Here is a 144,179-nt window from a genome sequence, read left to right on the forward strand (position 1 = left end):
ACCGACGGTGTAGCGTCCCATCCAGCAGGTATAGCGAGGCCCAAGATAGAAGGTTTTTGTAGGGAGGAGGTGAAATATGAACAGTATTACGAAAGTAAAGGAAAGGTATTGTCCTGGCAAGGTCACCTTCCCTTGTGCGGGGAAGGGCAGGAGGCATTAGCAGGTGCATAAAGTCATCTTGCTTTGGTGAGGGAATGTAGACCATCTCCAGGACAGATACCCGTATTGCTGTGTATCACAAAATTCATACCTGACTGACCAGTTAAGATTTAATTTATCTCTTTTCCTTCCTTCCTTCCTTTTTTTTTAAGGCTTTTTATTTATTTGAGAAAGAACACAAGTGGAGGAGAAGCAGAAGGAGAAGGAGAAGCAAACTCCTCACTGAGCAGGGAGCCCATTGTGAGGCACGATCCCACCACTGTGGGATCAGGACCTGAGCCAAAGGCACAATCGCTGACTGAGCCACCACGGCGTCCCCCACCCTGAATCTCTGGGACAAGTTGAAACTGCATTTGACTTAGGTATTAAGCTCCATTTGCTTTGGTGACTTGACCTAAGCATCGCCATTTGGAGCCTGTGGTTTTCTTTGCATGACCCCAATATCCACTACCCCTTTCCCCCACTTGGGAGACACATGCAGGAGACATAAGCCCACCTAGAAACTTAGAACCCCACCACCTGTAACCCAGCAAACATCAGAGCGGTATTTCCAGACACTTGGTTTCCAGTGTTCGTGTCTCCAGAGGAACCCGGGGCCATATTGTGCCCAGGGACAGCGGCCAGTTCTGGAGATACTTGGGTGGTCAGAGTTATGGGGGAGGAAGTGTTTCTGGAACCCAGGCGGTGGAGACCCGAGATGCTTCTCAGCTCTGTACCGTACACAGGATGCTGCATAGCACAGTTCTAGCTTCCGCTGTTCCTAGAGCTGAGGCTAGCAGTCATTTTACATGCAGTAAAATTGGCGTCATTTCTGGGGAAATGAGCCATCTGCAATTTACTTGAGCTCACTTCTGGCTAAGTGCTGTGCCTTAGACCTTCTCATCCAGAGATAAAACGTTCGTGCAATTTTCTCTACCCCTTCCCGGAGAACAAAAGACCACACGGCACTCATAAGATGCCTTCCAAACGGAGCGTACAAAAACACTTAAAACGCTTAATGCTTAAGCATGCACGATTTAGACTTTTTTTCTTCCCCGTCACTTGATTTGTTGGAAACATTTGATTCCACTCAAACATCCAAACTGTATTTTAGGAAATGCATTTGGGTTTGCAAATATGTTTCTGTAATACGGGGTAAGTGCGTCTGGGCAGATCTCATAAATGCATTTCTCGGTGTAAAAATAGATAGTCATGCCGCTTGGCGAAATCACAGAATTTTTCCCTAAATAGTCTTCCGCCTATTAAATAATTTAAATGCGTTTTGAAAATTCCCAGAAATAAAATATTAGTTCCAGACAGTAGAGCAAATACACTTTCAAGAAAAAAAGATATCGTTTCAATATGTGGAGAATATTTTCATCAAAGTCAAAATTACTTTATGGATATCATTCTTAGCAAGCTCAGAATGGGAAGGGCACTCTTGGTCTGGTGATCCAGTTTTTTTAAATTATTTTTGTGGCTGGTAATCTAGTGTTTAAAGATGCAATCATTTTCCTTGATGGGAGAGTCATTAATGCTGATTCTGTTTAATGATACTGAACCGGAGGGCTGGGCTGAGACCCCATCTCTGTGTCACCTGCACACATTACCTAGAACACAGTCTCCTTGGGGCTACCAACGTTTCTTCAAGTTAACCAAAAAATAAATAAATAAACAAAAAGAGAGAGAGATAGAGAGACAATGTCTTAAGAATATTGAAGAAATGATAGAATGAATACCAAAGTTCCAATAATTTCATTAAAATGGAGAGGATAAAGCCTCCACTTGGGGTTAAAATCACAGCATGTCTCCATTTAATCTTGAATCAAGGAAGGAGTGTTAATTATTTAGAGGCCAATACCACAATGACCACACCATGCACCTCACTTACCCACATCTTAATAAAAGTCCACTTAAATAGCACCGACTTCAGGCACACACTGTTCCACAATCGAAAAGTGCTTTATTACAAGGGTCAACATAATAACCACTATTCAGTGCTGAACTTGGAAGCTTTGGACTTCTTCCTTTTAAAAAAATATGTCTAAGCAAAATATTAAATCAATGTAGGCAGCAATGTCGCTTTGGTCAGAGCATTTGGGGCTGCTTTTTCAATCTGTTTCATGTCCATGTGTTGGAAGGACCTCCACGGTCAATAAAAGGCAGACCAATGAGAATGAGTAAATATTTCCACCTGTGTCATGTTGAGATAAGTAATCCTGTGAGTAGTGGTCAAGGCTGCAGACACAAACTATATGAACACCCAGGACATGGGCCCTGTATGTATGATCCAATTGGAGTCTGTGTCTACAGACAAGCCCAGAATTCCCTGGGATAAATTTGACTTTCTCTCTCAGTGAAGTCCCTCCACTCGTACCCATTCAGCCATCCATCCATCTATCCATCATATCTATCTCCTATCCATCCATCCATCCATCCATCCATCCATCCATCCATCATGTCCATCTATTCATCCATCATATCTATTATCTACCCACCTATCTATTGATCCATCCCTCCACAAACCTATCTATCCACTAACCCATCCATCCACTAAATTATCCATCCATCCATCCATCCATCCATCCATCCACTAACCTATCTATCCACTAACCCATCCATTCACTAAACTATCCATCCATCCATCCATCCATCCATCCATCCATCCATCCATCCACTAACCTATCTATCCACTAACCCATCCATTCACTAAACTATCCATCCATCCATCCATCCACTAACCTATCTATCCACTAACCCATCCATTCACTAAACTATCCATCCATCCATCCATCCATCCATCCATCCATCCATCCATCCATCCACTAACCTATCTATCCACTAACCCATCCATTCACTAAACTATCCATCCATCCATCCATCCATCCATCCATCCATCCATCCACTAACCTATCTATCCACTAACCCATCCATTCACTAAACTATCCATCCATCCATCCATCCATCCAACCATCCATCCATCCATCCATCCATCCATCCATCCATCCATCCACTAACCTATCTATCCACTAACCCATCCATTCACTAAACTATCCATCCATCCATCCATCCAGTAGCCTCTCCATCCATCCATCCATCCATCCATCCATCATGGCTATCTGTCCATCATATCTACCTATCATCTACATACCTATCTATTGATCCATCATCCATCCACCCCTACATCTATTTATCTACCTATCATCTATGCAAACATATATACACATACCCACACATGTAAATTGTACCTATGATGCGTTGAATATAAATAATACATTGTGCTAAGACAGTGGTCCTCAGTTTATAAACACACACACACACACACACACACACACACACACTGAAGAACATGGATGTGTCCATGGGTGCAACAGGTCACATGTTTCTAAATGCTAAGCACACAATCTCAGCCTCAACATCGAAACGGTCTAAAGCCTATTATTATCTTGCTTCCACTTAATGTTAAGGTGTTCATTTACACAAACTAGTTTCACCATGGAGGCAACATATATTTGCAGCAAATGCTTAGGTTGGAAAGAGGACGTTTGAGGTTTTCTACCTGCTTTTCCTGGAGAAAAGCCACATTTGGGGATTCCTTTTAAAGATGTGTTTTTAGTTTCTGCATGATTCTAGGGACATTTTAAGGACTTATTGATATGAGCTTGAGATCATAGAGGAATAGATCATACACAGATTATAGAAGAATCAGCCCCCAAAGTTTCTCCAACTTCTCTAAAAACATCACACAAATGCAAGAAATTCCCATAGATGCAATGTTGTAATCATGCTATGTGCATGGATAGGTAAACAAAAATACCTGAAAATTTCAAAAAAGAGCTCCTTATGTTTAAGAGCATGTCACAAATGTGACATGATTTTTTTTTTCTTCTCATCACTGTGATGTCTGCGTTGGACTTCTCGCTATCCTATTTTCTATGCAAATGTAATCTCACCTTCCCAGAATGGGGTTTTCTTCATGGAGCTGGTCTGAGTTACCAACTACACACTTGAACTGTAAATTGCTTGATTGGGAATTCTGCCATAGGACGGATAACTGGCTACTTGCTAACGTCCTAAGATTATTATTTCTTTTAAGATTAAATGGAGGGCAATCAACCCGAGGGGTGTTTTCTTTCAATGGAAATGGTGGCCAAATTAAAATAATAATAATAATAATAATAATAATAATAATAATAATAATAAATTTGAGACTATCTATGAGGGTATGCCTACTATGTAATTAGATCAGAATTTTTCATCGACCCATTATCTGTCTTATCTATTTATCTGTCTGTCATCTACCTATCAATTATGTATCATCTATCCATCCATTCATCCATCCATCCCTCCCTCCATACATTTATCTGTATCTCCCTGTCTAGGTATCTATTTCTATCATATCTGTCTACTATCTCTCTCTCTCTCTCTCTCTCATCTACCTATCATCTATCTATATCTATCTATCTATCACCTATCTATCTATCCAAACACATATATACTCACCCACCCATATAAATTACGAGTATGATCTGTGTTGAATTTACAAATGGTGCTAAGATGGGTCCTCAACCAGAAATAATATCCTTTCCATCCAGAGCCCATTGGGTAAGGTGGAGACATTTTTTGGTTGTTACAATGGGCTGGGTAGGGAGATGGTATTGGCATCTGCTGAGCGGACATGGAAGATGGTGCTCAAACCCTACAATGTGAAGGTCAGCCCCTACAGCAAATGTCACTAGTGTCAAGGATGAGGGACCCTGGGGCAAAGATTAGGGAGGAACTATTCAGCAAGATGCAGTAAACATGCATTGATCATAAGCTAATCTACTACCGACCCAACGTGAGAAACAACATGGGAAGTCCCTAGACAACTTTTAGTGACATTTTCAATAAGCAAATGCGTTTTCTTTAAAACTGTGTTTGTAAAGCTTACACACAATGAAGCCCCTCCCCAACCCCGAAATCTCAAACCACGCCTTGTTTACACATCAAGGTCGGGCCGAACATGCATCTGGCTTTGTCTGCAGTCCTAAGCAGGAAGTGTTAGGGGTGGGGTTGGCTACTGGTTGGCAGAAGTCCGGGCGTCGGTGGCTTTCAGAAGTCTGGGAGGTGACGTTCGGGAAAGTGGGTGAAGCGAAAGTTCTTCTTGCTTCCCTTGTGCAAACTTTACATGGATTCACTGACTGAACCCAGTTTGGGGCAGAGTCAGAGTACTGCAAAGGAACCCAGACCCGTCTCTCCACTGTCCCCTGGAAAAGGAAATGTGAAAGACAGAACAGCTGGCCCTATTTCTTAGAGAGGACCTGTCATGTCCCAGGACACACACTTATCCTGCTGCTCCTCATTAAGAAGGGGTCTACATGCCTTCCCCTGGAAGTTCAGATGGACGTACCCTGACCCCATGTCTTTGTTTGCTAGGGCTGCTGAAACAGAGCACCACGAGCCAGGGGCTTAAACTTAAACTCCTAGTTCTGGAGACCAGAAGTCCAAAGTCAAGGTGTGGACAGGTTCCTTCTGTCTTCTCCTCCGCAGTCTCTTCCTCTGTGTGCATCTCCCATTTTTTTCCCCTATAAGGACATGCATCACTGCCTTTAGGCCCCACCTGGTTAATCCACCATGATCTCATTCCAACATCTACAAAGACTCTCTTTTCCAAGTAAGGTCCTATGACCACTTCCCAGGTGGGCATATCTTTTGGGGCACTGGGAGTAGGCTAGGGGTGTGTCACCCTTCAACCAAGTACACGGTCCATGAGACACAAGACCCAGACCTTACTTATGTCCAATGGCCTTGCAGCAAAATATAGCGAAATCTCAACACTTTGGCCAAGGATTGGTGAATCCCTGTCCCGGGAATTCAGATTTGTCCAGATACCTTCAGATTCCCTCATGGTGACATCTTTGGAACTGTAGACCTTCCAGATGCATTTTCCAATCCTGCTTCTTAGAGCTACTCCTGCCCTGTTGAGATGGCTGCGTGCTCTGCATGAAAAAGGTCTCCTGACCCGCCATGGAAGGATGGATCCATTGACAGGTGAGTTTCCCCTAAACTCTGCAGCTCACTGCACCAAATATTCTTGTCCATCTTTGGGAAATCTGAGTGTCTTTTCACTTTTTCTGGACCAATCCACAGAGACCCGCGCTTTTAACAGCTAAAGCCCTACCACATGGTGTATACTGGATTTTGGTTCCACATATCTCTGCACAGCCCCCTAAATTCATTCCTAAAAGTGTTTTGAGGTCTGTATTCTTCAGGGATTTCACACCACAGCATGTCCCTAACCCATGAAGGTCTTTTATCTTTGTATTTACCCAAGCTTATCTGCAACGCTTACATCATCTTTCTTCCAACACACTCAGCAGAATGCCAAACAAATGATACCCGACACTCATCTTTTACCAAGAGCTGCTGTTTATTCTGTTCATGCAGCATCTTGTTGGGAGTGCTGGTGGCCCCGAGTAAACCCAGCCAACGGGTGCATGAAGCACCCTTTGGGTTACATATCTGAGTCTGATTCCAGGTTTGAGCTACAGATGGTCTTTTTCCTCAAGCTGTGTGGGCTCTCTCTGTTCTTTAGTCGTGTCTGCCTCTACCCAGGACTATGACCATATCACCTAAAGCTGTTCTGAACTGGACTTCTTGGGTGTCATACTGCTGGCCTCACTATGGGGCACAACTACACCTCAACAGAAAACAAAGCAAACCACTTCTGTATCTTCTTCCCAAGGACCTTCTCTCTGTAGCCTTCAGAGTAGAACAATATTTCAGACACAGGGGCATCTTCCAAGATGTGCTCAGGGTCTCAGCCTCCCATGGAGAGCTTAGTCTGGACCCTTGTAGGAATGGTGACATACACAAGTTACCTCATGCAACCACGTGCATGCTGTTGGAAGGGTGTCCTTGCTGGGCATGGAGATTGCCCTACTTTGGGGGTCATTGGGCTATTGGACCACCTCCTTCATCTGGGACAACTGATGGCTCTCAAAAAAAAAAAAAACATGCATGTTCCATTCTCTCTTCCCAGACCAATGTCTTGGGGGAATTCGGCCCCCAATGGGCATCTCAGGAGTTACATTTCTGCAGTCCTGAAGAAGCTCTGACTGGCCCGCTTCAACCGAGTCATCGCAACTCCAGCATAAAGCAACAAATGTCCACACATCAGAGGATGCCAGGAGACCTCTGTGTCCCTAGATCACTCAGCCCCAGATCCCATTTAGCAGAAACCCAGTGTTTCCTCCTTTGCACTCTTGCCCAAGAGCAAAGCTGGGTACGAACTCTCAAACCAGCCAAGAACGTTCTTTAGGCATACATCACTGGCACGGCTTCTTTTTGCTCTCCTTTACGTATCTCAAGGCATCGGACGGTGAGAACTGTTCTTACAAATTCAAAAATAAATAAACAGTAATTAGTGGCATGAGAGATTCATAGCCCATCATTTTTAGCCCCACGTGGGTTGCTCTAATTATACCCATGAAGCCACAATAAATTGGAGTGGGGAGATCTTTCCCTCCATCCAACGTAGGGATACACAGTTTTCTCAGAGACTTTGTTTCTGGATTTCGTTTTCCCTTCATGTTTGGCCTCCATCAACTCTGTAAATATGGACTGAACTGTAGGAGAAATTCATGCCGGGATGTGCTGTTGGCTCTGTTGGGCACCATGACCCAGAGACCATCTCTCTGGGGAAACAGGTTGTTTCAGGATTTGTGTCCCCCGAGCGCCCGGGTTCTTGCTCACGACACTTTGAAGTGGGAAGAGGTAGACCAAACGGAGAGTGGTGGGCCACCAAGCAACGTTTATTGAGCAAAGGTACAAAGCTCCCAAAGATGAAGGTGGACGCTGGTCGGTTGACCTTGAAGTTTCCAAGTTTAGGGGGTTTTTATGAGCTCTTGTGCAGAACTTTCTTAAACAATCATGGTGTGCTGAGTCATGCCAATCAGGGCTTGCATTATGAATCTGTCTACCTGTGAGGTTCATGTCCCCATGCTGATGGTCTTTTTTTTTTTTTTTTTTTGGCTCATATCTGGGGGCTTAGGTCTTAACTGCCCCATGCCCATGATACTGACCCATGCTCTTATGGTTCATTGTCTTATTTTAGGACACTTTGCAGAAGTCACTTCTGCAGAGGTTGCCAAGCAGAAGGTCAGCACTGTTTGACCTCAACTGTCCTGACTCCATATTTCCTTGTTGGGGACCCTGGTCCCATCTCTCTAACTGCCCAGCTCACAGCTAACCAGGTGTCTGTCCCAGTTACCAGGGTGGGAGGCCCTCTGAGCTGCTTTTCCACCGAAGATTCTGTGTTCCTACATCACCTGCCTGAGTCCCCATCGACCATATGACCTTTAGCATGTCTTGGTGATGGCCACAGAGGGGCCAACACATGACCTTCATAGTCCTGGCAGCCAACACAATTAACATATTCTACTTTATTTTATTTTATTCTGTTTTGTTTTGTTTTATTTTATTTTACTGATGTATTTTGTTTTCTTTTGTTTCCTTTCCTTGTTTTATTTTATTTTACTTTATTTTTTTTGTTTTTATTTTATTGTTTTCTTTTCTTTTGCTTTATTTTCTTCACTTTATCTTACTTTTTGCTTTTTTTTTGTTTTTATTTTATTTTGTTTTCTTTGCTTTATTTTACTTTTTTCTAAATTTTGTTTTGTTTTGCTCTATTTTGTTTTATTTCATTTCATTTAGCTTTATTTTGTCTTGTTTTACTTACCTTTGGTTTGTTTTATTTAGTTCTGTTTTAGTTTAGTTTTATTTTATTATATCCTATTGTATTTTTTCTATTAACATAATTTAACCCCTGATATCAAGGAACATCTCCTGTCCAGAAAGTCAAACTGAACACAAGCCACGTAATGTCATCCTTCCCATCACCGTGAATCGATTCATCCTCCTCGTCGCAAAGCTCTGTGTCTCTGGGCTCCCTTCCGGATGGTCTGCGGAGAGGGCTCCCAAGCCCCCAGAACGGCATCTGGTTTCCCGTCACATGACTACATCCTACAAAGTAAGGTGCTCCTTATCCACATTACTCTGAGATCTTTCCCACAAATACACGTGCACAGATCCCCTTCCTTTATCATTCTTTTAGGGCGATGACATAGTCTCTTGGAAGAGCATGCCCCAGTTTACTGTTTATTTTGTCGACTTAATGGACGCCATTGCCTGGAGCCATTTCGGGTTCACAGAAGCACACGACACCACCTGCCGACGCGTCCCACGTCCGCCTGGCCCTACACCCCGTTTCCCCTCCTACAAACACCTGTCACTCCTGGGTACATGCCTTCCCGGTACTGGACCAGGATCAGCACATCCACACCCCGAGCCCACAGCGTCCAGCACGGTCCAGTCTGCAGCTTCACAGCCTCTGGGTTTGCCACAACTCATGGACCCAGCAAGAGGACATCGTGCAGAGTCGTCCCATTGCCCGACCCCTCGTTCATTTCTGGTGCCACCACTATTTGCCTCTGCAGAACCCCAGAAGCCTCCCCGTGGGGCTCTCGGGCCTCCGTAGAATCCCTCGAGGAAATAGGAAACGTGTTTGCGTCTGGGGGTCTGATCCCCTGCCCAGCCCAAGACAGGCATCAGGGGTTCTCTGCTGGAGCCCATGCCCTGTGGGGTTTTCCAACATTTCATATACACTTTATACTAATATGTATATATTAAATATATACACATATCCAGTCTAGGCATATTTATATATTATATATACATTATCCGAAATTCAAATTTATCTTGGTGTTTAGCCTCAGTATGTTCCAAATATTACATGGGGACATATTTTATACTAATATATACACACTTACATATTCTGTACAAATATATATATATAAATAAGTTAGTATAAATATGTATATATGTGTGTATATTTGTATGAAAATTTGTATAGATTTGTATAAATTTGTATAAATTTTTATACAAATATACACACATTATATATACCATATACAAATATACAGATAACAAAATTACTATAAATATGTATATATGTGTGCATATTTGTATAAAAATTATAAGTTTATAAATTTATATTATAAATAAAAATTTATAAATTTTATACAAATATGCACACATATATACATATTTATATGTATATAAATATAAATAAAATGATAAAATAATAAATAATAAAATAAAAATAAAAATAAATAAATAAATGAAAATTTATGGTTTTTATACAAATATGCACACATATATACATATTTATACTATTTCATACTAATTTATACTAATATATACACATATATTTTACTAATATATACACATATACATATTTTATACTACTATGCATATGTTAAATTATTCATATTAATATATTATGTTTTATATATTATATTACAGTATATATTAAAATATACTATATGTGTACTCTATGTATATTATACATATTTATATATACATTGTTTATCTGAAATTCCAATTCACCTTGGCGTTTGCCTAAGTGTGTCCCAAACACTATATGGGGACATATTTTATAGTGATATATTATATCAATTTCTATATATATACTATTCTTATAGTATATATATTTGTATATATAAATGCACACAGACATTGTTTATCTGAAATTCAAATTTCACTGGGCATCCTGCGTTTTTTTTTTTTTTTTTGGTAAAGATTTTATTTTTAAGTACTCGTATCTCCACAGCCAGGGTGGAGTTGGGCCTCAACCCCGAGATGGAGTCTCACGGTCCACCGACAGAGCCCGCCGGGCGCCCCTCATCCTGCATGTTTATTTGCTCAACCTGGGGACCTGCCTGGAGGAAGAGGCAAAGTCATCCTAAGGGCGGCTAGGGCCACACCCCGGGCAGCTGGGCTTGCTCGGCTCAGGACACGCTGTCCCGTTCCCTCCCTTGACACGGGCTCACCGGCTTCGACCCTCATTCGGGTTCAAATCTCACCCCCTCCCCCCGACCTATTAGATATGCCCAGACATGGCCATTTGCATAGGCCAATCATGTACATCTCTGCACGCACACGTATATGGTATGCACAACGGGTTAATGTATACTTATACCCATGTAATTACATGCATTGCATGAAAACAGATACTTACAGCGATCCCAACGCGTCCCTCCCGCCGTCCCTCCCGCTTGGCTATTTCTCTCTCTCCAGCCAGCAGGTCACATCCTCTGCCGACTGCCAGGGCTCATCGTCCTTTGCCCCCCAGTGGGATCTGAGCCCCAGGAGATGGGGATCTCGGTCTGCTCACCCCGGTTTCATCCAAATGCTCACATCCTGAGTGCCTGGCACTTGGTAGGGTCTCCACCACACCCCAGCTTCAGGGCTGTGCAGTGCTGGCAGTCTTTGCTGTTTCAAGCTTGGGTGCAAAGAGCCGTCTTCCCCAAATGCCTTCACAGGTCGGGGCCCAGTTCCCCAAACCCAGCCACATTAAGCAGGTGCATGTGACCATGGGGACGGTCCCTTCCTGATAATTCTCTACAGCATCTGCATGCACTCAGACTCTCCTTTTCAGGGTGCTGCGGTGTATGTTGCCTGAAAAGCCAGCCTACGTGGGGTAATGTGTAGGGCTCCCATCACGTGGGGGGACCGGACACCCAGCTTTGAGCGAAGCTGCCTGACTCCAGTGGGAGACAGTGAATGACTTTTCTCAGGGGTTGGCACACCCGACAGCCCCATTGCCCTACCCTGAGGACCGGCTTGGGTGCACAGACTCAAGCCCTGACGACAGCCCTCCCACGGAGCATAATAGGAACACCAGCCCCAACACGACAGCCGACAGCCAACACCCAGGGCACAAAGCCTACATAGATACTTTGCTCGCTAACATTTGCCTTTAAAATTAGCTTCTGGGGGCACCTGGGTGGCTCAGTCAGCAAAGCATCTGCCTTTGGCTTAGGTCATGATCCCAGGTCCTGGGATCGAGTCCCGAGTCAGACTCCCTGCTCAGAGGAAAGTCTGCTTCTCCCTCTCCCTCTGCCTGCTGCTCCCCTGCTTGTTCTCTCTGTCAAATAAATAAATATATGAAATCTTAAAAAAAAAATTAAAATTACCTTATGTACTTATAAATTATGCGTGCTTTAAATGATCATAAATGCACAGGTAAGTCTATATATACAGGCAAGCTTGTGTACAGGTGGCTTAATACATATTAGGTTTGCATATTTATATATATGTTTATATACATTTCTATACAATGTATACATATATGTTACATTGTAACATATATATTTGTATATAGACACACATATGTCTATATAAAAACATATATATTTTTTTCCTTTATGGTTTCTTAGAAAACTTTCCCTCTCCCCAAATGGTGTATATATTTTTTTATAAATTATGTAGAGTATACATTAATATATTTTATTGTCTAATTTTTATTTTTTAAAAGATTTTATTTCTTTCAGAGGGAGAGAGAGCCCGTGCACAAGCAGGAGGAGCCGCAGAGGGAGAGGGGAAAGCGGTCTTTTCTGCCGCAATAAACAAACCATTTCTGAAATCTGGGCCCTATCGCGGGAAACCCGAGTTCCCGTGTTGTGACAAGTCCCCTTTCTCAGAATTTTGGAATCTGGGCTGTGATGCTGGTTCTTTTACATCAACTGTTCACCCCCTGGGGTCAGGCTGGGATCTGACCTTTGGTGGGCTGGTGCTGACCCATTCCTGAGGAATCCCACCAGCCAAGTTCTTTCTTCCAAGGTCAGGGCATGAGTCTGGCTTTGCTCACACCTCCATTGTGTCCTTCTATGATGCATCAAGTTTCCTCCTTACGAATCTCGCCCTGATAAGTCTGGTATTTAGTCTGGTATGACTAAATAAATCTGGTTTGCAGATAAGACCCCGTAGATGTTCTCTGTTCCTCTGCCCTGGAAATGAGGATGAAACACACTACTGTGGCTTCCTAGCAAGACCTGACATCACTCTCAGTCCAATCTGCCACGTCCCAGAAACCAGTTTCCAGACCTCTCCATCTGGATCTCCTACGATATCATTTCTTGTGTTCTGAAGTCGGCTTCCTCACTATAGGAAAATGCGGAAACCCTGAAAAAAAAAAACGTGGGAAAGATTCTCAAAATCCACGTACAACCTTTTTGACACGTTCCCGGCTTGAGAGGGTCACCATAATAGTGCTCAGTTGACACGCATTCACTCTCTCACTGTCCTGAAGGCTAGAAGTCTGAGGTCCAGGTGGAACTGATGCTCTTTCCTTCTGAGGCCTCGTCCACATGTGGTCGTCCCTCTGGGAGTGTCTGTGTCCTCGTCCCTTCTTCTTCTAAGGATCCCAGTTCCATGGGTTCAGGGCCCATCCTGCTGCCCTCGTCTTACCTTAATCCCTTTAAAGAGCCCATCTCTGAATACAGTCCCATTCCAAGGTCCTGGGGAGGCCTCAACCTGCAAATTTTGGGGGACGCTATTCAGCCCCTAACCAGGGCTAACCTTGATCACAAAGCCATTGCTATTCTCCAAAATTTAATCTTGAAAAACAAATTCTCAGACATAAAAGGAAGAGAGCGAAATGCGTGATGGCTTCTAAGACGGTAATACTTCCCCGAACGGACATAACCACCAAAAGCGTGTAAGAATTCTCTCTTCCCTGCACACTAGCTCATCTTTCTAAAGTTAGCTGGATTTAAAACAAACAGCCACCACTTTTGTTCTTCGATACATTTTGATTGTTACTTATTAGCAACATTTTTCTTTCTCCCTACGTCAATGACCCTCAGTATGACTTTTCTGGGAAGGGCATTAATGCCCTTTGGCCAGATATCCATTTGGTTTTATATACCATGAATGCTTCCCATCAATGTATTTTAACTTTGCTTATATTTCCGTAACTTTCTCACATTTTTGAGTTTTGGTTCTATTCATCTATTTACCCCTGTGGTTCTATTTCTGACGAGTTTTGAATGTCCTTCCACAACCACGCAGGGATTTGAAAGCTGACCCCGAGATTTTCTTCTGGTTTCGTTGTTTGGATTTTACCTCCTCTCGACACCTAATATTCCTGGAATTTTAGTTTTCTCTTCTCCTGATGCCCTCCAGGTATTTTTAGAGACCAAACAAGGAGAGCATCTAAGTAGCATTTAATCCCAAACAAGGTAACAATTTGAAACTAATGTATCCTTTATAAAGGCTGGAGAAACACACAGCTTGGTTGGAGATGATTTTTCTCTTGTTACTTTGTCAGACTCTTGATTCCTTGGAAGTCAGGGCTCCATGCATGAAAAAGCCCATCCTTCGGCCTTCGGGATGTGTCCTGATTTTCAAACTTTAATCTGGAGAGACGGAGCGCCTCAGGGTTCTGCTTGATTTTATCGATTCATGACTCACTAATGTTGCTGAAATCTGCAATTATTTGAGGACTCATGTTTCCACCCTGCAATGACTTAATTGCTCGGAGCCCATCTGGAATTCATGACCTGGCCACCCAGGGAACCCTGTGTGGTGTTTTCATGGTGAAGACGGCCTTTGCCTCCCTGGACAGGGCATTTTGAGGTCAGCTTCACCTGGTTTGAACACATGGGTTGGAGTCTTTATTGGGATCTTTTTTGGGAGGGGGTGGATGAGGGCATCTGTAAGATAAATGCGGTTGAAGCAGTTTGGAAAATGAGTTCCATTTGCATGAAAATAGGGCACCTGGGTGCCCACATAGGCCGATCCGCACTGGGGTGGCTCGGCAGGGCTCACACTGGAGCGAGGCTTGGATTCCTGTGGCTACGCATATAATTATAAAAGAAGTTTCATCACCTCTGATGACTCACGATGGGCCTGGCTGCCTCTGCGGAGGCCCAAGGGCCCAGCATTGTCACAGAACGTAACCCACAAAGTAGGTTACTGTGAGTTCCCAACACATTCAACCCACGCAGACCCCCCGCAGGGCTGACCTGCAGGACGGAATGAGAACCAAAAGCCTGCACAGCTAGAACAGTGAGTGCTGCCCCAACTTGGGATCCCTTCTTGCTGAGAAAACATTCATCGGCGATCGACCAGAACATCCAAGCCCCATTAACTGCCCTTGCAACAGCAGGTCTGAGAAACGGGAGCAGATATACCAACCACGGAAAGCCACTCTGTTCTATACCTACGGCACAGGGGGCACCTGGTGGAGGCCCTTGTCTGCCTTAGGGGCAGAGCTAAGGAGCGGAGTCTAAAACCCTAATCCTGTCGAAATTTTCTGCCTGCCTCCAAAGACCAAATCCTAAGCAGACAGGTCTCTTGGCATCCATGATAAAAAAAAGCAAACAAACAAAAAACAACAACAAAAAACAACAACTCCCATCCGTGGCTGAGTCCAGATTCAATGCACGGCTGTACTGTTTTGTAGGATCGCTTTCCAGAAGCCCTGGGAAGGCCTCTCTTAATAAATACTGAAACCATCACGTATGTGTCCAAAGTATGGGTTTATCTGACTGAGTGGCAATACACAGATATACCGAACTCGAAATACACAGGGACGCGTGGGTCGGTTAAGCAATCTGCCTTCGGCTCAGGTCATGATCCCAAGGTCTTGGGATGGAGTCCCGCGTCTGCCTCCCTGCTCAGCGGGGAAACTGCTTCCCTGTTCCTCCTCTCCTCCCCATGCTTGTACTGTCTCTCATAAATAAATAAAATCTTAAAAATATATATATGTGTATACTTTTTCATAATATAAGTTTATAATATATTTATAATTATAATCATACGCTCTATAGAATATTAATATAATATATATAATAAGCACATAATATAAGTTTATAAATATAAACTTAAAAATTGTAACGTCTGTAAACACAGCTGAATATGTTTTTTAGGATACATGCTTTACAATTTATAATGAAATGTATTGGAATATGCATTATAGAATGTGAGAATATACTCTATCATATACGTCTAATATATGCATACGTTGTAAAGTCTGAAGGCAGCTGAACATGTCTTTTAGGATATGCAAGTTAGAATTTATTTATTTACTTATTAAAAGATTTTATTTACTTATTTGACAGAGATCACAAGTAGGCTGAGAGGCAGGCAGAGAGAGAGGAGGAAGCAGCCTCCCCGGTGAGCAGAAAACCCAATGCAGGCTCGATCCCAGGACCCTGGGATCATGATCTGAGCCGAAGGCAGAGGCGTTAACCCACTGGGCCACCCAGGTGCCCCTGCAAGTTAGAATTTATAATAAAACAAAATAAAATATACAATAGAATACATTAGAGTATATTATAGAATGCCACAATATATATAATATGTAGCATTTTATGTATCTCTATGTTGCAACGTCTGTGAAGGCAGGTGCACATGTCTTTTAGAATATAGAGAATAAAATATATTAGAGTAGATATTCTAGGATACAGTAGAACATAATGTCTATGATATATAATGTAATTTGTATACATAGTAAAGCCTGAGAAGGGAACAGTATACTCTTTGCCCAATATATATGTAGCTATATATAATATATACTTCTATATATGTATCTATATACATGTATCTACATATAATCTATATTTTTATATATGCATGTGTTTGTATTTACGTATGTATGTATTTACATGTTGTATGTACATATGGATTTGTGCATACAACACACACACACATGCATAGATACAAACACATAAACATTTGTCCCAAATGAGGAATACATGCATAGTCCAGCTTCCTTAACCGACCACAGCTTTCTTTCTCTCGAACTCATGGACACCTGCACAGGTGAGGGGGCTGACCTTCCGGTCCCCTCCGGGTGGACGCAGGAACTCTTCTTTCCGCATGCCCGAGCTCAGCACATCCTGCGTGCACCCCGAGGGAAGGCGGCTGCCTAAATGCAGTGATGACCCCACAGCACCTAACCTACCGGGTTTGCTCTGTGTCCTCTCCCGAGTCCTGGGCTGTGGTTTCTGAAGAATTTTTATGATCCCTCCACATGAAAGCCGCTTTGTACAGCAACATGTTGCAAAACCTGCCCAGGATATTTATAGGAAGATGTGGGTCTTTGGCCAGCTTCACGGGCAGGAGAGGAAGGAGTCACACCAACTCTGCAACCCAGAGTTCAATTCCAAAACTTGGTCTGGAATCCTTTTCTGCCCGGGTGCAGCTGGAAGGGAAAAGCATGTCCCTAACTGACCTAGCCTTGACCACCAACCCTAGTCACCCAGGAGCATCAATCACAGTAGCCAGGGACATGGGGACCTGCCCCGGAGGCCCGTCCTGGGTTCCCTGAATCGCTCAGCAGGGCCTGGTGGCCAGAGGGCCTCCTGGTTCCAACCCGGTGCGCGGGGCCTGCTCAGGGCATGCATTTTTTGAATTCCAGCTCAAGATTTGGCAACAAGCAAAGACAGCAGGCGTCATGCCCGGGGAAAATGCCACCCACAATGTGCAGATGAGGGTTGGGCCCAAGCTGACAGCCAGGGGCCGGCAAGGCACACCCAGAGACCGCATCTGATTTCCTGTGGCCCCCTCCCAGTTGGCCGAGCCTGGCAGACAGGGCCTGGTGTCCCTAAGAACGCCCCGTCCCCGACCCCAGGACAACCCCCTCCAAGGGCAGAATGATTGAGATGCCTCCAAACCAGGTGGGGGGCGGTATGGTCTCCTTCGGGGCAGCTCAAAGTGCGCGTCCTGGGGGGGGGGGGGCGCATCTGGGGACTGCCCTTTCTGGGCCGCGTTTGAACCGGATGCCCCGGGAAAGAGTGGCCCGATGAAGGACAGGACGACCAGTTCCAGTTTCAGAGACGCACGCGTCGTTTACTGCGCTCAGTACATCCAAATGAGGCCCGGGACCTACTTACACTGCGGGGCTGTGTTGGGGGGGCGGGGGACTCTGTGTCCATCTCAAATACAAACGGATTCGGGGCGCCCTGCGTTTTTTTTCCATAGTGGTGCCACGTGTGTTTCAAACATCGACCCACCAAGCTGCGTGCGCTGCGCGGTTTTTTGGGGGGCGGGTACGAGGGGGACAAAGCGGTAGGGCTCGTCCTAGCTCTGAAACCTGGGTCTCCTTGTTTTTGTTTTAAAAGAAAGGTACTTTGGAAATAATCATGGATTCTTAGGAATGTGCCCAGAAACGAGTGGGGACAGTGGGGAGCCCGGCGCCCTTACGCGCCGGCCCCCGCCCGCCAGCTCGCATTTTGCATCACCATGGTCCCCCCGAGAAACCGCGAAGCTGACACGGGCCGGGTTTTTATTCGCTAGACCCGGCAGCCGCCCTCTGGGACGCGCGGGCACCGAGCGGCCGCCCGCCCGAGCGCCCCAAGCGCCTTTCGCTCCGGTTCAGTTTGATTTTTTAACTTTACTTTTGTTGGAGCCACGCCCTCGCGGTCCCCCCAGCGCGGCCCGCCTCCCACCCTTCCGGGCTGGGGCGCGGCGAGCGCGGCGGCCCGTCCGCGCTTCCCCCGGGGGAGCTCGGCTGGGGATCTCAGCCCCCGGGGACGCCTCCCGCGGCGCAGCGGGCGCGGCCACCTCTCGGATCCCGGACTGGGGCGCGGCGGGGGCGGAGCGCAGGGACCTGAACGGCCCTCCCGTGGGCGGGCCGAGCCCGGGCGGGCTCCGGGGCGGGTTGGAGAGCGCGCGGCCCCGCCCAGGCCGCTTCCGCCCGGCCCCCGACCAGCGCGCACGCAGCGCCCGCGAGGGTGGCGGCCGGCGCGGGCCCCCAGGAATGAACAGGGAGTCGGGCGCCCGCGGCCGGGACCCCGCCTCGCCCCAGCCAGCCCGGGCCGCCGCGCCCCCAGCCTCGGCCGCGCCGCCGCCCCCGCCCCCGCCGCCGCCGCCCGGGCCCCCGGGCCCGCCCCCCGAGGCCGCGGGCTACTCCCACCAGCTGCTGCTGCTGCTGCTGCAGTGAGCGCCGCCCCGCGCCCCGCCATTGTCCCCGCCGCTCCGCCTGTCGCGCCGGGCCGCGGACCGGGAGGCGGGGGACGCGCATGGGTGGGCGCCGCTGATGCCGCCGCCGCCGCGCCGCCCTCCGAGGCTGCGTCCCGGGAAGCCCGGACCTCCGCGCTCCCCGGCCCGGCCCCGCGCCGCGGACTGGAGCGCGCCCCCATGGAGGCGCCCGGGCTGGCCAAGGCGGCCAAGGGGGCCGCGACGGACTCCGAGCCTCAGGAGCGCCGCGGGGAGACCCCCGACGGGGCGCCCGCGCTCTGCCCCAGCCCCGAGGCGCCCTCGCCCGAGCCGCCAGCCTACCGACTGCAGGACTTCGACACGCTGGCCACCGTGGGTGAGTAGCGCGCGCGGGGACCCAGCCCGCAGGGTCGCTCGGCGCCTCCCGGGACGCTGGCGTCAGACAAAGGGCCGGTGTGCCGTCGCCCGGCCGCCTCCCTCAGCCGGCCCTGCCCGGTCCCGTCCGCGCGGGGTCTCCGCGAGGGCTGGCGGGGCGCCCTTGGACCCTCGGGCGCTCCCAGAGTTGGAGGGTGGCCCCCCACGAGCTCCCGCGGGCCTCCCCGAGTGTCCGTGCCCTGCCCCGCGCGCCAGGAGTGTCCGGACTTACAAGTCCTTTCCTCCTTCCCCAACCCCCCCTGGTATCTGTGCCACCAACGTTACAAAACTTGCCAGGGGTCATCTCCTATGGGGGACCTCGCCCGCCCTCCCAGCCAGGGGCCCCTAGGGACACAGGGGGCGGCCAGAGGCAGCTGTGGAACTCCGGCCAGCCTCCCTGTGCCCAGCGGCGGGATGGATGCTCCGACGCAGACTTGGGACCTTACCCGGGACTTGGCGGACGGAGGACAGGTGTCCTGGGGCGGAACGGGGGCGGGCGTGGGGTGGGCGTTTAGGACGGATTACCCGTGCCCCCCTCCCCGCGCCTGCTTTTTATCTTGTTGATCCCAAAGTTGGCATTGCGGGGCAGACGCTGATTTCCTTTTGTCCTGTGCGGGGAAAGGCGCTGGTAGATCCTGAGGCCGCCCTGACTGGGCTAGAAGATCCCCCCTCCGGGCTGGGGCAGGGTGCGAAGGGTGCGCACAGGCCGCTGTGGCTTCTTAGCCACGCTTTTGTTGCTCCCGGGGCTTGGGAGATGGGTTTCTTGTAGGAGACCTGCATGGGGAAGACGGCAAGCCACAGGTCACCAAGGGGCTGGGGGTGTTCAGGGGCTTTTCCGGGGTCCCCTGCCCGTCTTGTGAAAAGGAGGAAGCTGGCCAGGGCGTCAGGAAGCCAGGGCTCAAGGTCACGGCCTCAGAGTTTAATTAGAGACGGACAGGCACGGCCACACTGGGGGACGGGTCTCCAAGGGAAGCTGATTCGGGCAGGAGGGGTTGGCGGGCACCTTCTCTGCCGTGTGCCTCTCCCCGTCTCTCGCTGTTTACCTCCTTCCGTCTGTCCGTCCCTCCCTCCCTGTGCCCGCCCCAGGGGGAAGCTGGCACTGATGGGAAAGCGGGCTGTGTTTTGCAGGGCTGCAGGGTAGGACAGAAACCCAGCCCGGGCGGTCACACCGGCCGTCGCTGGACATAGAGACAACAATGGAAAGTTGGTGGAGCACGGACTCTCCGGGCCCCGGCACCCAGCGCCAACAATCGCATTTCGTCTGGGCACATGCGCGGGGCTTGTCAGTGATGCCAGGGCTGGAGGACAGGGTAGCCCGCAGCATGTGGGCAGGCTCGTGGGCTGTTGCCGCGACCTGTTCTGGTGCCGGCGGTCCCGTGGGGCCCTGGGAGCCCTACCTAGTGGGCACAGGGCAGCCAGCCAGTCTTCTTGTCCTTAAAAATAGAACGTGGCCGCCTCTGGGGACTGAGAGGGGCGTGCACGAGAGGGTGATTTCTTCCACGGGCCCTTGCCTCTTCGTGAAGAGGGCGCTTCTTCTCTGAAGATGACTTCTGTGGTTCCCCCCGGGTGTGATGGACACAGGATAGGGGACGGCTCGAGGCAGCTGGGGATTCCTTCAGGTTTGGACTCTGTGTCTCACATACAGACCCACCAGCTGGAGGTCCCGTCCTGACGCGCGGGGGGTCCCACAGAGGGGCCAGGCTGAGCTCTGCCCGAGCCGCTACAACCTCGCCTCCTCGCTGTCCCCCTGTACCCATCAGGCACCCGCGGGTCCTGCGTGGTCCTGGGCCATTTGTATGCACTTTTCCAGTTGAGGAACGCGCCCCTCCGGGATGGGAACCCAGCCCCCATGCACAGCAAACCCACAACACAGCGACGCCCCAGACCTCTCTTTGCTTTCCTTCAGCGGCATCTTGGAACCTTCTATTCGCAAGGAGTCAGGAGGCTGCCGAGCTCTGTCCTCGCCGCACACATTTCGTCCGTGTGTTTTGCTCTTTTTCTGACCCACGTGTGGGTCCTGTGATTTCCATGCCTCACGCCTGCCTGCGAGGTGGGCCCGGACAGGCGGCTCCCCGTGGGGCAGAAATGCTGAGTCACACTCGCAGACACACGGTGTGTGGGTCTGTGGGTCTGTCCGTGTGGGTAGGACGCCCTGGGTTCTGTCCGAGTTCGTTGGGCACGCCCGCTGTGGCTCTTAGACAGTCCCCGTGTCCTCAGCTCTGGACCCAAAAGGATGGATGTCCCCTGCAGGTAGGTGGAGAGCAGGGCGCTGGGACTATGGGCATTTCAGACCAGCTGATTGCCCAGAAATCTGGAGAGCCTGGAAGAAATCTCAGCTCGTGCTGCTGCGACATCTGGTGAGCAGGGAGGCAACCCTGGGGCGTGTCTGGGCCCCACCGTGATTTCCAAGCTTGAGAAACCGGGGTGGGAGCAGCCAGGCGGCCGGACGGGACGTGCGTGGCGTGCAAGCCCGGGTCTCCGCACTTCAGGTCCCCACGAGGACGCTTGCTTGATTCCCGTGGTGACAGACAACGTGCTATGAAAACAGAATCACAGGTTTGGAAATAATTATAGACTCCCGGGGCTTTCCGGAGTCCGAGCCCGGCGTCCGTCTCGTGCAGGCTTCCTGAAGCTTCCCTCCGCGGGGACGTCGTTGGGGACCCGGCGTGAGGAGGAGGAGGTCGGCGTTGGTACCGTCGTGCTCAGAGGGCACAGATGGTGCGCCGTGCTCCTCGTTGTGCAGGCTCTGCTGCCGTTTTCACAAGTTTTATCTCGTACCTTTATTTGTCAGCTGACACCCCCCCACATCGAGGACAGAACGGATGCGCTCGGCACAGCGTGGTGCGTCCTCCTCCCCTGTTACCTCCCCGTTGTTACCGCCCTGGGCGGGTTGTTGTCGGTCTGCTTCCAAGACGTTCTTGTCCCCAGACGAGACCCCCGTCCCCGTGAGCTGTCCCTCCTCAGCCCCCTTCCCCCGGCCCCCCGGTGACCGGGAGTCTGTGCTCTGTCTCCATAGACTTTCTGGTTCTCCGTGCTTGATTCTGTTACCTCTTTTTTTCCCCCTTGTCTTCTCCAAGGCGGTGAGGGTCCAGTGGGAGGAGAACATGGCGAGATGCAGAGCCCAAATTTCCCCGCTCAAGTGGGAGAGAAAAATGCACCCACAAGACCAGATGAGGACAAACTGGGAATAAGAAATTGGGCAGCGGGAGTGAGCCCATGATGAGCAAACACAGGCACACAACCTCCGCTGTCCTGGGGTGAATCGAGTCCCACCCCCATCCCAAATCCATGTCCTCCCCTCAGAACTGCAAGGGGACCCTTATTTAGAAGTAGGCTCTTTGCAGGTACAGTTAGTTAAGGACCGTGATGAAGTCCGTTGTACTAGGGTGGTCTTAAATGCAATGACTGGGGTCCTTATAAGAAACATAGGAGGAGACACAGACGCAGAGGAGAAGCCATGTGAGGAGGGAGGAAGGGATGGAAGGGACGCGACCACTAGTCCAGGGACGCCTGGAGCTCCAGAACCTGGAAGAATGAGGAAGGACCCTCTCCTGGAGCCTCAGAAAGGAGCATGACCCTGTCCCACCTGTCAGTAGCCACGCCCACCTGGATCTCAGTGGTCCTGCCCCACCTGGATCTCAGTGGTCCTGTCCCTGCCTGGATCTCACACATCTGGTCTCCAGAACTAGGAGGGCATGAATTCTCATTGTTTTAAGCCACCACGTGGTGGCAGCCCCAAGACAATTAAAAAATGAGTACCCCTGCCAGAGAGGATCGCAGAGCTGACTTCTAGGCTGCTTTAGACCATGGTGCCTTAGGTCCGTGCACTGGTTTCCCTAGATCCTTGGAGGGGCACACCATCTAGCTCCAAGCTGGACGATGGCTTACATGGGCGACCTAATCCAAGCGATGGTGTTCAGAGAGCCACGTGTCCATCTCAGAAGACGGGGCATCCGTAACCCGCTGCTTGAGGAAGGTCATCCCCAAAACTAGATGCAACAGAACCAGGGACTTGCTCACCGTCTGCCTCTGCTGCTCCCTTGCAGCCATCCTCTCCCTCCCCAGAGAGCAGTCAGGTGACTCCCACATGTACTGTCTACTTCATCTTTTTTTTTTTTTTTTTAAGATTTTATTTATTTACTTGAGAGAGAGCATGAATGAGGAGAAGGTCAGAGAGAGAAGCAGACTCCCCATGGAGCTGGGAGTCCGATGCAGGACTCGATCCCGGGACTCCAGGATCATGACCTGAGCTGAAGGCAGTCGTCCAACCAACTGAGCCACCCAGGCGTCCCCTGTCTACTTCATCTTGTCACTCGTTTTAAGATCCGCGGCTTTCCCACATGGCCAGACACCAAGGGGCGCCATCTTGAATCACGTCTGACCTTGGGCTGCTGTGACAAAGTACTGTCCACCAGGTGGCTTATAACGACCCAACTTTAGTTTTCACAGCTCTGGAGGCCAGAAACTGAGGTCAGGATGCCAGAGTGTGGATGGTTTCTGGTGAGGGCTCCCCCTGGCTTGTAGATGGCCACCACCTTGCTGTGTGGAAGGGAGGCAGGGGATGCAAGCTTCCTGGCGTCTGCTATAAGGGAAATAAGGTCATCATAAGGGACCCCATTCTCATCTGATCTTAATTACGCCCCGGAACCCGCTTGCAGATATAAATAGTGTTATATTGGGAGCTAGTGATTCATCATGGGAAACTGGGGGTTGGAGTTGGTGCACAAACATTCGGTCCATAATACTCTCTTTTACTCCTCGTTATGTGTTGTCCTGACTTCCTTCTCCTGAACTTCTACCTTTGGGGTACAGGTGGCTGCCCCAGCACCATGCTTCCTTCATCTCATCCTGGAATTCCCAGGGGGAGGACACCCCACTGTCCATGTCTGTCTAGGACAACCCTCCTTGTCCCTGCTTGCATTACCCACATGGGTGGGGACATGGCTGATGGTCTCAGATCCCTTTCCTGGGTGTGTTCCTCTTCAGCTGGGGAGACCCTGAGAGGGTGTCTTTGTCACTGGGAGAAATGGGCAGAGGCAGCACATGCTGCCTGGGTTCAGCAGTGAGGACACTTCTGACCACAGTGTTCTTTTCTGAGAGATTAACGTGTTACGATTTCTCTGAAAACCACTTTCAGTCTCTGGGAAGGACATTGTGGGGCTCTCTCTGTATTTCCCCCAAGGTTTTTTCAAGACCACAGTGTCACGACCTTCACCACCCTTTGGAGACTCATCTTTTCCTTTTTTTTTTTTTCTTGGGGACTCTGTATGTGCTGTTTCTTGCAGGGACGGGGAGGAAAGTACTGGGTAACCCAGGCTGATGATGTCGTGATGATAGACGGGGCCAGTCATCTCCCATGATCTCACAAGGATGTCCATGAGGGGAGCTGGCCGCTGCCTCAGGGGGTTTCTGCCACCCTTCTCTGTTTGCACCATCTGGTAACTGTTGGTGGCCCAGCAGTCCCCTGCCCTGTGTCCTCCTCCTCTCCCATGGCACCCATGTCTCTTGCCCTGCTTCAGTGAGGCAGCCGAGTGGGGACAGAGACTCTCTGGGGCTGTTTGCTGGCTCCATGTCTAGGGCAGGGGTTGTCCCTTCTCCCGGGAGCATGTGGCTCATGGTGACATCATAACACCCTGCTGCAGAGCTGTTGGGTTGTATTGGGTGTTCAGCATGGCCTGTGTGCTGAGGGCAATGGCCCAGCAGCTGTTTGTTTATTCCCTCTTACATAGGCCATTTGGCATGTCCGTATTGGGCAGGGACCTTCTTGGAAAGCCTGAAAGTCCCCCATGTTGGGAAGTCCCTGGGTCCAGGCTCCTCAGGGATGGTAGTTATCCCTGCTCACACTGGACCCTGGATGGTGCAGGTCATAGGGAGCTCAACACAGGGGGCCCTGCTTGTTGAGTTTATGTTATCCTAAGAGCGGTGGGCAGTGACACTTGCATTTGGTGGTTTATTGGAAGTCCCTGTCTGAAGTGTGGGGGAGAACAGAGCAGTGGCACCAGGATTGGAGAAGCAGTGTGCAGAGGAGGGGCAGGGGCACGCTGCCCTGCGTGGGAGGTCCTGCAGTCTGCCTTTTACAGCATGAGAGGTTTGCTCAAATCCTGGAAGGTGAGGAGGCTTAGCCGTGGGGACACCCTGGGAAGACCATGGGCACAGAGGCTGGTTCTCCACCTTGAGCGGCAGCAGAATCCCCTGGAGCAGGTGGCCGGCCCCACACAACAGATTTTCTGATACCCCAAGATGGAGGGCGCCTGAAACTCAGCATTTCTAACAAGTTTCAGTGGTGCTGCTGCTGCTGTTCTCTGCAGTGTGCTTTGGAGCTACAGGGCAACCTCAGAGCCCACCGGGCATGTTCTTGAAGCTCTCAGAGGGTTACTGTGGCCCATGTGGGACGGGACAAGCAGAGACGTAAAGGTGCAGAGCTTCTGTGTGGGACCTGTAGTGTGTGTCCTCACGTGGGTTTTCCTGGCTGCGTGTGCGAGGAGAAGGGTGTGGGTGGTGTATCTTATAAGGACACTTACACATGGTCTGTAGGATGAAGGTCCCACCCTGATGACCTTGTTTCTCCTTTGTTACTTCTTGGAGGTTCATCTCTAAATACGTTGCGATTTAGGCCTTCAAGGCATGAATTTTTGTTGGGGTTGGGGGTGGTTGGACACCAGCATTCAGTCTGTAATAGTGACTTAGAGAAGAATCATGGGTAACTCCATGGTTTTTGGGTGAAATATATTTTGGGGGTGAAATAATTAGAAAACTGGCACTGCCATTGGGCCCCATTGGGGGAGGGTTCTGGATGGAGCGTGTTGGGGAGAGAAGATCTCTGTATCATCACCATCACCTTTATCAGTGCCTCCCCCTTCCACCTGCTGATGTTCTACCTTCTCCACCATATTGATCATCTCAGCCATCATCACCATCATCATGACCACTGTCCCCATCACCATCAAACTCCTCATCATCACCACCTTCATTCATCACACCTTCCAGTCAGCACCTACCCACATCCTACCACTTTCGACCATCTTTCTCACCAGGACCATCATCATCATCATGGCCGTCATGACCACCATCACCATCGTCACCAGCCTCATCATCGTCATCATTATCACCACGATCACCATCTTCCCTTCAACTCCTGTCCACATCCTACCACTTTTCTCCTATCTTCAGTATTATGTCTGCCATCATTGCCACTTCTGACACTCGTGAAACTTTTCTTTGAAATCCACAGAACACCAGATTGTTTTACAGTGAACATCTCAGGTGCATTTACCACATCTACAGTGTGGGTCATCCCTTCCATCTACTTCGTAAACACGTCCATCAGCCCCAAAAGAACACCCTCTACCCACTACTAAGCAGTCACTCCCTATTCCCCTTGCCCGTGGCTCCCACCAGTCTACTTTCTGTCTCTGTGGATTTGCCCATTCTGGACATTTCATAAGCATGGAATCATACAGTGTGGAGCCTTTTTTAACTGGTTTCTTTCATTTCCAGTGGTATTTTTGAGTTTAGTCCGTACAGTTAGTATGGGTCAGTATAGTTCATTCTTTCTCGTGACTAATATTTCATGGAATGGATAAGAGTACATTTTGTTTCTCTTTTTGTGAGTTTGCTTAGAGAAACAAAGTACCAGAGATGGGACAGCTTCTACAATAGACATTTATTCTCTCTCTCCCAGTCCTGGAGGCTGGAAGTCAAGATCCAGGCGCGGCCAGGGCTGGTTCCTCCTGACGCCTCTCTACCTTGTGTGTAGACTCCGTCTTCTCCCTGTGTCCTTGCGTAGTCTTCCCTCTGTGCATGTCTATGTCTTTTTTTTTTTTTTTTTTAATTTATTTGACAGAGAGAGATCACAAGTAGGCAGAGAGGCAGGCAGGGAGAGAGGAGGAAGCAAGCTCCCTGCTGAGCAGAGAGCCCAATGCGGGACTCGATCCCAGGACCCTGAGATCATGACCTGAGCCGAAGGCAGTGACTTAACCCACTGAGCCACCCAGGAGCTCTATGTCTTAATCTTCTCTTCTTATGAGGCACACCTGCGGGATCCGGCCACACACCTCAATGACCTCCTTTTACCTTAATCACTTTTAAAGGCCCTGTCTCCAAAGATAGACGCATTCTGAGGCCATGGAGATTGGGACATAAATAAAAATTTTCTGTGTGGGAGGGACAAAGTTCAGCCCATTCCACCTGTGAAACTTTGCATCAGAGATACTGTGTCCTCTTGGGGGTCCCATAATGGAATAGGGTAGTGTCACCCCAGGTGGATTTGGCTCATCAGCTTACAGGGCCAAAAGCAGGATCCATTCATGAGAGAAGGCTAGAAGACTCTGGTAGTAGAGTGAAGACCCTCTCTCTGCCCTTCTCGGCAGCACACATCGTGGCGTGCATCAACACCCACCCATCATCACTCGTTCTTTCTCTCCGGTCACTTATAACCGTCCCAGAAAGGTGTTGGGTCTTCCATTTAAGCGATGCCCCCCAGAACCCATCAACTCAAAAGGTTCTTTGTTCATTCAAGTAGCACCTTTCCCAGACCACTGCATGGCCGGTGGGCATTCTTTCTTCCTTGAAAAGGGAGAGCCCCTTCAGATGAGAGGTGTTGCTCATTCCCAAGGTTGGTGTGTGTAGGTCCTGCTGCCTGAATGCCCCATGTTCCGGTGGCTTTCCTGGGGCGCTGTGTGGATCTCCTTCATGCTCCATTGAGAATGGCGACCCTCCAGCCCATCTGCTGTGATGTCTGTGTGACTGGGTGTATGCAACCGGGTCCCTCTGTGTGTTGGGAAGTCACCTTGGGTGACCACTCTGGATGGTCAGGTGGCCTCACCAACTTTCTAATTCTTTCTTTTTTTTTTTTTTATATACGAATTTTTTAATGGTAATGATACCATGTGGAATTCACCATTCTAACCAATTTTGAGTGTACACCTCAGTGGCATTAAACAAGTCACACTTTTGTGTGACCATCACACATGGAATGGATAAGACTACATTGTGTTTATCTTCTTATGAGTTTGCTTAGAGAAACAAAGTACCAGAGATGGGACGGCTTCCACAATAGACATTTATTCTCTCTCTCCCAGTCCTGGAGGCTGGAAGTCCTAGATTTGCCGGCCTCCAACACTTCTCCATCCGCCCAAACTGAAACCCCGCACCCATGTAGAAGTTACTTATGGAGAGACTGGTGCCCTTGAAGCTTTTTTTTCTGGGTCTGTAGCTCATCCCTGTTTCATGACCTGCCTTTTTTATTCTTTTGCTCCTGGGGGCTGCTCCCCCCATTCTTGCTGAGGAGGAGGGGTCTGGGCAGTCGAGAACCAACCCAGTGCATGGGGTTGGTGCTCAGCTTCTTGGATTGGGTGATTGGGACAGAAACCCTGCCTCGTGGCCTCTTTGGCTCTGATCTCGGTGTTCCCTAAATGGAGCATGGTTTCATGATGCCTGCAGACCTGGCTCTCCATTCCACCATGTGCCCCACACAGTCCTTGAGGTGGCGTCCATGAAGGGCTCAGACCCTCTGTGGTGGAGGTGGTCCTTGTCCACGTACCTGGTCAGGTTTGTGTTGTGTTTTATTCCATCGTTTGATGAGGAGTGTGGACCTTCAGCCTGGAGCACCTGTGTCTCCTGTCCTCTGTGCATTAACCAGGAAGTAAGCACGGCTCACCAAAGCAGGCATCACGATTGCGGTCATCATCATCATCATCATCGTGATGACCATCCATTCCCAAGCATAGTGGAGGTTCATCATTTCAGGCATGGGTGCTGGTGACATTTGCCTGGATTTGGAGCTTCTTCCGTTCAGTGCACCTGCAGTCTCTGGCCAGGCTTGTCCTGAGGCTGCTGAGAGCCATCACCCTCTACCCACCCCTGCACAGGACACCGCTGTGTGATAGCTCTGGGGTTAGGGAATTGGGGCACAGGGCAGGGTCCCAGAGGCAGCCCCACTGCAAGGTCCTCTTCCCTTGTTCTCCTTCTGTAATCTCGCTCATGGACCTTCTCCCCGTATTGCTCTTCTGCAGCTGCTCCCAACAAATGACCCCATGCCTAGTGGCTTGAAACACCACATATTTTTTCAGTCTCACAGCTCTGCAGGTTAGGGTGGTGGGTGTTAGTGGGTTCATATCAAGGGACAGCGGGGCTGTGTTCCCTTCCAGAAACTCTGGGGGAGAGTCCGTTTTCCTGCTTCTTATAGCTTCTAGATGCTGTAGTCCTTCTTTGGCTTATGATGCCTTCATCCATCTGCTCAGACCAGCTGAGTTGGGTCAGATCTTCTCACGATGCTGTGTCTCTGTCTCTGGTCTTTCTCCCCTTCCTCTCTCATAACACTTGGAAGGACTCACCCGCATCACTGAGGATGTCTCCCTATTTTAGGTCAACTAGTTAGCATCTGTAAGGAACACCTGGAAACTCAGTTCTCCCTTAAACTCTCGTAGGCACAGGATCTGTGGATTAGGATGTTGATGCCTTTTTCAGGGGAGGGGGTGTTATTCTGTTTACCTCCTGTCATGTGCTCGCCTTAGAAATGGCTTCTAAGAGTGGGCTTCAGAGAGTGGGGTTGGGTGGAGTGGGTTGGGTGGAGGCCACTGTGCCCTGTCCATCTGCGCTGACTTCCGCCAACGGACAAACCACATTAACAGTAAAAAGCTTCCATTAGGAGGAGAGATGCTGGCTCTGATTAGCTATGCGTGTGGCTCTAAGTTGTGTGTGTGTATGTGTGTGTGAGAGAGAGAGACAGAGACAAAGACAGAGACAGAGAGAGGTGGGAAGACAATGGATTCATTGGGTTAACCCACCAGTTTACACCTGTCCCCTCCTGTACCTGACTGGACCCTGACAAGGACTCATTGCGCCCCTCCCCTGGGACTCGTCCCCTTCGCTGGGCACGCACAACCCGTTCTCACGTGACAAGGAGCCCCGGCGATGGGATGGCCCAAAGCTGGGATGAGACCGCCTTACCTTCCACAAGCTTGTGCCCGGCCCCAGATGCACGGTCAGACGGGGGGCTCTGAACCAGGCACCGAGTTTGGTCAACTTGGCCAGTTCTTTGTTCTGAGTGAGCTCATGCGAGGATAATAAAACCAACACAATGAGAGCTTCTAGGCAGCTAATTCCAGGAGCGTTCCCCTTGCTTCTTGGGGTAGAGGTCTCCAGTTGTACGCTGGGCGGGGTGGACCGGGATGGTATGTTAGTGGTCTTTGGACGACATCTGAATGACACACAACGTGATAGTACATTGATACCAGTGCACTTGAAGTTGTCCAGTGATCTGTCCATGGATGGATCCTGAGTGTCCAAGGCTCGCCCCAGCAGAGCGTCCTGTGTCAAGGATGGAAGTGGGTGTGTGTTCCATGGCTCGCGCTTGCTCCCTGTGCTCCCCAAGGAGGCCAAGTGGAGATATTTCAGGGTGGGAGCCTGCTACAGCCCTCAGCATCCCAGGTCCACATGTAGGAGTTTTCTATAGGATGCATCGGGGTAGTCCTTCCAGTCCCTTAGCTCAGCTCAGGGGTCCACTGGACCCCGTCAACATCTGTTTGCACCTTCCCAACCTGCTCGGTGCAGACAGCCTGTCCAGGCTATGTCCTGGGCGCCTCGGGACTCTGCGTAAGTGGACAGTTCCATGTTTGAGGGATTCATGTACCTTGGGCGTGGTGTGTTTCGTGTTGACCTTCGTTCATCCCTTTCCCCACTTGGAAATCCCTACTGGTTTCTCCAGGAGGTCACCGAAGAAGACTACTGTCCCACAGACTCCCTGCGGAAATGCACGCGGTCCCACCAGGCAGGCACACCCAGCGTCACGAGAGCCCGTGTCCTGGGCAGGCACAAGAGACCCTGTGTTGAGGTGGTTGGTTTGCAGATCGCTCCGATGAAGCAGCTCGTGGAGGAGGTTCCCCGGGCAGCCTCCAGGGAGTTCTTCTGAAGTGGTTGACAATTAATTTGGTGGATGATTTCATCCCGCTGGATCATTATCCTGGGAGCCACTCCACAGAACAAAGGGCCAGGGCAGATGTGGGGCTGGGTGTGTCTGGGTAACAGCCGGGGCTCCGGAGAAAGAAGGTCTTTGTCATGCCCTGGGGCCCCCCGGGGATCTGAGCTGGGAGGGCAGCCAGAAGCGGGCCGGCTGTGCGGGGATGGGGTGGGGGAGTGCTCACGTTGGAGGCGTGTCCCTGGGCGGTCCCCGTTGACCCTTTGGAGCCAGCCAGACGTTTGGGGACAACTCCTGAGGAGGAAATCGTTCTGCAGAGATGGCATAATCCAGGAAGGGCATGGAGCAGCCAGTCTGCCCAGATTGTCCTCTTGTCCGGGGCTGGATCCCACGGTCTTTCCACCTTCAGAAAAAAGCAACGCATGTAGGAAAATGAAATCAGGAATGACTCCTTATGCCCTGGACGCTCGGGCGTCGTTCTTGTTGGGAGATTGGACTTAGGAAGAATTTTCTTTGCTCCGTTTTTGCACAATTCCGTATTTTATTTTGGTGACAGATACGGGAGGGTCCATTGTGTGGATCTTTTCCAAGAACCAGAGTTTCCTCTCTTTGATTTTTTTTTTTTTTCCTTCTTCTGTTGGTTTCCTGTTCTTCATTGCACGGATTTCTTCTTTGGTGTTTGGTCTTTCTTCTGCTTCCGGATGTGCTCGCCCTTTCCTTGACTTTTCTTTCTACGGTGTCGGAAAAACACAGGTTGGCAGCCAAGGGATACAGAAGCCTGTCCCCGGAACGCGCCGCATTTCAGGACAGCTGCTCTGAGATCCGGGGGCTTGTGTTTCTTGGAAAAGAAAATCTGGGGGCGCCTCGGGGGGCTCCGTCGGCGAAGCGACGGCCTTCGGCTCAGGTCGTGATCCCAGGGTCATGGGATCATGTTCTGCTTCAGGCTTCCATTGTTCCTCTGGAATGTTCCAGAAACAATGCCACACACCGCAGTTGGTGTCCCAGGCTCCTTAATTTATTTTTTCTGCCATTGATCTTCAAGTCCCAAAGGGGTGGTGTGTACTTGTTCGAAACGGGTCTGACTTTCACTGCCCTGCCATGATGGGGCTCGCATGGGAATGTGCCTTAGATCAAAATCGTGGTCTGTGGCTCCTGCCCCTGCCGGACGAGAGTCAGGCCTGGGATGTAGCAGACGGACCCTTCCCTTGGTTTCTTGGTTCACGATGGGATCCCAACATGCTTGCTGTCTACCTGGCTCACCTGCCTCTTCAGAAGGTGAAGAAGGATTGATTGTGACCCTAATGTAGGGACTCGGCTGGGGAATAGTTTCCGGTGTCTGTCTTGGACCCTCAGGCCCCTTCCCTCCTGAAGCCTCCTGGGGGATGATGTGGGAGCCCCGTAGTCATTGGGGAAGCAGGATTGAGCTCTGGGAACTGGATATCCCTGGAGATGGGGAAGGAAGGTTGGAGGGAGATGGTTGGGGGGCAAGCAGAGTCTCATCATGTTGTCCAGGAGCGCCTTTCATCCTAGAGGCTGTGGCTTGAAGTGGGAACCCTTAGCAGCAGTGAATGGAAGACTTTCTACATCTGGCTGTGATTTCTCCAAGAACATGTTCTTTGGTCAAGACTTTCAGGATGCCCGGATTTCGTATACGGCATGTCTTCCCTGCATTTGCAGTTCATTGAACACCTCTTGAGTGAACTCGTTGGTTGCATGATGGCTCGCTACTATGAGCTCATCACCAAGACCAAAGTGGTTCTCCAGGTGGGGTGTGGAGAGCCTTCTGGTGACTCCATGAGTCAAGGGTCCTTTCATGGTACCATGAAGATATTTTTCATCCTTTTCTCTCTTTCTCTTTCTCTTGCCTGGGCATGTGGCTGTTTCCGGAGGCTCCCCGACCTTGGGACGGTATCACCTGTGACCATCAGAAGACTATCATCCTTGCTGCTCTTGTGTTTTAGACATTTCTGCTTTGCTTGCTGATATGGTTACTATCTCCAGAGAGCGACGCCCACAAGCAAGCAGACATGGGTTACGGTCCCGGATCTGTTTCTGAAGGTCTTTGCCAAAGAATCTTGAGATCGGGGAGCTTGAAAACTCTTGTTTTAAACCAGTGCCCCAGTCTAAGGGGTTCTTGACGGACCACCAACAGGGACTGACTGATGGGGAATCTTATGTCCAGAGAGCCTTCAGGGAATGAAACGCCTCACTATGCCCCAATTATGTGGCTTGAATTCTCGTTTTTCATCTTGCGCCACCGAAGGGAACGGGTCGCTTGGTTCAAAATCGAATGATACCAATTGCATCGCTTCTTAGGAACTCTGGGTGTCCCCATCGTGATGTAGGTTTGGGTTATCTTTGCAAAGGCATCATTTAGGCTGTTCTGAAAGTGATAATTAGCGTGTCCTCTGGGCAAGGAACTGCAGAGTTTATTTGGGGGACATTAAAAGATAGGGTGTAGTTTACATTTCCCAGAAGCTTACTAATACAGATAACTGAGAAAAGGTCATTGTGTTCAGGGTTGTAATCAAGGTGCCAAGAAGGAACTGGGATCTGATAGCAGATGTTCAGGGCTGAGTAGGGTTTCGGGTAAACACAAGTGGCGAGGAAGCACACAGCTTCTGAGGCGCTCCAGGACCAAGTTCTCCTAATGCTTTTGCTCTCCGCACCTCCAGCCTCCCTCACACATGGAAACTTTCTGAGTCACTCTTCCTGGTGTCCGTCTTCTTCTTCAGTGGGAAGAGACCGCAAACCCGGTGTTTATCAGGAGGTTACCCTGTGTGAGGCATCGAGATAAGTAAAGACATGTGATCCGAGGAAAGGCAGATAATTCAGGGCACCTAAGAGAAGACTGATGAAAACAAAAAGAGGAACACAGGAGACCTTTTTAGAGTCCTGTTTTCAGGGAAGTTGGAGAAGATACTGTTCCCATCAGCGAAAATAGGATGTAACAGCGAAAGAGAAACCATTGTGAATGGGATTGCGGAAAGTTTAAATAATTAAAACAGTAAATTCCCCCAGATCAAAGGGTGTCTTGGTCCTGATTGCTTCATGTCCACTCACCATGGAGGTGTTGGCTGCCAGAGGCACAGCTCTGATCTACACCTTTCTCTTGAGTGAGCATGGGGGGCATGTCTCTGAAGCAGTGTCTGTTGGGAGTCCACGTCTCCCCAAAACCAGGAAGCCCATTGTTGTACATTCCTGGGGCTGTTCTGACAAATCCCTGCAAACCTGGTGGCTTACAAGAACAGAAATTTATGCACCCCCAGCTCTGGAGACCAGAGTCTGAGATCCAGGTGGGGAGGGCCATGTTCCTCCTCAGGTCTGCAGGGAGGGTCCTTCCTGCCTCTTCCAGCTTCTGGGGCTCCAGGCACTCCTGGGCTGGTGGCCACGTCTTTCCATCTCTGCCTCCATCTTCATGTGGCTTCTTCTCTGTATCTGTGTCCCTTCTCTTCTGTGTCTTACCCTTATCATTGGATTTAGGGCCATCCTAAAGCAGAATGACCTCTTCTTGAAATCTTCAACTTCATTCCATCTGCAAAGACCCTGTTTCCAAATAACACCACATTCGCATGTACTAGGGGTCAGGACATGGACCTGCCTCTCTGGGTGGACACAATTCAGCCCATGACACCCTTCATTCTTGACATGTCCACAGGATGGTGCCATGTGGAATTGTGGACCTTCTTCCCCCAAACCAAACCACTCAGCAGATCCCTGAACACCTGCCAAGGCTTCTGGTAGATGACCGCAGCTTCTCATGCTGACACCATCCCCTGGAGTCTTGTCCACCCTCCCTCTGCTGCCCACCACCCCCCTCCATTGCCGCCATCTTGGCTCTGCATCTCCCTGTCACCCCTGCTCTTCACCCTTGGCTCTAGCCTCTGTCCTGATTGGTATCACAGCCCCCACACTGCCCTGGCTCTTCCTCTCAGTGGCTTCTATCATGACAAGGACATCTTTAAAACAAAACAAAAGCACACAGAACCCAAAGCCACCCCCACAGGCACTTCCTGTCATTGGGTGATTTCCTGCTGCCCTTGGCATGAAGAGCTCACTCAAGGGGTTTCACAGTCCCTCCCTTCTCTTGCTGTGCTCTCTAGTGCTCCTCCGAAATTCCAGTGCTCTGTGTGGCTCCCGCCTCATTCCCTTTACTTCTTTCCAGTGACCCTCCAACGTAGTCTTCAGTCTGCTCCACTCTCCAGTTTCCATCCAAAACTTCCTCAAAAGGAAACGTCTTGGGTGCCCGGGGGGCTCAGTTGGATAACCCTCTGCCTTCAGCTCACAGCGTGATCCCAGGTTCCTGGGATCGAGCCCAGCATCGGGCTCTCTGCTCAGTGGGGAGTTTGCTCTCCCTCTACCCTTCCTTGAGCTTATGGTCTCTCTCAGACACATTCTGTCTCAAATAAATAAAATCCTTAAAAAAAAAAAGTCTTTTCTGACCCTTACATTAATATAAGGTCCATTTGTTTCTTCTTCTACACACCTGTCTTATGGAGTCATCAAACCTGAGCAAGCTCATTAAACCCAAATGAGCTCATCAGTGTTGTCACAGCTATTAAAATTGATGGTTACTGTCCATCTTTCTGGCCTGATTGTAACTAACCCCAGTGAACGTGGAAACCAGACTTAAGTTGCTCCTTGCTGCTTTGCAGTCGTGTAGAACACCTGGCACACAGTCAGACCAATGGTGGGGGAAAATGCCGGACCTCATTGTGTTGACTGGATCTTTGTTCAGAAAGTGAGGTTATACCCTTGGGATGAATATTTTCACCCCAGGGACTGCCTAACTCATTTGTGGTCAACGGTGGAGTTTTCTAAGTATTTCTAACCTGGTAGTTAACCCTTGGTAACAGGAACTGAGCGTGAGCCCAATGGTAGAACTTAAAGCTGTCCAATATGGCAGCCATTAGCACCATGGAACACGGTAAGAGTAGTGTCTCATTAGCCAGTCAGTATTTCAGATCCTCAGCAGCCCCCTGTCAGTGCGTGCCTACTGGCAGCAGACAGCAGGATGGAGAAGCTTCCTATCCCATGGCAAGTTCTACTGGGCAGTGGGTCTTGATGGGGGACAATTCTGCCCCTACTGGACACTTTGCCGTGTCTCAGCTGCAGTTTGGGAGGCTGAGATGTGGGCATCAAATGGAGGAAGCTGCCTTAGTGAGAGAGATTCTGTGTGATTTGTCTGTCTGTCCATCCATCCCCTCCTCCATTAGTCTGTCGGTCTGTCCATCCATTCATCCATCCATCCGTATATCTGTCCATCCATCCATCCATCCATCCAATTATCCATTATTGATCCAGTTATCCATCCGACCATCATCCGTCCATCCATTCATCCTTCTGTCTGTCCATCCATCCGTCCTTCCACCATTGATTCATTTATCCATCTGTCCGTCCACCCGTCTGTCCATCCGTCCATCCGTCCATCTGTCTGTCTATCCATCCATCCATCCATCCATCCATTTATCCATCATTGATCCTTTTATCCATCCGTCCATCATCCATCCGCCCATCTGTCCACCCATCTGTCCGTCCATTATCTGTCTATCGTCTATCATCTATCAGTCCTCTATCTGGCTGTGTAATTATCCTCTAGCAGTCACTTGGCAGTGGTTTTCAACGAGTGGTGTTTCTGCTCCTCCGTGGACACCTGACAAGGTCAGGGGACAATTTTGTTTGATGCAGCTGGGTGTAGGGTTGCTCCAGGCATATGGTGGGTGGAGACCAGAGACGCTGACGCCCCGCCCGGGAGAGTCATGCAGTCCCAAATGTCCACAGTGCTGAGGTTGAGAAACCCTGATCTAAAGGGCTGTAGTACATTTTGGAGCATTTCAGGGGTGACTGTGACATTCCATCCCATCCTGGAACCAGCGTTGGGCTGCATCTAGGGCTGCCTAGCTTTTAAATTGGGAATGTGTGAAGACCCACCTTTGTTCTTCTTGGGGAAGATTCACCCAAGTGACATTCAGAGCTCAAAGCTGCAGATACCGTGCTTATAGGAACACCACAGCCGAGCCAGGAATTCCAGGCATTTCCCTTGTGGGACATTTGCTCCTTTTGGGGGCGGGTGGAAACTTCCTGTGTGTGTGTGTATGTGTGTGTGTGTTTCCTTCCTGATTATCCGTTCTGTATCTCTGATAGGGGAGAGGATAATTTAGTAAATAACTTGTAGAATTGTGCTTTCAAAATGGCTGTTCTATTTTTATCTTTTGAAATAGGGAAATCGAATGTCAGTTGACTCAGCAAAATTCTGAGGGAGTTACTCGTTTAAAAAAAACAAAACAAAACAAAACAAAACACAAAGCCGTCTAAATTCACACAACCCACCTCCCACCCAGAGTTGAGATGAATTAGTCCAGTCTTTTCACCTGATCTTTGAAATAAATATTCTAAGTTTAAAAAAAAAAAAAAAGAATCTTCATGAGATTATCCAAAACCTCTTTTCTGTAAATTTTGCTTATTGAGGTACAATTCACAGGCCATATGTTTCACCCTTTCAAAGTGTCCAGTTCTGTGTTTTAAATTCAGTCACAGAATTAGCACACATTTTTTTCAAGGGCCTTGTCCCCCAAAAACAGAAGTCTGATTATAGTTGTGTACAGCAAGAATTTTATTTTTATTTATTTTTAAAGATTTTATTTATTTACTTGACAGAGTGAGCGAGTGAGAGAGAGAGAGCACAAGCAGGCAGAGCAGCAGAGGGAGAGGGAGAAGCAGACTCCCTACTAATCAGGGAGCCCAATGTGGGGCTTGATCCCAAGACCCTGGGATCATGATCAGAGCCGAAGGCAGATTCTTCTTTTTTTTTTTTTTAAGATTTTTTAAAAAGATTTATTTATTTATTTGACAGAGATCACAAGTAGGCAGAGAGGCAGGCAGAGAGAGATGGGGAGGTAGGCTGAGCAGAGAGCTCGATGTGGGGCTCGATCCCAAGACTCTGAGAGCATGACCTGAGGTGAAGGCAGTTGCTTAACCCACTGAGCCACCCTGGTGCCCCCAACAAGAATTTTAAAAAGTGGGTTTTTGAAGGAGGATTGCATGTGTTAGATGCTATTTCATGTATTATAGCTTATAACCTTTTCTGAGATTACCAGGAGGGGGAAATGCCCCCCTCTAAAAAAAGTCAAAAACAAAACAGGAGAGTTTTACAGTGATAAATTCATGCATTGTGTTATAGTAGTGAACTCTTAACACCGTGGGTTTGAACTGGGAGGGGTCACTTATATATGATTTTTATTTTATTCTAATTTTTTTAACAATAAATGCAGTACAGTACTGTAAATGTATTTCCCGTAGCATTTTATTAATCACATTTTCTTTTCTGTAGTTCACTGTATTGTAAAAGTACAGTAAATAATGCATAGAACATGCACGTTGTGTGGGAGTCAGCTGTCCTGAGGTAGGCTTCTGGTCAACCATGGGCTATCAGTAGTTGCGTTTTGCGGCAGTCAGAAGTCGCATGCATTGTTTGGCTGCATAGGGGTCGGCACAGCTAATCCTCGCGTTCCTGAAGGGTCAGCTGTCTGGGTCACTCATGGAGTCCGAGGGCCTTCCTGCTGGGTACCAGTCTTGCTGAATTCCTTCAGACCACATCAAGCACCTGCTCAATGAATGTGTCATTTTCCCACCAAGTCATGTACTGTTAGTGCATCTTGGGCCACGGCAGGGGAGGAGGACAGGGGTGTACCATCCTCAGACAGTCTTTGGATCTGAAGCGTGGTCCAGACCCTTCAGTAGCTTCTTGGGGGGTGCCACCCGGGAAGGGTCGTGGTCAGTACTGCTTGCTGTAGACTCCCTCTGTCACCCTCTGTACCTTAATGTACCACACCAAGTTGAAGGAGAAGGAAGGAACGTGTTCCCTGGAAATGCAGGGCAGGGCACAGTGGCTGGCCAAGCAATGGGCAGGGAGGTGAGGGGTGCTCTATTCACTCCTGGAGACACTGCCTTTGAAGCGTGCTTCTCTGCAGTATGCGTAGGGAAAGCATGCACCCCAACATTTCCTTCCCATGTCTCTGCAGCCCTGCTGCGAAGCTGTCCTGTAGATTTCCCATCCACCGTTGGCCTGTTGACCACCCCCCCCCATTTCAGCGGCGCAGGGTCTCCTGCACCCTCCTATCCTCCCCTGGAAGGTGCCTGCCCTGTTTCATTAGCATCTGGGATGCCCGTTGGATAGTGCACGGAGCGTCCTGATTGAGGGGACACTGCATATTAGGTAACTATGCAGGATGCGGGTGATGGTGAGCTGCATGGGTCTTTAACTCAGACATGGCTGTGCCGTCCCTCCCGCGTGTCAGGAGCGACTCTCACTTCCCTTCCTAGCAGTCGCAGCTGGTGTGTTTAAGTGCCGTCGTCCGTGTGTTACTGTTCTACTCACGCATGGCGTGCTGGGTGTAGGCTCTTCCAGGATGGGGGGCGGACACGGGCTCGGTCTTGTGCTGGTTTCTTGTTTTTTTCTCTCTGTGCTTGAAGCTCTTGAGTAGTTTTGAGCGTCCCAACCTTGTGTGGCCTATTATTATGTGAAGCAGGAAGTTAAGTGTTAATGCCAAGTGGGTTTTGGTGAAGTTTTCTTTTCTGTTTGGGGAATATGCTTAAAAAGGGAATTAGTATCTGTCTGTCTGTTTATAAGCTGGTGTCATTCTGTCCATCTGTCCGTTCACCCATCTCTTACCTATCTCATTGTTGTTCTACCTCATCTATCAATGTATGTATCAACCACCTGTTCATTTGTCTATATCTCTCTTTATCTACTAGCTGTCTAATCTTTTTGTCTCTGCGTCCGTCCACCCCATCCATCCATTATTGATCTCCTCTCTCTTACTTATATCAACTGTCTGTCAATAATCTGCCTGTGATCTGTGTCTGTCTGTGCTGATCTAGGAGCTTCTATTATCTTCTCCTCCATGCTTCTGTCCATCCATTATCTGTCTCATATATCTCTTCAATCACTCAATGTCTCTGTCCATCCATCCACCCACCCACCCATGTATTCGTCTGTCTGTCCATCCATCCATCTGTCCATCCATCCATCCACCACCATCCATCCATCCATCTAACTATCCATCATACATCCATCATCCATCCATCCATCCATCCATCCATCCATTCATCCATCCATCCATCCATCCATCCATGAGTCCATCCATCCATCCAACCATCCATCCATCCATCCATCCAACCATTCATCCATCCATCCATCCATCCATCCAACCATCCATCCATCCATCCATCCAACCATTCATCCATCCATCCATCCATGTGTCCATCCATCCATCCAACCATCCATCCATCCATCCATCCAACCATTCATCCATCCATCCATCCATCCATCCAACCATCCATCCATCCATCCATCCAACCATTCATCCATCCATCCATCCATGTGTCCATCCATCCATCCATCCATCCACCCATTATCTGTCACATGACTGTGCATCTCTCCATCTTTAACGCCTTCTGTGACTCTTCTTACCCTGGGATCAGGGAACACAGTTTCTCTGTAACCCAGTCAGAGTCCATTCCATGGCACAGAATAAAGCCCTATTGTCATAGCCAGATTAAATAAATAAATGAAGTGGCATTTAATTTTGGCTATGCCTTTGCGGAGGAGGAAGGAGTCCTGAATACAGACACATTCAAATCAAACCTAGTATCCATGTCTGTCTTTGTGTTTACTTTTTCTTTTTCTTCTTTCTTTTTTCTTTTTTCTTTTCTTTTTTTTTTTTTTTTTAAGCAGGCACCACACCCAGCATGGAGCCCAGTGTAGGGCTTGAACTCATGACCCTGAGATCACGACCTGAGCTGAAATCAGGAGTCAGACGCTTAACCGACTCAACCACCCAGGCACCTCTTTGTCTTTGTTTAAATAGAAATGCCTTTGTAATTATTTGTGTACATGTGAATACTTTTATGTGATTGCAGCTGGTGGTGGTTCACTCTGACCTGTCCGGGCTGGCTGCCAGGGGCTCTTTAGTTGGGATCAATTGCTACCTTTTCCTTATTCTTCTCTTGTTCTTTTCCACAGCGTGTAAACAGCGAGGTCGTGGGTTAGGTATTTAAACTCCTGTGCTCAGTTTGAATGCTCTTTTGGACCTGTGCTGTGTTGTGGTTCTTGTGTGTCTGTTTGATTATGAGCTCCTTGGGAACTGAGAGCATGTCCCGCTTGTAGTTAGTTTTATGTTTATAGTGGAAGAACTCATGGGGCGCCCATCTGTGGGGGAACTCTGCTTGAAGGGAGGCCAGCGAGAGGCATGTTTCTGTCTCTGGGAGTGTCAGGGGGAACAGAATTTCATTTCATTCTCATTTCTTCATTTCTGCAGTTACCAGCAGTCAGGCTCAGGGCCACGGGCTAGGATGGACTCATCAATTAGTGGCACTTGCTTAAAAACTTACAGGGACAGCAGGAAGAACATCACGAAGAGTCTTTTATAGGAAACTACAGGAAATGCCTCTTTTCACGGCTGTCGAAAAACAGTGAAATCATTGAACTAAATTTAGCAGTAGACTAAATGTGTGGTGGAAAAAAAAAAAAAAAAAAAAAAGTAACCTAAAAGGAACTATCCAGGAGGGAAAGATTCTTAGCAGCTGGCTCGGGATGTTGTCCCTCCTAATTTTTTTTTTGTTTGTTTGTTTCTTTGTTTTTATGGTAGCAAAGGAAGGTCCACTCAGATAAGAGAGAAGGCGGCAGGTGACCTGCTCCAGTCACCGGACTTCCAGCTAATCAGACTGAACAGATGTTCTTGGAGCAAGAGACTTTATGGATTCCTTTTGCAAAATATCTGTAGTCAGATCCTGCATCTGTGGCCTTAGGTGATAGGGTTACTTTCTTTCCTTTTTTTTTTTTTTTAAGATTCAATTTATTTATTTTTAGATAGTGTGCATGAGTGAGGAGAAGGGCAGAGGGAGACAGAGAAAGAATCCTAAGCAGACTGCATGCTAAGCCCAGAGCCTGATGTGGGGTGAGACCTCACCACCCTGAGATCAAGACTTGAGCTGAAACCAAAAGTTGGGTGCTTAATGGACTGAGCCACCCTGGTGCCATGTAATAGGGCTTTTCGAAGATGACAACCTAGGTTCCCATCTAGGGTATAATGATCGAGATGACTTTTTCTAAAACTGTTTAAGTAAAATATATGACTATTCATAATTTAAGAATCACAAGATGTTGTAAACCACAAGATGGGAGAGTCCCCGTGTGCCCTCACTCCCAGAGGTAATATCTTCCATAATCAAAGAGTGTCCATGAAACTAGGAACTGGCTTCTCTTGATCCCATTAACACCTGTCTGGACCTCACTTGGATTACAGTGGAGATATTTTTTTTTCTTTTTACAAATATATGGAGATGCTTTAAATGCTCTATGGTGCATTCTTTGTGAAATCTGAGGTATTTAGGGCGAAAGGTGTTTATGCCGTACAGGAACATAGGACCGAGATGCCACCCTGGGATCTAACTTCCTCCTCTCGCCTGCTTCTCTATCTATGTGGGTTCCTCTGACTTTGCCCACATTTGCAAAAGGACCTCCGTTGGTTTAGGCAAGAGATATTCTGCTGCTCCTTCCATTAAATGGTTTCCTCCGTTGGCGTATCCATGAATTCAGTCATCCGCACATTTATCCAACTAACATGTGCCCAGGGATTAATCACACGGGTATGGAAAACATGAGCCTACTGCCCCAAGTTACAGTCCAATCCCAACATGGACCCCCCCCCACACACACAAAATGGTGGTCTCTGATATTTTGGAAGTTGGTGTGTTGACTGGAGCATTTTTATCGTGGCTAAACTTACAGTAATGTTTTTCCCGTGATTCTCTAAGTAAGAGCACTTCTCACACCCTGGGCATTTCTAGTTCTTGTTGGTCCTAGTTGGTCCTCCCAGAGCCATGGGTACTGTATGGTGAGTTGATATCCCAGGTGGACTTCCGTTCCCCAATATTACAGACGTGGTGTAGAGAATCTGCCTCAGAAGGTGAGCAACACCATAACATCTCTTTTCAGATGACATATCTTCAGCTGCATGTTTGCGGAAACTTCTTCGGAAGTGTTTTGCACATGTCAGACTTTGGAATTATGATAATGTGGAAGTGGGAATATCAGCCCTTCTCTCTTTTGCCCTGTAGCAGGAGATTTGTCTCCAGTCCCCATAGTCTGGTGTAGGATCCTTTTCCCATAGGGTATGTTCTGTCATTCAGTCAATGGTTGATAGATGTCGGCATCTCCTACCCCAAAGAATAAGGAGTAGAAATAAATGCCAGTTATGTTTAATGGAGCTTACTTAAAAAAACCTATATCACCCTAAATTTTTTTGGTGGGGGGGACAATTAATGTTCTTGATATAATATACACACAACAAAATTCATGCATTTTAAGTGTCTCCATTGATGACTTGTTGACAAATGCATAGAGTTACATAACCGCCATCACACAGAACATTTACAAAGCTGACTTCATTTTATGCTGATGGAAGATTCATTTATTACCTCCACTGAGATGCCGTGTGGTGGGCTTTGCATGTGTTATTTTATTTAAAGCCTGTTGGGCGTAAAGACTTTTTCTTTCCAGTTTTATTGAGATGTTATTGACAGCACTGTGTGAGTGTAAGGTGTACAGCATAATGAGTAGACAAATAGGTATTTTGAAATGATTACCTCAAAGTAGTTAACATCCATCTCCTCATGTAGCTAAAGAAAGTTATTTTTCTTATTGTGAGGACTTCTAGGTTACTCTCTTAGCAGCTTTGACATATATCCTATAGCAGTGTTAACTGTAGTCATCAGGTTGTATGGTAATGTCCCGGGACTTAGTTATCTTACAGTTGGAACTTTGCACCTTTTGACCATCTTTATCCAATGTCTCTTCTCCCGTACCCCACCTCCAATAACCCCAAATCTGAACTCTTTTCTATGAGGTTTTTTTTTTTTTTTTCCTTTTTAGAATCTACATATAAGTGAGATCATTCTCTCTTTGCCTTTGACTTATTTCACTCAGCATAGTGTCCTCAAGGTCCATCCATGTTATTGCAAATGGTAGGAATCTTTCTTTCTTTCTTTCTTTCTTTCTTTCTTTCTTTCTTTCTTTCTTTCTAATGGCTGACTGCTATTCCATTGTGTATCTTACTGGGCAGAGGCAGATCCTGTGGCCATCCTGACCTGCAACAAAGTTAAAAAAAAATGGACTTTTCTACTTTCTGAAGGGAGTTACTGAGACCTGGGGGTATATACTGGTGAGGCTCCCAACACCAAGTGGAGAAATCTCTGCCCATTTTCCTTCCACCACCTTTATGCCTTACAACCAACACCATTAATGTTGTCTTGTGTTCTGTGCATTTAAGCTGGCCGAGCTGAAAATTGTAGAGTGCTAGTTTCATCCACCTTGAATGAGACTCCTATCCTGTGTGGTCCGGTCACCTGACTGTGGCGTCCAGGGACTCCTGCCTCCCCCAGGGTAGCTCAGGCTCCAGCTGCCTGGGTGCATTAGTAACCCGTTTGGAGTTCTGTGTGCTTTCAGCTGACCCTGCTCAGACAGAGTTTGAAAGATGTTGCCTCCAGCTTCGTTGTTTCCACGTTGCTGTGGAAAAATCTGAGTCATAGTTGGTGTTGTCTTTCACGTAGGCACAGGGAACATCCAGATGCAGGTCCGACACTAGGGCTGAAAACGCAAAATATGATCCAATAAATGCAAACCCAGTGATGAAGGGGCTCCTTTCCCGGGGGTGGTGAGAAAGGTGATCAGGAGGAATGGTACCGGAGAGAGAAAGGAGGGGGAAGCCACATGGTCTTCTTTCTACCATAAAAATGAGACAACATGGCAGGACTTACAGGTTGCACCATGCTCTGTCCTGTTGGAGAGAGGGACCATAGAAGCCCAGGAATTCATGTGTTTGCCCCAGTTCACAGATCAAACAAAGGGCAAATCTTTCAGCAGATGCTGGTGTCCCCAGCTATGTGCACCTAGCCCAACAGAAACCTCAGTGTCTTCCTAAAGACCTTTAAGCTCTGCCGGTTCATCCTCTTTACAGCCTTCCCCCCCCCCCATAGCCCGCCCCACCCCACCTCCCATTTGGGACCCCATTCCACAGCATCTCACCCCATGCGACTGCCTTACCCTGTTTCAATTCCGTGTTCACTTCCCAGTGACCTTCCAATGAGCACACGCCTCATCATTCGCTGCTCCTTACACAACACTTGCTTTCCTGGGTTTTCACCACTCCCTCTCTGCTCCTCCTAGGGTAAAATATTCATGATCGGAAACTCTGCCTAAAAGCCAAGGTTACTCATCGTGGGCCCCGCCCCTCCCCGCCGCCAAGGAGGCAAGGAGATATATTTCACAGCCTGGCAATGCTCATTTATAGAAAACGCTAAAACAAAATGTTTTTGCTTGAGTGTGACTCCGTGCTCTTGCTCATGTTACCGTACGTAGGTCCTAACCCTGTGCAAGAAGAAAGGATGTCCGCCGCTGTGTGGTTGTGTTGGGAGGGAGGAGAGAGTCCTTTGTCTTCCCCACAGATCTTTCTTCCTTTCTCCCTCTTAGGTTAATTGCCATTTTTCCAACCAGAGAGCCTTCTTGTTCACCGTTCCCCAGACTTTCTTCCCCAGAAAGACCCCTTCCCGTGCCTCATTGCTTAGACACATGGTGATGGAAAACCCAGCCGACATGGATAAGCTCACTGGGCACCCGGGATCCCAACGTTCACACGTACCAATTTACATTTTTCTGCCCCTCTACTTTACCTTTGCTCTAGTCACAGAAAGAATTCCTTTGGATCTTTGATCTCATGTTTGCATTAAGTGGTTGCCCACCAGTTTGACAGGTGGACACCATGCCCCACACTGAGGCACAGAGGAACAGGACAGCTTGACGGTGGAGAAAGAAGGTGCATTTGGGTTGGAAATGTCCCACCAGGGTACAAACGCGTGTCGGATTTCCTTGCATAGTTGTATTTTAAAATTTCACCCCAATCTCAGCCCTCTCTCTCTTTATATCCGACCCAAGTAGCCATCTTTTCCTGTATCATGTAGGTATCTATCCCATTTTCCAGTCCTTAGCAAATTCTAAAATAAAGACCAAACACTTTGAGCAGGCATTAATTAACGTGTTCAAAAGCCTTCTTCATGAGCGTCACGTGCCCAATACCTTTGCCTTAATCAAGAAATCCCAAAGAGAAATGCCACAACACATCTTTACCACACTTCTGCATCCCACCTGTCCTGTATGAGTGTGTGCTTATGCGCGTAGTCTCCACAGTGGCCCATATGTAGAGGGGATGGCCAGCTTTCCCTCTAATTCAAGAAAATTTCCAAGGCAGATCTTTGTCAACCTGCCTTTGATATGTCTTTGTTGACGTGTGTGTCGTACATGCCCTCACCTGAAAGTTCCTGAATGGAGCTTCTTGGAAATACTCTTACCCGCCATATACCACGGTTGGGAGCTGCAGAAGCTGATGGATTCTCTTAAGGTCCTGATGCAGCCTGGTGTGCTGTCTCCCCCTCCAGGCACCGGGACATTTGGACGGGTGCAGCTGGTCAAGGACAAGACAGCCAAGCATTTCTTTGCTCTGAAGGTCATGAGCATCCCTGACGTCATCCGCCTAAAGCAGGAGCAACATGTACACAACGAGAAGTCGGTGCTGAAGGAAGTCAGCCACCCCTTCCTGGTCAAGCTGTGAGTCTCTCCCACCCCCTCCACTGCCTTCTCTGGGTCCTCTCCCTCTCTGAGATGCCGGGTCGGGGGTGGGTGTGGGAAGTGAGGTCACAGCTGGCCCTCTGGCCGGCTGGGACCAGAGCCTCTGCCTGGGCCTTGCTCCCATCCTGGGTGAGCAGTAGGAATGTGAGTGGTCCCACCAGACACTCCATTCCCCTCATCCCCTTCTGGGTCACCATCACCAGTTCAGCCTCATTCATCAGGTCACTCCTTGGGTTTCTCGAGGACGACTGTATCTCCATTTGGACACACCACAGATGTGCCCAGTTGAGGGTTCCCCGCACTGAACAAATAAATCTCTGTTCTCCCACCCTGTTTCCTAATACAGGATAAGACGATTCTGCACCCAGGTGCCAGAGATGGGAGGCCCAGATAGGGCTCTCTTTTTCCCCATCCACATTGTGGGTGCCTTCCAACCAGGGTCCATGTCTCCCCTCCACCATCTTCTTCTTGTTCCTTCTCATTCCCAACCCACAGCCCCTGCTTGAGCTGGGGCCCCCTGTCTCTGCCCTGATGTCCAATACTGGCCTCTCACCTGGTTTTGCCCTAGCATCCTTTCTTCCTTCCTTCCAAGGCATTCTTCATCTTCCAGCCATGGTGATCCTCCCCAGATGTCTGTCTGGTGACCTTCATTGGTGCCTACAGATCCACGGGGAATAGTGACCCCGGAATCTGACCCGAGCCACTTAGGGCTCATCATGGACTGACCTCTGGGTTTACCTTCTGCTTGCTATCTCTTTCCCTCCACCCTGCCACCCGTGGTCCCATCTCGGAAAGCCACCTGCAGTGGGGGGGAAGTGCCACCTGCAGAAGGAGGCAGGTGCCATCCTTGTGGTCATTCCCTGTCCCTGGCAGGCCACCCCTCCCCTGCAGTGCCTCCTTTCTGTGTGTCTCCTCACCAAGCATCCCTCCCATTGGACCAACTCCTGTCTTTCTTCTCTGATACACCTGTCCTCACACAGAGACAGCTCTTGGTCACAGCTCTGGAACATCTCCCGTGTACGTAGACTCTGAGAAGGACGTCTGTAAATGCACAGCTGCCCCAGCTTCCCACCCACCCTCCAAGACCAAAGCAGCGTGTTGCCCAGAGTCCCTACTCTGTTGCATGTTTAATGAGGAGGAGAAACGAATAGGCTGAATTTTTGTTTTGTTTTGTTTTACTTTCCTTTTATGGAGCTGTGGGTGATCTTGTGCTGATAAAGAGGGGTCAGGTGCATCTCAGGGTTTCAAGTCCTGGAAACAGAAATAGCCAGCGATTCGGGGACTCAGCGTTGCTCACTCACCACGTGTGAATTCTCCCATCCGGTCCACGGTGGAACAGCCATTATAAAAACGAGTGCGTTAGATCTTCTTCTGGAATTAAGGAAAGCGTCTAGTTATGTCTCTTGGAGGAACTGAAGTAGTGATTCTAGGGAGGATCATTAGCTCGCTAGGGTTTTAAATAAATATCTTCTGGAGACCTGGGCTCCGTTATGATATTGCCAGATTGCGGTCACGTGTCTAGGTCTTCCTTCCCAAGACAGGGAGTCTCAAGCCAACCACTTCATGGTTGAGAAGACACAATGACCTTATGTTGACACATGATGGACTCTGGATGGGCTTTGTGATTGCAAAACTGCAGTGCAGGTCACAGTCAAATGTCGTCTTCTTATATGTCAAGTTCAGTGAAGGGTGTGGTTGAGGAATAGGAATGTCTCCTCATCATTAAATGAACATGGAATTTGAAGAACAATTTACTAGTCTTCTCAGAAGGGTTATCCTCATTGGCAGAATGTGGTAGGACGTCATTTAAAAATTTGTCTACCAATCCTGATCCATTTTTGGTTTCTCCCCAACAGTACTGAGATACTGCACAAAATGAGGCACGTTGTCGTGTCTGCTCAGTCCTGAAATGCTCAGATTCTGGAGAAATTATTATCAACAACAGATCCTTTGAAGATGTAAAGTGATGTGAAGTGATAAACATTTCCAGGTGACCGTTACGTGAAAATTACAGAAAATGAAAGTATCAGTCCACTTGGGCTACCATAACTCAATACCATGGAGTAGGGCGCCTAAACAACACACATTTATTTCCCATAGTCCTGGAGGCTGGGAGTATGAGATCCAGGCAGGACTGAGGCTGATTCCCCCTGATGCCTCTCTCCTGGGTGTGTAGACCCTGTGTTCTCATTGTGTCCCTACATGGTCATCCCTCTGTGCGTGTTTTGTCTTCCCCTCTTCTTTTTCTTCTTTTCTTTAAGAAGATTTTAAGATTTTATTTATTTATTTATTTTATTTGAGAGAGAGACAGCACAAGGAGGGGAAGAGGCAATGGGAGAGTCCTATGGGATCTTGGTGTACCCTTCTGACCTCATTATACCTTAATCCCCTCTTTAAAGACCCCATATCCAAATATGGCCCCATTCTGAGGTCCTGGAGTTAGGACTTCAACATGTGAATTTGGAGAGAGGAGATATAATTCAGCTATAACACCTACTTAGTGACGTGCCAAGAGTAGACCTCTCAGAGCACGTGGATCATATTACGATATTCTTCTAGCGCTTGCTTTTTTCTGTGACACCAGGTGTGTCTACACACTGGGTATGAGTTGAGCTAGTGAAATCAGACTCTGGAAGTTCTCTGAACATAGCACGGAGATCATGCTATGGATGGGATCCACGTTTATGGGTGGGAGCCACAGAGTGTCCAGGTCCATGTGGTGAGGGACACGTACTAGTGGGGAAAGACCATCCATGAAGAATGTATTTAGTCCCCCAGCTGCACAGGTTGTCTTGTGAATGGAGGTCACTTCACCCGACATCCTACATCCCAAACTGTCTGAAAACATGGAGCAGGTTTTGCTTGCATTTCTTGAGGCCACATGGAATGCTGCTGATTCTGAGTATCAAGCTGGTTATTTGGGCTTTGAAGTTGGGGTTGAGTGACTTGGCAAGTCCGCCGGCGGCATTGTCCGAGCTCAGTATGAGAACCGCTCCTCTAGTATTTTTGAGAAGATGTCAGGGGATTCATTAAATGCACACTTGAGAATAAGTTCTGTTTGGGGATAAAGTCGTTCCAAAGGCCAGCTCAGCCCATGACGATAATTTTAGAAGAGCTGAGTAACTTACTTTCTGGGGTGCAAAATCCAGATTTCTGTGGGACAGAGGCTTGGGGTCTGCTCTTTGCCCTTTTGGGGGCATAGAAATTGCTGGTGTCCTAAAGTTGTTTGACTCCAGAATAGGGTTTTCTGCCTTGGCACCATTGACATCAGGGAACCAGATCATTCTCTGTGGTGGGCTGCTCTGTGTCATGTAGGAGCGTAAACAGCCTATCCGCACTTCTCCAACTCAGGCCAGTAGCATGCCATGTACATGTAGAGAGGAACCTTCCCCAGACCCTCCTCCTCCGTCTCTCCTGTGAGCATGTGTCCTGCTTGCCTGTCTCCTGGTAGAACCCAAAGCCACAGAGTTCGGATCTCACTGTCTGCACAGAAAAGTGTCAGCACATGGCAGGTGTGCCAACTCAAGGATGCTGAGTGCAGGGATGGGGAGGGAACACCCTGGGTACAGTACCCACCACACTCCAGACAAGGAGAGCAAAGAGATGGAGTTTCGGGAGCAGACTCCCGTGATTGTAGGGGCTGCCACGTCTGAAATCCATGGGATTGGCCAAGTGATTTGAAACAAAGGTAAGAGCTGATGTTTCTGTCTTGAATCTGAACTCGGCAGAGCCACCTTGGAAGCTGCTGACTCAGGCACAATTTTTATATAGCCGTCAGATCCAGAAGCAAAATACCCTCTTCAGTGGGAAACCTCATATTTTTTTGTTGTTGTTCTTTTTAAAAATATTTTATTTATTGACACAGGGAGCAACAGAGCACAAGTTGGGGAGGGAGGAAGAGGGAGTTGAAGAAGCAGACTCCCCACTGAGCAGGGAGTCTGACTCGGGGCTGGATACTAGCACCCTGGGATCATGACCTGAGCCGAAGGCAGACACTCAACCGACTGAGCTGCCCAGGCACTGACACTTTTTTCCTCGTAAAGCTGTCAGCTGATTAGATGAGGCCGACCCATCTTATGGAGAGTCATGTATTTCTCCTAATATCTGCTGACAGTACATGTTAATCACACCATGAAAAAAAAAAAATTGTCTACACAGCAACATCAAGATTCCTGTTAGATCACATGTCTGGGCACCAGGGCCTCTTGGAAATGATCCACTCAAGTAGCCATCACAAAGGGCAAAAGCAAGAAAGCTTGAGTAGAAGAGCAGAGCCGTTCCCTCATCGGGCACTTGAAGTGCCCACTGTAGCGGACGGGTCGGGGGCTGCTCACCCAGACTGGATAAGGAAGTAGGACACATAACCTACAACCGCAGTGTCCAGATCTTGAGCAACACTGTGGCGAGAAACCCTGTTGCACGAGCCTCCCATCTCTGGCCTCCAGGGACCGTGTTCCCATGGAAGTCCGTGTGGATTCCCAAGCCTTTGCTTACACTTTCGCAGGACTGGGGAGTTTTACCCTCTTCTGTCCTCCGGGAGGGCAGCTCCTCCATCTTCCCTCCCTGATTGGTGTCCTTCATGCCCCCTTTCCTGTACCTCTGGGTGACAAGGGCTTATTCTTCTCACTGCCTTGTCTTGGACATCTCGTGGTCAACTATGTTGATGCCACAGTCTTTATCGAACCCTCTGCACCGTGGGTTGGTTGGTCCCCATGGACTCAGAGGGGCTGCAGGAGGTCAAGGACAGGTCCATCTGTCCCAGGAACTAACTTGCAACCCCCTACACCTCTGTCTGACCTCCTCCCGTGTCCCGCTGTGTGTCTGCTTCCAGTCCCTCCCCCCATCTCAGTCCTCTCTTATTTCTCCTTTCTCCTAACCATGCCAGGTTGGTTTTTGTTTGTTTTTCCAAGATGAGAAAATAACCACGTGTCTCCTGGATGCTTGTGACTGGTTGTTCCCATCATTCTGAAGGACGTAGGAGAGTGTTTCTTGACCAGCAGCTTGTTCCCTTTCAGTGTTTGCATGTGTGCTTGCAAACTCTGGAGATGGAGATGGCCTTGCTTGCAAGCAGCTGTTCCCATGTGGTGACGGCTCTTCAGGAAACGGGCGCCTTGCGTCTTTTGCTAAGGTGTCCCCCACCGCCCTGCCCACGGTGTGACCAGTTGATAGGCTTTCAAAGCAGAGCCCAGTGACTTTACCTTGGGTCTTGGTGGATGGGGGCGGTGGCCCCTCTTTCTGAGCCGCAAAGATGTGGGACCAGTATCGCTGGCCGCCGAGCAGCGACATTTGGCGTAGGACCTCTTGGTGTGCTCCGGGTGAGCTGTGCTGCCTGCCGTGGGGCGGAATCAGTCAGGCTTCTGGTGCAGGTAATGACAGTCGTGGATGGTGATTATGCTTCACCAGGGCTATTCTGGTAGCCTGCTTGTCGTGCTGATGTGATCTCCATCGGGATGGGAAGAATGATTCGCACGCCTGCATGGTTCCGGCCACCTTTACCTCTTCTTACCATGGGTTCCAGCGCTCAGACTTTACCTGATGGAAGTTGCTGCTTCCAGATTTCTCAGCCTGGGTGCACCTGACATTTGGGGGTGGATGTCTCTGTGACGTGGGGCATCCCAGGCATTGTAGGACGCTGAGTAGCATCCCTGGTCTCCACCCTTAGATGCCAGGACTTCTGTCCTTTCCCAATTTTGGCCATCCACATAGCTCTGAGCACTTCCAGCAATCCCTTGGGGGGACAGAGCTGTGCCAGCTGAAAAAGCCAGTGCTGAAGACGGAGATGCAAACAGTAAGTGGGCATGCATGGGGTCCCACTATCCCTTCCTGGACCCAGCCGCCGAGCCAGGAGTTCCATCACTGCGTCCATGGTGACCAGCCTGTGGACCCCATCACGTTCCCTAACCGGGTACACCGCCTTGCATATGAGCAGAGCCAGGCTAGGGCTGATGTTGCCTAAAGCAACAATCTCTCCGTGTCCACCAGCTTGGGTCTGCTCTCCGTGTCCCTTAGTCCAGAGTCAGGTAGTTGGCAAAGCTGTTCCTTTGTTGCCCATGTAGTCACAGGGGAAAGAAGACCCTGTTCTGACTCTCTATGCACTTCTGTCCATTTGAAGCTTAAAAATGCTGACAATGTGTCTTTGAGTTTTGGAGGTTCTGGGAGTGGCTGGAAGGGCAGCATCTGTGCCAGTGAGCAGTGGGGAAAAGCGGATGGGAAACAGGGCAGTCTTCATGCTGTGGGGGTACAGGTGGGAACATGTGTGCCCAGGTGCATTTGCTGGGCTCCTGTGCACTTGCCGGGGGCGGGGGTTTCCAGAAGCATGAGGAGGAAGACACGCTGTCGCCACATGGCCCTGTAATATACTGGGGATGGCATACTCTCAGCAGCGTGGGTGGGGGGTGTAGTGGAGCCTGTTTACAGAGGGGCAAGAGGTAGCTATCTCTGGAGAGAGTGGTGCACAGCCACCAGCTAGGGGCCATCAGAACCACTGGTTGTAGGCAGGGGACCCTTGAGGTCAGGAGCCAGAGGACACCCTGGAATGGGGGATGGAGCAAGTCAAGGGTACCTTGGGGCAGATCTGGTTGCCATGGTGACAGGTCAGAAAGTAGAAGAAACTTTCCAGAGCCTCAGGTTGCACAGAGAGGTGAGCAAGAACAGATAGTGTGACATCCACGGGAGGTGTCTCCTCATCTTATATAAGGGCAGAAGTCCTCTGCAGCATCACAAGCCATTACGATAGACTCTTTAAAGGAACGAGGCTTGGCTTTTGGGTCGGTTAACACCTTCAGGTAGGAGCCCTGCCACAGACTTTGCACATAGAACACCGTGGTCAGTGTTAACAGCGGAAGGCGCTGCTCTGAGCTGAGGTCAGGGACAGGCTGGGGGCCCAGAGTCAGAATGTCCTGTGTGTTCCTTGTCACTGTAAACTACAGCCTATTTTTTTTGTTTGTTTGTCATAGGTTCACATCTACTCTTGAATATACTTAAAAATTTTAATTTCTCATTTCCGTAAAATGCACCTAAACATGAAGTTGGCCACTTTACCTATCTTTAAGTGCACAGCTCAGTGGCATCAAGCACATTCACGCTATTGCATCCCCCCTGTCATCTCCAGAACTTTCCATCTTTCCAAACTGAAGCTCTGCCTCCATGAAGCAGTCACTCTCCATCCCTGTATTCCAGTCCCTGGCCCCACCATCTCTCTGTCTCTATGGATGGGACTCCACTAGGGACCCCATATACACGGAATCAGGTAGGATGTGTCCTTTTGTGTCTGGCTCCTGTTACTCGCCACCATGGTCTCAAGGTCCATCCACGTCATAGCTGGTGCAGGAAACGTGCTTTTCAAGGCTGAGTCATGGACCTCATGCTGTTTATCCACCCATCCCTCCATCCACCCACCTACCCCTCCATACATCCATCCAGTCATCCACCTATACACCAGCTCATCCACCCATCCATCCATCCATCCATCCATCCACACATCCATCCGTCCATCCACACATCCACCCATCCATCCATCCATCCATCCACCCCCCATCCACACATCTATCCATCCATCCATCCATCCATCCATCCATCCATCCACACATCCATCCGTCCATCCACACATCCATCCATCCATCCATCCATCCAACCATCCATCCATCCATCCATCCATCCATCCAACGATCCATCCATCCATCCAACCATCCAACCATCCATCCATCCATCCATCCATCCAACCATCCAACCATCCATCTATCCATCCATCCAACCATCCATCCATCCATCCATCCATCCATCCACACATCCATCCATACATCCACCCACACATCCATCCATCCATCCACCCACACATCCATCCATCCTTCCTTCCTTCCACACACCCACCCATCATCCATCCAGGAACACTTGGATGGCTTCCACATTCTGGCTCATAAATAATGCTGCTAGGAACCTGCTGTGTACACGTGTCTGTTCCAGTCCCTGCTTTACCTGCTTGAATGCACTTTCAGTTTCTAATTCTATCTCCTTCCTCTTGGTAGAGAGATTTAAGATTTTCTCTTTTCGGGTTTTCTTTTCTTCAGGTTGCCGTGCGCAGGGCTTTCCTATCTGCTTCCCACCCTCCCTCATCACCAGGTCATCACATGGGCAGTCTGATATGGATCTTTTGTGTCCTTCAAGTGCATGTGCACACACAAACACACACACTGGGTTTGGGCATTATCGCAGTATATTATACACACCCTTCCCTCTATTTCTGTCTTACCTTTGTGGGGATCCCTTGTGGGGGGTTTGGGGAGGACACATTTGGGACGTTTCCATCGGGACAAGTGTGTATGTGGGTGTGCATGTGCTCCAGAAATCCCCACATGACCCCTTTGCTCCGAATTTTGGACTTAATGATTCCAGCCAAGCCATGCTGTTTCTTCCATCCCAGCTTCCCCCTGAGCTGGATGTTTGAGTCCTCCTTATTCCCAGCCTGTCCTGATCAGATGTCTCCCAGACAATTGAGAGTCCCTCTGTCCAAACATGAATTGTTGACTTTGCTCCTGGCCTCCTATCCCCAATCAGTACTTCCTTTTGGTTTCCCCAAATGGCCCTTCCAGCCCTCCGGGCACCATTTTGGACCCTCTTTTCTTTGCCTCCATGGACACTCCAGCCTGGGATCCTGCCCTTTCCTGTTGTAAATCACATCACCACATCCATCCAGATCTGTCCAGTTCAGTAGCATCTTCACAGAAACTACACACAGTGTAGTGTGAATGAGCTACTACTACAGCTCACCCATATCCCTTTCTTTCTCCTGAGCGTCCACTCCAGGTCCTAGGCTAAGGCTTCCTTTTGGTGTAACTGTTGACCTGGGCAATTCTCTGCAGTCAAATCCCATGGGAGAGGGAGGTTCCCTGTGTGCATACGATAGAATTCAAGCTCTTTGGCACAGAGTTGTCCCAGTGTTGTCCTTGTGCCTCAGTTTCCAGGCTTTTTGGATGTCCATTGGATAGTCTCTTTTGCCAGAGGTTCATCCTGCCTGCGGGTCCCTCCTTCCACCCACTCTTGACTCCCTCCTGCCATCCTGTGTTTCCTATTTACACTCAGCTCCCCAGTTAGCCTGCACGGCTCAAGACCATCAACACTAGAGCTGCCCTTTCCATTGCTCTGTATCCAGATTGTTGCCTGACGCACAGTGAGGTCCTTGGTCAGAATTTACCCAGTAAGGGTGCCTGGGTGGCTCAGTCCATGAAGTGTCTGCCTTCGGCTTAGGTTATGATCCCAGGGTCCTGGGTTTGAGTCCCATGTTGGGTTCCCTGCTCAGTGGGGCATCTGCTTCTCCTTCTACCTGCTGCCTACTGCTTGTGATATCTCTCTCTCTTTTGGATCTATAAAATCTTAAAAATAAAAAAAATACCCAGTAAATGAAACAAAGAGCAAGTTGAATGTGGAGGTGAATAGAGTTGTGTTTCAGGAGTTGTTGATCCACAGTGCTCATGCAAGACTCTTAATACATACCAAACTTTAGATCCACAAATGCCTCTTTCTCTCATACCACTGGTGACAAACCTGCTTATGTCTTTTTGCCCTTGAGTTTTGTTGTTTATAGACTCCATACAAGGGGCCAAGTCCTACAAGCAATGGGAATGAATTAACCACTGCTTTGGCTGATGCCCTTAGTACTGTTTCTCAATTTCTAAAACCAGATTTGAATTCATGTAGTGCCACCCGGACTCCTCCTCCCTTCCCACAAGCCCCAAGTGATGACCTAATGCTTGTCAATGTTTTTGGAATAGTAACGTCAGCATCTCCTAAAATATTTTGGTTCTTACTCATAATGCCCAATGTTACCCATTCTCTCCATAAAAGAGAAGTCTAATTCATGCAAATTTGAGGAAAAGATGCCCGTGGAATTTTATTCCCCCTTAAAATATTTATTTGACTTGAGGAAAGACAGGGAGGGGAGCCTGGGCCCCCACAAATTTTTTTTTTCCGTAGTCTCAGTTTTTTGAGTCTTCACAGAGTACATTTATTTGAATGATGTTACTTCTCAAGGATTCTGGTGATGGATGGCACTGGGCTGTGATGTGTGTAGGTAGGATTGGCTGTCCACTTAAGATAGAGTGCTCTTTTTTGGGTTGTTGTTGGCACTTTGTTGGATTTTATTGAGAGATTTGTGCAACAAATGGGCTACAAATGTCTATAGGGCTAGTTCTCCCCACTCAGTCCTTAGTCTGTGATTTTTGTCACTGTGATAATCTGATTGTAGACATTTGGTCTTTGTCCCTGCCACTGAGCTCTTAAAACCCTTGGAATTTCCTCGGTGATAAGAGTGACAAAGGTGGCTTTTGTTATGTGAAGAGGTGACTTTGGGAAACACCCTAGAGGCAGGGGCTGGTTGCCTGGGAACCAATCCTATAATTGGAGGGTTAGAATTCTTGGTCCTTTTGCAGAGGGGCGGAGGGGCTAGACGCTGAGTTAATCCCCAGTGGGCGGTCATTTAATCCTGAAGCTTCCTTGAAACCACAGAAGTACAGTGTTTGGGAGCTTCCAGGATGGGGAGCTTGGGGAGATTTGGGGGGAGTGGATCACTTGGAGAAGACCAGATGGCCGGTTCTCAACCTTCCCAACACCTGGTGCTCTGCGTCTCCACCATCTGGCTTTTCCCAAGTTTTATCTCTGTATAGTAAACCCATGACCCAGTGAGGAACATGTTTTTCTGAGCTCTAGGAGCCCCTCTGCCCGATTATTGGGACCCAAGGAGGAGAGTTTGGAACCTCTAACCTATAGCAGCTCTACCAGACACACAGGACCTGGACTGCGATTGGCATCAGAATTGTGTGTGCTGGGGGAGTATTGAAGGGTGCACCCTTCCCCTGTGAGATCTCCTGCTGTCTCCAGGTGTAGACAGCGCCAGAATGGAGTCAAAGTGTAGGACACCCAGCTAGTGTCATAGAATTGCTCGGTGGTGTGGGGAAAAGAACAACAATGCATCTTGGAATTGGGAGCAGAATGATAGACACCAGGTCCCAATTTTTGTATATATAAACCTACCGGTGGATGAGATGCAACTCCCCTGGAGCCCAGTTGATGGACTCGGAGATCGTCAGCCCCACTCCTTCTGCCTGAATCTCCTGGTCTCCAGTTGTCATCTCCCCCATGGTGAGTTATCTCCCATGCCTTGGAAGGGTGAAATTAGGTTGCATTCCAACATGGCTGATGCATTGTTCTCAAGCGTTGAGAAAGGATCGGAGTAGATTATTATTTGGGCTGTGGATCAGTAGGAGTGGCTGTAGAATATATCCAGAAAATGGGTGCATACTAATTGGTGAGTGTGCGTGTGTGCGTGTGTGAGCACATGCATGTACCTAATGTATTAGAGTGGTAGACAGGATTCTGCATATTTACCTACCTTTCCAGTGAAATTCGACAAAACTACAGAAGATGCTAGTGCTAGGACTTAATTTTGAGTATTGGGGGTCATTTCCAGGGCTCCATGCTGCCCCCAAATTCTGGAACACCAGGCCTTTTCTGGGCAGTTCTAGCTCAATTTGGCACTTCTCCTGTTCAGGAGTAATCTAGAACGTTCCCCAGCCTCCAGAAGGGTTCATTCTAGAAGTTCACCACTCCCGTGCTATTTGGACCCTAGAACATAATTCCCCACCAGAGTGGTGAAGTCCTTGTTGGATTCCAAGCTCCCCCAGGAGAGCAGAGTATGGCCACCCTATGCTTTTGAAGTACTGGGCATTTATATGGAAGCGGTGCGGGAAGGATTCCTGCCCTACTAATTAAGAAGCTGAGCCTGGGGCAGAAAGGAAACACCCCTCCGGGCTTGAAATGGTCGGAAGCCCGTGGCTGGTCACAGAGGCTGTGTAACTGTAAAAGATTTGTCCAGGAAGTGGCAGTAGCAACCAAAACCCCCAAAGCAGCGTTCCTGCTTCCTGTATCCGTTCGTGCCTCCAGACCGCAAATCTTGAGCGTTTGGAGCTGCCAGAAGCAAGAAGGGGAAGCAGGACACAGATGCAAAGCCTTCGGTAACCGAAAACCAGGACCTCCGGCTGCTTAGTAGGTTGGAGAGATGATGATGTTTGTGCAAAAAGCCCTATGGTGGGTACGTGTCTTCCCAAACAGCAACCCCGATTGAGTTCCACGTGCATTTCATGAAAGCCTCTTGCACATCTGACCGGTGTTTTGCTGATACATGGAAACACCGTGATTAGCAAACCAAACATCCTTTTTTTAACTGATTTCCTTGAGCGGAGCGGAGTTTTTCATTTCTGTGGTGGGGATTTTTTTTCCTCTTGTTCATCCTGTTTTTATTACTTACCCTTACCTCACATGCCTCCTGATCACTGGATAGGCTTACCCCTTTATGGTTTCCCTTCCAGTTAATAGTCATGTCGTGGCAAGCTGTCCCTGTCCCCCCACCCCATTTTACTTTATTTCATTGGAGTGGCCCATCCCGGCAGGTGAGAGACCCTCTGGTAGAGCAGGTACCATGACCATCCTCCTCCAGGGATGGCTGGTTCTCTGGGCATAATTGTATTTTTTGGTGAAAGTTTATGGGGAGTCAGCTCTGCAGGGAAGAACCCTAGGGTCCTGATCCCAGAAGACACCAGCAGGAGCCTTACAGTATAGACACGCTAGCATGGCCATGGTTAGCGTCTTGTGTGTCCCCCATCCCATGGGGCGGCTTTTACTGGGGGACACCTACGTCCTCTCCATAACGCAGAGCGTAGTAGCAGACCTCGTTTCTCTTCTCCCCAGCTCTCCTGTATGAGAAACTATTCCTCCTCCATCACCGCTGGCCTTCCTGCAATGTGTTTTTTACTGTTTCCTTTGGCCAAGACTTCTCGAAAGCAGACCAGTGATGAAGTCCCAGAACCTAAGTCAGGTTCGGTGGGGTGAGGTTCGGAGCTGACGACTAAAGAAAGAATTCTTAAGACATCTTTGGTGCAAAATGGTGGTTTATTAAAGCACGGGGACAGGACCCGTGGGCAGACGGAGATGCGGCTGCCCCGGGTTGTGAGGAGTGGCTGGTTATATACACAGGAGTTGGGTAGGTGAGGACAAAGGGTTGTTCAGAAGGGCTATTGGGGTAAAGAAGACTGTCAGGATATGGAAGGCCTGGTTACTATCAAGCCAAGGCCACTTTCCCTCTAATGAGGCACTAACATAAAGACAATTGGGAGTCTCCTGGTGGAATGTCACATTCCTGCTATCAAACGTCCTTGTTAGTGAGATTTAGGTCTTAAAAGAAATTTAACTTTATTTACTTTTCCTTCTACCTCCATCTCCTTCGGTTTTTTTATGGAGGGGAGGGTGACGTTAGGACTTGAGGAACTGAGTTATGTGTCTTTGGAAATTGGGCTATTGATAAGGCAACTTCTTTGTTGTAAATCTCAAGGACATTTGTAAACCAAGAGAGACTCCTGCCTTGCAGGACTGTGATCTCTGCAAGTTAACTATTTGCTCTTTTAGGGCAGTCAGGGGTGCCTGTGAAATGTCACACATATTACCAAGGGGAGTGGGTGGAGAGGGGGTGCAAGGTGCCAGCCCCTGCTCCGTTCTCAGCCAGCCTCCTGCTCCCTCATCAACAGGACCTGGTGTCTCTGTCACACCCCCCCTCCCTTCCCCACCACCGCTTCTCCTGACCGTAACAGAGCTCTGAGTGTCTTTGCAAGGGCAAAGTGCCTCTCCTGACTCTCCGGGACATTACCAGGCCGGTGTTTGGGTGGCGGTCTGTTCATATACTGGATATTTCCAGTCTCGATGACAGGGTTGGGTTGCCGAACCAGGGGTGATTCCCTAAGATGTGCATGAATTTTCTTGCTACCGAACAAATCCCACAGACTGAGGGGCTTGAACAACACACATTTATCTCCTATAGTCCTGGAGGCTGGGAGTCTGCGTTCCAGGTGCGGCCGAGGGCTGGTTCCTCCTGAGACTTTCCTTCGAGGCATGTAGACCCTGTGTTCGCCTTGTGTCTTCACAGGGTCATCTGTCTGTGCATGTCTGTCCGTCTCCTCTTTTTATAAGGACCCCAGTCCTGTGGCATCAGAGCCCACCCTGCTGACCTCATTTTACCTCCGTCCCCTCTTCAAAGACCTTATCCCCTTGTATGTTCCCATTCTGAAGTCCTACAGAGTAGGGCTTCCATGCATCATCTTGGGGTGAACCATTCAGCCTGTGGGCTGAGATTTTTTTTTTTTAAGATTTTCTTTATTTGAGAGAGAGTGCAAACCCAAGCCCATGGGAGGGGCCAAGGGAGAAGCAGGCTCCATCCCAGGGCGCTGAGATCATGACCTGAGCCCAAGGCAGACCCTTCACCAACCGAGTCCCCCAGGAGCCCTCTTGGTTTTCTTGCTGCCGTCTCTTAACCTCTATCTCTAGCAGATTTTAACATTCGCTTGCTTGCATACTTTAGCGTCCAGAGCTCAGCGTGGACACCCTGGCCCGCGTGGAGGACATCATTAATGCCTGTGGGGCTCACTCCCATGCTGCTGCTGTTCCCCCGCAGGTTCTGGACGTACCACGACGACCGCTTCCTCTACATGCTCATGGAGTTCGTGCCCGGCGGCGAACTCTTCAGCTACCTGCGCAACCGAGGCCGCTTCTCCAGCAGCACGGGGCTCTTCTACTCCGCGGAGATCGTCTGTGCCCTCGAGTACCTGCACTCCCGGGAGATCGTCTACAGGGACCTGAAGCCCGAGAACATCCTGCTGGACCGCGAGGGGCACATCAAGCTCACCGACTTCGGCTTCGCCAAGAAGCTGGTCGACAAGTAAGCCGCCATTTTTCCTCCATTCCCACTTGTGTTGGGGTTCCATGGGGACGTTCACTTGTGTTGGACGCGCAACTTATCTACCTCAGCATAATGGCACGGAGGTCCTTCCACATGGTTGCAAATGGTGGGATGTCCTTTTCCAAGCACAAATAATAGCCCTTGGTCCGTGTAGACCTCGTTTCCTTTCTCCGCTCATGTGTCAGTGGACACGTGGGTTTCTGCCAGGGCCTGGCTGCTGTCGGTAACGCTGTGGTGAGCACGGGGGGGCCAGATGTCTTTATGATACTGTTTGCATTTTCTTCACGTCAGTACCCACTTGTGCCATTGCTGGTCGTAGGGTCCTTCCCTTTTCAGCCTCTTGAGGACCCTCCAAGCCGTGGTCTGCATTTTTGGCTGCCCCAGTTGGCATTCCCGCCAACGTCACGAGTGTTCCCTTTTTCTCCACGTCCTCGCCGTCACCAGTCTTGTCTTGCCTTTTTGATCATCGCCGTTGGCGGGTGTGTGGTGCTGTCGCTCAGATGACTTCCTCTTTTTATCAGAATTAAATACCTGCTTACACTGCATCAAGGAGCTCTCTCCCCTCTCCTCCTAACCCATTTCCACTCTCAGCAGAAGACCCCTTCCAGCACTTGGGTTGGATTGTTCCATTTTTGGGGATCCAGCTCCTGGGATAGCTTCCAAAATTTTGTCCTGCTGTCTGCTTGCCCCTTCTGAATCCTCACGTCTTATTTATTTATTTATGTATTTTTAAAGGTTTTTTTTTTTTTTTTTTATTAGTTGTTAGAGGCAGAGAGCAAGGCAGAGAGGAAGACAGAGAGCAGGAGAGGAAGGGGAAGATTGAAAGAGGGAAACAGATTCTTCGCTGAGTAGAGAGTCCAAATCAGGGCTTGATCCCAGGACCCATGGATGGGGACTTGAGCCAATGGCAGGTGCTTAACCAACTAAGCCACCCAGGTGCCCCATGCTTTATGCTTTATAAAAACTTCTTCCTGGGGAGTCTGGGTGGCTCAGTGGGTTAAGCCGCTGCCTCCGGCTCAGATCATGATCTCAGGATCCTGGGATCAAGCCCTGCATCGGGCTCTCTGCTCAGCAGGGAGCCTGCTTCCCTTCCTCTCTCTTTGCCTGCTTCTCTGCCTACTTGTGATCTCTCTCTCTCTGTCAAATAAATTAAATCTTAAAAAACAAAAAAAAAAAACAAAACAAAACAAAAAAAAAAACTTCTTCCTGTTATTCCTCATTGCCTTTTGGGAGGGGTCCAAGGTGGACATGACCCTTTCACCATCTTTGACAAGTAGAAATTATGCATGAGGTCGTTTTGGTGGGCTCATCTTGGGGGACTTAGTTGGTAGAGTGTGCACGTCTTCATCACGGGGTTGGGAGTTTGAGTCCCACGTTGGGCATACAGCTGACCTCAAAATCTTGAGAAAAGAAAGTAGACTTTTAATTAGACAGCCTACCTCATTCAGCATATGTCACTTTAAGATAATGTCCCATCTTGGTTTTTATTTCTTAGAGTGACAAAACACTGAAAATGTCTTCTTGCCGACCAAGTAGATTATCCGTTTACTGTTTTTCTCTATCAGTGAAGGCAGGGTCCATACCCCGTGCCCACAGATTTCTATGTCAGCTGGGTTCTCTAATGTCAATCGGTAACCCTGGGCTCACGGGAACAAATGTTCTCACCATCATTTGCCCTGGTGGATCTCATCACGAATAGTCCTATAAAATGAAATCTTAACGGTGTTGGGGCATAAAATGACTTCTTCATGTCCTTTGTCCAGTAGTCCAGACTGCCCTTGGACTCTGGGAGAATGTTTCCAGGGAATGTGTGTGATTTAAAATACGTAACCTTCAGCTTCAGTGAGGCTGATGCAAAGTTGTTAAGTGTTGATGTCTATGGGTCTTCCAATGTCATGGTCTATAGGGAACGTCTCCCTACATTAGGAACAGTTTGGCCTTTGTGTAGAGAATACACGGAAAATTTAAGATTGTAAATCCCATGCATTGAAGCCCAGAGTGCCCATGAAGCCCTGGGCGCTTGTCTTGGGTCGAAAAGTTGGCTTTTTGGATGGAGTTCTTCATTTTTTAGTCCAAAGACATGACCTATGGGAAGAAGAGGATAAAGATGGGTTTCGAAACTGTCTCATATGCTGTAGAGACCTCTCATCACGTCCTATGTTAGTTTTCTAGGCTTTTGTTTCTTTTGTTTTTTGGATTATTTTGCTGTGTTGTTTTATTATTATTATTTTTTTCCCTTCCACTAAAATGTGAGTCTTCTTTCCTGTATTCACGGTTGGCTCATCGGTCGCTTGGTACAATTAGGTGGGGAAGAGAGTCACACACCCAGACAGAGACAGAGGGAGACAGGGCTGTCTTTTGCTGATACCATTACACCTACACGTCCTAAAATATTCCACGGAAAAGGCTCAAGACACATGTTCTGTTCCCCTGAACACACTGAGTAATTTATGGTTGTAAAATTAACCGTAGAGCAGTGCCATCCTGTGCAATTACAACACACACCTCATGTAGGATTTAAACTCCTCACGAAGCCGTGTTTTAAAAAGTAAATATGTCAGGGCACGTGGGGGGCTCAGTCGGTAGAGTGTGCACGTCTTCATCACGGGGTTGGGAGTTTGAGTCCCACATTAGGCATACAGCTGACCTCAAAATAAGATCTTGAGAAAAGAAAGGAGACATTTAATAACATAGCCTACCTCATTCAGCATAGGTACGATACAAGTATTTCCGCATATAATTACTATGAAAATTGAGAGGATTTACATGAATTTCTGCTGCTAAGTGCTTGAAATCCCTTGTGCATTTTATCTGTATGGTGCATCCCTATTAGGGTCCAATAATTTCATCAGAAATACTTCATCTTTATTGCATGTCCATAATATTTACAGCCGGAAAAACAAGACTCATATGCCCAGGCTCTCCGAAAATACCGGAAGCTTTCTCCGTAACTGCAACAAGTATTGGGTTTTAAATATAATTTTAAATTAAGTGCAGGTTAAAATTTTAATTCCTTAGTACATTGTAAGTGCTCCAAAAGTACATATGGCTGGTGGCTCCCATGCTGGACAGGATGATCTATAAAATCCACCTCTTTGGGACACCAGGCTTGGTCCGTCCACGGAGCGTGTGACTTTTCATCTTGGGGTTGTGATTTCAAGCCCCACATTGTGTGTAGAGATACTTAGTAAAAACAAAAGTTTTAGGGATTCCTGGGTGACTCATGGGTTAAGCAACCAACTCTTTTTTTTTTTTTTTTTTTTTAGGATTTTATTTATTTGACAGAGAGACACAGTGAGAGGGAACACAAGCCAGGGCAGAGGGAGAGGGAGAAGCAGGTTCACCACTGAGCTGGGAGCCTGATGGGGTCTCCATCCCAGGACCCTGAGATCATGACCTGAGCTGAAGCCAGACTCTTCACCCACTAGGCCACCCAGGTACCCCAAGCATCCAACTGTTGATCTCAGCTTAGGGCTTGGTCTCAGGAACATGAGTTCGAGCCCCACACTGGGTATGGGGGGGATTACTTAAAAATAAAAACTGAAAAAAAAATTTTTTTTTTTTTTTTTTGATGACGTGGGCTTGGCCAAGGTGATAATTGCATTTCTCGTATTATGGAAACATCTGCATTAATGAGAAACTTGATTGTGTGGGTGAGCAGTTTTACACAAAGTGACTCATGTCTCTGATGGTTTTTAAGAAAGCGGCCGTCCTAGGGATGCTTTGTGAGGCAGTTAAATTCAGTCTGGTTTTGACCTATAGGATGTCATCCATTACCCTTTCTAAGAATAAAGCACATAAAAACGGAGTGGTTTTCCATGACCTTATGAAGGAAGACCTTATTAATGCAGAATAATGGGTTTATAATGTCGAGGCTGCCCCCTATTGGCAGCACATGGAATATGCTACATCTTTTTTTTTTTTTTTTAAGTCCTTTCAGTTTGAAAGTCTGATTCAAACCCACCAGATGTAAAATATTTCACAAATTCACATGAGGATAAGTTTGGGGATCCGTGTTCCTCTGCACTGAATCTGGTATGTGGATTTAAGATGCAGTGCATGATGGTGAGTTTGTACAAAGCATCAAACAATTAATGAACTTAAGACGTTGAACTTTGGGACATCTGGGTGGCTCAGTCGGTGAAATGTCTGCCTTCGGCTCAGGTCATAAACCCAGGGTCCTGGAAACAAGTTCTGCATTGGGCTCCCTGTTCAGTGAGGAGTCTGCTTCTCCTTCTACCTCTGCCCTTGCTTGTACTCTCTCTGTGTCTCTCAAATAAATATGTAGAATCTTTAAAAAAAAAAAAAAAAGATGTTAAACTTTGGAAAAGAGGCCCCATTAGCATGTTGATATCTTGCTTTTTAAAAATTTTTCGTTTTATTTTTTGACCTATTACTTTTAGAAAGAACTTCATTTTTTCACCGTTTTGTCAGTTGCAAAAACAATTCCCTCTTTCTTTTTGTGTATTTTTCTTGGTTTGCTTGATGAGGTCTCTCCGTTCTGGGCCAGTGCAGGTGACGTGATGCCCGTGGGTACGTATGCCCGGCCTCCCGTCCAGTTCAGGATTCCAACAACTGACATGACATTTCCATAAACATGGAAAGAAAACGTCCCCAGAAAACATATGGAACCAAACAGAGCTTCATCTCCAGTAATATTTTTGAACACATAATTGACATAATTGAGAAAAGCACATTTTTTTTTTTTTTTAAACAGCAGGGCACACAATGTGGTTAAACACCTTAAGATTCGGTATTCTTCCCTCTACCAATCATACTCATTTGCTCATGGTAACTCCAAATGTCATGTTTTCCCTAGGTTCTGGATAACGGATGGATTTTTCCTCATCCAACATAATCTTGTGGAACTCTTGTTTAATTACAGTGACTGCTCCTTTTCTTGTACAGAAGTATTTGGCACACACACGTGCTATTGTGCACCTAGCCTGCATAACAGAGTAAGGGACACACTGGGGTTATTTTTCATTTTCTAAAATGATTAAAACAAAAGCAGCAATACATTTAATTTAGTTATTCTGTTTTTTTTTTTTTTTAATTTAAGTGAGACATTGAATACTATCCTTTAGATTCTCATACCTGGCCTCTCGCCAGGGATAAACAACATTGCACCCCATCTTTGACGACGTTACTTAATGTTCTCAAACATCCACAAAAGCAGAGGATAGTTTACCTGAAATCCCGTGTGCTCATCACCCAGATTCAGTAGACATCAAAGCTCTGGCACCTTACCTGACTCTTTATCTCTCCCAAATTTCCATCCTCTGTATTATTTTAAAGCAAGTGCCCACCGTGCTCTCATGGATAATGATTTAAAGAAGTAATAATAACATCAGTGCCATGATTGCATCTTACAGAATATAAGAAAAAAATTCCTTAAGATCATCTAACATCCAGTCAATACTCAAATTTCCCCCAAATCTCAAAAGTGTCTTTTTCTTCCCCATAAACAAAGATTTAAGCAAGGTGTCTACGTTGCATTTGGCCGGTTTGTCTCCAAGCTCCATTAAATCCATTAACTACCATTTCAGCTTCCCCACTGGACCAATGCCATTTATTTGTGAAATAACTGGAGTTGAGCCCCATAGGAAGCCCCGTGATCTAGATTGGGTGGGTTGCTTCTTCATGGTGTCCTTTGCCTTGTTCCTCTGTCCTCGGTGTTTCTTGTGAGCTAGTGGTTAGATCTTTGAACTAGATTAAATTCAAACTCATTGGATCCTCCCTTCTGTTCCTTCCTTTCTTTTTGGCTTTTGAGAAACAGATGGTGATGGGTTTCTTGTTGTTCCTTTTGCCTGATAGCAAGAAGCATATAGTAGGTGCTTGTCCTTTTGTATGTTCAAGGGTCCAAGGGTTGTTCCCTGCCCACCCTCCCTTCCCACTGTCCACTCTGTCAGCATCACCAGGTGATCTGTGGTCTTATCTTAGGTTCCACCAGGGGCACTGCTTGTGCCCCCATTCTAAAAGAAATGACAAAATGCTGATGCTGTCTCTTGGCTAGTCCTTTTGCATTTCTCAGGTGGAAGTTGTCTATAAAGAGCCCCTTCCCCTCATCACTCATTGGGTGACCTTCCAACACTGCCCTTCATGAGAGCAGGGAGGCTATCCTGCATTCATTCAGCTTATTTAAGGGTTTCCAGAGTAATGACCTTGGCCCTTAGTGACCTCAAATGGGGCAATTGCATTTTTTTAAAAATACTGTTACCACTCAGAAAACACACAATCGCATGAGTTTTTAATTCAAAGTAATCTTTTTTTTCCCCCTCCATGTTTAAATTGCCCTCCTCTTAATAGGGAGTGACCCCATAATGGCTCAGACTCTCCTTTTGGGTCAATGAAAAGGTTTTTGATCGATCTAGACAGGTTGTGGTTGTGCAACATTCTGAATGCACCAAATGCCCCCAAATGGCTTGCTTTAAAATGGCAAATTTTGGGGGTGCCTGGCTGACTTAGAAGAGTACTCTTCCAATCAGTCACGGCTCTTGGTCTCAGGAATCATGAGTCCGAGCCCACGTTGGTTGTAGAGATTAGTAAAAAAAAAAAAAAAAAAAACTTCAGAAAGTTAATAAAATGGCACATTTTATGTTCTGCAAATTTTGCTTTGATTAAAAAGGCAACAACAGGAGCCCCTGGACCCTTTTGCCAGCATCCCATTGGCTTTGACAACTTACTCACTTTCATTGACTAGAGGAAGCCCCGGGTTGCTGTATGTGCATCTCCTCTGTCCTGGAGACACCACTTCTTTAAGGAACTCTGGGCACTGTTGGTGGGAAATAGTATTTAAAGAGCCCACAAGAGGTGCTCCTCACTGTGGGGGTTTCATTGCTTCTAAGAATTCCTGGGGGACAGAATTAAAAACCACATTTTTTATTTTTTTAAATTTTCAAGAGAAAAGCAAACAATGAGTCCAGACTTCAGCAGTTGTATTTAAGGCCATGGGTTTTTACTTAGTTTTTATGAATTATTCTTGTACCTCTTTGCTTACCTGGAAACCCTCCCTACCCACGGCATTTATCACAGAAGCAAGTCCTTACAGCACTGCACACAGCTGACCTTGGTATGCACCCCTGCAGTTGAAATGTTCCAACCCAAGATGTGGGTTCCGATGTTTTAATTGCTTTGTTAGGAAACCAGCCAGAGAACTGAGCCCAAGTTAAGTCCTGGAACTTGTGAGGGACTTTGTTTCATGAAAACAAAAACCAAACCTATAAAAGATTGAGTGTTAGATGAGAGCCAGGCTTTGAAATCCAACCCTTTCTCTCCCTCTCATTCATTCCTCTGCCCCAGGGCTCAGCAAAGAACAGGTCATGGGATCTGGCCCACCACTTGTGTTTTGTAAATAAAGTTTTATTAGCACACACTCACACAGTTTGTTTACATCTTGTCTACAGCAGTCCTCATGCTGCAGGATTAGGGTTCTGTGAGCGCTGAGACAGATGGCCAGAGATAATATGTAACCAGATGAATGTGGCTGTGTGCCAATAATACTTTATTTGTAAAGTAAATGAGGGGCTTGGCAGTAAATAGAACAAGACAGCATCCCTTGGCAGACCATGCCATTTAAAAAAAAATTACTTTTTTAAATTCAATTAGTTAGCATAGAGTGTATTATTAGTTTCAGATGTCGAGTTTAGCGATTCATCAGTCGCATCTAACACCCAGAGCTCATCACATCACGTGCCCTCCTTTATGCCCATCCCCCAGATACAGCCCATCCCCCCCACCCCCTTCCCTCCAGCAACCCTCTCGGTTTGTGCCCTAGACTTAAGACTCTCTTCATGGTTTGTCTCCCTCTCTCATTTCGCCTTACTTTATTTTTCCTTCCTTCCTCTGCGTTCATCTGTTTTGTTTCTTAAATTCCACCTATGAGTAAAACCATATGATAATCATCTTTTTTCTGATTGACTTATTTCGATCAGCACAATACCCTCTAGTTCCATCCACGTTGTTGCAAATGGTGAGATTTCATTCTTTCTGATGGCTGAGTAATAATTCAATGGTGTGTAGGTGTGTGTTTATATTTATATATGTATAATATATACATACATATACATATATAAATAGACACATATACACCCACACACACACACCACATCTTCTTTATTCATCTGTTGATGGACATCTGGGCTCTTGACATGGTTTGGCTCCTGTAGACAGCAGTGTATGCCTTTTATATTTATTTATTTATTAAAGATTTTATTTATTTATATGTTAGAGGGAGAGAGGGAGAGAAAGCACAAAAGCAGGGGGAGCAGCAGAGGGAGAGAGAGAAGCTCACTCCTGGCTGAGCAGGGAGCCCGATCCGGGACTTGTTCCCAGGACCCTGGGATCATGACCTGAGCCAAAGGCAGATGCCCAATGGACTGAGCCACCCAGGTGTCCCAGTGCATACCTCTTAATACCGTTATAGTCTCTGTGCAGTAAAAATATATCATCTGCTCAATATATTCACCATCTGGCCATTTCCAGACACAGTTTGGACTGCAACCCCCAAACTAGACCGTTTGTTGTGTGAGCTGGTTAAAACCAACCAGAAGGTATATTCATCCCACGGATGGTTATGCAGGCACGAAAAGTAACAAAGCCACAAGATCCGTGAACCTGGAAAGCAGTTACCACAAGTGAAATAAGCTGGACACAAAAGGCCATGTAGTGTGTGAGTTCACATATATGAGCTACCAGGGCCATGTCCCCATACTGTCCTGAGCCCTGCCTTTCTGCTCGTGCTGCCTCATCGTGTTCCTGCCTCCCCTCTCACTGGTGTCAGAAACTACCATTTTCCTCTAAGAAGCTACGTAGACACAGCAGGGGTGGGACATGCTCAGAATTGGTCAGACTGTCTGCTTCTCTCACACGAGCGTGCATGCACACACACACATACACACTATTTTAGAGTTTATCCACCCCACGTCTTCATTGTATGGATGAGAAATCAGAAGCGCTGAGGGGAAGATGACTTGCCCACATTCCCACAACTGCCGGGTGATGGTACCTTGTGACTGCCAGCTCCGATTTCTTTCTGTTATCATCGGCCTCTCTTCATGGGAGCATCACATCAGAGCAGGGATGAAGAATGAAGAGGGGAGCTTTGGGGATACTTGCTGCAGTAGGACCATGAATACTGTTGGGCTGCTCAGGTCAGGCATATAACTGCCTCCGTATGTCTTTTTTTTTTTTTTTAATATTATTTGTTTGTCAGAGAGAGACACAGAGAGTACACGTGGGGGGAGAGACAGGCAGAGAGAAAAGCAGACTCCCCGCTGAGCCAGGAGCCTGATGCAGGGATTATGACCGGAGCCAAAAGCAGCTACTTAACCACTGAGCCACCCAGGCGTCTCGCACCTCTGTATGCCTTGCTTTGCTCATCTGGGAGGTGTGCATTGTTCCCACTTTGTAGGATTGTTGCTAAGAATGGGTGGATCTGCTAATTGGAAAGAAATCCTTCCAGCAGCTCCTGGCACATACTAAGCATTGAGTAGACATAGGTGCTTCTAACTGTATCATCCCCATGTTTAGTATCACCATCGTCACCACCTTTACCACCACCATCATCCCCATCACCACTGCCATCACTGCCTATACCATGATTATCTCCACCACCACCATCACCACTGCCATCACTGCCTAAACCATCATCATCGCCACCACCACCATCATCATCACTATCATCACCACCATTAAAATCACCACCTCCTTCACCATCATCATCATGACCATCAACATCATCCCCTTCACCCCCATCACCACCATCATCACCACCTACACCATCATCACTACCATCACTATCACCACCATTGCTATGGACTGAATGATGTCCCTCCAGAATTCATGTATGAAACCTTTAACCCTCCCAATGCCACTGTATTTGGAGATAGGGCTTTTAGGAGGTAATTACGGTTAAACGAGGTCAAGAGAGTGGGGTCCTAATCTGAAAGGATTGACTACCTTATAGGAAATTGATTTGTCACAGTTCTGGAGGCTGGCAGTCCAAGCTCAGGGTGCTGGGCAGCTTGGTTGCTGGTGAGGACTCTTGCTGGTTTTTAGATGACTGCCTGCTCACTGTGGGGTAGGGATCTCAGAGAGAGAGATCTCTCTGTCTCTCCCTCTTCTCACAAGCACACCACTTACTGAGTTAGTTCATCGTGGTCCAATGTGACTTCATCTTAACTTGATTACATCTGCAAGACCCTATTTCCAAATAAGATCACATTCACACACAGGCTGTGGCATTGAGGACTTTTGGGGGAACAGGGTTTGCCCCTGTATAGATGCCCTGGCAGGCGATAAAAAGTTAAGAACACATGAGCAGTTCGACACACATACCTTGCAGAGAATCCGGTCTTTCTTTCGTTAACACGGTCTCCCACCCCTGCCACGGTGGTACTGATTACAGTGAGCACTGAGAACATCAGGTGTAACCTTGCCTGCTCTCTAGAGCTGTGTGAGCAGAAGGAGAGACGACTGGGGACATGGATAATTCACAGCCTGGACCCGCGGCCTCTGAATAACATCAGGGCTCTTTGTCTCATCTTTCCATGTTGACCGAAGCTCTCTAGATGTTTATGCCTCTGTGTACAGCCATGATGCACCGGGGTCGTTTGCAGGAGGGCCTTCCTCTGGACAAGTCTTGGGCTATGTAGGGAAGCTCAGAAGCTAGAAGGTTCCACAAGCCTTCCCCCGGTGCCTCTTATGCTAGGACGGAGCCAGAAAGAAATGCACCTTTCCAGATGCAAGGGGAGACGCTGTACCTGATGCATATATAATGGCCTGCGGCCACCGCAACCTGCTCTTAACATGAGCCCAGAGCTCGATTTCCAGCTAGCTTCAGGCAGCCTTGGACGTGCCACCAGCCTGGGAGTCCAGCATGAAGGACCTACCCCATACATTGGCAAAAAGGGCGCACGTCTGCCCTCGAGCTCAAGGTCTCAGTCACTAAGTGGAGAACCCCTCGCAACATTCTCCGTGGCAGGGGAGTGCCAACCGGACACAGCCGTCTCTCTAGGGTGACAGATTCCCCGCCCTCTCCAAACCCAGCCTTTGTCCTGCCTCTGCCGAGGTTCTGCTTCCCTTCCCTTGACTCTGTTCATCAGACACTTGTCTTGGCATCTTTTCTCCTTGGAGGACACCCTGCTCTGCCTGGTCTCTTCTGCCTCTGCACTTTTTAATAAAGATCGTTGCAGAGTGTACTTAGGATAAAGTTGACCATCTTCCCCATTTTGAAGGACACAGTTCAGTGCAATCAGATGCATTTGTGGTATCCTGCAACATTCCCGCCATCCCTCTGCACAATTTTGCACCCTTCCCTGGTGAAGCTCTGTCCCCATGAAATACTTACTCCCTATCCCCTCCCCTAGCCCCTGGCACCGCCATCTCCTTTCTGTCTGTGCATTTCCCTGCTCTGGGGACCCCGTACACATGACATCGTTCAATATTTGTCTTTCTGAGTCTGGCTGAGGTCGCTCAGCGGCATGTCCTCCAGGTTCATCCACGTTGTTAGCAGGGGTCTGTGTCATGGCTTTTTGAGGCTGAATCACATTCCGTGGTGTGACTGGACCCCGTCTTCTTGATCCATTCATCCACTGATGGGCGCTTGGTTGGCACCTGCCTTTGGGCCACCGTGATGAGTCACGCTGGTCTGAACATGGGTGTGCAAGTATGTCTTCAACGTTCTTGCCCTTGTTTCCTTCGGGTGTACACTGGAAGGCGTCACGGATCGTATGACAATGCTGGGTTTCAATTCGCAGGCGCCCGCCATACTGTCCTCCACAATGGCTGCACCAGCTTGCCTGGGGGATCCCTGTTCCCCACATCCTCGCTGGCCCTTATGGGTCCCATCCCAATGGGCATGACATGGTCTCCATTTTGGACTCTTTCCTTCCTGCTGACCAAGGAGCAAAGGCACAAGGAGGACCTGAACTCCATACACGCGGAAGCCCCATACCTTCCTCTTCTCGAGCCACCACTGCCCACCTTAGAGACGGGCTCTCATCTGTCAGAGTCTTAGTGGGCAAGGGCGGGTCAGCTGTTGAGAAACAGACGTGGAAATCAGTACGGCCATCTTGAGCTCCGAAGTGGTATTTTTCGATGTCTGCCTTTCCCCGCCATCAGCTTGTGTTCCATCAGACAACACAGTGTGCCAGATAGAGCGTGCGGGACGAGCCCGCAGGTGCTTTGGAGGGAGGGTAAAGTGTGTGCGCGGACAGTGTGGTGGGGAATGCGTTCCTTCCCCGGGGCTGCCGTTACAGCTCCCCGACTGATGGGCTTCGGTCAACGGTACTCTCCCGCGGTTCTAGAAGTTGGGAGTTCTGGAATGAAGGTGTCTGCAGAGCCGTGGTCTCACATTGGCTCCCAAGAAAAGGGTCTATTCTGAGCCTCTGTCCTGGTTTCAGGTCACCTCATGTGGTTCCTAGACTGTAGGCACCATCCCTGGGTCACCAGTGGTCTTCCCTCTGTGTGTGTCCATGTCCTCATCTCTTTTTTTCCTCCTCCATCTTTAATGAGGTATGATCGGCAAATTGTACATATTGACATTATACAATATGGTTTTTCGAAAGGTACCTAGTGTGATTTAATACCGATTGTAAAGGGATTACCACACTCGAGGTCGTAATCACATCTGATCATCTCACCTGGTTACCACTTTTTTGCGGTGGTGGGAACACACATAAGTTCTGTCTTCTTGGTAAATTTCAGATGTGAAACATGGTCTTATTAGACAGTCAACATGCCATTCATTACATCTCAGGGCTCATTTATATGATACTCAGAATTTTACCTTTTTTTTAAAAAAAAAGTATTTTTTACAGGTGAGTTCTGGTTCACCTCCATGCTGAGGCATGTGAACTGGGAGAAAATGAAGACACTCGGTCTTGTGTTTTCCATAGAGAGCAAAATTTAGAGATCTCGGCAGAAAGGTGACACACCTGTGACACATCTATCTATAATGAAACACAGTGCCTCTTTTTAAGTATAAGGAGAATTCTCTTGTAAGGACAAGAGGAAAGGAGCTCCATTTTTACCTTTTGGGGAAAAGAGAGATCTGAGACCGCACAGGGGAGCGGTGACCAGAGTAAAACCCAACACACCTGACCAGGAGAAGCTCCACTGTCTGGGCTGGGTCCAGTTTTGGTGGTGGTGGGAGGGGTCAGCATCCCTTTTTTTCTAGCCCACAGTCCCCGAGGTGAGGCTAGAAGCTAAATTTTTGGCAAGTATCTGCCCTTCTGCAGAGACAGTCCTTTCAAAAAGCCCCCTATCCTGTTTAAATCCTAAATATACCAGTGTTCCTTAACCTAAGGATTTCTAGAAGCCACTGGTGAGGTGAAAATGACCTTGAACCCACAGAAATGTTGAAAACACTTCATAGGTTTTTGGGAGCAGGTGGAAAGGGCCATTAGCGGTGGGTTTGCCTTTCCTCTGGAGGTGAGCACTAGCTCGTTGATGGAGCAGACGTGTAGGTTCATGACGGTGTAGTGAGTGAATTCTTGACTTTTTCCCCATATCATTTCATGGGAAAACAGGTACCGTGGCATTTCTGTGTTTGAGTAAACCACGGTAAGTGACAGCCACCACATGAGGTTGGGACACCAAGGATGTTCCTTCGGTTATGTGTAGGTTAATGAGTGTTTGTAAGGGAACAAGTCCTCTTAGACAATGGTGGCGTCTCTGTCCAGCATGGTGTGTCCACGGGGTGGGCATAGGGCATCGTGTAATCACCAATGTCATTGTCACATTCAGTCCTTCTGAGATACACGCAATCACCCGGCACTCCTAAGTCTCCATTATGCCGTTCTCTGTCCTCAGGACGTGGACCCTTTGTGGAACGCCCGAGTATCTGGCCCCTGAAGTCATCCAGAGCAAAGGCCATGGGAGAGCCGTGGACTGGTGGGCACTCGGCATCCTGATCTTTGAGATGCACTCCGGGTGAGTAGGAGGGTCAGCATGTCCTCTCTAGTGCTTTCCTCCCCTGCTGCTGGACAGCTAGTGCTTTTGGTGGCAGATACTCGTGGTGTCTTCCCGTGCTGGCTTCCCCGTGCCAGCACAGCAGTGGGGGACACACGGGAAGCCCCAGCATTTGGAACCTTCCTCCTGTCTAAATGTCCCTGCCTCCCATGACTATAATATTAAGTCTTCTGCATGGGCTCTTTTGGAGCAAGGCAGAGAGCTCAGGTAATGACTGTACGTGTTGATAAAGATACATAAATTGCATATGGTTTAGGACGTTGTGAATGAGTCACATGCCGGAAAGGAGAGCGTGTGCCCATACTTGAGGCTAGCAAGGTTCTGCTTTCCCCACATCTGGACAGCAGAGGTGTTGAATGGGCATCACGGTATCACCGTGATTGAGGAGTCCAGCTTGGCTGAGGCACGAGGCAGGTGTGATGTTCCTCTACCAGAAATGTAAAGCATGCATCCCCTGCTTAGAGATCCTAGATGTGGGGATTCCTCCGGGTTCCACGGAGGAAGGGCTCTTCTCTGATGATGCAGCTCACAGCCAGCTGGTCTACGAGGTGCCAAGACAGTGGTTGGGGGCCCTTGGACGTACGGCCCCTCTGCCTCCTTCCGCCCTCCCTGCCCTGTCCTTTGTCCTCCTTCTTCAGGCCAGTTTCCTGCTGGGGTACTTAGCACATGCTTGGAGTTTACCCCCAGTTGAACCCAAAGCCCAACTGACTTCCACGTCTGATTCCCTGCAGGGCAAGACCAGAGCTTTTTGCCTGGAAACCTTCCCTTTCAGTTGGAAAGAATGATAGAAAGAGGTGTATTTCTGCACTGAGGGTATGGCCAGAGTGGAGTCTTGTGAAAACCTGTACTTCTCTATTATCTGTTTATCAACTATCTACTCATCTATCTATCTGTTATCATCTATGTGTCTGTCATCTCTTGTCACCCCTCTGTATCACATCTATCTGTCCATTTGTCTGTCTCTCCATTTGTCCATCTACCAATCTGTCAGTCCACCCATCACTTGTCTATTCTGTCTGCCTGTCTAGCCATCCATCCGTGTGTCCATCTGCTCTCTGTCATCCGTCCATCCATCATCTCTGCCCATCCATCCATCCATCCATCCATCCATCCAACCATCCATCCATCCATCCATCATCTCTGCCCATCCATCCATCCATCCATCCATCCAACCATCCATCCATCCATCATCCATCCATCCATCCATCCATCCATCATCTCTGCCCATCCATCCATCCATCCATCCATCCAACCATCCATCCATCCATCCATCATCTCTGTCCATCCATCCATCCATCCGTCTGTCCATCTGCTCTCTGTCATCCATCCATCCATCCATCCATCATCTGTCCATCCATCATCCGTCCATCCATCCATCATTTCTGCCTGTCCATCCATCCATACTCCCTGTCTATCTGTCCATCCATCATCCATCATCTGTCCATCCATCTGTCCATCCATCATCCATCCATCCATCCATCCATAATTTCTGCCTGCCCATCCATCTATCCTCTCTATCTATCCATCCATCCATCCATCCATCCATCCGTCTGTCTGTGTGTCTATGTGTCTGTCATCTGTTTATCTGTCTGTCCTTCCTATCCATCCATCTATCCATCCATCCATCATCTGTTCTGTTCACCCAGATGTGTCCAGCAAATCACACAGAACTGAATTTCTTGACAGACACCCCCAGCCCGTAAAGTCCCAAGCTGAGCAGAAGGTTAGCATGAATCACACACGGAGCCCATCCATCCAGACCATAACAACGGTTGGGAATGTGGATGTGCCCGTCTTCGTCAGATTCCCCCTCAGACGCCCTGCAACCCATCTCCCTTCCTTCATATTACTGACCACTAGAGGTCAGCATTGTTTAATGATAAATGAACCCCCGGTGGCCAGAGCTTCATAGATGAAATTCTTGAACTCTGTTTTTTCCATATTCCAACCGTACATTCAAGTAGGATATCTTCTACATAGAGAATATACTACTGTGAGCTATTGTTAGTAAACACAGTTTGTTTACTAATTGTTTGGAAAACAATATTGATGGAATATAAGGAAAGTATTGGAATTAAAATAGAATTAAAATAGAATAAAATTAGAATATAATATTGGGATGTATTAGAGTAAATATATTAGGATTATTATGTAAAAATACTTATTGGAATGATTAGAATATTATACTATAGTTCATTCAAATATTAGAATATGCTCTATTAGGATAGTAGAAGTAGAATGTTCCTAATATTCTCATCGTGTATTTGTAATATAATACGCTACAATATTAGGTGTAGAACAGAAAGTAGTGAAGTAAGATCTAATACATTATGAGGCTCTGACTAGAATAATTGATGATGAATCTTTAAAACCCCCCATCCCAGCCAAAACGCTGAATGCATTAACATTAACCCATTCCTCGTTGGAAGGGGTCAAGGCTTTCCGGAGGGATTTCTTGCGGGACACAAGTCCGTGCACATACCACAAGATGCGCCAGTCCCTCGTGGTTCCCTCTGCAGTTCTGTCAGACTCAACCTTCAACCTTCCCCTGGACCACCTCTGAATTTTCCTCACTGTCCCCTCCAGCGACTTCCACTCCTGCCCGTGTTTCCCTGGTGGCAGGTGGAAGTATCCCGCGTGCGCACGCGCACACACACACACACACACACACACACACAACCAGGCCACGGTTGCTGGAGGTGCATGAAGAAAATGCATCCACATTCAGAGCCGCATTCTGGGAGGGAGGGGAAAGCCCTCCCAGCGCTCATGAACGAGAATTGTGGAACCCCAAGGTTCTGGAGGGACCCCCACATGGAGAATCGTGGCCGCCATACTTGAGACAAGGTGTCCCTGGGACTCATTCCTACCCTACACTCTGCCGTCCATCCTTGCACAGCCTGGCTCTTTGTGCTTGTCGTTTTTGGTGAACGACACAGGTTCTATGTTTTCTAGGCACGTACCACAGCAGGGGCTCTTCGAGGAAGACGTCAAAAACAGTGAACCAGTAGCACGTCCCCATTCTGTGTTCTGTCCAGAAACTCTTCCTTCTTTTGTCTTGAGTCCGTGTCCAAATTGCCCGCCTTGATCACCGCTAGGGCGCCTGTTTCTGGACAATCCATTCTCCTGGAAGGTGTGGGCGGGTCAAGCAGTTATGTCCAAGCCATCAGGGAGTGAGGATGGAAGCAGCAGCCAAGTTGGCGTGATGCTGGGAGCGGAAACTCTTGACCTTCCTACGTGCCCACGGGCAAGTCGGCCTTCGGCACGCCGCTGGCTCCGTTGATCTCTTTAGCTCCCTTACGTAACGAGCGCTCGGTGCTTGTTGGAGAACTGGAAGGATTCTGTTGGATAAAAGACAGATTTGAAGATTTCTTAGGGTACTTTCCACATGCCTGGGGCACGGCTCATTCTCAGATCCCTGTTCTCTCTGCTTCTTCCTTCGGGCAAGATCTGCTCCTGCTCATTTATTACCATTTTTTCCCGCTCGTTAAACCACGGCTAACATACCTTCCCCGTGATACAGACCCGTCATGCCTGCTTCCTGAGAACACTTTGTTTAAGGATTGTCCAATAAAGGCTGTTAGGTATGTAGGACACGTTTTCTCCTGGTGTTTAACGGGCCGTTTGTCAATGTGTGCCTTAGCCCTGATGAAATCCTGAGACAGGGCTGCCACCCAAGAAAGCAGTCCGACCCCTCTAACCATTGTTAGAGCATCTGGCCGACCAGAAACAGCCGACTCGGGAGCTATGAACTGGAAGGCGTAGTCGGCGGGTGCAGATAGACCTTTCCTCCGAGCCTGGCCTGGGCAGTGTCTCAGGATGGAGAAGCTCGTAACGCTAGAAGCCAACAGTGGCCAAAGTAGTTGGAGTAACGAAACCCAAATAACCAGCGGCTCAGAGATTCTGCTGTGGCCTTCCCAGCACGGGGCCTCTGCTCTCTCCAGAGCGTCTCCATGAATAGCTAAAATGCCACAAAGAAAAAAAGCTTTTCCACGCCTTTGTCATGCATGGCTACACGTTGACGTTGACCCAGTGTCTTCCATTATTCTTATTCAGCTCCCTCTTCTTCCTCAGCTTTCCCCTTAATGTCCTTTTGTGGAACTTTATATTCTACAGTTTTCCAGTTTTTCACTTCTCTGTAACGTAAATGCAGAGTTAATGGGTCTCTTCTGTATATCGGTCCTGGGCAGGACAAATGGCTAAACACATGGTGGCTTACAACGGAAATCCACCCTCTCCCACCTCTGAAGACCAGAAGTCTGAGATCCAGGTGAGGCAGGGCTGCTGAGATCCAGGCGGGCCAGAGTCGGGCTCTGTCCCCAGCCTCCAAGGAGGGTCCTTCTTGCCTCTTCCAGCTTCTGGGGCTCCAGGAATCCCTGGGCTGATGGCCACGTCCCTCGTTGTCTCTGCCTCTGTCCTCACGTGGCTTCTCCTCTCTGAATCTCTCCTTCTGTTGCTTGTAAAGACCGTATCATTGGATTTAGGGTCCACCATAAACCAAAATGGCACCCACACTCCCATTTCCAAACAGGTGCCCCGTCTTTCTTCATCCAGAAGTGATGCCTGCGTAAAGAGAACAAAGAAATGGGTGTCGCTGAAAACTTAGAAGCCAAGAGATCCAGGAAGTATCCGTAGGAGTGTCCTGGGGCAGCTGCAACAAATGACCAGAGACGAGGTGTCTTAAAACCACAGGAATTCATCCTCCTCTAGCTCTGGAGACCAGAACTCTTGAGATCCCGGCAGGGCAGGACCCCTGAGATCCAGGTGGGGTAGGACCTCTGAGATCCAGGTAGGACACGGCTGTGCTCCCTCCAGAGGCTCCAAGAAGGGTCTTCCTGCTCCTTCCATCTTCTGGAAGAAGTCCAGGAGTCGCTGAATTCATGCCCATGAACCTCCCTTCTCTGCCTCCGTCCTCATGCGGCTGCTTCGATGTTTGTCTTTCCTCTTCTGTCTCTCACAGGGACACCTGTAAACTGACTGAGCCACCCCTTGAAAACGCCATTTTTTTTTTTTAAAGATTTTATTTATTTATTTGACAGACCGAGATCAAAAGTAGGCAGAGAGGCAGGAAGAGAGAGAGGAGGAAGCAGGCTCTCCGTTGAGCAGAGAGCCCGAGGCGGGGCTCGATCCCAGGACCCTGACTTCACGACCTGCGCCGAAGCCAGAGGCTTTAATCCACTGAGCCCCCGAGGCGCCCCTGAAAATGCCATTTTATAAGCTACGGCCAGTGGTTCTTTCAGGGAATTAGATGTTCTCCTTCTAAAGGATGCAGTTACCGGTGGATAAGGGTTAAGGGTCTTTGCCTTCCGCATTCTGAGCAGATACCAGAAGTACAGCTTGTGCCTTGGGCATATGGGTGGGTATCTCGCCCATGTTTATTAACTTCTGTATTTTCTTTGATTTCTTCTAGCTCTTTGCCCTTTTCAGTATGTTCTTGTGTTACTTATTTCAGATTTTTTCCCTCCTGTTTCAAGGTATTAGAGAAGACATGTCTGTGGGTTTCTGTGCTAGGACGACAGTCTTTTTCCTTCTGATAACTATGCCATAGACGGTAATACTTAAGTGAGTGAGCAGGCCCTCGTTGCCAATAAAACTTTATTTATAAAAACAGACTGCCGGCTGTGATGCGCTACATCTTTGTGGCCCAGAGTACACGTTAGGAACCAGCCTTGCTCTCGCCCAGCTCCGTACGTGTGACCTACGTGAATTCATCTAATATGGAGGTTCAGATGCTGGCTGCTTACAGACATATGGTCTACCTGGACCAAAGAGAAAAGAATAGGACACAGTGTTACACGTCCTCCTCCATTTGCCCTGCTCACATTTATTGAGCACCTACTGCGTGCCACATAGTACCCTATGTTTGAAGAGTGCAAAGAACTTCCCTCCTGGTCTGATGGGGGATGACCTCGTGAACGTCCTGACTGCGTCGAGCTTCTAGAAACACCGTTCGCTACGAAGCACAGATTTTTTTTTTTTTCTGTGCCTGCTCTCCGCTAAAAATAGCTGTTTATTTTTCTTACAGGTTCCCTCCGTTTTTCGATGACAACCCGTTTGGCATATATCAAAAAATCCTTGCAGGCAAAATAGATTTCCCCAGACATTTGGATTTCAGTGTAAAGTAAGTAAACCGTTTCCCTCCTCGTCGGGGTGGGGCGGGGAGGGGTGTTTATTTTTAAAGTCACAGACAAGAAATCACAGAGCAGGCGTCCGCTGAGCAGGACGACATACTGTGTTCTTACCAGGCTGTGCTCCGTGTCTTCTGGACAGTCCCGCTTTTCCACCAGACAGGAAAAGGTGGTCGTCATTCTGCTGTCATGATACTTAACCTTTTCATGACTCTTGGTCAGATTTTATGGGCCTTGAGAGAAATGACATTTACAATTAGCCAATACAGGCATTTGTGAATCACCGCGAGTAGGAGAACCATTGGGGTATTGGAATAAAAGCCCTTCACCTCCTCTAGCTGGTTTTGCCGTTGGCAGGACTATTGATGACTTTAGCAGACTGTCTCTTTTTCCTCCTGCTTAAATTACTTTCATTCTTAAATTCCTTTTTCATGCTGATATTAAGGCTGATGAACCTCTTCTAGGAGGACTTCTCTACAGCTTCAGTGTTGGTGACTTTGGGTGTGCAGGTCATTCAATTTCTGGTGACGGTGGGGAGAAAACTGAAGTTTTTAAAAATCTCAGACCACTTGTGGCATTCCAGTTACCTTCATCCATCTGGTCACCTAGGAGACATTTTTGTATCGTGACTTGTAGTTCTTTCCCTGCATTTCCCAAGTGAACCAAGCCTGGCTGATCACAAGGTAGTTAAGTGAGTTTAGTCAAGAACTAAACTTTTCTCTCTTTCTGCAATTTTTTTTTTGAAGTAGCCCATGGGCAGGGAGTACAGAGAAAACTGATTTCATGACACTGGGACAGCTGCCAGTCACTTTTCTCACTGGTGAAGGTCATCTCACTCTCCCACAGAGGCTCTCCTTCCAAGTAGAAGACAGTGTTTCCCCGGGCTGGTTGGGCCTCAGAGGTGGTGGTGTGTTTGACACACCAGGCAAGTTTTTAGAAGATGACCAAGAAAACTAGATTCCGTGAAAAATAGTCATCTAGAAGGCGGGCACTCTGTCCTCTGAACGGTAAGACAGTGAGGCACGAAGGGAGATTGAGCCGTCAGAACTTTCTTTTCTCTAGAAAGAAATGGAAAATACTACATAGAGCTTCTCCCCCCGGGTCCAACTCCCATTAGACTTGAGTGACATTATGTCACATGGTTATGCCAACATTTGCCAGTGGTTGGCTTTGATTGAAATCTACTCACGCCCATTGGCCGATCAGCTGGTTGGTGGTGACCGTAGACCATTGACATTCCTAAGGGGTGTGGGTATCCATTGTCTTGTGTGGATGCACACTGTCAGAGTCCATGCTGAGGTATACAGCTGTGGCTTTACTGTTGCTCCCCATCAATAGAGTGTGGACTGTCTCTTCATTCTCCAAGTCAGCCCTTGTGGAACCCGCTGACGGTCTTAGGCTGGGCAGAACCTTGGGGGATATATTCCCTTCCTCTTGCAAGCAATGACCTAAACTCTTCCAAAAGCTGGCTGGTTCTTGGTTTCCCAGAGAACGGACAACGCATAAAATCGTAGGTCATTTCTTCCTTCATTGGTGGGAAGGGCTCAGGTTGGTCATGAACATTTTACGTTTATACTGTCCCATGGAAAAAAAGGGACTACAACAAATATTAAGTTTAATCTACATTTGGTGTCTTAACTCCCTATGCCTCTTTTCCTTGTAGTCTATTCTGAGAGAGACCCATCAGGGTCTGCCCTGCTGTCCTTTGCTCTAGAATGCTCCTCGTTGAGCAGGCTCCTCTTCTCTCTTGCCTGGGACCCCTGTGTCCCCAGCATGGGGGCTCAGCCAGAGCAGGAACCTGGGATCCTTTGGTGCAGTTGCTGATTGCAGATGGTGGTTGAGAAGAACTTCACTTCTTCCCATTATTATCTAGATCTTCCCAAGTTGGATGAGAAGCAGGACCCTAATGAGTCTTGCGTATCCAAACCACTGCCATTGGGTGCCATGACGGTCGGATTTTTACTTTCAAGTTCTCAAGGCCTTCTGTTGTTGTTGGTTCATACAACCTCGGCATTTGACTGTGTTACATGTCCTACCTGGGCACATGTGTCTTTGGATTGTCACTAAGATTCCTTGTAGGATCTTAGGCAGCTGAAAGGACATCAGAGCTCTGGGGCGTGTTGCCAACATGGTAGTCCAAACACCTTCCCAGTGTTTCTTCCTGTCTCAGAGTGGTCAGAAAGAAGCCAGGCAGGATAGAATCAAGGGATTGCCACAGAGCCAGTCCCAGGATTGCAGGCAGCTCTAGAGTTCCTACACGGCTTTGCCGTATTGGACAGCCCCTTTATATCCGTACCCCTTGCTTTTGGGACTGTGCTGTTCTGTAAGTCTTCAATTTTATATTTTATTTTTAATTTTTTTTTGTTGGGGTTCTAAATAAGGCATTTGGGGATCTTGGGACCCTGGACCTTCCCATATATTGCCACAGGCCTTGGGATTCTAGAGTCTATGGCGTGAGTCTGGGGGTGTGCTCCTTAACCCAGGGCACAAGGTTCCTTTCAGTTTTGCCAAGTTGTGTCATGGGTTTTTTGAAGCTGGACCGTAGGTCTTTTGATTTGTCTGGGGTATTTCAATTTATATTTGAAGTCTCTAGATATTACTGTCCATAACGTATTCTATGTGTTATGTGCAGAGACACACACAAGCACAAATTTTATTTCCTTACCTTGCATTTCTAGAGCTAGCCTGTCTTCGGAATGTCTTGACATAAATTATCAGATCGTAATGGCCCTGTATTCTGAAGTGGGTGGGGAAGCAGCGTTTAAGAAACTCCCAGAAGTCTGTGTGTGATGGGAGAGCAGGTAACATACAACCAGAATCCCATAAATAAGTAGCTCTTTAGGGCAAACCATGGCCATTCGTTTTGGTAAAAGCAGGTGTCTTCTCTTGGGCAAGGACAGACTCAACAGGTACATTTTAAGTGAAACTCATTCGGTGAAGAAACAAATTGTGAGAAAATGTGGAGACAAAATGGAAATGGTTCCTCCCTCCATGGCATGATGTGGTGGGCGGATTTTATTGCCCTTGACCGGCCGTGTTTGCTTGGGTCCGTATCAAGATGCATCTTCTTTTTGTCTCCTTCCCGCATGTAGAGACCTCATTAGGAAATTGCTGGTCGTTGACAGAACCCGACGCCTCGGAAACATGAAGGTCAGTGTTTGTTTTCCTACGTCTTACGCACGAGACACTCCGATCACGTGGCACCATACATACGTTTCTATTTATAGAGACAAAGGCACAGTGATCGTGTTTAATTGTTGGCTGAAGTTCAGATCTGGGTGTCTGGGCATGCGAAATCCACCTGGGTCTATACTGCATCTCTTCTTCCCTCCAGATGAGTAAATGACTCAACCGTTACCTCCAAGATGTCGGTATTTTCCTTAGTTATTTTGACTTTTCAAATAACGTGACAGACCTATAACTCACGTACCATGCATGCCTCCCTATTCTGAGTGTGCAGTGCAGCACCGTCTACTATGTTTGCAGAGTTAGGGAACCATCCCCAAAGTCAGTGTTAAAGAACGTTTCCTCCTTCTCGGAAAGAAACCCCATACCCTATGCTGTTGTTACCCAGTCCTTTCATCCCTCCTGCCGTTTCAATTTCCCTGTTCTGGGCTCTCCTGGAAATGAATCACAGCATAAGTGATGTATTGTGTCTGGCTCCTCCCATGTTTTCAGGGAGATGCTAGCAGGTGTCAGTGCTTTGTTCCTAAGGACAAATCACACTCCATTCATGGATGGACCCCGCTGTGTGTACTCATCCCTCCACTGAAGGACAGTTGGGTTGTTTTCTGCCTTTTAGCTCTTGTGAATAGTGCCATAACCGTGGGCATGCATGTCTGTGTGGGAATTAATCATTTGAGAAAGTGTACATCCTGTGTGATTTTCACAAACTTTTCATGTGGAGGGGAATATATTTAAGAGATGATTGTGTAAATGGTATAATATCTTATATGCTCATTTTGATTCTGTTGTGGCACCACTGAGTCTAAGAGAATCTGGGAACATCTTCTCAGCTATTTCTGGTTCTGGATATCTATATGAGGAACTTAATCATGGGTCCATACCTTGGTCTTGTCTGCCGTAGTCTTGGGAGACACAGTAGACCTGTATGTGAGGCTTGATTCACACCAAGCTCTCAGGACCATCTGTTGATGTGGGTATATTTGTGTCCAGTGGCTGCTGTAACAAAAGAGCAGAGTCTGAGATCCAGGCGGGGCAGGACCACTGAGATCCAGGTGGGGAAGGGAGCTCCCTCCAGAGGCTCCGAGGGGAGGGTCCTCCCTGCTTCTTCCAGATTCTGGGGTTCCAAGCATCCCTGGGCTTGTGGCCACATCCCTCCCATCTGTGTCTTTGTCTTCAGGTGGCTTCTCCTCTGTGTCTGTGTCTCTCCTACTCTGTCTCTTGCAAAGACACCTGCCATTGGATTTAGGGCCACCCTGATTCGGGATGAGCTCTTCTCAGATCCTTCACTTAATCAGATGTGCCAAGACTCTGTGTCCAAATAAGTATTCTGCATAGGTACCAGGTGACATTTCACAAACTTTATGTTATGTTCAGATCTACTGGCTTCTTCCTATGTCACAGAATACATGTGTTTCTGTCTTAATAATTCCCGACATTTAATGAATTAAAAAGTTGCTCCAAGGGCCATAAAAAGGAATGAGATGGGTAGGGTCAAAGGCTGAACACCTGGGAGGGATTAGGGTTAGGGATAGGGTAGGCGATGAGGTTGGGGTTAGGGTTAGAGTTAGGGTTAGGTTTAGGTTAGGGTTAGGATTTTCAAAGACCATGATGCCATTGACATCTGCAAGTTGGCCATTGGTGTTAGCCTTGAGAGTGAAGCAGACAGATCATAAGAAACCATTACTATTACACAAACATGGATAGTGTAATTGGAAAGTCCCGCTGCGTAGCTGTTAAGATCTCTGACGTGGACATGACGGGTTTGAGCCCTAGTCATGTGACTTACTAGCATTGCAGTACTGAGCCAATGACACCATTTAGTCTGTATGATCACACCACCTAGGTCTGTATGATGAAGATGCTAAATTCTGAAGAAAACCATTGGGATAAAAACAGGCGGCAGACTCAGAAATGTCCTTCTGTCTGTCTTGTTGTATCTCAGGAGCTTGAGCCAAAGTCCTACTTCTCTATGTGGTCCAGACTGGTCGTGACAGGATTTCTTTCTACTCTGAATGAAAGTGAACAGAACACAACACCTTTATGTATATATTTTCCCTCCTAGGTCACAGTCCAGGGACAATGACTCAAAACATAGCACACTTTTTACATTTAATTTTACTTTTTAATTCTCTACTAAGTAGAGATTCTCTGGACTGTTTTCTTCCCTGTCCTGTCAAAATTCTGTCTACTGACGGTGCCTGTTTCTTTTGAAGAATGGAGCGGATGACGTAAAGCGACACCGGTGGTTTCGAACGGTGGATTGGGAGGCGGTCCCACAAAGGAAACTGAAGGTACAACATATGTATGAGGGTGACTGTTGGCTCGGAATTGTTACCTGTCCTCAGCAAGGGGCAGAGTCTTATTATGACTTGTTTACTTATAGCTGATACATAATTTATTTGTATACTACAGCTGATCAGCTCAAATCATTAATAAGCCAAGATCCCTTTTCAGTGAAAATCTTACTGCTACAGAGACACATAGAGGTAACGGGTTAAGACCCCACATTTTACAATTGGGTTTTTTGAGACCTGGCTCTGTCCCTCACTTGAACTATGACTAGGATGAGTCCTATCCCACCAATTTCTAATTGGGAATGATAAATGTTGTAACACAGATCACATGTTTGTCCAACATTTATGGATATTATACAGTGACGGTGGTAGTATTTTCTAGGTCACCTTTCTTTGAACTGAATATATACATGTGCATACACACATAGCACACACGCACACACATTTTTTTTTTTAATTATTTATTTTAGAGGAAGAAAGAGAGCATACACATGTGAGGGGGGACAGAGGGGGAGGGAAAATCTTAGTCTGACTCCTAGAGCTGCTGGGGGACTTGATCTCACTGCCTTGAGATCATGTCCTGAGCCAAAATCTACAGCTGGACACTTGACTGAGAATCGAAATGTATTTTTTTATTTTCATTTTTTGTTAATTTTAAAAAATATTTTAAGGATTTTATTTATCTATTGACAGAGACATAGTGAGAGAGGGACTACAAGCAGGGGGAGTGGGAGAGGGAAAAGCAGGCTCCCAGCTGAGCAGGGAGCCCAATGTGGGGCTTGACCCCAGGATCCCAGGATCATGACCTGAGCCAAAGGCAGTTGCTTAACAGTGGAGCCACCCAGATGCCTCTGAAATGTATTTTTGACAGGAATATTCAATATTGACATTCTCAACCTTGGACTTTTAGAGTCAATGGAAGGACTTTAAAAATGCTGATGCCTGGCCCCCAACCCAGAATGTAGGGTTCAGCCCAGACCACCAGTGTCTCCATGAACTGTTTTTAAGTGTTTTAATGTATTCAGTGACTAGTTTGTTAAAATTAAATAAACAGCATATTTTCATCATTCAAAAACCAAATCAGTATTAGAAGATGTGCATTACTGAGTGTTATTCTCTTGCTCTATTTCCTCCCAAAGCCCATTATTTTTATAAATAAAGTTTTATTATTAGCACACAGCCACCTGCATTCATTTACATGTCGTCTGTGGCTGATTTTCCCCCACCAGGGCAGAGCTGAGCATTAAGCAAAGAAATTCCTCTGCCTGCGAGACCAAAAATATTTACTGACTGGCTCTCTACGGGAACCTTTGGCTGACCTTTTCAGTGCCAGTGACCTCATTTTCTTGATGCTGGATTGAGGCTTGGCATTGGTGATACCATCAGTGGAGCCTGCTCTTGTTGACTTCTTTCTGGGATTTTCCAAATTCTGGCCACTGGACCAGCTACTTCAGTATCACTCAGACATGGGCAGGCCTGGGGATCTGCATGAACAAGGAATCTGGGTGGTTCTCCAGTCTCGAATTTAAGAAGCAAGGGCTGGCTACCATCTTTTCTCCCTTTGTTCCTCATAATGCACCATTGGTGGACACCTTACTCACAGTATTTCTGGTTCAGAGCTTTCCATGTTCATAAATAATGCAAGGCCAACTTTGGTTTTTCTGTGTTTTCCCAAGTCATGTCTGTTGATATGTTAAGTTGTAGACAAAAAGGGATGCACGTCCCATCCAGGTGCCTAATGTTTCCTCTTGACTTTGCCTCTGTGTTTCCCCCTGGTCACTTAGCCTCCCATCGTGCCGAAGCTATGCGGTGAGGGTGATACCTCGAACTTTGAAGCGTACCCCGAGAATGACTGGAACACGGCCCCTCCAGTGTCGCCAAAAGATTTGGAAGTCTTCAAGAATTTCTGAGGATGGGAATCCTCATCTGGAAGGTGTATCTTTAGATATACTAATTTTGCATCAGTGAAGATGGTGTGTCCCCCTATCAAGGGGATGTTGGCGTTGGCCAAGCAGGGCTTCCCTTGTCCCCGGGGACTTGAGCAGTGAGGCAGAGCTAGATGGAGTCCTTCTAGCATCAGCTTAGTCAATGCCCAGGGTTTGTTACACAAGACATGCGGTGTGGCCCAGAGACAGCGTTGCCTCCAATGTCCCACTCCCCAGACACTCCTGTTGGGGCAGAATCCATATCCAGCTAAGACCCCTGTGAAATCTGTGAGTACCTGCACATCCCAAGGCACTGCCCCTTTGGTAAAATAAATAAATAAATAAATAAATAAATAAATAAATAAATCCCTGAGTCCTTGTGTTCTAGAAACCCTGAGTTCCAGACCAGCTTCCTCCCAGATAGCAACTAAATATCTTGGAACCTTTAAGGTCTGTGACTCTGTGTGGAAGTAATGGCTTTGAAGGATCTTTTGAACATGGGTAGTGAAGACCTTTCAGTTACTCCCAGTTCTGTGAGGAGCTCGGTGATGTATAGCACTTGCACTTGGTTTTTCCTTCTCAAGACATGCAGGCAAGAAAAATGGCAGGAAAAGAAGCAATATACAACCAATGAGAGGTCTCCTCCTTGACTTTTCTTGGTTCTATTTTTGGGCTTTGTTTATCCCCCCAACAGTACTTATGCAGAATGGGAGAAATAACTGGTCAATACAACATCCAAGTTGACACCATTCTAGAACCCTTGCAAGGAGGGACACGTTGTGTACCAGAGACCTCTACTCTCTGCTGGTCTTGCCACGCAGATCCTGAGGAGAAACCTGCCTCAATGTTAAAATGTGAAACAAAAATTCAGTGAGAGAGAAGACAGGTGTCCCTGTGGATGAGAAGGGAACATGTCTGCTTGATGGGTTTTAGTGTTTTCAGCACGTCATGACCATTCTCCTGAGGTTCTCTTAAAAAAGATTCTCTTGAGCTTTAACAGCTTCTGCAAAGCTCGTTGAAAGCCAGTTAATGAGTTTTAAAGGTAGGAGGTGTTTCTAAATTTGGGTTTTGCTTTCTCTTCTGTTCACTTGCTTCAATTTTGAACGATTTGCCTGTAATATTTTGTGAATGATTTTTATCCAGTCGTCCTTAAATGGAAGACGTGCTATGTTTTCTAGTGCACAACACTTAGTTGATAAGCCAGAGGACTGCAGCCTTTTTGTAACAGGGATACTGTTAAATTTACTTAAGGAGACACAAATCTGACATCTGATGGGGTCTGTCATGTACTCGGGGTATAGTTTTCTATTCACAGTTGGCAGTTGTACCCCCAGCGGCCCCAGATAGGTTTTTAACAGATTCTGGAGACAGGAATAACTTTCTCAAGGCAGGGCATATCCTTGGGAATATACGTGTAAATGGCATTTTTTTGTGTGCCTGGAGTCATCCTTGATGGACTTCGGCCAGTGGTGGGGACGCTGTTTGATGACCTTCTCGATGAATCTAGGGAAATCAAGAAATCATGTCATGATCACATGACTTTGTGTTTATTCCACAACCTTGGATTTTGGTCTCTTGCTGGAGCAGCTAGACATCTTAACATTTGACTCTCTTTCCCCGATTTTGCACAAAGGATGGGACAGAGATCCGGCGTTTTCAGTGCCGAGTAAACAGGTGTGACCATCCGTGAGGGAAGGTTATTTCTTCGTGAAGCAAAATGGTCTCCCATTGATGACGCCCAAGCTCAGCTTAATGCTCACTCTCCAGAGCCACTTAATAGCTGTATGACTAACCCACTCACCTTTGGAAAGTAAAGTCTCCCATCTCTTTAGCTCATGGAGGGGACTGTTAGGACGCCTGGCAGGGAGAGACCTCCCATTTGGGTTTTTATTTGACTTTAGTGTTTGACTTGAGATATTTTCTCTCTAGCTGGAAAGTTCTGCGGTGAACACATTGAGACAAGACCTGGTTTTGCTTGTGGAATCACTGTCCTCTCTTTGCGTAGATGAACATGGATAATTCTGTGTGTGAAGCCATCATATCCTATTTGAGATTCACCGTTAAAATACTGCTTAGCCTTTTTTTTTTTTTTTAAAGACTTACATACTTAGAGATAGCATTGGCAGGAGGGGCAGAGAGAGGAGAATCAAGCAGACTCCACACTGAGCAGAGCCAAACATGGGGCTCAATCTCACGACCCTGAGAGCAGGACCTGAGCTGAAACCAAGACTCAGATGCTTAACTGACTAAGCCACCCGGGCATCCCACAGCTTACTGATTTTATTAATAAACATTCATAGAATTCATGCTTGTGGATCTTTGCAAGAAGAATTGCAAAGGAATGTTTGTTCTTGTGTATTATGGAGTTATTTTTGAGTTGTTAGTACGATTATTATAAAACTTACCCAGTTATTCTGAAAACGAACAAAGCCCTTTTTTAATTTGTGTCTCAACTAGGATGATGTGAACCTGCTGGGAACAAAGAGCTGCACATCCGCTGTGAAGAAGGGTCCCGTCCATGGGACAAGGACATTTCCGTATTCTAGAAGTCCGGATGTACATAAAGAGACTGCATATCCGTACAAAGTCACGGATGTGGCATTATTTAAGCAACTGGAAATTAAGCATCATTAAGCAACTGGAAATCTACTGCACAGTAGGACCTTTCGGAAAATTGTTTGGTTGTAGATTTTTATCTTATCTCTCCGTGTGATGACCCTACTGTGATGTCTTGGTTTTCCTCGTAGACTTAACTTTATGAGTTTGAACTGAACGTGTTTGGTTATAACCACAGATGGCGCGTGCGTGTGTGTGTGTGTGCTGCATGTGTGTGTGCGTGTGTAAAAAGACCGTGGGACTGGTGCACAGGAATTGCACCGTGATGTTCATCTTCATACTTGGGCAGAGCCTGTGGTTTTGTAGCTTGTGAGGAAACCTGTTGTGGTGATCCATGTCCCGTATCTTTCGTGCTTCCTGTCTGGTGACTTTAGGTCTTGAAACCAGAAGGGAAGACAAGGATGCGTCCATTTGAGTTTGAGTCTGAGAATACCAGTGGCCATGAACGTCGTTCAAGGCATGGAATGCCGTCCAGAAATTTCCTGCATCACATCTGGAAATTCCGTAGTCCATTGTGGTGGTGATGGGGGAAGTGGCAGGTGTCTACCTGATAATATCCCATTTGAGCTCTATGTCCAGCCAGATGCAGAGCTAACAAGTGACTTTCCACATTGGCTCAGTTGCACAGGTGACTTTCATGCAAGCGTGTTTTTATTTTAACTTCCATTGTGGGAAGTGTAAGATGCAAATGAGCTATAGGGTGTCCGTGTTCAATGTAGTAGAAATTAATCCCTCTTGGTTCTTCTGTTTGGGTGTGTCCAGCACACTCTTGTCTCGTAGGCAGGACCGGCTTGTACAGACTTATTAGTGGGTGAGATTTTGTCTTTTCCTGTTTGGACCTGATTGTGAAAGTACCATGAAGAGAGCACCCTATCCATGCTTTCCCCTTGGGATTGACTTAATGCAGGGTGGGTGCAGAATCTGCTCCAGTGGGAGTATGGCTAGGTGTGGGTCTTTCCAGAAAACGAGGCATGCAAAGAGGCCCTGGGCGTCTGTACTCTCTGTGATGCATTGCCTTGTCTCTCTGCTGGCCGTGACTCAGCTGGACAAACAGAGTTGCTCACATCTGCATTGTGTCTGCTCATAGGGCTCAACCATGACCTTCTGCAGGGATGTCTGTGCACTTAACTAGTAGGTGCCAGAGCCTTTGTGACCACAGAGGGACATGCACATAGAACTCCCAAGACCCTGTCTCTACCCTTCCTTTCTTCCCATGGTTGGCCCAAAAAAGTCCACCTCCTTGGGTACTGGGTGTGGGAGCAGCACCTGCCCTGGGCGATGTGTTCCTGAAATGGGTGCGGGGAAGAGGCAAACCTGGGCACCCTCTCAAGGCTTCTCCAGCTCGAGAAGTGGTGTTCTCGAGTCACCTTGTGGATTCTTGGCTGTCGTAGACATTATTATTCTCCAGTGCTGTGCCTGGAAAGACCTTTTCTGTCCGTGTAACCATTTGTACCTCTCCTCTGTGATCACATATGTAGACGTGGAGAGCCGCCGTGTGGGAAAGTCATACATTTCGTTGAGCAGCAGAATGTCAAAGGCTACATAGTCGCCTACCAGATTTGGCCAGATCCCACTCACAAGTCAGAAGGCTGGGGTTCTGTGTGATGCAAGGTGGATTGAAGAACATGTGCACCCACCCGAGCTTTAAAAGACCCTGAAATCAAAGCCACGCCATATTTCCCCCTTTCTCATACATCACCTGCTCTTCAAATCCAAATCCAATGAGTAAGGTCAAGATTTAGTAAAATAAATGGTTTGCAATGAGTAACTCAAAGGAAAATTATTTTTAAAGGGCGAGCTGTAAGGATATCCCAACAGAAACAGTGTTTTCAGTCTGGACTGAGCAAACCCCGTGCTGGTTTGCATTAAGTAGGGAGCCAGAATGGGCATCGCTTTCAGCACAAAGTGTCTCATCATGGACTGTTACAAGTCTGACGCTGACAATTAACTGCCTCCTCATCGACTGTTACAAGCCTAAATCGGCAAAGGGATGGTGCACCCACGTGGGGAAAGCAAATATCTCACGTGCCCTGACTTATAAAAATAAATTATTATTTTGGAGCCCTGTGCTTAAAAAAATAAAAATAAATGAAACACCTTTCTTGAACGTGATAAAGCATTGTATTAGACACTTTGACCCTTATGCATGTTTTCAGGTTTAGTTCTCACTGTCCCGGAATTAATATAGGATGTGAAAATAGCCTCAAGAAAGCATGAAATGAGATGCCTTAATATTGGACAGATATGCACACACATACACACACATGCACACACGCCAACATTGGAATGCACGGATCACATGGTTCTTTAAAAACATGGTCATTGGCCGTGAGCCATGCAAAACAAATTAAAAACTAAAAGGAATTCCAAGAATACCAGATGGTGTTAAACTCAGTCTTGCCATTTCAATATTCAAGGTGGCACATGCCATGTGTTAACGGCCCGTGGCTGGACTGTTAAATTAAGCAGGGTGACGTAATGCAAAGGCTGATTTAATCGAAATGAGTCCCAAACACATGGGACACTCATGGTATATCCTTGAAAAGTAGTCTGCTCGGCGGGGGCACTCTGAAAATTTCAGGTATCTGATCGGATATCTGGGTGCAAAAGTCACAAGAAGAAATGTCATGGAACTACTCGCAAAATCTGCATCAGAAAAAAAAAAAAAAAAAGATAAACTCCTTTTCGTTCTATGCAATTTTATGAGTTGGCAATATTTTCTTAAATACAGATACCATAAAAAAATAATATAATTCCTCAGGAAACGCGTGTTTTGCAAAGAAATGTGTTGGGGCGGTTGCTGTTTTTCTAAGGGGATTATCACCAGCCTGCTTGAACACACAACTGTAAAGCTCAGAAGGAAATTGAGTCACAGCTGGCCATCCAGCAGATCCTACGTTGGGGCCAGCCAACTTTTCATTTCTTGCAGAACACATGCGAGAACCTTGCTTGGCGTAAACGTATCTGCTGTGGCGATGGGCACTTTGTGATTTCTGCTGTTGACATGATGGTGGTTCAAAAGAAAGCCCGGCAAGAAGACTCATGTGCCGAGCTCATGTCCTTGTGATGGCTTCACACTCCTCGTCCCATTCCTGCCCACCCACCTGTCCGTCTGGTACAGGGCACTGTTTCATTCTATGCTCTCTGCCTAAGAACTCCCTTGGTACCAACGACAGAAACACCAGTACCACTGGACAGTCCTGTGACGTGCGATGCGTTTGCCATTTCTTTGTATGACTTCAGCTGCCTCTAGATTTTGGACCATTTTAACTGTGAAAATAGGGCTCTGTGCCATCAAGTAAAAAGACCCCAGTGCCCTCCAGTCTCCAGGCACCGAGAGCTGCCCAACCCCGGGGAGGGCTTCAGGCTGCATCAAATCCCAAGACCACATCAAAATTCTCATTCTAGCCACTTGGTTATTGTAGTGCAGGAAAAAATACTTGGTTGGAATTTTCCCCCAAGCAATAGATTTTATACCCCAAAATGAATACATTCACAGAAGCCCCTGAGGGCTCCGTGGTGGAGACTGAGAAGATGATGCCTAAGATGTTCTTTTTCTGGTGGCCCATCCACCGAGACTATGGGTTTTATCTGCGTTGGGCAAGTCCTGTGTACCTGTACTGTGTGTCCCTATGTCTTATGGAGGTGAGAAGGCCTTCTCTTCACTTCACTTTCAGTGGACGAAGTCCACTTACCAAAAACAAGAAGATAAGCACATGAACTGTTGTGTTAATCATGTATTTGGGTAGTTTGGGGTATGTGCGTGCGCGTGTGTGTATGTCTTGGTGGCGAAGGATGTGGGAGACGTGTTTTCTCCAAGTATCATGTTTCCCTATCAAGTTGACTTTGCAGACCCCGTGGGCTTAACGGTCCTTCGTAGTAACAGGGAAACGCTCGGTCATGCTTTCCTATAAATTATTGTGTTGTAATGCATTCTGTTGTGCTTTCCTTGGCTTTTCCGTGGTGGACACCTGTCTTAATTTAAAAGTCATTATGTGTTTGTTAGCAGATGGGATTTCAAGCCTTTTGACACTCAGGGCATCTTGTCCTCTGAGATGGGTCTTCAGCTCTGCAGAACGGTCATAGCTTCCTTCTTCCTTGCGCCGTGCTATGGGCAGCCTGGCCGGGGGGCCCCGGGTTGACCGTGGGATGCCGCAGACACGAGACGGAGTGCCTTTGCGGGTGCGGTGAGCCCCGGCGAGCCAGCACTGGGATCCCTGTGGGGTCGTCCCAGCTTCTCATGTGGGAAAAAAAAAAAAAAAGTCTGTTGCTAATTCTTTCAATTCTTGCACAATGAAAATCACTGTGATTTGTATATATACCCTAGGAAAATTTTACTGCTGCCTAATTTATGTAATAATACTATTCATTCCAGGTTTGTTTAATAAAACTTTGTATCTTTTAAGACACCTGATTGTGGTCTGCTCCTTCGGTTATGGAACAAGCTTGTCTGTGTTCAATGAGTTCAAGGAGTCACCATTGTCTCTTGTTAATTTTTAATTTTTTTTATTGAGGTATCATTGACCTATGGTATGAGTTTCGGGTGAACCACATAATGATTTTATCTCTATAAATTGCAGAATGGTCAACACCACCGTGTAGTTAATATCCATCACCACACATGGTTGTGAACTTATTTTTCTTGTGACGAGAACTTTTAAATTCTTTCTTCTGGGCAAGTTTCAAGTATATGATACAGTATTACTGTATTTCTTTCTGCAAAGGGCAGGATGGTAGATATTTCAATATTGCTGGATACACTGTATCTGTCAGGAGCACAAAAGCTTCCCTAGACAGTATATAAACAAATAGGCTGTGTTCCAATAAAGTTTTATTAAAACAAAAGCACAGTTCAGGGGCCGGATCTGTTGCCCAGGCCACACTTTACCAGGTTTTAATCCCGTGCCAGAGGATGAATTTGCACATCACTTTTGCAGCTTGTTAAAAATGTGCCATCTTCATCGTTATAAATAAATAAGTTATTTGATTGCATATTGTCTTTACTCACATAGCTCGACCCTCAGCTTTCCAAGTCACCTTCTGCTTGCTAAAACCACGCTGCCTCATCACTCAGGTCAACCCCTGCCATTGGTAACACTGACAGCATTTGCTAGAGCCGGGTAGCAGAACGTCCCAGCAGACTGAGGGTCCCACCGGAGCCTGTTAACCTGGCGACCAAGCTTGTCCAGTTCTCCTCCTGGAAATCCCTTGCAGGAAGGAATCTTACGGGGACAAGCAAGGCAACTTGGGATCTGGTTCCAAACCTGGGCAGGGACTGTTCCAGAATTCCTGTAGAGTAGGTGCTCACATGGTGACATTCTGCTTTGGGAGAGGGAGTGATGTGTGTGTATGTGCTTGTGCATGTGCATATACATTTTGGAGGAAAGCCAGAAGGTTCCTGAAGGATGGATAGAGATGATCCAGGGAACATGTTCTTGATGTTTTTGGATACCCTCATAGGGTTTTTTCTTTTTCCTTGTATTTATTTTTTTTCTTTTCTAATCCACACATTATTTTTATGCAGGTCTCACTTCCCTGGAAGCCATGGTCATTTTGCATTTTTGTTAAAGGGATCAGATAACCTTGTCCCCAAAACCTTAGGAAAAGATTTGAGTGGATGTAACATTTTTTTTTTTTTGTTTAAACCACTCATTCATTGTTTCCATATCATAGCTGTTGGAAATAGTGGTATTGTGGACATGGGAGTATGCGGATCTTTTTGAAAGACAAATTGAAACCACAGTGAGATGTCATGTTACCCTTGTTAGACTGGTTGTCATTGAAGACGAGAGATAAGCATTGCCGAGGATGTCTCAGAGACTGGAGCCCTCGTGCGCTGTTGGTGGCCATGCACGCTGGTGCAGCCACTGTGAAGCACGGTGTGGCAGTTCCTCAAGGTACTAAAGATGGAGCTTTCATGGGATTCAGCAGTTCCATTATCATCTAATATTTAAAAATAACGCCAAGCATAGGGTGTCTGCCCACTTTAAAGCTAGCAGAATGGAGCCCCAGAAATTTGAGAGCTCACAGTTCATCTATCACAGAGCTCAGATTTCAGCACCCTGTGGTTCCTGCTCATTCCAGCGAACCATGTGACGATGTTTCACACTAAAACTAACAAGATGCTCATTAAACCAAGAACCAGATTCTCTGTGTTCTTCTGATGAGAACATCGGACACCGGATAAAAGTCAAAACGCTGAAGACCTACGGTGACTGTATTCATGGGAGAATTTGGGATTTGATGCTTTGCTTTGGGCAGAAAACTATGATCTACTTAAACTCCGCTTAGTCAGCTGATCTGAGGTCTATATTAACAGGCAAGTTGCCTTCCAAAAGTTCATGCAAGAAACCATCTTATGAGCTGTGAAGTTACAAGCGGAGATAAACTTTTTTTGTTTTGGTGGTAAAGAACACATAATATGAAATCTACGTTCAACAAAATGTTCAGTGCACTCTACGGTGTAGCTAACTGTAGGCAAGGTGTGGGACGACACATCTCTGAAACAGTCACCTTGCAGAACCCAGATGTCGTGCTCGTTGAACAACAACAACAACCCGTTTCTCGGTCTCTCCCCCAGCCAACAGTTGGCCAACGCAGGGAGCTGCCCGCCTGGGTCTTGACTTCCACCCGAAACAAATCTTAGTTCTCAAGGACATCATGGAGAAAAGACTCCGGCTTTAGTGTCTCGTTACAAGCATCTGGCTTTGAGCCCGGTGCAAAACCAGCTCTTACGGCGCCCTTGGGAGCAATGTCTCGGAAAGCGACTGGCCAAAAAACAAATCTTCGTAATGAATCAGAATTTGTGTGCAGGCTGCTTAAAACCAGTGCCTTGGAAAAAGGGCAGGGGGAGCCCCACAAAAGGCAAAGATTAAAAAGTGAGGTCAGTCCCGTAAGTGGAAACTGCACAAAGGTCACCTGCCTGGCAGAGATGTGAGTTGTTTGGTCATTCTGCACCATGCTGAGTTTTGAGGATGAGTAATGACCCAGATGTCTGAAAGGCCAGGATGGGGAAATTTGGCATGATGACCGATCCATTAGAGTGCTCCCAAATACCCATTTCACTGTCAACAGATGGTTAGACATGTTTTCTTTCTCTTGGTTCCTTTGTCTCTCCTACCGAACTCTACACCGTCCCTTGTCTTAAGGGGAGCAGACCCTGAGGTTCAGATTTGGGAAATCTGTGCCACTTTTGGATGTAATTTTTTTTTTTTTTCACATTTATTTGATGGACGCCAGGTTGCCTCAGTTGGTTAAGTGTCTGCCTTCAAGTTGGGTCATAATCTCAGGGTCTTGGGATGGAGCCCTGCCTCAGGCTCTCTGATCAGTGGGGACTCTGCTTTTCCTTCTGTCTCTGTGATCTCTCTCGCTTTCACTCTCTCCAATAAATAAATGGAAATCTTCAAAAAAAAATGTAAAAAAGTTGAGTCTAGTTGACGACAGAGTGTTACACTACATTCAAGTGTACCATATAGTAATTCTGTATGGTTTTCTGTACGTTAATGCTGTCCTCACCATGGTGTGTCCGCCATCTTTCCCCATACAACGCTGTCACAATACCTTTGACTGCATTTCCTACGCTTTGCCTTTCATCCCCGTGACTCACTCCATAACTGGGTGCCTGTGTCTCCCACACGCTTCTCTCATTTTATCCACCTCCCCACCTTCCTCTTTGGTAACCACCATGGTGTTCTCTGCATTTGTGGGTCTCTTTCTGCTTTTTGTTTGTGTCTTTGTTCACTTGTTTAAGATTCCACATATGGGTGAAATGGTATTTGTGCTTCTCTGAGTTATTTCAGTTAACATAAGCGAAATAGATTTCTAGGTCCATCCTTGTTCTCTGAAAGGGTAACACCTCATCCCTTTTTAGGGCTGAGTAATATTCCCGTGTATTTAGACATCGCATTTTCTTCATCCGTTCCTCTATGAATGGATACTTGGTTTGCTTCTTAGCTTACATCTTGGCTGCTGCAAACATAGGCATGCACACATCTTTTTGAATTAGTGCTTTTCTTTGGTTAAATCTCCAGTAGTGGGATTACTGGATTATATGGTAACTTTATTTTTAACTTTTTGAGGAACCTCCATTCTGGAATGGCTGCCCCAGTCTGCATTCCCACCACCAGTGCCCGAGGGTTCTTCTTCTTCTTCCCCATCCTTGCCAACACTTGCTGTTTCTTTTCTTTTTTTTCTTTTTTAAATTTTAGGGGCATCTGGGTGGGTCAGTGGATTAAGCCTCTGCCTTCAGCCCAGGTCATGATCTCAGGGTACCGGGATTGAGCCCTGCATTGGACTCTCTGCTTTGCGGGCAGCCTGCTTCCCCCTCTCTCTCTGCCTGCCTCTCTGCCTACTTGTGATCGGTGTCTGTCAAATAAATAAATAAAATCTTTTTAAAAAACTATAAGAAATAAATTTTAGCCACAGAATATAATCTTAAACATCATTGGGGCTTAACACCAGATCCTGCAAGCCGTGATTTGCAAACCCTCTCTGTGACATGCTGGGCAGAACTATCCAGAATTTCTCCCCCACAGATAGACCTGAGACAAAAGTTGAGAAGACACTTCTAACGTATGACAGGAATAACGTACAAAGAGTGTTCTCAGATACGGCTTTCTTAATGTCTAAATGCAGCAGCATTTCATTTCAAGTTATTATTTTCAGTACTAGTGGGGAGTCACCGGATTGAATGTGTCACCTACTCTTGCACCTTGCGTAGTGTTAGAAGAGCAGTTGTTTTGTGCAAACCCTCATGGCCTGCCTTGAATCTCGTTACTTTTCTGGGTTAAATTGGAACTCAGTATTGCTGATTTTATTGATTGATTGATTGATTGATTGATTTGAGAGGCAGAAATCACAAGTAGGCAGAAAAGCAGTCAGAGAGAGAGGAGGAAGCAGGCTCCCCGTTGAGCAGAGAGCCCGATGCGGGACTCGATCCCAGGACCCTGGGACCATGACCCAAGCTGAAGGTAGAGGCTTTAACCCACCGAACCACCCAGGCGCCTTTAGTATTGCTCATTTAAGGAAGGATTGAAAGCCAGCTGGGGTCAAAAAGAAACCGTTTGCCATCTTTCCCATGATGTCTGTGACTCGAAAACTGGAATCCTTTTTTTTTTGTTGTTGTTCCTTCATTCCCACTTTCCCACAGGCACACACCAGCCCTCCGTGCAGTACACGAGCATTTTACAGGGCCGTATTAATGGACCGTCACTGTGTCATGTTTTCTTTTCTGTAGTTCCTACTCCAATCTCAGTAAATTTGTACTCCCCCCCCCACCCCCAACAACTTTGGGTCAAAATTGCCATGGTCATCGGATACTGCATTGTGTTTTACAGTCTGCTTTGGGAATCCAGTTGGGTGGATTTCCCTTCCTAGCGGTGGTGGGATATTTTTGTCAGCCCTTGGCAACTGGTGATGGGGCCACCAGCCCCCCAGTACTAACCTTCCCTGATCCTCCTTGAAGACCCCATAGGCACTGGACTTCTCGAGACACTGGTGTGTTCTCTTTTCCAAGGAGAAAGAGGTGCTTGCGGGTTTCTTTGTGTTTGTCTTATTGTTTGAAGATAGAGGTTTGGCTTCTACGGCCAAAGAATCCAGCCTGTCCTTATCAGGATGGGGGACCTCGAAATACTATCCACCTCCTTGTGTCTGAACCCCACGTGTGTATTTTCCTTCTTTTGGTGATTCCTCTCTTCTGTGCCTTGGTCTTCACGGAACGTTGGCTTCTGACCTCGAGAAACTATTCTTTGAGGGGCGTCTGGGTGGCTCAGTGAGTTGGGCGTCTGACTCCCGATTTCGGATCGGGTCATGATCTCACCGTGTTGGGCGCTGTACTCAGCGGGGTGTCTGCTTGGGAAGCTCTGACTCCCTCTGCCTCTCCCCTTTCTCTAAAATACATAAATAAATAAATAAACAAATAATAAAGAAATAATAAAGAAATCTTCAAAAATTCTTCAAAAAATTAAAAAAAAAAAACATTGTTTAAGTAATGATCAGTAAACCTCCTGGTAGGGTTCCAATACAATAGTAGATGTAGTTTCTAGCCAGGCAAGATATATGTGGATAACCCACTTGTAAAAATCAATCTTTCTTCTTTCTTTCTCTTCCTTCCTTCTTTTCTTTCTCTCGGCACAAGGTTCACTCCTCACACTGGTAATATTGAATAGTTAAAGTTAAATTATTGAAAAACTGTTTTAAGTATTAAAATATGTAGATAGCATTGTATTTAATTAATATTGTACATATTGTACTATTAAGGAGTAATTTAGGAAATTTTAACGGTGCACCTGCATCTTAAACATAGTACGGAAACAAGACCTACTTAACCACGTAGAGAGTCACACTACTATCAGTATCTTTGTTGAGCTGTCTTCCATGTGTCTGTGAACCATTTGCCTGTCTTCTTTGGAGAAATATCTCTTCAGGTGTTATGCCCATTTCTTGACTGCATTTCTTGGAAAACAATGGCCTTAAAGACTATTTTGACATTGAGGAGCATTTGAGGGTCACTCACACAGCAAAGCGATGAGAGAAACAAGCTTTGTTTCAACGTGGATGACAAGATTGATCTTGGTGCCAGGGTGAGATCCTGAGTCATCACACGGTGAAAGCTAGGACAGGTGGTGCCAATGCACCAAAGCAAGAGTGTGAGCTTGGCTTGTGCGGCCTTCCAGTTCCGTGGAATGGGAGAAACCATGTAGAGAAAATGGCAAACCAGTTCATACAACAAGAGCCCCCAATGCACAGATAGACAGAACGTGTCCCTGGGCGCAGAACTCAGTAGGAGAGAAAAGAGATGTTGGAGACGCCCATGTGGCATCTCCATTTTGCATTTTCTGATGGGTTCTACTTCCCCCCATGATCCAGTCTTGAACTTTTCTTCTAAATGTCACCAGCATTAGATCTTCTCCAAAGCCGAAAGTATGTACAACAGCAATGTGGGAAGTCGTGAGCTGGAGTCAGGCTGGGTCATTGGAAGACTATTAGAGACCTGGACTATTAGAGACCTGGGTTTGAGTCCGGGTTCTACATCTATCTGGAGCCAAGATGGTGGGCAAGTTAGCTGCTCTGCACTCCCATGTCCCCATTCATGATGACAGCTATTCCTGTCTGTGTCTTTCTGATCCCAATGCTGGAGTGGCTTCTCCTGCCCTCCAAGCAAAAGACAATACCCTCACAATACGCAGAAAGCCGTCCTGAGTCTGCTTTCCATTATACAAGACTCCCTCTTGTCAGTTCAGTTCTGGATGCCCTGGCTTCTGCTCATTGAGAACATCCCACGGTAACTCCTGCCCCAGGACCTTTGCTCTGCCTCTTCTTCTCTGCTTTTCCCTCAGTCCATCTTTTCCCTGTTTTGGTAGAAGACTCTGTGTTTTCCACATTCCAGCTTCCCACTGTTCCAGAGTCCGAGTCTGTGTTTGCTTCTGTGAGTCTGTCTGCCAGCCCGATGGTTAGCTTCTCTTTTCTTGAAATGTGTACTCTCAAGTGGAGTCCCAGTGTGGAGCCAGCATTATAAAGAAATCATTATAAATCACTCTTCACCATTCCTTCCACTTCTGAACTTGGCCACGGATCCCGTCGCGAGGGTCTTGCTTGTTATTTTAGGTTATGGATGCCAAATAAAACTTTTATTAATTTCATCTTTTATTGGCGGCCACGTTATGTTGGAGTACAGTCTGTGTGTAGCAATGGGAGGTTCCTTCGCCCGTGTGGACCCAGCGTATTTCTATAGCATTTGAAAGGAAATTAGCAGAGGGGCGCCTGGGTGGTGTAGTCAGTTAAGCCTCTGATTTGGGCTCAGGTCTTGATCCCCAGGTCCTGGGATGGAGTCTTGCATCGGGCTCCCTGCTCAGCGAGGAGCCTGCTTCTCCCTTTCCCTCTGTGCTCTCTTGCTCTTTATGAAATAAATAAATAAATTCTTTAAAAAAAAAAAAAAAAGGAAAGAAAAGAAAGAAAGAAAGTAAATGAGCAGATCTTCTGCAAAACATGATTATCCTTCTTGGCAGTTGTAAAGAACAGGGAAGTTGCAGTGGGCTGAGTTTCTGCATTGCAAATGTTCCCATTTTCAGGTTGACCCGTCTGCTTTGTGTCTAAGTAGAAGTTGGCAGCAGAAGGCATGTGTCTCCTCAATTTGTGTTTATGCTACGGGTCTACTAGCTTACTTTCAGGACGTCTTGGTAGCTCGGAATTTTTCCTAGAGGCATTCCAGATTTCCGCTGCACATTCTTCTTCGCGCCTGTCACGCCCATCACCAGCACCGGCATATCCCGTACGCACCGAGAAACCCCGTTTATGGCTTGCCGACACCACACCGCCATGTGCTTTCCTTGAAACTCGGTTGCAGATGGGTTTAGGTCTCCTGCAATGGTGTGCTGGTCAGCTAGTTCCTCTCCTGGGAAAATAATGCCCAGATTTGCAGTTTTCGCCCATTTCCATGGTGTAACGACTGAGTCCCACCATGATGGATTGCAGGGTACCACCCGTTTGGGCTCACACGATCGTGCAAATGGGCACGGTTCTGTTTTGGAGCGCTTGAACAAGTCAACACTGGAAGTAAAAGTGGAGGAAGGAGCACGGGTCCTGGTTGGGATTAGTGTCCCGTTGGAGGGACATAGAAACATGGACAAGTCATCTGCTCTTCCTTACTTGATCCTGGTGCATGTGGTAGCTCACGGGGCTTCCTTTGGGGTCTGTGTACTTTCCCCATTGCATAGACAGTCCATCCTGCAAGGAGAAGATGGAGGAATGTGGGGCCAGCATGCACCCTATCTCCCCACTTCTGAAGCACCCCCGTGTGGCTACCCCACCCTTCCTCCATCCCCCTGCCTCCAGCATTTTACCTTTAAACCTTCGCACATGAATACAAAATAGAGAAATGCCCACCCCTTCTCCTCCAAATGCCCTCCTTATAGATACCCGTCCAATTCGAGCCAAAAACGGGCTGATGAACCTCCAGAAAATATTGCTTTTGATTCCCCTTCACGGACTATTTTCTTCAAGCTTTCCGCAGAATGTTGATAGCATAGTACACCATACAAAGAATTTTTTTTTTTTTTTGCCCATTTTGTAGGCAAAAACGATTTCAGCTTAATTCGTGGCTTTTAATAAAAAACGGTGGCATTTTTAATTGAACCAACTTCACCGTCACTTATGTGTTACTTTCTGCATGTTTTTAAACTAATTTCTTAAATTTTAGTTCTGTTACTTAACATATAAAATATTGGTTTCAGAAGTACAGGTCTGGGATTCTTCAGTCTTATATGACCCCCAGTGCCCAGCCCCCTACCCACCTCCCTTCCAGCAACCCTCAGGTCTGTTTCCTATGATTCAGAGCTCCTTTCTGCATATGGCTTTCAAGTGTGTGAAATGTTTATTTATGGAATCTGCCCCTTCTATGGGCTCTTTCTTCGTCCTGGTTTGTATTTGCAAGGCAAGCTCCATCGAGAAGATCATGTCCACACGCCTGAGTTCTCTTGCCGTAGGCATCCATCCCTCAAAACAAGAGGGCAGTGGAAGTTTTTCTGTGAGGGGATTCTCAGACCTTTTGGGTTTCTTTTACTCTTTTCTATGAAACGTAGTAAGAAAGTCACCGAGACAAGAATACAGCAGCATCGGAAATAACCATCGAATTAGGGCTGGATTTGAAAATGAGCCACAGTGAGTCCAACAGACGGAGGAAGCAATAGTCATAATAAAAAAGAAAGAGAGAGAGAGAGAAAAAAAAGGGAAAGAAAGGAAGAAAGAAATAGAAAAGAAGAGAAAAGAAAAAAAAAGAAACAGAAAGGAAAAACCTCATTTGGGGTCAGGGGAAGATGTCTACAACATATCGACATGTAAAAACGTGACTCCCCTTTGATTTAGAAAAAATTTTTAGGAAATTTAGTAAATTTGGGGTTTTTTAGAATGTTGCGTTTTTTTTTTAATTTTGTAATAAAATTAGTATATTTTACATTTTTTAGAATGTTGCCTTTTGTTCTTTTAAAAAAAATTGTAATAATATTAGTAAATTTGGGGTTTTTTAGAATGTTCCATTTTGTTTTTTTAAAAACATTTTTGTAATAAAATTAGTATATTTGGGGTTTTTTAGAATGTTGCTTTTTTTAAAAATTTGTAATAAAATTAGTAAACTTGGAGGTTTTTTTTAGAATGTTGCATTTTGTTTTTCTTTAATTTTTGTAATAAAATCAATAAATTTGGGGTTTTTTAGAATGTTGCATTTTGTTTTTTAAAAACATTTTTGTAATAAAATTAGTAAATTTGGGGTTTTTTAGAATGTTGCATTTTGTTTTTTTAAAAGCATTTTTGTAATAAAATTAGTAAATTTGGGGTTTTTTAGAATGTTGCATTTTGTTTTTTTAAAAACATTTTTGTAATAAAATTAGTAAATTTGGGGTTTTTTAGAATGTTGCATTTTGTTTTTTTAAAAAAAATTAATAAAATTAGTAAACTTGGGTTTTTTTAGAATGTTGCATTTTGTTTTTTTTTAAATTTTTGTAATAAAATTAATAAATTTGGGGTTTTTAGAATGTTGCATTTTGTTTTTTTAAAAGCATTTTTGTAATAAAATTAGTAAATTTGGGGTTTTTTAGAATGTTGCATTTTGTTTTTTTAAAAACATTTTTGTAATAAAAGTGACTCCCCAAATCCAGGTACAGCGTGCCTGCTTTGGGGGCCCAGAGGGTGCCTGTGTAGAAGCTACATGTCCATCTGTGCAAACCAGCGCCCGTAAGAAGGGTCTGGAACACACGAACCAGGTGGCCGTGGAGGGAAATTGAGGCCGGTCACCAGGGACACCTTTTAACGGATTCTCAGTTACTGCTCTGTTGTTTGGGCTTTGAAGTTTAATATTCCTACCGTCCACTGGTGTGCACGGCCACCTGAGCAGACCCCTGTGTCTGGGGCGTTGGTGGAACACCCTCTCGTGCCCTGTATATCGATTGCCAACATCATGTCAGCTCCGTCTATAAACGTCGTCACTGTTGACATGTGCAGGTCACACCTTCCGTGACCAAAGACTTGCAATGAATACCCCACTCCTGCCAGCTGTGTGACCCCGCGGCGAGTCAGGTGCGACATGTGGGAGGCATTACAATCACACATGCCAAAGGAGCCTGTCGGGGAACAACACATTCCCCACCTCAAAAACAGGTACAGGAGTCCCCTCATGTCAGAACAACTGGAAAATGGCAGGTACGCAAACATTCCATCCGCAAAATTCTGCATCCCACGTGGGCATTACACAACACTGTTTTTCTACCAGCCAGGTAATGACCGGTTTTGGGGGGAGACGTGCACTTTTCCATTTTGGCTCATTATACGGTGAAGAGTGACCATTGTCTGTCTATGGTTTTGTGGTTTCTGTTTCTAATAGGGCTTATCCCATCTGAAGTCTGCTCGTTATTTCATCAACGCCTCAAGCCACATCATTTCAGAGTCTATTTTGGGGTCACAGGCTGGTGTCTGTGTCATCTCACAGACTCCTATGTTTTGTTGTATTCCAGAAAGGTGCCAGGAGTGGAAGGCGCCTTTTATTTGTAAACTATATTTCAGGTCGGGGCATCGCGGCTGGCTCATTCGGTAGAACACGGGACGCTTGATCTCGGGGTCATGAGTTCAAGCCCCATGTTGGACGTGGAGCCTTTTAAAATTAAAATAATTTTTATTTCCATTGCACGGCAAGTCTTCACGCATGTGCTTAAAAGATGGGTTCTTCCTTTTGTAGTATCGGGGCCATGCCACGGAGCCTGGAGGGAAAACTTGCCACGCGTTCGAGATTTAGAGCATTCTGTTCTATACGTCGTCCAACAAAGGGCAGCAGCCATGATCAAGTGTTAAAAAAAAAAAAAAAAAATTCGACTCGGGATTTAATATTTCCCGACATGCACAAATGGATATCCGTGTCCCACTAGGCCAGTGCATGTAGCTTTAGGGAAGTGGGTCCACGTTTTTCATTTTATTTGTGAGTCAGTCCCGTTGAATGCTTCCCAGCAAGGAAACCAGTTGCACAACTTGGGATGAATAATACTGAGCTGCACATAGTATAGGCGGAACTCCGTTCTGGACGGTCCCGTGACCACCAGGGCTTTGGTTTGTCCTCGATGATGATGAGGTCCGACACATTTGTCAGGGGCGTTCTCTTCCCTGTGCAGGGATCACAGATGGGTGGGAAACAGGACAGATTGGAGATCACAGAGACCAGAGCTGTGAGTTTAGGTAGCACACCCCAGGTGTGTGTCGTCCACACAGAGAACCGCTCGGAAGTGGTCTCAGCGGTTGATTGTGGAAGTGTTAGCCATCGCCAAAGGACCAGTGGGAGGAAGGGGTTCCCCCACCCCAGCTGCTGGGACAGCATGATGGAAATAAATCATTTCAGCATCTAGGTAGGTATAGGTAGATCCTATAATTATGTATAATGTCTTAAGCTTAATGGTGGCTTCCCAGTGCTTTTGAGGTCCATATGTCTTCCATTAATGGTGATATGCTTAGCAAGTCACACACACACACACACACACACACACACACACACATACAGTTACATAAACACTAGAAAGACACATAAACCTTGTGTCTCCTACATGACTCAAGGATCTGTGATTTCTCATCGGTTCTGGTTCCAGAAACTGGCCCTTCTCACGCCAAAAGCAATTTGCACCATTTCTGTTGAGAGCCTATTAGAAGTATCTGATTACATTTCCTTGACCCACCGTAGAAGTCCACGGAAAGTAATTTAATTTCTGTTTGGATCCAAAAAGGACATTGGGAACCAACGGATAGATGTTTTATTTTTTCCTGGCTGGTGTCAAGCTGACCTCTGGCCACTTTTGTTCCTTCTGTGTGTCTCCTCTGTGAACGGGCAGCAGTGCTGACCGGGGTTACAGAGACAAGGTGGTCTCCAAATCCCGCTCTCTCACATCTTCTGCAGGAACCACTCAGGGGTGTTGTCGGGTATGTTTTCCAGATTGCATTCCTCTCAAGCTCCGGTCTACCAAACTAGCTAGAATCCAGAATTTTTCCCAGCATCCAGAGCTCCCACAATGTCCAGAGTCCAACAGGGCTCCTTGCCTGTTTAAACCCTCCCCAGTAAGTGGCCTCCGCTCTGCAAAACCCATGACCTTTGGATGCTCATGAAGAGGCCAAACTTTCCAGAACTTTATTCAATAAGAAACAGCAGACCCCTGAATAGTAGAGAAGATACAACACTTTGGTTCCCTTCTTAATTTTTTTTTTTTCATAACAATGTCTGTAGGCAACTCTTACAGAATCACCCCTCCATAAATGCCTCCGTGATGGCTCTGGGAACCAGACGAGCCCCTTTCTGTTCCCTCACAGAGAATCAAAGGCCAGTTCCCCAATTTGAATTGGTGGGGGTGGGACCATGTTTGTTGTTAAGCTCCCCTCTGTGAGTTCCATGAGTGTATCTTCTGGTGATGGAACATGGTGGTGTTCTGAGCCTTCTCTTGTCTGGGACCAGCTCACACAAGCTTGGGCAAAAGCTGCCAGAGAATTACAAGGCAGGGCGATCTTAGGAAATGAGGTTGTCAGGAGTGTAGGGCTTGACCCAAGTATAAATACATGGTCATTTGCGGCCTTAAAAGTTTTTTGTTGTTCCTTTTCTCTTTGTCAGCTTTATCTTGGAGAATTACAATGATTGGCCGTCATAGAGCACCATGAGATGGTCACACATTTGGCGACGAACATGAGCTTCCAGTGCAGATACCTCTGGAACAAATTGCCCCTGATGGGCAGTGGCATACAGTTAAGGCAACGTAATGTCTCCTTGTCCACAAGGAGCATCAGAAGGACAATATTTAAATGTTTCTCCCAACACCAACGTGTTGTTACTACAGTATCATCTGCTACTTTAAAAAAAAAGAAAAGAAAAGCTGTAGTTTCTGCTCATAAAGGTAGGTTTGCCAGATAAAATATAGGAGGCTCAGTGAAATTTGAATATTGGATAAGTCATGAATGATTTTTTTAATTTTTTTTTAAGTAAAAGTATGACCCAACTTCAAGTTGGATTTTCGGTAAATCATGAATAATTTTAAAGTAGAAGTCTGCCCCACATTTGCATGGGACATACTTCTACTATCAGAGGATATTAGGAGAAGGAAGAGAAAAGTGAGTTGGGGGAAATCGGAGGGGGAGATGAACCGTGAAAGACTTTGGACTCTGAAGAAACAAACTGAGGGTTTTGGGGCGGAGGTAGGAGGTTGGGTGAGCCCAGTGGTGCGTATTAAGGAGGGCCACGTGTTGCATGGACCACTGGGTGTTGTACATAAACAATGAATTTTGGAACGCTACATCAAAAACTAGTGATGTATTTTGATGGTGACTAACATAACACAATAATAAATTTCTGAAAAGTTACTCATTTGAAAAATGTATTTACTTTTATTTGAAAATAATAAATATTTTTAAAGTGTAAGTATATCCCAAATTTACATGGAACATACTTATAATAACTGTAAAAATAACTCATGTTCCCCAAACGTTTACTTATACTTTGAAATCATTTATTATTCTCACCAAATTCTGATTCGACTGGTTAGTGTATTCATGGTAAGGATAAGTATGTCCCACGTCATGTTTGGGATATACTGGTACTCACGGGCATCCCGTATTCTTGGGAGCCAAACCGGCAGCAGCCCTCCACAAAGGGTATTGCTGCAAATTGTCTGGGACAAATGGGCAATCGTCCTGTGATCTCCATATGCTTTTACTCAGAAAGAAAACATCTAAATAAGATTGACTTAAGGAAAACAAATCTTAACAAATCCTATAAAATACCCCGAAGCATGACACTGTAAGTTAATCCACCCGGGATGTCCTAATCATCCTTTTGCTAACAGTGCAAAAATTTGGGGGGTTGGCTTTTATCCCAGATTTGGCAGAGTAAGTCTTAACATGGAAGAAAGAAGAAATTCATCGGACTTCTGTGTCTATGAGGGCCGGTCATTCTCAACAAGCATAGCACGCTGCCCACAGGAAACCCTAAATGTTGCTGGTCGTACATGGAGTAGCTACCGGACAAGGTACTGTGAGTGATTTCATAACTCTTTTATTATATCTCTGTCCATCGGGTTCTCACCCTCGTCCTGCCATCGCCATGGATTTAAATACGAATTGATGTTGACAAAATAAACACAAGAGTCACTTCCTACTGTCTTTAAGGCTTTACAATAATAAGTAAGCAGTTCTTTCCTGACCTTCTTATATTTATACAGGTGGGCTTTATTTCTCTGGGCAAAGAAAGCATTTTGAATTAATAAATTCAACGGCCTGTCGTTTGCCATGACGTTTTGATTTGGTACATCCATGACCCGGAAGGAAAAGGCTCTATTTAATCTGAGCGTGGCCACCAAGAGAAGAGCATACCTGCTTTCAGGGAGGTAGATGTTGCTTGAGACAAACGTGTGCATCTACAGAGCATTGAGGGGACCTGAGTTTTTATTGAGATTCTAGAAAAGAGAGCGTACAAGCCAGAGTATGTGTCTTATGGTCACCATGGAGACCTCTGGACTGGGTGGCTCCAACCCACAACCATGGCTTTCGTCAACAGAAGAAGAAGTTTGGACCAGTAATGATGGTACAGATTCCTCTTCAGGTTACCATAGATTTACGATCTTTCACGACCAGTGGACATGGGACTTGGGAATGTTCACTTGAAATACTTTAGTGGCAGGTGGGGCCATGAGCTGTAAAACAGAAGTGAGTTGTCAAAAGGCTCACCAGTGCGGGTTCTGGAGGAAGGGAGGTAGGAAGAAGGAAGGGAAGTGACAGGAACTAAGACGTGACCAGGTGGTTCGGGGTGCTAGAGACACAGAGAGCCATGCGTTGGCGACAGTTGTATACACAAGACAGAAGAGGCAGAATCAGTGAATCCTACAGAGGAGGACGTATGAGCTGTCCATGTGGGAGGGGTCACCCACCCTAGTTCAGTGGGCTTTACCTTCTACTCTGGCTTTTCTTCTGTCTGTTCTTTTTCTGGTCTTAGCTGATGCCATGGCGGCCAAGGCCATGCTTAAAAAAACGAGCTACTCTAAACCTCTATGGTGAGAGGAAGGTTATAGTAGTAGAAGGTTATAGTAAGATTACATCTTTGTGCTTTTTTGAAATAGTATAAGGGGAGAGGACACACCTTAGGCTTGTGTACTGGAGGAAGATGTGGTATGATTTCAGAGTGATTTAAAAAATTAACAAGTCATGTTTAGTAATGATGCATATTTCATGTATGGTGTGTGTGGGGGGGGGTGGGAGGTGATTCTACAAGAGTATGAAACGCTCCTCTTTGTATGAGAATGCAACAGTTGAGGTCCAGCAGAAGCTCATTTCCAGAACCGCAGTGTCCGTAGAGGAATGTGGGAAGAACCAGAAGTAAGAATGGATAGGCCCGTCTCTGCACTTGGGTGGCTTCGGCTGAGTTGCGACGTGCGTGCTGTAGAGGAGGAAGGCATGTCTTGTTGGAGAAGAGAGGGACACTCCGGGAACTCTCACAGAATACACGGTGGTTAAGTGCAGAGGTTGGTGACGTGCGGAGTTTGTAGGAGAAAGGAACTAAAACTTCCCCAGCTCCCTGCTTGTAGGTTGGGTGGTGTGTGCCACATTCAGACAAGATGCCAGGGAGCCTTTAAAAGGAGTTAATTTTCTGCCATACTTGGCAGAAAGTGTACAGTCCATGGCAGAAGCCATTACATTCTTTAGAATGTTCTATCCCAAAGGGACCCGGCCATGGTGATGGGCAAACCAGAGAAGCATCCCGCTGCTGGCCCTTCCTCTTTTGCTTTGCCCCTCTGTTCTTCATGTCTGCTGTATGGGACCACATCCCACAACAGTGTGCCCACACACGGCTTGTATCTCATGCTGTCCTTTTGGGGCACCCCAAGCTACCATGAAGAAGAACATTCTTTTTCAAATGAATGTATAATACAGATGCACTACCGGGGAAGATACTGATATTTTTGAGCAATTGTTAAACTAGTTTAAAGGATATGGGGGAAAAAAAAAACCCAAACAAACCACATCTGAAACAAGCCAAGTCCATCATGGGGGATTTGTCCCACAAGGGTGGAGTTTCTAAATACCAAAGTAGCAAGAACAGGTAGGCATTGGTGGTGAGGGCAGCAAAACAAAAATGGGACACAGAGGAGTTACCCCAAATTGGTGCTTTCTTGATATGGCCTTTTGATGCTTGAAAAGTAGGACCTTGTGCATTTGTAAGGGAAGGGGAGAATTGTTGGAAAGATGGTGTTGGAGAAACTGGTTCACTCTATGACAGAAGACACAACGGGGTCCCCACCTTCTCAGTGCATACAAAGATGACCTCTAGATGAATTAAACACCTATGTATGGATGATCAAATAAAGTAAAAGGAGGCAGACTATCCTTTTGAGCTTGGAGTGGGCAAAGATGTCTTAAACAGGATCCTGAAAGCAAATATCCTGAGGAATTTTACTTCTTCATTGAAATGAAGGCTTTGTGTCAAGGGCATCATGGAGAAGTTTAATGAGTGGTTGAAAGGGTAGAAGACATTATTTGTAATATCCACATATAAGAAAGAGAAATCGTATCTAGAATGTAGATAGACTCTTGCAAATGAATCGGAAGAAAACAAAACAACAACAACAAAAAAACATGGAAACCCCCTAGAAAAACAGGCAAAGGAAAGAATAGGGAATGCAAAAAAAAAAAAAAAGTAAACTTTGTTAACAAATCCATGACCAGGGAACTGCAAATTAACGCAACAGTGAGAGGGTTTGCTTTGGAATTGCAAACTACATAAAACAAGAATATACCTGGTTGTCTCCAGAGTATGAGAAAATGGCAGATTCCCTGCCGTGATGGCGATGATCAGTGTTGGGGCTGACATTCTGAAGAGCGTTCCGGCCAGACTAGATCTTTGCTAAATGAGTAGACAGGACCTGGCAATATTCCTTGTTGGGTATATATCCCGGATAAATGCCTACAGAAGCGCACAAGCGACACATCCAGCGTGTTCCACGTGCGTTTCAGAAACCAAGGGCGGCTCAGGTAGCCGTCGGCACGTAAAGCTCATAAAACGTGGTCGACGCATGCTGCCTGGAGAGGTACAGCAGAAGAGTTGGAAATGCGGCAACATGATTAGGTCTTAAAAACATGTTGTTGAGTGTTCCAGAAACAGAATGAGATTTATGGCCCAGTGCTATTTATATAAATGGAAAACACATACTCGCAGCGGACTTTACAAGACACAGGCACTGTTCAGGGCCGATGCGAGATGGATTGCGGGGCCGGGGGCGGGGGATGTGGGTTGCTGGTCTGGGGGCAGGGGTGTGGCTAAAGGGAAAGACACACATCAGCAAGGGGAGATCTTGCTGCAGGTGGTGGTGGTTGTAAGACTGGTGATTAACTCCCCTCCTGGTATGGAGGTCTAAGTAAGAATATCAACAGATTTATATAAATAACTAGAATATAGGCAGGAAAACACACAGGAGTGGGGTAACATGGAAGAACCAAAGAGATGTTGGACGTTGGGACACCATGATGGATTTAGGTCAGGGTTTCCCCATCTTGGCACATCTGGGCACTGGGTCAGTCTTTATGGGAGGACGTTCTGCATACTGTACGGTGTGGAGCGACGTGTCTGGTGTCCACCCAGCAGATGCCAGGAGCATCCCCTGTTGTGCCATTCAAAAACCATCACTAGGCATTGTCCCTTATCCTCTGGAAGAGGAGGTCACAGTCACTCCTGTTGAGGATGGCTTATGGAAGGGAAGGCAAGATGGTGTATGAGAGGAGGTTCTGAAGAGGAGAGTAGGGTTGTGAGTGGTTTACAAAACACCTGGGATCGTCTTGAAGCCATCTGCAGAGCCCTTGATGGGAGTCCCATCAGATAGGTTTTGGGAAGTCTCTTGTAGGTGCTTCGAGCTCCCCAAATGTTGGACCTCACCCTTCCCTTGAAAGGCCAGATAAAAGAACTTCAGCAATCCCATTACAACGAGGGTTCTTGGTGCTCTTCCATATGCTTCTGAGGATATCTGGAAGCACAGGTAGGTGGCGATGGTGGTTACATGCTCCAAGTTATGTCTTCTCAAGTTTCCTGCACTTGGTGCCACCCCGCTGTCCTTTGTGCTTTATATTACCAGGGGACAGAGTCCCCTTTATCCTGTCTGTCGTTCCTCATCACGCCTCCCGCATCAGAGCTGTGTGTGCTCTAGGCATCGGCCTTTGTGAGTGACACAGGGAGATGAGGAGACAGTCCAACACTGGACCTTGGACTCACAGCAAAAAGTCTTAGCCATACACACCACCAGGAGCCTCTCCCTGGCTCTTCCTCCATGACGCCTGGAATAGTGTGGAGTTCCGGTCTCCCTATTGGGGCTTATTCCCTATTTCCCTCTCCCCTTTCTAAGACCACTGCCATCTCATGTAGCCCGGTGACAATACTCAAATTTGGCAGAGCCTTTATTTGGCACCACGTGTTAGCACCTTCCCCGTGCATTGCCTAACAGAGACAGTAGGGTGGAGATCCCAGGTTTATCACTCTGCTGGCCCTGGGCTCACCAGCTCAGGCGGTAGAGAGAGATCCAAATGGAAGAAGCCGAGGAGAGAGAGACAACACAGGAAGCAGAGACAACAGAAGAACAAAGATAAGGCGAGGGTTGGGGTTGGGGGAGGGGCTGAGCATCCGCCAAATTTCGGGAGGCAGGAGGGTAGTTTGGGGTTACAGTGCAGTCGTTACGTAGGACAAACAGGACTATCCAGGCTGTCTCCAGACTGTTTAACTTTGAATTTACTGACAGATTTTGGATGACAGAAATGACAATTATGAATTCTAATTCTGTATTATTATTTTATATTATATTGGCAGTCTATTATAAGTAATAATATACATTGGAAATGATCAGACGGCCCCTGAAGCCAGCATCTCAGAGCACACAAACTCTCATTTGGAACCTATTCAGTGTGACTTAGCAGTCAACTCCACGTCTTAATATTCAGACTCACGACTCTGTACTGCCACATGCCTCAGTCACCAACCTGCCCAACTGGACCTGGCAGGCATTCGAGTATGTGGCCTCTCAGAGATTCCCATGCACCATCCAGGTACACAGGCGTGTACATTAGGCGCACCTTACTATTTTGTACTTTAATTTTTAAAAATTTACTCGTTTTTATTATTTCTAGTATTACATATATTTTGCCTATAGCCTTTTCCCTGTGATTGCTTTTGGCATTCGAATTAAGGTTTGGAATTAATGGCGTATCTGTGGTTTCTTCCAATTCAGTGAACTCCTTTCATGGGTTGACTCAGGTCTTCTGTGTTAACTCAGAAAAGTTATTTTTTGACTTTTCCTTCTGGGATTTCTTTTCGTTGGACGGGCTTGTCGGCTTGGATCCACTGAATCTTCTTCTGTGGCTTAACTGGATCTCTCCTCTATATTAGAACAAAACAACCACCAAAGCCCATTCCCACAGCATTCAACACTTGCTCCGAGATTAGCCTCAAGGAGCTTGCTTTCTGCTTCTTGGACTTGAGGTTTTGCGGGTTCTGATGCGAGAACCTGAGGCCTGAGAATGTCCTGGGAACCAGCCTCATTGGCTCCTCAGCCTGGCTTTTGGTGTCTACGCACTCTGTCCTGATTTTGGAATATCTGTCGTGCTTTTGCAGTAGATGCTCTTCAGAAAGATCCATGTCTTTTCCTCTCCCAGGAGTCCCTCCCGTGGATGGGCAGTCCTTTGTCTCCTGTGTATGGAAGTGGTTGAGAAGGAAGCCCCCTAGGATGGGGTTGACTCCATTCAGAGAGTCAATGCCAAGATGGCAGCCTGAGACTGTCCTCCGTCCTCATGCCCACCTTCCCTGAGCCACCTCCACCTAACCTTTCTCTGCCAAATTTCCAGCACTATAAATTCTTCAACGTCTTGGTCAGGCTGTTGCATTCTGCCCAGTGCAGTCCTTGGAGGACCTATGGACTTACCAACCCAATCTCATGTGCTCATTTTAACCAGAACTTGGTCGCTATTTCTTTATGCCTGTCACCTTGGATATAGTATAACTGATGGCACTTTTTGTCCTTGCATTTATTCCACACCATGTCCCCAGTATGGGAAGACTCAAAACTCTTTGTCTCCAACCGCCACTTAGAAAAGGCAGCCTTCTTCCATAATCATGAACAACAGAGAAAACAAACAGGAGACAAGTCCCCTTTATCCTTGTACTAAAACGCAACATGTTTTTGATGAGATCCTTCTGGGTAAAAGTCGCTGACGCTCACAAAAACAAAGAGTAAAATTACTTCAGCAAAGACAGTTGGCTAAGGAAAGGGTGAAACCAAAGGCAGTGTTTTTTGGAAGGGTGTTCCTTTTTTTTTTTTTTTTTCTTTTCTCCAAATTGCTCCAATATAAATGTATATTTGGATGTCAAATTTAGTGACCTTTGTGGGAGTATTAAAATAAAGACTGGCCTCTCACCTTGAGAAAATCCACAGCAGGGATGGAGCTCTTGGAAGATGATTACGGACCTATCAGTGTGGTGCCTTTAACTGCAAACAGCTGTCCCTTGCGAACCGCTGGACAGTGGTCATCACCCTGCTATCTTAGGTGTGGTCCAGAAAGAGCCATCCTGCTGACTTCATTGTAAACTAGTCTAGGGAAAGAACGGACGTCATATGGAAAGAGAAAAACCCAGTATCTGATGCTGGTTTCAAGTATTTCCTCCACTTTGTCATGTGTGGGTTTCCGCGCCATTGGGTCCAGAGGATGCTTCAGGGATGGAAGGCCTTAGTGGCTTTTCAGCGGCCATGCATGGCTCAGTTCTTTCAAGAAGGCAACATTAGCCAAAGACTTTAATGAGTCAATATGTTAACTATTAAAAATATAGTGTGAAAAAGGCAATCTTAATGGAGTTTTTGCCCATCTTCTCTGTAGGGTATGCCTTGGGGCTGGTGGTAACCGGATTGGTCTACCCAAATGAATAGGAAGGTCATGGGTTTCCAAAGGGCCAATGGAGCAGAACAGGGCTTTCTATAAGTAGAAGGGGGGAAATTCAGGTCAAACAGCATTGCTTTCCCTTAGCATTTCCATGATAGCCCAGATTGGTGTGTGGTGTGCTAAACCTTTCTCCTCTAATGCTTCCTGACACACAAGAGCCATTACGTTAAGGCCAGTAGAGACCAGAACCACAGCACAGCTGTGCCAAGACACACATTCTTAGCTCACAGAGAACACGCTATGGCTGTTTCTGTACAACCCAAGTCATGCAACATCCATCCATCACATGATGAGTAGCTCCCGATTCTAGCTATGCATGCATTGACTTATAAACCCACAAATGCGGAAGGCAATTGTGTAAACATATGGGCCAGCCTCTTGCAAGGTTAGAGTAGCAACATTCTCTAGATGTTGGCATCGGGTCCAGTCTTATGGCTTTGCAAGTTGGTTTGCCCTAAAACGATAGAACCAAATATATTTGTGTAACTTTGCAGAACCACCAAAAGAACCAAGAAGAAGCTTGGTAAAAGGTCTTCTCCCTAACTGTCTAGGAATATAGTCATTGACCACTAACGCTTGGAACTTCACAATGTCATAATGATGACATTTGCCTGCCATTTTGCATGTGAACCTGGATGTGTGCTCACCCTATGGTCCTTTCACACCGTGTCTCGTGCATCCAGAATGATCCAGCAGACATCAAAACACAAGCCCAAACAAAAACCCCTCTACTATATGTGAACATCCAGCATAGAATTCATTGTTAAAAACATGTTAGCTGCAAGAAACATTGGAAAGAGATTAAGTTTTTAGACATTCACACAGTCACATTAAGGTTTCTGTTGATAAATGCTTTGATGCCTTCTGGGTTTTTTGGGTTTTTTGTTTGTTTGTTTGGTAAGATAATTTGTTTGGAATTCAAATTCTCTGTTAAACAATCATGCCCTTTTTCTCCTTGCTTTTTTTCCCCCTAGTCCTGTTACTTCTTTTTCTTTTTTTTTTTTTACATTTTTTTTAATTTTTATTTTTTCAGTGTACAGTATTCATTGTTTTTGCACCACACCCAGTGCTCCATGCAATCCGTGCCCTCTTTAATACCCACTACCTGGTTCCCCCAACCTCCCACCTCCCACCCCTTTAAAACCTTCAGGTTGTTTCTCAGAGTCCATAGTCTCTCATGGTTCACCTCCCCTTCCAATTTCCCCCAACCCCCTTCTCTCTAACTCCCCATGTCCTCCATGCTATTTGTTATGCTCCACAAATAAGTGAAACCATATGATAATTGACTCTCTCTGCTTGACTTATTTCACTCAGCATCATCTCTTCCAGTCCCGTCCACATTGCTACAAAAGTTGGGTATTCATCCTTTCTGATGGAGACATAATACTCCATAATACTCCACATCTTCCTTATCCATTCGTCCACTGAAGGGCATCTTGGGTCTTTCCACAGCTTGGCGACCGTGGCCATTACTGCTATAAACATTGGGGTACAGATGACCCTTCCTTTCACTGTATCTGTATCTTTGGGGTAAATACCCAGGAGTGCAGCTGCAGGGTCATAGGGAAGTTCTATTTTTAATTTCTTGAGGAATCTCCACACTGCTCTCCAAAGTGGCTGCACCAACCTGCATTCCCACCAACAGTGGAAGAGGGTTCCCCTTTCTCCACATCCCCTCCAACACACGTTATTTTCTGTCTTGCTAATTTTGGCCATTCTAACTGATGTAAGGTGGTATCTCAATGTGATTTTAATTTGAATCCCCCTGAGGGCTAGTGATGATGAACATTTTTTCATGTGTCTGATAGCCATTTGTATGTCTTCATTGGAGAAGTGTCTGTCCATATCTTCTGCCCATTTTTTGATATGATTGTCTGTTTTGTGTGTTTTGAGTTTGAGGAGTTCATTATAGATCCTGAATATCAACCTTTTGTCTGTACTGTCATTTGCAAATATCTTCTCCCATTCCGTGGGTTGCCTCTTTGTTTTCTTGACTGTTTGCTTTGCTGTGCAGAAGCCTTTCATTTTTAACAGAATTGAGCACGTACCTCTTAGGTCTCTTAATGACAGAGACCTTACATATGGGTCCCTTCCTACAGAAATTATATTTATCGTTATGGACTGATTGTTCCAGTACCTACCATCTGCACAATTAAGTGGTTGGCTTTTCTGTGCACCTGTGTCATGCCTTGGTTGGTTCACAACATGAATTCATGCATACTGTTGGTTCTCCACGTCTTTTTGGACAAATAAAACCCAATTTCAGCACTGGACATCATGGCGTTTCTTGGGTTCTCGTTCCAGGAAACCCTCTCTTTAGCCGCCATTATGTGTCCCACGTATCACCTACCAGCTTGAAGAAGCCTTTCTGCCTCTTTCCCTATAGACTGTGAAACCCTATGTATGCACAAGGAACAGGACAGCCCTGCAAGTGACACCCACTGAAGCCATTTATGACATAGCCCGTATCTAAGAACATTCTTCTAGACACGTGGTGCCCAGATGCATCTGTCCCTTACACTTCCATTTTTAAGACTTGCTTCCACGGCAGAAATTAATTCTCACATGGTGGAACCTTGTGGGTAGCCTGTTTATAGCCCACAACATGGGTCCAACTATAGACACGGATGACCTAATTCATTAAACATATGCACATTCCCCCCAACACATGAGCCTGGACAGGGAATAGCGTGTGTGGCAGCCACTGGATCGTGCCCTGCCATGTGGACGCTCTTTCCTGGACAGCCTCACTTCTACCCTCTTAGAGAGAAATCCCTGTTTATGTCGACAACATGCAAAATATTCCTTCTCTTTTCTCTTTCAAAAACTCCATGGAGGGTTTTTGTTGGTTTTATTATGGGATTCCTCCCCACCCCGCCCATTTGTGGCATAATGCATGTAAGAGTTAAGAAAAAGATTTACTGAAGAACACACTAAAATCTAGATTAGAATGTGTGTGTGTGTGTGTGTGTGTGTGTGTGTGTGTGTGTCTTGAGCAAAATCTAATTCTTCATCTCGAACCACTTCACCTTCCTATTCCTGACAATGGTAAATCTAATAGAGTTGGTGTGATTAGAGCTGTTTAAATTTTGATGGAAAAACCACAAAATTCAATTGTGACTTTAGTGAGATTTCTTCCACCAAACTACCCAGGCAGGGCTAGAAGCCTCCCTTTGGTTTTTTTTTTTTTTTTTTTTTTTTTTCAAAAACTCCTACTTTTCTGATAAAACTTTTCTCTCAAAACAATGTTCTCCCAGTCTTCTTATCCCTGGTTATTCATTCTGCCCCTTTACTTTTGTTGTAGGCAGAATGATGGTTTCCCCAGCAAAGGGGCCCACATCCTAATTCCCAGGACCTGTGAATGTTTTGGTTTCAGAACAAAAGGGGTATTTAAAATTGCAGGTGGGGTTAAGGTGGTTCATCTATTGACCCATCACTTTGGGAGAGGATTCTGGGTTATCCAGGTGGGTCCAACGTGACCACATGGATTTTTAGACATCTAAGAGGGTAGCAGAGATCGGACTAACTCTGTCTGAGAAGGAATTAATCCATCATTGCTGGGTTTTGAGGATCAAGAGAGGAACCATGAGCCGACGGATGCAGGCACCTCCAGGAGCAAGGGAATGGATTCTGTATCAGAGCTCTCCAGGATGAAGACAACCCTAGACACACCTTGATTTTAGCACAGGGAGATCTTCCCCAGACTCCTAACCTCTGGAAGTGAAAGAGAGTCTTTGGCTATGGCAACCCCAAGAGATGACCACTGTTTGCTCTATGGGTGGTGGCAGGCCATTTCCTTGAACCTGCAGACCACCAAATTCTTCATGTAAGGGTGGCACCTTCTACACTCATGGCCGCTGGACTGAGTCTACCTGGCAGAAGTCAGGAAGGCTGCTAAAAATCCTCAGCCACTGATGACAGAATTTTCAGATCCCAGATGTCAAGAGTGCTCAGGTTAAAAAAAAAAACCCTACCTTCTCCAAAGCTGAGATGATTAGGCATATCTTTACCTTCGAATTTCCTGCAGGCTACTGTTGTGTTCTTTCTTCACCACGTACCATAGGTGATCATTTGTTTGTTTAGCTTCCAGGAGCCATTTCAGTACTATCTTTCCAAACTCTGTGCATCACTCAGTTTCTAAACCAATACAGGATGTTTTTAGCTCTTGTTATAGGAATGGCCTCTCCCAGGTGACACTTTCTGGACCAGTTACTGCTACATGTAAAATCAACTCTTAAGTTTGATGTTTCACTGTAACAAACACTGTATTTGCTCATAATTATTTTTAAGATTTATTTATTTTGAGAGACCACGAGCAGGGGGAGGGTTAGAGGGAGAGAGAGAGTCCTCAAGTAGACTCCACCCTGAGCACAGAGCCCAATGTTGGGCTCAGCCCCAGGACCCTGAGATCATAACCTGAGTCAAAATCAAGGGTCAGACACTTAACTGACTGAGCCACCCGGGTGCCCCTGCTAATAATTCTATGAATCAGCCGCTTGTGCTAGTCTCCATTGGAAAGTCCTTCTGTTGGTCTTTTCTGGGGTCACCCATGTGACTGCTGTCATCACGATGGTTTCCTTGAGACTGGATGGTCTCAAGCCAGTTCACTCCCATGCCTACCGGGTGGTCATGGCCTTTACCCTAGAACCCTGAGGTTACATTCCCATATGAAGAAGCCAAGGTAGCTTCTTTGAGATGAGCAGCCATGAGAGAGATGTTCAGGTGACAGCAGTTTCACTAGGCAGGCGTGTGAGTGGGTCCCAGCTGGCCTCATCTGTCCATCCTCCGTTAAACTGCCAGCTGACTGCTGCCACATGACAAATCCTAGACTAGACCAGCAGAAGAACCATCCAGTGGAACCCAAGCTAAATTGCTGGCCCACAGAAATGTGAGCAAACAAGATGGTAGTCGTTTGTAGCTACTAAGTATTGGGATTGTTTGTTACACAGCGATGCCTAACGGACATGGGTCTTTAACAAGCAAACCATTTATTTCATGGAGATGGAAAACCTTTCGTGTCTATTTTATAATGAATTCTAACGTGGAAAATAAGTTTATCATTGGTTCTGTGGAGCTAGAAGGGACATGATGGAATGGGGAGCCTGTGGGCAGGGGGTAGTGGGTTTTGGCTGCAACAGGCTCCTGGTGAAGCGTGTTCTTCCTACATGGGTTACATTGTAGTCATGGGCCAAGGTCAGCTTGGGTTTCCTAAACCCAAGAGGAAAATTCTTCCTTAGAATAGAATAGACTAGGAAATCCCCTTAGAGTTGGACCCCATGAGAGGAATTTATCTGTTTCAGACGGCATTTTGTTTGCTGGTCACTTGACTTGAACACAGTACAGTGTCCTTACTGCCTAATCCATAACCCACTCCATTCAACCATTACCCCTTATTTCCAACAAAGCCTTGAAAACGTACATGGCCATAGTCTACCTTGGGTGCAGACATGATGTCATTTGTTTGCACAAAATACTTTGACTTTCATTGGGAGTATCAGTAGCAACTCTGAACTATAATTGAGATCTTTAAATGATTCTGTTTGGGTAATCAATATTTTTTTTCATTGATCTGGTTTTTATCCCTCATCTTCTTAATGCTCCAGTGCTTATGTAATCTAAGGGCGAATCGGCCTATCTGTTTCTGATTTATTTTATATTAACTCAGTGAATATTTTTTATATGTACAAGAAGTCTTCTGAGAGTATTTAATATACTATTTTGATCTTTCTGTGCTAAAAGCATGGAGCCATATTTTTTTTTTTTCTTTCCTAAGGGTAGAAATCTGGAAGAGATTTAAATTATGATCAAAACAGCAAACTCATGAAGTTTGAATGGTTTCTAAACTTGGAAAAAAGAACTTCTCAAACCTCTTTCCTTTTAGGAGAAAATCATTTTTGAGCTCCTTGGCTTTGCACAAAATGTCCCTCCCTTCTGTTCTTTTCTCTCAATCTCTCTTTTTTTTTTTTTTTTTTTTTTTGATCAGTGTACATAAGATTCAATTGTATGCGAATCACTGATCTTTCTGCCAATCCTATTGTCATTTTTCACATCATTAAAACATTTCAAAAACAGCTAAATAATCAATTGATAAGGCTAACCTTTTTGGCATAAGGAGGAGGTACTTGCAAGACGTCTATTTTTAAAACATGGCCATGATTTTTCAGGAACATTTAGTCACATTGCTTTGGGTAAGAAGGTAGGAAGTGGTGATTTAAGGAGAACACAGGGTGGTGTACAGAGTTCTTTCTACATACATCGGTGCAGGGAGCTGCTGGATGGGAGATGCAGCACAGTTTCCCCCCACCACGGGCAAATATCAGGAAATTCTCCCGGGGCACCCGAGTGTCTGCAGATGTGCACCCCGCAGCATCAGATTGAAGTCCATTTAACTTCCCTTGCCCTGAAACAGAACCAGAGGCATTGGAACAGCAGTGGGGAAAAAAGCTAGCTGCAGTAACTCTCCAGGAAATCAGTTTTATTGCCCATGGTGCGAAAGGGGGTTTCAGGAATAAGTCACCTTTCACCATGTCTTTTCAGCTTCTTCCTGCAGCTGGACACATACTCCCCTCCTATTGTTTATGGGATCTCTGGAGTTAAAAATCAGCAGTCGAAGTTGTAGAATTCTTCCCAAGGATCATAAGAGAAACTGAGGCATCCATTCAGTTACTGACTATGTGTATAGCTTAGTTCTGATTCCAGCACAGCTTAGGATTGGGAGAAATGGGGCAAGGAGGACCTCTGGGTACCCATAGTGTGTGCATATGCGTGTGTGCATTAGACAACCGATTGCATTAGCAATCACAGGGGACGTGGTAAATCATAGGAGCTGCTGGGGCATGGACAAGGGGTCTCTGTGCTGCTGGGGATGCAGAAGCGGGTGGAGAGTGTCCCCACAAATGACCCTACATGTACTTTGATGTGAAGAGTCAATACATAGGGAATCAGGCCCATCACTGAATGCTAATTCCTGGGGAGAGAGCAATTTCTGTATTTACCAAGGTGCGCATTGTTTTAACTCCCCCAAAGTGTTTCATTTTAAATACTTGTGTTTTTATAAGTATCTGTCTACCTGTTTGTCTATCATCTACGCATCTATTAGTATATATACTAATAAGTACATAAGAATAAATAGAATAGATTATAATATAAAATATAAATTAATTAAAATAGGTAAATAGTCGGTAGACAGGTATAGGTGCAGAGATAGGTGATATATATCAGCTAACTAGATGATAGATAACAGATATAGATAAAGAAAGAATAGATGGATGGATGGGTAGACGGGGATGGATGGTTGAGTAGAAGAATGGATAGATAGATAGATAGATAGATAGATAGATAGATAGATAGATAGATGATAGATATGGATAGATGGATGGATGGATGGATGGATGGATGGTTGGATGGATGGATGGTTGGATAGATGGATGGTTGGATAGATGGATGGATGGATGATTGGATAGATGGATGGATGGATGGATGGATGGATGGTTGGATGGATGGATGGATGGATGGATGGATGAGTAGATGGGTAGGTGGATGGATGAGTAGATGAATGGATGGATAGATAGATATGGATGGATATGATGGATGGATAAGTAGATAGATGGATAAATAAATAGGTGATAGAAAGATAAATAGACAGATAGATGATATATAGATAGATGATGGATGATTTCAACAGGCTTCAAAGTTCTCAGCAAGTACTTCGTTGACCATTTTTACTCTTGATAAAGTTTGTGGCAATTCATATTCCACTAGAAGGTTTGAGCATCTTTTGAAGATTCCTCGGCTGGATTTTCTTGTTTTCCTAATGGGTGTCTAAGGAATGCCCCCACTTGTCTGGGCCCCAGCTCTGAGCTGTTAGAGGGGAGCAAGCCGGGACACAGAGCAGGGACTTACTGCTGCTGGACAGTTAGACAGGTGAGTTAGCACGTGTCCCAGTCTACAACCCTAGCTTCCCTGGGGGCCCCAATGAACATGTAAAATAGACTACTTCTAGGATTTGATCATTGGCTTTTGGATAACTGACTTAAGGTCAGGTGATGGGATGAAGACCTCAGGTTAGTTAAAGGCAGTGTAAAGTGGACAGACAGTGAGCGATGGTCCCCTGGTCTGGAATCAGTGGCAGGTCCCTGACTGTGGCTGAGACAGACAGACAGAAAGGGTCTCAGTAAGAAGTTCCAAGTCTCTTCTGGAACGTGATGGGGACCTCCCAGGAACTGACATCTTTGTTACATTGTTTCTCTAAAACAAACATGGTTCCTGCCATGCATCATGCCTCAACTTCCCTAAAATTCCATGTGGGTTAGCTGTGGTGACAAAGTTCTTGTTCCCATGCCATGGGCAACTCCTGCTTTTTTTTTTTTTTTTTTTTTTTTTTTTAATTTCACTCTAATTGACATTGTCTGAGTTTTAGGGGGCAGTGTGTTGACTTGAGACATGCATGTCAAGTATGAGTGCCCTTCTCTTCTGAGCAAACACCTTACCATTTCTCACCTGAGGCAGGAATAACTAGGATCTAGTGTCTTAGCAGGTGTGCTGCCGAGAATCTAAAATTGTTCTCTGTAGTCACTATCATGTCTGCATTGGATCTCCAGGACGGACTTATCCACTAGCTGCAAGTCTGTACCCTTCAACCAACATCGGTCCTACCCTCCCGCCCCTCAGCCGGTGGTAACCACACTGTTTTCACAAGTTCAGCTTTCTTTAGATTCCACTTAGAAGTGAGATCACACAGTATTTGTGTTTCTCTGAGTTCTCTCACTAAGCATAATGCCCTCAAGGTCCATCTGCATTGGGCGAAATGGCAGGGCGTCTTTTGCCATCAGTGTGCTCTCAAGAGTCAAGAGTCTGTTTTCTGTCTGTCTCTTTTTTTTCCTTTGTTCATTTGTTTTGTCTTAAATTCCTCTTATGAGTGAAGTCGTATGGTGTCTGTCTTTTTCTGACTGACTGACTTCACTCAGCATAATACCTTTTAGCTCCATCTACATTGTTGCAAAGGGCTAGATTTCATTCTTGTTTATGAATAATATTCCATATATATTCCATATATATGTGTTCTTTATACATATATATCTTCTTTATATATATACATATATTCCATATATATGTGTTCTTTATACATATATATCTTCTTTATATATATACATATATTCCATATATATGTGTTCTTTATACATATATATATATATATATATGTCTTCTTCACCCACTCATCAATGGACACTTGGGCTGCTTCCATATCTTGGCCTTTGAAGAAATTGGATGTGGGATCTTCAGAATCGTCTTTGTGTTCCCTTTGGATATCCAACTCCCCTTTGAATTCTCCAAAATACAGATGCACTTGCAAGGAAATCGGAGCTGTCTTTCTGAGCAGGACATCCTCTTGAGAAGAGAACGAAGTTTTAAAGGTGGTTCTGTTCACATCCTTTGTATATAACACCAATGATGCTGCTAGCTATTGGCATGTGTTCTTTCATTCAGCATTTCTCAGTGATGGGGCTGCGGACGGTTTGGATCCAGTCAGTCTCTGAGGAGGGCCTGTCCTGTGCACATTAGGGTGTGGAACAACACCTCTGGTTCCAGGAGCACTCCCTACACCTCCATGTCGACCACCAGAAATGTCTCCAGGCATTGCCAAGTGTCCCCTGGTGAGCAAAATCGCCCCTCTTTGCAAATCATTTCTCTGTATGATATGAGCAATAGAATATTGTTTTCTCTCCCTACATATATATGTGTGAAGAAGGTACTCATGATTAATACACAATTAAAACAGCTGGGTGACAGCTACCATATAGGATCCCATTGGGGTTTTGGTTAGGTTTTTGGAGATGACCAAAAACACAAGATCTTGGGTGGTCTTTTCGTGAGATCCCCAAACCCCCGACTTTTGAGATGCTAAGAAGAAAAATGAGTTCTAGATTTGATGTCCAGCATCGTGCCTAGAGTCAAGACTAAAACGTCACACATTTAAAAATGTTAGGAGGGTAGATTTCACGCTACGTGTGCTCACCAGCATAAAATGAAAAATTTTAAAAGAAACGAGGATGTTCTCCTGTGCTGCAGAAGGAGGAAGCAGTCTGTGTTTGCTTGTCCAGTGGGGCAGCTTCAGCTGTGTTTTCAACAAATGGGACGTGATCTTATCTCTGTAGGCATCTGCTCTTGCTCTCTTTAGGTCTTACAGAGAGAAAAATAGCCATGCACAAGTCCATCACATGGGACATGCCACAACCGATTAGAGACTTGGAGTTAGCCACATACCTGCTTCCCCCCAAGTGGCAAACAGCAAATAAACCACCATGTCACTGCCTTCGTACCTGTACTCTGACAATCCCGAGTTTGGCTGAAGCTCTTTTCTCCAGGAGGGACTTGTTTCCAGAAGACACTCACCCATCTTCACCCTTAAAAACCATTGCTATTTAGGGCAACGAAGTTCCTGGTTTTCCTTGCATCTGGGGGGCCAGGCTAATTTTCTTCAAAATAAGATACATTTTCATGAAAGCGGAGTGAAAAGGTTGTGGGAAGACTATCACTACGCACCATTGTTCGGAAGAACGGTGATAGGATCCCACGTCCAGTCACCTGCCGTGAAACCTTTACCAAAATTCCCCCTGTGCCTGAGCTTCTCTCTGTACGGTCTAACACACCGCTTGGCGATTAGATCATCCCTAGGGAAGGTACGACATGAATGAGTGTTTTTCTTTTCTTCCTTTTCCCCTAACTTCATCAGACCGCAAGTACGTTTTAAGATGATCGTTTGGCAGGCGCTCCTTCCAACATTCCACTTCCCGGCTCGATGGAACACAAAATCAGGTCTCGTCAAGACTTTTCTTAGATCTGCTTCCCTCCATTTCGTAAGTTTTCAAGAGTCGTATAATTTATGATGTGGCGGGTCAGGGGAAAATATGCAGAGAGTGGATGGGTGTGTTTAACTTAAACATGTAGGGTGTATTGAAATGAACTTGAACCTACAGAGAGTGTTTTGGGGACATAAGGAGAGTGCTCTATGGTCAGGAATTCAACCAGATGAGGGTCTCTAGTTCCTCATCCCGGTAACAAGCAGGTGGATAAATTCATGAATGCATGAAAGAAAATCAGAGCTCCAACTCAGGTCAATCCGTGTGCACCTTACATCAAGTCATATAGGGATATTGGGGACACAGGAGCACACACACTCCTCCACAAGGCTCCCCAACAAAGCCACCAGAACCTCTTTATCCACAAAGTTCTCATCTCTGCTTCCACATGGATGAAACTCAAAAATGTGATGCTTGGTGAGAGAAGCCAGTCACAAAGGGGCACGCCGTGTGTGACTCCGTGGATCTGAAATGTTCCAGAACAGGCAAATTTTCACAGACAGAAAGACTGGTGGATGCCAGGGGCTGGGAAGGGGACAGGGAGTGCCTACTACTGGGACCACGGGGTTGCCTCTGTGGGGCATGGGAATGCCTGGAAGCGGGGCAGAGGTGGTCCTGGTGCAACTTTCTGAATGTACTAAGTGCCTCTGAATGGTTTGTTTTAAAATGGTTGCTTTAAAAGAAAACAAACAAAGCAAAAACACTCTTTGCTCAATTGTGTCCTCAGTAGGGGTTTTGCAGGAAAATAAAAGAGAAAGCCTTTTTGAACTTGGTGAATGAACTTCCCGGCATCCAGATGGCAACTTTAGAAAGAATTAAATTGTCCAAGAAGATGCTCAAATTCCAAGTCGGGCTTCCTTACCCAGGGAGGTGGGTTGGATATGAGAATGTCAGCAAATATCCACACCGAGTGCCTTAACACCACTGGGAATTCAGACCCCAGGCAGGCTTTGGACTCAGAGACCAGCAGGACACTGTAGGAAATGGAATTGGGATCCAATGTGATGATTCTGGGTGAAAGCATGGATTCTAGGATGAGGTAGAAGGACAGAGAGCTTCTCCTAAGGGCCCCATGCACTCTCCCTGTGTGAGGGAGATAGAACCCAGTGGGATCTATGCATACAGGTAGCAATAGGAAGGTAATGCACCAACATCTATCCATATCCGTATCAGAATCTACATCCATATCCATCTATCTATGTGCCTATATATCTTTCAAGATTTATTTTACAAATTGGCTCACCTGGAGAGTCCGAAATTTGGTGGATGGGCTGGTAGGCTGGAGACTCAAGGAACATTTGCATTTCAAAGTCAAAGGCTGTTGCTGAAGTCCTCTTCTTTGGGAGGGTGAGGTGAGGGGAGGTCAGGCTTTGGTCTTTCTCCAGGACTTCAACTGATTAGACGAGGCCCACACACACTGGAGGCAATCTACTTTATTCAAAGTGTGATGATTTGAATGTTAATCTCACCCAGAATCCATCCTCACAGAGATATCTAGAATAATGTTGGAACACATATCTGGGCACCATGGCCCAGCCAAGCTGATGTAAAATTAACCATCACATACTAGGATAGGCTGAATCACAACCGCTGAGAAAATGAGGTTATGGTTCTGCATCAGTGGTTGTCAACTGGGGGTATTTCTGTTCCGAGGGGCAACTTTAGAAAGAATTAAATTGTTCAAGAAGATGCTCAAACTCCAAGTCGGGCTTCCTTACGCAGGGAAGTGGGTGTGATGTGAGAATGTCAGTAAATGGAGATATTCTTTGGTGATCATTGTGGGGGTTAAGGGGTGCTCCTGGTATCTAGTAGGTAGAGGGACACTGCTCAATGCCCTACAGTGGCCAGAATGCCTCAGCCCAGAGAATTATTTGGCTTAAATGTCAAGTACTGTGACTATTGAGAAACCCTGATGTACAGTAAATAACAAAGTTTAGAAAATTGTTGGTTTTATCTTAGAATAACCATTAGTTTTATCACTAGTTTCATGATAGTCTATTTTCCTTTGAAAATTAAGTAAATATTTTTCATGTTATTTGATATTTGATAATGCATTTTGATACTTTCCCATGACATGAAAAAACAACTGTGTCTAATGGTATTACCTATCTACCTAACAATTTATCCATCCATCCATGCATCATAGCTATCCATCCATCCATCCATCCATCCATCCATCCATCCATCCATCTACCCATCCTATAAATCTGAATAGCTGTCTCAACTCCTTGCACAGAAAGTGATTACACAACTCTTCTGAAGAAGAATGACTCAGAGACAAAGTATTAATCCTCCCATAAAAATCTAACATTTTCTGAACTCATCCCAATTTTAGATCATTCTGGGGAATTTCTGAAAAACTGACTTGGGTCTCTGAAGGACAAAGAGCTTGCATATTCCGTGTCACTATCATGTACCACACCATTGGCTTTAAAATGCATTTTCACATGGGTATACAGCCATTTCTTTACTTCAACATTTTCTTCCTTATTATCCTCAAGTCAGAGATGCCATGCTTTGATGACCTTATCTAAGTGTGAAACCTTAAATTAAAATTGATATGGCAATGTGGAGAAAGGGGAACCCTCTTACACTGAAGGTGGAAATGTAAACCGTTCAGATGCTCTGGAAAACAGCATGGAGGGTCCTCAACAATGAAAAATGGAACTACTCTATGATCCAGTAATTCCACTTCTGGACATACATCTAAAGGACATAAGAACTCTAATGTAAAGAGACAGCTGAACCCCCCATGCTCAGAGCACCATTACTTGTAACAGCCAAGACATGGAAACAAGTGTCTATCAATGGATAAAGGAGTTATAGCATATACATTCCATGAATATAGACTATATATATAACCCATGAATTATATATTCATGAGTATTTACATATTCATGAATGTACATTATATATTCATGGAATATATATATGTATATCTATGGAATGGTATTCAGCCATAAACAATGAGAAAGTCCTACCATTTGCAATAACATGGATGAAACTTGAAGGAATTAAGCTAAGTGGAAAAAGTCAGAGAAAGCAAATATCATATTGTCTCACTGATATGTAGAATCTAAAAACAAATAAAAACGAACCCAAAAGTCAAAGAAAAAAAAATAAGATTTATCATCACCAGAGGAAGGGGGTAGAGGGATGCAAATGAGAGGAAGATGGTGAAAAGACAAAAACTTCCATATGTGAGGTAAATACATAATAGGGGCTTGATGTACGAGATGATGACCATACAAAACACTGATGCGTAGTAATAGGGAAGCTATTAAAACAGTAGACTCTTGTGATTAAAAGTTCTTCCTTTACATTTTCTTGTATTCTCTATGAGGAGATGGATAGTAGCTGAATCTCTTGTGATCATTGTTTCACTATATATAAATCTAACTATCATGGTGTACACCTTAAACTTGCACAATGATATATCTCAATTATTTCTCAAACTGGACAAAAAACTGACATCACCAGAGACGTCTTTGTAAATAACACATAGGTCAACCCCTTTTATCAAAAACAGCACCGAGGCTCATTTTGTTTTTTAATGGAAAGGCATACTTGAATAGCCTGGGTTTATCTGGGTCTTCAGATTTTCAACAATGAGAACAGGAGATACATTCACTTTTAGAAGATGGGATTGAATGCGTCCATCTGATGTGCCTTAGTGGTCTATGGCGAAGAGGGGGTTTGATTGGATGATCTCTAAAGTCCCATCAAGGTGTGTATTTTGAAATTCTCATTAACAAAGAGCAAACATCATGTCCTATAAACAGAACTGGGAAGTTCAATGTTCCACGGAATGTGGAAATGGTAGCATGTGGGCAGAACCTCGTTACGTTGTCTAGACAAGACGTGGCTATTCCATATCCTAGGATATGCATGTGGCTGAACGGTGTTCATTTGCATCTCAAGGGTATCCCCTGGTTGGTCTGATGCTGCCTTTATAGGGGTGGCCGGGAGGAGTGCCACAGACTGAATGTGTGTCCCCCATCAAACTCCATATGTTGTTGACACCTAAACTCCAGGCTGATGGTATTGTGCAGTGGGGACTTTGGGAGGACATTAAGTCATGAAGGTGGCACCCCCAAGAATTAGAATCCTGTCCTTATAACGAGAGGTTGAAAGAAGTTGCTTTTCTCTCCCCACATATGAAGATACAGCTGTAAGACAGCATGCGTGAACCAGAAGACCATCCTCACCAGGCCCTGATTCTGTCCACGCCTGGATCTTGACTTCCAGCTTCCTGAAATGTGAAAGGTACATTTCATTTATTGCTCAACCACCTAATTCATGGTGACTACAAGCACCACATGGTATGATGCATGTCTAGAATTTATTCATTTTGCATAATTGAAGATATTTATCATTGATACACAACTTCCAATTGTCCTCTTGCCTGGGACCAGCAACCTACCATCCTTCTCCCTGTACGTCTGAATTCATCCCTGTACGTCTGAATTTGACTATTTCAGAAACCTCCGACAAGAAGAATCATGCAGTATGTGTCTTTGTGCACTAGGCTTATTTCCCTGAGCACAATGCCCTCCAGGTTCACCCGTGTTGCCTCAAATATCAGGGTTTCCTTCTTTAGTCCCTGATCCCATACCCCTACTGCTTCCCCTCCAGCAACCCTCAGGTTTTTCCGAGATTGAGAGTCTCTTATGGTTTGTCTCCCTCTCTGGTTTCATCATATTTCATTGTTTCCTCTCTTTCCCCGTGATCCTCTGCCTTGTTTCTTAAATTCCTCATATCAGGGAGATCATATGATAATTGTCTGTCTCTGATTGACTGATTTCACTCAGCATAATACCCTCTAGTTCCATCCATGTCGTTGCAAATGGCAAGATCTCATTCCTTTTGATGGCTGCATAGTATTCCATTGTGTACCATATCTTCTTTATCCATTCATCTGTTGGTGGACATCTAGGTTCTTCCCATAATTTGGCTATTGTGGATGTTGCTGCTATAAACATTCAGGTGCAAGTGCCCCTTCAGATCTCTACGTTTGTATCTTTAGGGTAAATACCCAGTAGTGCAATTGCTGGGTCATAGGGTAGCTCTATTTTCAGCTTTTTGAGGAGCCTCCATGTTGTTTTCCAGAGTGTCTGCACCAGCTTGCATTCCCATCAACTGTGTAGGACATTTCCACCTTTCTCTGCATTCTCACCAACATCAGTCATTTCCTGACTTGTTTCCAGAATTTTAGCCATTCTGATTGGTGTGAGGTAGTATCTCACTATGGTTCTGATTTGTATTTCCCTGAGGCCCAGTGATGTGGAGCACATTTTCATGTGTCTGTTGGCCATTTGGATGTCTTCTTTGCAGAAATGTCTGTTTATGTCTTCTGCCCATTTCTTGATTGGGTTATTTGTTCTTTAGGTGTTGAGTTTGATAAGTTCTTTATAGATTTTGGATACTAGGCCTTTGTCTGATAAGACATTTGTCAGTATATTCTCCCATTCTGTCCGTTGTCATTTGGTTTGGTTGATTATTTACATTGTTCTGCAGAAGTTTTAATCTCAGTGAAGACCCAACAGTTCTTTTTGCCTTTGTTTCCTTTGCCTCTGGAGATGTGTCTAGCCAGAAGTTGCTGTGGCTGATGGAGAAGAGGTTGCTGCCTTTGTTCTCCTCCAGGACTTTAATGGATTCCTATCTCACATTGAGGTCTTTCATCCATTTTGAATCTGTTTTTGTGTGTGGTGTAAGGAAATGGTCCAGTTTCATTCTTCTGCATGTGGCTTCTTTCTTAAGGCTGATTACAACTGGTAGTCTATGTAGTCCACATTTTTTGTCTTTATGTATTCATTTGTGCATGAACATTTAGGTTTTTTCCATATCTTGCTTATCGTGAACAGTGCTGCAGTGCACACAGGGGTGTGTACAGCTCTTTGAGATTCAATTTGAAATTTTTGTCTCTCCACCCAGAAAGGGGCATTACTGGATCACTTCTTGTCTCCCACTTGAAAGCAATCAAAATATTCTTCTTTTACTGAGCAACATGGCGACCCTGAATAGAATGTTTTTATTCTGGATTCTTTCCCCTTTCTTGCTTTACACTCTTTTTGTCTAGTTTTGAGACAAATTAGACATGGGGTCAGAGGACGTCCTACAGGGAATACGTTTAATTCCAGAGGTGGAATGGTTGGGTGTAATGTTTTTAAAGGATCAGAGGGAGCAGACCTGACTGCAGTGAAAGCGGAGAGGGATGGCTGGATTGGGGAGGGACATGGGGGTGTGGGGGGAGGGGACCCAGAGCTTGCAGCACAGCATTGAGGATGTCCTGGCCAGGCCCTGTGAGGAGCCCCAGAACAAGCAAGAACTCTGGAATCAGGCACGAATGGCCTACACTGCTCCCTGCCTCACCCTATCCCGCCCACCACGTCCCACCAGCATTTTCCAGGACTCTCCAAGGGGCCCAAGCGATGCATTCACACAGCTGTACATTTTGGCAAATCTTCCAAGAGTAAGACATGTTGGAATTCCTTTTCTTGACGACGACCCCTCTGCATTCTCTGAGCTTCAGCAGCGGCAAAACCTGGGTCGTCCCCTGCACACACGCAAACCATTCATCCCTGGCGGGATGGTGGTCGTGAAGGTGCTGGCTGTTGGCGATGTCTCAGGGAAGGAGGTCCTGGGGTTATCTGAAACTTTTGTGACTGTGTGGGTTCAATGCAGAGAGATACATTGAATGTGTAGAATGTGTGTGACCTTTCCTTGAGCTCACTCCCTGTGAAGGGATTCACCCCGTGTATCTACTCACCACCCCCCGCCACCCCTCTCCCCTTGCATATGATTTATTTTGTTAGCTCAAAGGAAAGAATTAGGTTGAAATTCTTTGACGAGGCTCAATGCAAGGATTGCAAAACTCCGTGGGTCTTGGAAATATGGTTTCAGTTGCAGACAGATGCAAGGCAGGAAGCACACATGACCATCTCCACATGGCAATTTTGAGCACATTCTCTTTATTCTTCATGTTTGAAGCCTTAATATCTATTGGGATTCAAGTTTGCGGTGCCAGATAATGATCTCTTATTTCCTAAAATAATATAGAATGAAGTTCTATCCATATTTTCCATTTTACAAAGTCATTTGCTTTCCAGTCCTCTGGAGCTGCCCTGGAGAACTGTGTCTATGTAAAGGAAACTTTCAACTTTGGAAAAAAGTGAGAAACAGTCAGTAGCCCAAACACCCCTGGGACCTTCTGAGAAATGCAGATTCTCAGGTCCCATTTTAAACCTGCTAAAAATCAGAAAATCTGGGGTGGGTCTCAGCATCTTTGTTTATCAGACCCTCTGGATGATTTGACACAAGCAAGGTCAAGTTGAGAACCAATGAAGTAGTAGTTTTCACCCCCTTACCATGCATTAGAACCACCAGGTTTCCAAACCCAACTAAATTGGGACTCGCCCCCAGCAATTCTGACTTAGTTGCTTCGGGGTGGGGTTTGGGTTCGAAGGCATGACACTTCTTAAAACACTGGTTCTCAAACTTGGACTGCATTTTGGGAGTCACCTAATGACCATCTAAAAGACTCATTGCCCAGACCCAGGTGTTCAGTCTCCCCAGGTGGTTTGAAGGGCGGCCCAGGCTGAGATCCATGCATGCTTTATCCCCCCATGGATTCAGCTCTGCAGAAGATGTTAAATATGCATGGTCGCCTTGTTCCCAGACTTTGATGTGCATAGAAATTGCTAGGGAACTTGGTAAAATGAGGATTCCCATCTTGGAAGTCTGACCTGGAGAATCAGTAAAAGCCCAGCTCAGGGAGGTGCTACTGTTTAGGGAATGAGCCCTGAGTTAGAAGCTTTCTGTCCTTTGTAGGGCATTTTGTCAACTCTTTCATTTTTTGCATGAAGTCTGCCTTTGCTTTCATTGTCTACTGGGGTTTCCAGGTGGGGATAATGAATGGAGTCTAAGTCATGGTTACATCAGCCTTTCTCAGCCTCATTCAAGAGTCAGCTACATGGGGTTAAATGGTCCACTGTGATGGAGCTATTCTGTGTGTTGTGTTGTGGTGTGTTGAGCAGCACCCCTGCACCCATGGCAATCCAGGGGTACCTGAAGTTGCAACAACCAGAAATGTTTCTGGACATTGCCGAATGACCCCTGGGGATAAAGTCACCCTGGTTACAGTAACTGCCACAGATGGAGGGATGGTGGATAGATGGAAATAGGGATGGATGGATGGATGGATGGATGGATAGGTAGCTAGGGATATAGAGATAGATGGATAGGTAGCTAGGTATATAGGTAGGTAGGTAGATGATAGATGGATAGATAGATGATAGATATCAGGTTGGACAGATGATGGATGGATGGATGGATGGATGGATGTGTGGATGGATGGGTGGTTAGATAGAAAAGTGGCTAGATGGATGGATGATGGTTGGCTGGCTGGAGGAATAGGTAGATAGATAAGTGGATAAATGGATGGATGATAGATGATGGATGGATGGATGGATGGATGGATGGATGGATGGATAGGTAGGTAGCTAGGTAGATAGAGATGGATGGATGGTTAGGTAGGTATATAGGTAGGTAGGTAGATGATAGATGGATACATAGATGATAGATATCAGATTGGATGGATAGACATCGGGATAGTTGGATGGGTGGATAGGTAGGTAGATAGAGTCTCTTGTGCTAAGACAGCACGAGTGACCTCGGCAGTTGTGACATCTGGGGGGAGATGGGTTTCTGGGGTGGGGTGTCCTGGGCTCTTCAGGGCATGGAGCATCATCTCTGATGTCCCCCCAGGAGATGTCAGCAACACCTGCCTCCCAAGTTATGAGAACCAAAAATATCTCCACACCTTGCCAAGTGTCCCCCAAAGGCACAATTGTTCCATCCGTCTTGAGGACCTTGAGGTCAGATGAGCCCAGGGAAGACCATTTAGAATGCAATACATTTGTCTCTTCCTTATAACACGCTGGTCTCCAAAGGGACAACACCCAGCAGAAGCCTGGTTGCCCCATGTTCTGCCTTCTGTACGGGCTTCTTCCCAACGCTTTGGAAAGTCCCTGGCTCTCTAAGTGAGCTCAGATCCTTCTGGCTCTGTGGGTTCAACAAGTAAGTATTGCCACATTCTTTTTCAGTTCTGAAATCTGCTTGTGCGACCAGGATTGAGGGAAGTAAATTGTCATCGTGCGGAATAAGGCAAGGAAAACTCTGCTTCTCCTCTCTGTGGCCTTCAGGGGTCTGAGCTTGTTAAGATATTTTCAATGGTTGTTAAATTTTTTAGAGATATCAGGCTATTCTGTTCTTGCTGGTGGATTATATTACATGGTGAACCTTGCAGATCTTGCAAAACTCTTGAATGATAAGTAGCTCAGATAGATTCAAACAGATGGGATTGACCATTAAGATTTTTTTTTTTTTTTTAATGACAACTTGATCTTTGGAAAGTGGAAGAAACAATTGAGTTAATAGTCACTTGAACTGCAAATCGACCCATTAGAATATTTGCCGATACTGCTGATTGTGGTTTTGCGGATGATGGAACAAGTATGTAAATGGATGAGAAACATTTGCAGATGTATTTTTCTTCTCTCTTTCTGCTGGCAACAACTCATCTGTAATAGCCAGGAAGACATTTTTTTTTGCAACAGGTCAACGGGATGCTTTTGTTCACATAGTCTCCACGAGAGGGCAGTGGATACCGCTTAAAAGGTCTTGCCCCAGGGACTTGGAAGGTATTTTAATTTTTCCAATAGATTCCTGTCATTCAGCTTCAAAAGGAAATTTTTTTAGAAAGTGGGTCTTTTTATTTACGTATTTTTACTTATATTGAGTAGGACCTGTTTTGCAGAATAAGGATAATTCACCCATGTTTTGGGCAGAGCTCAACTTCTCTCTTCCTAACCCAACCTGACTTTCTTCACCAGCCATGTTGAATATCCAGCTCTGATGAAAACACCAGTCTACCCTTTTAAAAAAATGAAATGGCCCATGAATTGCTCTTCCAGGGAGGATAACCATGTGTAGAAAGCTTGAACACCAAGATATGTAGCACATTTCATGACACTCGATCAGTCCTCCCCAACTTAGAAATGCAATAATTATACGAAGAGCCCAGTTCAGATACACTCTGTACCTAGAGCACATCTGACGGAATAAGAAATAAAATCTTCTTTCCCTAAATAAATAACTATGTCCTCCAATGTGTGCAATACTACCTGGTTTCCCCCGATGGAGAATTTCCCCAGCTCGCATGCCCACGTAGAGTTGAACGGTCTGAAACCCTCACCGAGGGTGAGTGACTTAGCACCAACCAAGGCAGCATCTCTGCAAACCCACCTTCTTCATCTTCTAGAGGAAAAGGGTTCCCACTGCCATCCGACACTCTAATCTGATCATCTGCACTAATCAAAACCTTCATGCCAAGAGGGCTGGCATATGGTAGGTGCTCTGCATTTTGAACCCCACTCCCCATTGGAAAAACAGCAGTCATTTCTGGCTTTGTCTGCAAACGCTGTCTGCTTTGGGTCAAGGAAAGTGTATAGATGTCTACATACTGAATAGGTTGATTGTGTCCATGCATGCACGGCTAATGGGATGCATTGGCTGATTATAACCAGTTGAGGTCTTATCTGGTGAAGGTTGGCTCCTTGAGGAATACTGACATGCCTCCCTTTCAAGTTTGGTTTGCTTTGGATTTGTGTACAGTTCTTCAGGCCAGGACGTTTGAGCACAGATGAGTTAGCTCTGAAATGAAAAATACTTTATGTGCCATTATGCTCAGGGCTTGATTGCTGGGACATAGAAAATAGCACTGGGATCTGTGGCAACGTGCTGTTAGGGCAGCAAGGGGCCAAGCATCTGCAAGTCCTTTGGAAGGATATAGAGACATCTGATGTGGCACTCAAAGCATCCAGCTCCTGGTTCTGCCTGCTCCATGCAAACCCTGTAGCCAGCTGGCACCTCCTGTCCTTTGAGTTTGGGCGTTAAGGACAGCAACAATGTGCAGAAAGGAAATTAACTTTCGACTTAAAAAATTCCTCTTAAATAGAAATCTGGGAACCTTCCAGAATTGATGGAGTTGGAAATTGAAACGTAATGCAAATAGATACTTACTAGCTGACCAAGAGCCATAGCCCAGAGTTTTAGCTGTCCTTTGCTGGTCAGTAGTGGGGCTGATGTCCTCAACCAATACGCATGGTGTTTTTTATTATCATTACTATCTTTGAGGAGGAAGGGGTTAGGAAAAATTTTTTAGACACTGCTTAGTTTTTTTTTTTAAATAAGATATGCAAAAATTTAATTCAGTAAAATTAATAAGAGTATATCTCTATTTATGTCTGTATATTTGCTATGTTTTTTTATCAATATCTATCCATCCATCCATTGATCATATCTACCTATCTGTCCATTCCTCCCTCTGTCCCTCCCTACATCTATCTATTTATCTATCTCTCTATCTATCCATCCATTCATCCATCCATGTATCCATCAATCCATCCCTACATCTATCCCTATATCAACTATCTATCTATCCATCTATCTGTCCATCCATCCATCTCCATCCATCCATTCACACATCCATCCATCCATGTATCCATTCATCCATCCATCTATCTGTCCATCCATCCATCCATCCATCCACATAACCATCCATCCATCCATCGATCATATCTACCTATCTATCCATCTGTCCCTCTGTCCCTCCCTACATCTATCCCTACATCCATCTATCTATCTATCTATCTATCTATCTATCCATCAATCCATCCATTCATCTCTCCATATATCCATCCAACCATCCATACATCTATCCCTATATCCCTATATCAAATATCTATCTATCCATTTATCTGTCCATCCATCCATCCATCCACACATCCATCCATCCATGAATCCATTCATCCATCCATCCATCTATCTGTCCATCCATCCATCCATCCATCCGTCCGTTCGTCTGTCTGTCCGTCCATCCATCCACCTACCTACCTCTCCATCCATTTGGTGTAACAACATGAAAACGGTTGTTTAAGTGGTGATCTCAGGTCTTGTGTTAGCTTATCCAGGATCTAGTTGTGGTCAACATATTATATTTTAAATAAAACATACATACTACTTTAAAGATAATTAATTGAGACAAAATGTACGTGATATAAAATTACCCATTTTAGAGTAAACGATTCAGTGGCATTTAGCACATTCACAATGTTGGGCAACAATTACTTCTCCCCGCCCCCATCAGGACAAGTACACTCCTTAATACTTATCACCTATGTCCCCCATCCCACCTTCCCCCTCCCCTTCTGGTAACCCTCAGTGTGTTCTTCAGAGTTAAGTTTGTGTCCCGGTTTGCCTCTCTCTCTCTTTTTTCCCCTTTGCCTGCTTTGTTTCTTAAATTCCACATATGATTGAAATCATATGGTATTTATCTTTCTGTGACTTATTTTGCTTAGCATTGTATCTTCAGCTCCATGCACGTTGTTGCGAATGGCAAGATTTCACTAATTTTAGGGCTGCATAATATTCTGTTGCAGACCTATACCACGTCTTCCTTATTCATTCAGCAAGAGATGGACACTTGGGCTGTTTCCATATCTTGACTACTGTAGATAACACTGCTATAAATGTAGGGGTGCACGTATCCCTTTGAGTTAGTATTTTTGTATTTTGGGTAAATACCCAGTAGTGCAGTTGTTGGATCACAGGGTATTTCTATTTTTAACGTTTTGAAGAACGTCCACACTGTTTTTCAGAGAGGCTGCACTAGCTTGCACTCCCACCAACAGGACCCAAGGGTTCCCCTTTCTCCGCATCGTCACCAACACCTGTTGTTTCTTGTGTTGTTGATTTTAGCCGTTCTGACAGGTGTGAGGTGATGTCTCATTGTGGTTTTGGTTTCCATCTCCCTGATGATGAGTGATGCTGAGTATCTTTTCATGTGTCTGTTGGCCATCTGGATGTCTCCTTTGGAGAAATATCTGTTCACGTCTTCTGCCCATTTTTAAGTTGGATTATTTGTTTCTTAGTCACGGGCAACAACCAATTCTCTATCATCCCAGAGCATACTCATTCCCCCAAAAGGAGAGCCTGAACCCCTTCCCATTTTCCACCTGCCAGCCCCAGCCAACCACTGATCTGCTTTCTGTGCTTATGGATTTGCCTACTTTGGGCATTTCATATGAATCGAATCCTATACTATGTGATCTGTGTCTGATGGCTTTCACTGAGCATGAAGTTCTAAAGGTTCATCTACTTGTAAGCAGGTGCTGGTGTTTCCTTCCTTCCCATGGCCGAGTACCTTTATTTGTCTGGTTGGACCACGCTGGGATCATCTCTTTGTCTGCTGATGACCATTTGGGCCATTGCCACCTTTTGGCTCCTTTAAAAGTGCTCTCAGTTTTAAAAAAAAAAGTATCCTCACGAAATGCTTGGGTTTTCCACCTCTAAAGTGACACTTTGTGAATTATGGAACAGGAGATTGATTTCCATCATTAAAGCTTAAAATGTAGACCACGGGAATCTTATGCATGCTGGGACAAACCCTTCATATGCACGCTGGGACAAACCCTTGGACAGGGCCTGGAGACCAGTTTCTCCTCTGACACCTAACTACCCTGTTAAGAGCCATGAGCTTCTGAACTTGAAAGCAATCCTCTCCATGGGAGTGTGCCAGTAAAGGGTTACTTCTTGCTTAAGAACAAACAAAGGAGAAGAACACACCTATGGAAAGAGGCTTCTCCACTTTCTATCATAGCATCAGGCACAGGATCTCAGAGTCCCTGTGGCCACAGGTGCCTTCTGCCCAACGGGGAAGGAGGAGAGGGAGCACCTGTCCTTTCTCTCATTGTGGATTATTTTTCTTGTCCTCAGATAAAGGAATAATGACCTAAGCAAAGAGTGATGACAGAATCTTGCTTTCCACCGAAATTTGGAGGCTAGACAATAGCTCAGACATTTTCTAATTAAAGAACTAATGAGCTTTGGTGGGATTGAAAGACACTATCAATACAACTATATGAACATGCAACTCTGTTTATGAATCCCATTAGTTCCCTAGGGTTGCCATAAGTACCAAAAAACAAGGGGTTTCAGGACGACATCTGTCCCACCATTTTCTTTCTCAGAAGACAGACTTACGATCTACATCTTGATGGACACTGAAGGCTCTCTGGACCATGCCTGGTCCCAAATACACCTGTGTCTTTCATCTCCTTGACCCATCTTCCTCAAGATCTTATCCTATCTGCTAATTCCATCTGGGTCCATCTCTGTAGTACTGCTTGGGTAATTGTAAAACTGTCAATGGGACTGTTTCAAATCCTATATAGGGTCATTTAGAGCAGAGATTGGCTCCTCTTACCCCCCTCTTTTGGTAATTCATCAGCTAGCAATGATCCTTGGCTGTGCGGGTAATCCGGTTTCCACGGGACCTACTCAGTTCTGCCACTGTGTCACAAGGCAACCATAGAAAACATATTAGCGTGCACGGCTGCGTGCCTATAAACCTTTATTTACAAAGACAGATGGTGGGCCACATTTGGCCCATGGGTTGTAGTTTGCCAGCCTCTGATTGAGAGGGTAAAATCCCAGCATTGAAGCTATCATGTACAAAGCTCATTATGACCTGAGTGTGCCCCCCTTAATGATTCTTATGCCATGTGCCCTAATGCCAACTAATGGTGTCTACATTCCCTTCTACATGAAAAGTATGCTGACCAGGTGCCAGAAAAATATGCAGACCAATTTTTCAAGGAGGGATGTTGTTATAGGTTGAATTGTGGTCCCTCCAAATCTGTACGATGAAGTCTTGACCGCCGCCCCCTAACCCCAGGATGCCAGAAAATAAGCTCATTTGGTGATGAGGTCTTTAAAGAGGTAATTAAGGTAAAATGAGGTCAGTAGGGTGGCCATGATCCCATGGGACTGGTGTTCCCCTAAGAAGAGATGAAGACAGACACACAGAGGGATGACCACGTGAGGACAAGGGGAGAAAACGGGGTGTACACACCAAGCAAGAGAGGTCTCAGGAGGAACCTGCCTCCGCCCTGCCTGGATCTCAGCCTCCCAGCCTCCAGGACCGGGAGACAATAAACGTTTGTAGTTAGAGCCACTCTGTCTATGGTATTTGTTATGGCTGCCGGAGCACGCTAATCCAGGCACCTTCCCAGGACCCCAGAAATCACACTGCTTTCGTGTTTTCTTAGCTTATTTGCTGTCCTTGAAATAAAGCCTTTCTGGAATCTGGTGCTTTTGGGTTGGAAAGGGACAACGTGTCAGACTCAAGGTATTAAGGGACTTGATTCTGTCTCAAAAGAGGAGCAGGAGCTGACTCCCCTTGGAAATGCCTCCCCGACCCCGTTTCTTTGCATCTGGAGATCTGGCCTAGGAGAATGGCTTGGTTTAGATTTTTCCATTCTGCCTTCGTTCATGAGATGCTACAATGGATGTATTTTTCTTGGTGTAATACTCTTTGCTTTTTTTTTTTTCTATTGCACGCTGCTTCTCGTCTGGCTGAGGGAAGTGGAAAATTTTAGGCAATGGTCCCGGGATCTCAGACCACTTCCAAAC

At 46.4% G+C, this 144,179-nt stretch overlaps 1 protein-coding gene across 1 annotated transcript; it reads left to right on the plus strand.

Moving 5' to 3' along the window:
- The first annotated feature begins 18,838 nt into the window (after positions 1-18,838).
- On the plus strand, positions 18,839-96,226 carry LOC309855840 (cAMP-dependent protein kinase catalytic subunit PRKX-like). The gene is made up of 9 exons (XM_082716492.1): positions 18,839-19,285; positions 46,733-46,901; positions 61,414-61,677; positions 75,514-75,633; positions 81,698-81,793; positions 84,893-84,950; positions 87,200-87,277; positions 89,065-89,213; positions 91,663-96,226. The coding sequence occupies exons 1-8, from the start codon at positions 19,111-19,113 to the stop codon at positions 89,188-89,190; spliced, it is 1,086 nt and encodes a 361-aa protein (XP_082572618.1). The 5' UTR covers positions 18,839-19,110; the 3' UTR covers positions 89,191-89,213; positions 91,663-96,226.
- The last annotated feature ends 47,953 nt before the right edge of the window (positions 96,227-144,179 follow it).

Source organism: Mustela nivalis (assembly GCF_964662115.1).
Source record: "Mustela nivalis genome assembly, chromosome: X".
In the NCBI taxonomy this organism is placed as follows: Eukaryota; Metazoa; Chordata; class Mammalia; order Carnivora; family Mustelidae; genus Mustela; species Mustela nivalis.

Coding starts and splice junctions, on each gene's coding strand:
- LOC309855840 (XM_082716492.1), top strand. CDS start 19,111: ATGGAGGCGCCCGGGCTGGCCAAGGCGGCCAAGGGGGCCGCGACGGAC. Junction 81,794..84,892: donor CATTTGGATTTCAGTGTAAA/GTAAGTAAACCG, acceptor TCCCGCATGTAG/AGACCTCATTAGGAAATTGC. Junction 84,951..87,199: donor GACGCCTCGGAAACATGAAG/GTCAGTGTTTGT, acceptor TTTCTTTTGAAG/AATGGAGCGGATGACGTAAA.